Source organism: Anguilla rostrata, chromosome 12, assembly GCF_018555375.3.
Source record: "Anguilla rostrata isolate EN2019 chromosome 12, ASM1855537v3, whole genome shotgun sequence".
Taxonomy (NCBI): Eukaryota; Metazoa; Chordata; class Actinopteri; order Anguilliformes; family Anguillidae; genus Anguilla; species Anguilla rostrata.
Window position 1 is genome coordinate 39,411,899 of NC_057944.1, and position 142,490 is coordinate 39,554,388.

The window sequence follows — 142,490 nt, forward strand, 5'->3', positions numbered from 1 at the left end:
TTCCAGGTGGTTGCTATGATGTTCCAGGTGGTTGCTAGAGTGTTGCTAGGTGGCTGCTATGGAGTTCTAGGTGGTTGCTATGGTGTTGCTAGGTGGTTGCTATGGAGTTATAGCCGGTTTCTAGGGTGTTGCTAGGTATTTGTTATGGTGTTCCAGGTGGTAGCTAGGGTGTTGCAAGGTGGTTGCTATGCAGTTCTAGGTGGTTGCTAGGGTGTTGCTAGGTGGTTGCTATGGAGTTATAGCTGGTTGCTATGGTGTTGCTAGGCATTTGCTATGGTGTTCGAGGTGGTTGCTAGTGTGTTGTTAGGTGGTTGCTATGGAGTTCTAGGCAGTCGCTAGGGTTTGCTAGGTGGTTGCTGTGGAGTTGCTAGGTCTTTACTGAGTCCAATGACGCGACCCATAGTTCTCTATGACAAACGGTTCAAAAGTTATTAAATATCAAACATCGGCCAATCAGGAAGTGGGGCGAGGCTAATCTACACCAATGGACAAAAGACTCTCTACCATGTCCAATGAGGCATTGCACAATTTGTGGGAAATTTTTCCCCATAGAGATGAATGGCAGAATGTTCAAATCTAGAGAGATACCAGAGTACTGCTGCTAGAAGACAGAGCACTGTGACATCACAAGGCTGAACATTCTGCCATTCATTCCCTATGGAGAAAAATTGCCCAAAAAAATTCTAATTTTTCAAAAACTGTGCAACGAATCTTTCCACAAAGTAATAGCACACCATATGTCAAATCGAGCCGCTCGATTTGACATATTGTACGTGTACGTGGTACGAAAACTCTGGGAGGAGTAGCGGTCCAAAAAATGGGTGAAAAGAAAGAATAATAATAATATGTGGGATAATAGTAGTGTGATTGCCTAAGGCAACCACACTAACTAAGTTTGTTATAATAACCAAACACAGTTCTATGCAGTAACAGCTATAATATAAATATTGCCCTAACATGAGAAAAGCCAACCTGGTTTGCTAACAGCTGTTCTTCACCAGGGCTGAAATGAAAGAAGTTCAGGTGTGGTCTCACCTATATAGAGAAATTGACCGATTGGAGGCAAATGCGCCACATGAATATAACAAGAATCAGCATATACAGTGGCCCCAAAAAGTATTTGGACACTGAAGCCATGCTTAAAAATGTATGAATATTATTGAATTACATAACATTTATGTTAAAGATAGATGCCTTAAGCAAACTTTTCAAGCAAAACATTTCACAAAAATATGTTTGTTAAGTTTTAAATTATAAAACAATAGATATACTTCTGAAAATGAAGACAAAAAAGTATTTGGACACTCAATAATGCCTTCAATAAAGATCACAGATTAAGTGTTTTAGTATTTAGTTTGCCACCCTTTACTTCGCAAACCTTCTTGACAACGTCTGGGCATGGAATCAATTAGTTTCATGAACAGCTGTGGTGAAAGTTTCCTCCACATTTCAGCCAGCAAAGCTTTCAATTGATCCACACGAGTGCATCGATGGCCTGACATTTTCTTCTCTATTGCATCCAATAGATGCTATAGGGTTTAGTTCAGGGCTCTGGGACGGCCATTCTAAGACTGAAATTTTCTTTTTGGCAAAGTATTCTTTCAACGGGCGGCTGGTATGTTTTGGATCGTTATCCTGCTATCCACATCTGTCGTTTGAATAATTTGAATAATTTCTTTGCTGATTTCTGTAAGCTTGCATCCAAAATGCACCTGTATACCTCCAAGTTCATGATTCCATCAATGCACATGAGCTCACCAACACCGCTGTCAGAAAAACAGCCGCAGACTTCCACATTTCCACCTCCATGCTTCACAGTACATTTAGTGCAGTCCGGTTGGAATTCTTCTCCTGGCTTTCTCCACACAAAATGCTCTGCCATCAGATCCATGGAGGTTAAATTTGGACTCATCAGAAAATAAGACGGTTCTCCAAAAGCTGCCGTCTTTGTGCGCAAAAAAAAATGTTCTTTTGCGAATTTTACCTGGCTTTCCTATTCTTTAGGCTAATTAATGGTTTTCACCGCGTTACTCTCCCTCTGTACCCATGCTCACTGATCCTGTTTTGAATAGTCTGTGAGTTGTATCTGGTGATTCTTGTTGATGTCTGAGGCAATCCTTGCTGCTGTTTCTCACCTGTTTTTCTTGATGCTACCTACAATTATCCTGTCCAATTTGCTGGTGGTCTTTCTGGGTCTGCCTCTGCGCTCTCTGTTCTCATTCACAAGTCCTTCATCTTTGAATTTCTTTACAATATACCCAACTGTGGAAGATGGGAGATTAAGTTTTTTGCTGATCTGTCGAATAGAGTTGCCTTCTTTGTGCCAACAAATGATGTTAGACCTTTTCTCAGAACTTACTTCACTTTTCTTAGACATTTTTGCAATCACTTTTAAACAACTGCTCCAAGGTCATTTATAGTGGGTAAATGAGTCAATTATCCTTAATTTCACAGAGGTGCTCCAACCACAGGTGTAGTTCATCATCAAATTAACCATGGGCATGTTCCACTAAGTTTCACAATCAGTATGGGTTTGAGTGTCCAAATACTTTTTTGTCTTAATTTGGAACAGTATATCTATTGTTTTATAATTTAAAACCTAACAAACATCTTTTTGTGAAAAGTTTTGCTTGAAAGGTGTGCTTAAGGTATCTGTCTTTAACATAAATGCTACTTGGTTTTAAATTTTGTTATCTAATTCAATGAAATCCATACATGTTTAAGCGTGGCTTAAATGTCCAAATACTTTTTGGGGCCACTGTATATGTATGGCATTGGGTCCACCGGAGAAGCAGATTGGTCTCGGCTGTGATGGCTGGTGGAGAGAGCACACGCACCTGGATTGCATTAACTAATCAGCCCAGGTGCTGAAAGGTGTGCTGCTGTCCACTGTTCGAGGCAGAGACCGCAAGCACGCTCAGAGTTTGAGTTTTTTTCACTTGCTCTCCGTGTGAGCTCCTGGTCTCGGCCCTGATCTGTGAAAAGCAACACACCTTTTAACACCTGGGATGAAGAGTCAATGGAACCCAGGAAGAAATGATAGGCTTAGAACTCTGCAGAGATCACATCTATTTGGCAGATAATGCCATTGACATATTTTCATGTTTTTTTATGAAACTGAGACTTTGAATATGCTCAATAGAACAACTACATACTTGACTGGAAGATCCACACAAGAATTCCAGTGCCCTTGTACACCTGTACCTGAGCAAATGGCAAATAAAAGTTTTATGTCTTTATGTCTTCATGTCTTATGTCTACATGATAAACGCATGAAATGTAACCGGTTTGTGTGCGTGCGGTCCCAGCAAACCACCAAAGCTGCACGTTGTCTGTGGAATTGATATGGGGAGATGGACGATGCGTAGGCTATGAAAAAGCATACTCCAAGAAGAAGGGAGGGAGAGATGTACTGAATTCATTATGACACAGATCACATCAGTGTATTTAAACAACTAAAATTTGTGTGCATGAGTGTTTGCGTGTGTGTGTGTGCGTGTGTGCTATAATTGGACAAATCCAATCAAAGTGTTTTTTTGCAAAATTATTCCCATTCCGTGATATAGTATGTTGCAGTTTTGTTGTACTTCGCATTAGTCTTAAAGTGCGGGGTTTAAACTGTTACTTTTAAAAGCGTGTCAGTGATTTGTTCTGTGCATTATTTGACATTTCATCTGCACTGGTTGATTCGTGTTTGTGTGGTACATGTTGCATTCGCAAAAAAGAAATGCGGGACGAGGCTGTATTTGATCATCATTTTTTCTTGTTGCTAATGGAGTTTTCTTGTTTTTTTGCAATGATGTCAAAATTCATATGAGGTCTTAAATTTTCAGCTTTAAAAATTAATAATTTTCCTCTAGAAACTTGTGTATTTACATCTGGTGTTGAACTTTTGAAGAATTACTGGGAAGGATTCTTCCATTTGTCTGTTTTTTCTCATTATAATAGGTTTCTAATATGTTATCAAATATTTCCTCATTGGAATCTGTTGAATATCCATGCTCTTGGAAGGTGTGCACATAAGGACGTGATTTTTAACCATGAAGCAGTTTCACTCTGCAAACACTGAGACTAAAATTGTGTACGCTAACTGTGTGCCAGGCACTTACAGTAGGCCTACCTGCATGTGTGCGAGAGAATTAAAGTAGGCTATACAGGGTATACAAACAAAATCACATCACAAGAAAAATGAATCCATCTTACTAAATAATTAGGTAGTAAATTAGACGACTCAACTTATGACAATTCAAATGCCTATTTATCAGCTCCAAATGTAAAATTCAATCAATCACAAATAGTTTTTTTATTTTTAATTTTTTTATTTCCAGGCAGGAAAATAGACACAATATTCATTTCAGAGCACGTATTTTCTGGCTGCAAAATCTAAAGATTCTCCGGCGAACCTGGTTCAGTCTCAGGCCATAGATTAGGGGATTTAGGAGCGGTGGAACAAGAAGGTACTCCAGGGACATGAAATTACGAAGACCCAGTAAACGGCTGGTGGGACCGTAGCGAGCGTATAAGATGTCAAAAAAGAATGCGATCAAAAAGCTGGTCAGTGTGATTAAATGGGGCAAACAGGTCTGCATGAACTTACTCCGATCTTCCGGTGATCGCACAGAGACTTTTATGATATTAACATAGGAAATCATGATCAGCACTGCTTGCGAAATGTGAAAGAACATGAGAGTTGTCCCGTATACGTTGTTGATAGTGGTGTCCACACATGACAGCTTCACCACTGCCCAAGCTGCACAATAAATCTTGTCGATGTTGAATCGACAGAGAGGTAATCTGGCTATCAGGGCCACCGCTAAAGCTGATTCACTCATAGATAAAAGCCAGGTGAAAAGCAGCAATTTCACAATCTTCCGAGGCGTAATGATGGAGTGATAATTGAGAGGCTTGCATATCGCGATATACCTGTCATAAGCCATCACTGTTAGCGTAGTGAACTCACAGAATACGTAGCTGTATATTACAAATATTTGGGCCAGGCAAGCTTCATACGAAATAACACTTAAGTCAGATGAAAGGTCAACCAATATTTTTGGATAAAATGTAGAGGCACCAAATATCCCATTTACACACAAGTTACAAAGAAATATAAGCATGGGCTCATGGAGCGTTTTCTCCAAAATAATTGTGCAATCAAAGTCAGGTTCACTGAAATTGTAAAAGGTAAGCGAGAAACGTGACGACAAAGTATGTGCGTTTGCTTGACATCGTCTCATTCAGTCCTTGTAGAACAAACAGTATTTTAGTTGAGTTCTCCATGGTAGTTTTATAGCAGGTGTGAGGTTCCGAGATGTTCTTGCGTCAGCTCTTCCAGTGTTTGTTTTTCCTCCATCACAAACAGAAGAAAGAAGACTGTCAACAATGATCAGATTGCCTGTTTATATACAGTAAGGCTTGCAGATTTCTAACTCAGAAAAAATCAAGCTCTAGTATTATTTGTTCCTAATATTTGAACTATATGGTTGAAATCCATGCAAAATAACAAATATACCGGAAAAATAATTCAATCACTTGTGGACGTTGAAGCAAAAGGACTGAAGTCTTCATCTTGTTTGTTTATAACTGTACAAAGAAAGCGACACACAGAAATATTTAATTTCTATGTTCACTGCGTCGGGCTTTATATCTACACTGCATCAAGGGCCACCGAGAATTACCAGCCAATCACCAGCCTGTACACAGCGGTGTACGTAGTGGCGTGCACAGACTCTCTAAGGGACAGGGGCAAAAATGAAAAAGAAAAAAAAAAAAAGCATACATTAGATGTCAGACACACACACACACACACTCCTTATGCAAGACTGGCTCTCAGTGGCATGTTCAGCGATTAACCATCACTTTATTAAGTTCTGAAGTTTGAAGCATGGAACTATCACTTCAGGGGGCCATTATTCCTCCATCATTGGACTCATCACAGTGATTTTAATTAAGGCCTTTGGTTACTCTGAATGGGTAAACAATCCTAAGAATCATGCTGTTCACTCTTACTCAAAATTTTACACACCTGATTTAAACTTTGATGCTAGTAATCAATAACGTTACCAAAACCACCTATATTGTACTAGATTGTTTCAGATATATCAAATACATAACTAACTAGATAAAATGGCTCAGAGCTAGCTGGCAAGCGCTGACTTTATTATCTGTTATCTTCACAATGTTGAGTCTGTGAAAACTGTGTGGGGGCTGCAGGGATGACGCCGGATGCAATCTAGCTTGGCCAGTAGGTGGCGCATGCTCCTTTCTTGATTACTGTCTGTTATATTCTAGGCCACAGCCATGTTCTCCAGCCATGACAAAGAAAGTAAAACGAAACCTTCAGTAAGGTTTGCCCTACCCAAACATAAGTAGGGTTCAAAGAGCCAGTCTCCAATGGTAGGTGGAATACAGTGACTTTTTCGCACTGAGTAACCAGAGACAGAAACGGCCAATCAGATGGCGAACCGGAAACACGAAACACACTGAACAGAGACAAATGTAAACACAAACATACAACAGGGAACAACATTCCTATTAACCAATCATTATATATATATATATATATATACACACATATTCTTCATATATTTATGTGATGCATTTGCCTCCTAATGCATCACATAAATATATGTGTGTGTATGTGTGTGTGTGTGTGTGTGTGTGTGTGTGGGTGTGTGGACCAGTATTACTATCTTTGTGAGAACCAAATGTCCCCACAAGGATAGAAAGATGAAGAAAATTACGCAATGTGTGCTCTGAGCGTCAAGTTTAGCTAATGTGTGGTGAGTGTTCTGGTGCAAAATGGCTGCCGTGCATCACCCAGGTGGATGCTACACATTGGTGGTGGGTGAGATGAGTTTCCGCTCATCACTGTGAAGCACAAACAGGGAGTTTGTTCCAGCACTGGGGAGCTATGGTCGGGACGAGAGAGAACCATTTGCCTGGATAGCAGGATGTGCAATTTATTTATTTATTTCCCCACAACATTACCTTTAAAGTAATGCATGTGATGTGTTCCTGAATGAGTACAGTAAAAAAATGAAATATGAGGAAAAACAAACGTGAGGGTGTGAAGATTAGCCAGAATGTTTAATAGAGAAAACAATGTATAAAATTAATCAGGTGCATTAAAATGTGGGTAATACTGAACAGCACGATTCTTAGGATTGTTTACCCATTAAGAGCAACCAAAGGCCGTTATTAAAATCACTGTGATGAGTCCAATGATGGAGGAATAATGGCCCCCTGAAGTGTTAGTTTCATGCTTCAACCTTCAGTACTTGATAAAGTGATGGTTAATCACTGTGCATGCCACTGAGAGCCAGTCTAGCTTAAGGAGTGTGTGTGTGCGTGCACGTGTGCGTGGTTGCAAAAGCTTTCAATTGATCTACACGAGTGCATCGATGGCCTGACATTTTCTTCTCTATTGCATCCAATAGATGCTATAGGGTTTAGGTCAGGGCTCTGGGAGGGCCATTCTAAGACTGAAATTTTCTTTTTGGCAAAGTATTCTTTCAACAGGCGGCTGGTATGTTTTGGATCGTTATCCTGCTATCCCCTTCTGTCGTTTGAATAATTTGAATAATTTCTTTGCTGATTTCAGTAAGTTTGCATTCAAAATGCATCTGTATACTTCCGAGTTCATGATTCCATCAATGCACACGAGCTCACCAACACCGCTGTCAGAAAAACAGCCGCAGACTTCCACATTTCCACCTCCATGCTTTACAGTACCTTCAGTGCAGTCCGGTTGGAATTCTCCTCCTGGCTTTCTCCACACAAAACGCTCTGCCATCAGATCCATGGAGGTTAAATTTGGACTCATCAGAAAATAAGACGGTTCTCCAAAAGCTGCCGTCTTTGTGCGCATGATCTTTTGCGAATTTTACCTGGCTTTCCTATTCTTTAGGCTAATTAATGGTTTTCACCGCGTTACTCTCCCTCTGTACCCATGCTCACTGATCCTGTTTCGAATAGTCTGTGAGTTGTATCTGGTGATTCTTGTTGATGTCTGAGGCAATCCTTGCTGCTGTTTCTTGATGCTACCTACAATTATCCTGTCCAATTTGCTGGTGGTCTTTCTGGGTCTGCCTCTGCGCTCTCTGTTCTCATTCACAGGTCCTTCATCTTTGAATTTTTTTACAATATACCCAACTGTGGAAGATGGGAGATTAAGTTTTTTGCTGATCTGTCGAATAGAGTTGCCTTCTTTATGCCAACAAATGATGTTAGACCTTTTCTCAGAACTTACTTCACTTTTCTTAGCCATTTTTGCAATCACTTTTAAACAACTGCTCCAAGATCATTTATAGTGGGTAAATGAGTCAATTATCCTTAATTTCACACAGGTGCTCCAACCACAGGTGTAGTTCATCATCAAATTAACCACGGACATGTTCCACTAAGTTTCACAATCAGTATGGGTTTGAGTGTCCAAATACTTTTTTGTCTTAATTTGGAACAGTATATCTATTGTTTTATAATTTAAAACCTAACAAACATCTTTTTGTGAAAAGTTTTGCTTGAAAGGTGTGCTTAAGGTTTCTGTCTTTAACATAAATGCTACTTGGTTTTAAATTTTGTTATCTAATTCAATGAAATCCATACATGTTTAAGCGTGGCTTAAATGTCCAAATACTTTTTGGGGCCACTGTATATGTATGGCATTGGGTCCACCGGAGAAGCAGATTGGTCTCGGCTGTGATGGCTGGTGGAGAGAGCACACGCACCTGGATTGCATTAACTAATCAGCCCAGGTGCTGAAAGGTGTGCTGCTGTCCACTGTTCGAGGCAGAGACCGCAAGCACGCTCAGAGTTTGAGTTTTTTTCACTTGCTCTCCGTGTGAGCTCCTGGTCTCGGCCCTGATCTGTGAAAAGCAACACACCTTTTAACACCTGGGATGAAGGGTCACTGGAACCCAGGAGGAAATGATAGGCTTAGAACTCTGCAGAGATCACATCTATTTGGCAGATAATGCCATTGACATATTTTCATGTTTTTTTATGAAACTGAGACTTTGAATATGCTCAATAGAACACCTACATACTTGACTGGAAGATCCACACAAGAATTCCAGTGCCCTTGTACACCTGTACCTGAGCAAATGGCAAATAAAAGTTTTATGTCTTTATGTCTTCATGTCTTATGTCTACATGATAAACGCATGAAATGTAACCGGTTTGTGTGCGTGCGGTCCCAGCAAACCACCAAAGCTGCACGTTGTCTGTGGAATTGATATGGGGAGATGGACGATGCGTAGGCTATGAAAAAGCATACTCCAAGAAGAAGGGAGGGAGAGATGTACTGAATTCATTATGACACAGATCACATCAGTGTATTTAAACAACTAAAATTTGTGTGCATGAGTGTTTGCGTGTGTGTGTGTGCGTGTGTGCTATAATTGGACAAATCCAATCAAAGTGTTTTTTTGCAAAATTATTCCCATTCCGTGATATAGTATGTTGCAGTTTTGTTGTACTTCGCATTAGTCTTAAAGTGCGGGGTTTAAACTGTTACTTTTAAAAGTGTGTCAGTGATTTGTTCTGTGCATTATTTGACATTTCATCTGCACTGGTTGATTCGTGTTTGTGTGGTACATGTTGCATTCGCAAAAAAGAAATGCGGGACGAGGCTGTATTTGATCATCATTTTTTCTTGTTGCTAATGGAGTTTTCTTGTTTTTTTGCAATGATGTCAAAATTCATATGAGGTCTTAAATTTTCAGCTTTAAAAATTAATAATTTTCCTCTAGAAACTTGTGTATTTACATCTGGTGTTGAACTTTTGAAGAATTACTGGGAAGGATTCTTCCATTTGTCTGTTTTTTCTCATTATAATAGGTTTCTAATATGTTATCAAATATTTCCTCATTGGAATCTGTTGAATATCCATGCTCTTGGAAGGTGTGCACATAAGGACGTGATTTTTAACCATGAAGCAGTTTCACTGTGCAAACACTGAGACTAAAATTGTGTACGCTAACTGTGTGCCAGGCACTTACAGTAGGCCTACCTGCATGTGTGCGAGAGAATTAAAGTAGGCTATACAGGGTATACAAACAAAATCACATCACAAGAAAAATGAATCCATCTTACTAAATAATTAGGTAGTAAATTAGACGACTCAACTTATGACAATTCAAATGCCTATTTATCAGCTCCAAATGTAAAATTCAATCAATCACAAATTGTTTTTTAATTTTTAATTTTTTTATTTCCAGGCAGGAAAATAGACACAATATTCATTTCAGAGCACGTATTTTCTGGCTGCAAAATCTAAAGATTCTCCGGCGGACCTGGTTCAGTCTCAGGCCATAGATTAGGGGATTTAGGAGCGGTGGAACAAGAAGGTACTCCAGGGACATGAAATTACGAAGACCCAGTAAACGGCTGGTGGGACCGTAGCGAGCGTATAAGATGTCAAAAAAGAATGCGATCAAAAAGCTGGTCAGTGTGATTAAATGGGGCAAACAGGTCTGCATGAACTTACTCCGATCTTCCGGTGATCGCACAGAGACTTTTATGATATTAACATAGGAAATCATGATCAGCACTGCTTGCGAAATGTGAAAGAACATGAGAGTTGTCCCGTATACGTTGTTGATAGTGGTGTCCACACATGACAGCTTCACCACTGCCCAAGCTGCACAATAAATCTTGTCGATGTTGAATCGACAGAGAGGTAATCTGGCTATCAGGGCCACCGCTAAAGCTGATTCACTCATAGATAAAAGCCAGGTGAAAAGCAGCAATTTCACAATCTTCCGAGGCGTAATGATGGAGTGATAATTGAGAGGCTTGCATATCGCGATATACCTGTCATAAGCCATCACTGTTAGCGTAGTGAACTCACAGAATACGTAGCTGTATATTACAAATATTTGGGCCAGGCAAGCTTCATACGAAATAACACTTAAGTCAGATGAAAGGTCAACCAATATTTTTGGATAAAATGTAGAGGCACCAAATATCCCATTTACACACAAGTTACAGAGAAATATAAGCATGGGCTCATGGAGCGTTTTCTCCAAAATAATTGTCGCAATCAAAGTCAGGTTCACTGAAATTGTAAAAAGGTAAGCGAGAAACGTGACGACAAAGTATGTGCGTTTGCTTGACATCGTCTCATTCAGTCCTTGTAGAACAAACAGTATTTTAGTTGAGTTCTCCATGGTAGTTTTATAGCAGGTGTGAGGTTCCGAGATGTTCTTGCGTCAGCTCTTCCAGTGTTTGTTTTTCCTCCATCACAAACAGAAGAAAGAAGACTGTCAACAATGATCAGATTGCCTGTTTATATACAGTAAGGCTTGCAGATTTCTAACTCAGAAAAAATCAAGCTCTAGTATTATTTGTTCCTAATATTTGAACTATATGGTTGAAATCCATGCAAAATAACAAATATACCGGAAAAATAATTCAATCACTTGTGGACGTTGAAGCAAAAGGACTGAAGTCTTCATCTTGTTTGTTTATAACTGTACAAAGAAAGCGACACACAGAAATATTTAATTTCTATGTTCACTGCGTCGGGCTTTATATCTACACTGCATCAAGGGCCACCGAGAATTACCAGCCAATCACCAGCCTGTACACAGCGGTGTACGTAGTGGCGTGCACAGACTCTCTAAGGGACAGGGGCAAAAATGAAACAAAAAAAAAAAAAAGACACACACACACACACACACACACACACACACACACACACACTCCTTATGCAAGACTGGCTCTCAGTGGCATGTTCAGCGATTAACCATCACTTTATTAAGTTCTGAAGTTTGAAGCATGGAACTATCACTTCAGGGGGCCATTATTCCTCCATCATTGGACTCATCACAGTGATTTTAATTAAGGCCTTTGGTTACTCTGAATGGGTAAACAATCCTAAGAATCATGCTGTTCACTCTTACTCAAAATTTTACACACCTGATTTAAACTTTGATGCTAGTAATCAATAACGTTACCAAAACCACCTATATTGTACTAGATTGTTTCAGATATATCAAATACATAACTAACTAGATAAAATGGCTCAGAGCTAGCTGGCAAGCGCTGACTTTATTATCTGTTATCTTCACAATGTTGAGTCTGTGAAAACTGTGTGGGGGCTGCAGGGATGACGCCGGATGCAATCTAGCTTGGCCAGTAGGTGGCGCATGCTCCTTTCTTGATTACTGTCTGTTATATTCTAGGCCACAGCCATGTTCTCCAGCCATGACAAAGAAAGTAAAACGAAACCTTCAGTAAGGTTTGCCCTACCCAAACATAAGTAGGGTTCAAAGAGCCAGTCTCCAATGGTAGGTGGAATACAGTGACTTTTTCGCACTGAGTAACCGGAGACAGAAACGGCCAATCAGATGACGAACCGGAAACACGAAACACACTGAACAGAGACAAATGTAAACACAAACATACAACAAGGAACAACATTCCTATTAACCAATCATTATATATATATATATATATATATATATATACATACACACATATTCTTCATATATTTATGTGATGCATTTGCCTCCTAATGCATCACATAAATATATGTGTGTGTATGTGTGTGTGTGTGTGTGTGTGGGTGTGTGGACCAGTATTACTATCTTTGTGAGAACCAAATGTCCCCACAAGGATAGAAAGATGAAGAAAATTACGCAATGTGTGCTCTGAGCGTCAAGTTTAACTAATGTGTGGTGAGTGTTCTGGTGCAAAATGGCTGCCGTGCATCACCCAGGTGGATGCTACACATTGGTGGTGGGTGAGATGAGTTTCCGCTCATCACTGTGAAGCACAAACAGGGAGTTTGTTCCAGCACTGGGGAGCTATGGTCGGGACGAGAGAGAACCATTCGCCTGGATAGCAGGATGTGCAATTTATTTATTTATTTCCCCACAACATTACCTTTAAAGTAATGCATGTGATGTGTTCCTGAATGAATACAGTAAAAAAATGAAATATGAGGAAAAACAAACGTGAGGGTGTGAAGATTAGCCAGAATGTTTAATAGAAAAAACAATGTATAAAATTAATCAGGTGCATTAAAATGTGGGTAATACTGAACAGCACGATTCTTAGGATTGTTTACCCATTAAGAACAACCAAAGGCCGTTATTAAAATCACTGTGATGAGTCCAATGATGGAGGAATAATGGCCCCCTGAAGTGTTAGTTTCATGCTTCAACCTTCAGTACTTGATAAAGTGATGGTTAATCACTGTGCATGCCACTGAGAGCCAGTCTTGCTTAAGGAGTGTGTGTGTGTGCGTGCACGTGTGCGTGCACGTGTGTGCGCATGTGGGAGAGACCTAATCCATGCCTGCCCCCTTCCCACGCCCCCCCCCCCCCCCCCCCGCCAGCCCCGCATTGGTGCACATGGAGAAGGCAGGCCAGTTTCATGTTTTGCCCCTGTCCCTAAGAGAGTCTGCACACCTCCGCGCACGCCGCTGTGTAGAGGCTGGTGATTGGCTGGTAATTCTCAATGGCCCTTGACACAATCTAGATATAAAGCCTGACGGGTTGAACATAGACATTAAATATTTCTGCATGTTGCTTTCTTTGTACAGTTAGAAACAAACCAAATGAAGGTTTTTATGTTATTTTGAAAAATTGCTGTATAGTTCTTTGAATTTAATTCAAATATTGTGAACAAATAATATGAGAGCTAGATTATTTCTGAGTGAGAAATCAGCAAGCTGTACAAGCAGGCAGTCTTATCATTGTTCATATTTTTCTGTTTGACGTGCAGGCAAACACTGGAACAGCTAACGCAACAACATCTTGGAACCTCACACCTGCTATAAAACTACCATGGAGAATTCAACTAAAATACTGTTTGTTCTACAAGGACTGAATGAGACGATGTCAAGCAAACAAACATACTTTTTCATTACTCTTCCTGTTTACCTTTTCACTGTTTTGGTGAACCTGGCTTTGATTGCAACAATTATTTTGGAGAAAACGCTCCATGAGCCCATGCTTATATTTCTCTGTAACTTGTGTGTAAATGGGATATTTGGTGCCTCAACATTTTATCCAAAAATATTGGCGGACCTTTCATCTGAATTGAGTGTTATTTCGTATGAAGCTTGCCTGGCCCAAGTTTTTGCATTATACAGCTACGTATTCTGCGAGTTCACTACGTTAACAGTAATGGCTTATGACAGGTATGTCGCGATATGCAAGCCGCTAAATTACCACTCCATCATCACGCCTCAGAAGATTGTGAAATTGCTCATTTTTACCTGGCTTTTATCCATGAGTGAATCGGCTATTGCAGTGATCCTGATAGCCAGATTACCTCTCTGTGGATTCAACATCGACAAGATTTATTGCACAGGTTGGGCAGTGGCAAGGCTGTCATGCGTGGATACCACTATCAACAACGTATACGGGTTCATTCTCATGTTCTTTCAAATTGCACAAGCATTGCTGATCTTGATTTCTTATGTCAATATCATAAAAGCCTCTGTGAGATCACAGGATGAACGTAATAAGTTCATGCAGACCTGTTTGCCCCATTTAATCACACTGACCAACTTCTTAATCGCAATCGCTTTCGATGTCATGTACACTCGCTTTGGTCCCACCAACCGACTACAGTCTCTCCGCAATTTCATGTCCCTGGAGTACCTCATCGTTCCACCGCTCCTAAATCCCCTAATCTATGGCCTGAGACTGAACCAGATCCGCCGGAGGATCTTTAGAATTTGCAGCCAGAAAATGCATGCTCTGAAATAAATATCGTGTCTACTTTGCTGTCCAAGCTGGAAATGTTAGGTTTTTTAGAATCCGTGATTGATTGAATTTTACATTTGGAGCTATGGGCGTTTGAATTGCGTAAAAAAATGTATATTCCTTAAAAAAAAAAATAAAAATAAAAAAACGCTGTCCTAACACTAGACTGCGTATCGCACGCATTTATTTTTACTTATGGAATTAAGATTTAGTCGGTGAATGAACAAGGGACACACGGACGATGACGCTGAACCGAACGAAAAGACGTAGATGACGAATTGTGTGCATTACCGCCGGCACAGCCCCCCCAGCACGTGCAGCTGACAGCCGCAGAGCTCACGGGACCGCGGCCTCGATCACAAGCAATCGTCCTAAAAGCTGTTCAACCACTACCATGGCCCATGCTGTGCGATTTGAGGAGGTGTTTCCCACAGAAATCTAGCTGTACGCATCGCTTCAAGAAAATGTGCGTGGATTTTTCTCTTCCCAAATATACCAATGGCATTGTAAATTACGTAGCCTATTATATGCATTTTCATATTTTGTGAAAAATTCCACAGCTTGAATAAAGGAGACTTTGAAAGGGATTCATATTTCAATATTTATGACTGTCAAAGCAATATATAGCCTATGACGCAACTAACACAGCTTATATTACACGGCAACTGATATATTACATTTTAATTTACCGTCAGTTCATAGCCTACTGGTGGATATTCATTGTGGCAGTAGGCTTGCAGGTTACGTAGCTTTCCCAGAGATATAATGACATTTGCCCTCCGTGAGAATCAGATACTTCGAAGCCCAATAATTTGCGAATATACCATTATCCTGCTGTGTCACTACGGGTGCTGAGAACTTCTGTTCCTTAGTTCAGCAGTTAAGTGAAAATTGCTCCACATCACTAAAAATGAAGGAACTGTCCAATAATTTACCCTCATTGATAACCACATATTTTGAATGGTTATGTGCCCCATGGTAAAATATAAAAATAAAATAATAAAAAACAATAAAAAGTTGGCACATTCAAAAAATAATATTACATTTTTTAAAGGTCCATGGGCCATGGACCTTAATAAAATTTAGTCATATTTTTTGAATGTGCCAACTTTTTATTTGCAATTTCTATGTCCCCTGCTCAAAGCCATGCAGGTAGCCTAACTGGAGACACTAAACTGCCCATTGGTAAGAGCATGTGAGTGAATGGTGTGTGTGCCCTGCGATAGATTGACGGCCTGTCCAGGGTGCATTCCTGCTGTTCGCCCAATGCATGCTGGGATAGGCTCCAGCACCCCCCGCCACCTAGTAATATAAATTACAAAGAGTGCTCATTTAACAAGTGACTGAAACAGATGCAGATAAAATAATTTTGGCAAAGCAGCAAATTTAAACATTTTTTTTAGAAAATATATTCAGATTATTGTTATATATACAATTGACACATTTGCCTCCTGTTGGTCACCTTGTTATATAATGTAAATGGCTGCATTTATAGGCTTACATGATGCTCATCGCCAGAGCAGTTAGGGGTTAGGTGTCTTGCTCAAGGACACTTTGACACGCCCAGGGCGGGGTTTGAACTGGCAACCCTCCGACTGCCAGACAATCGGTCTTACCTCCTGAGCTATGTCGCCCCCCCAATATTGGTGAGGCATGAAGAAGATATATGATAAAGAGCTATAACATTAAGATGATGTACAAATGCAACACAAGTGCTAGATGAAAATACAAGTGTAACATAAACGGGCTAGAAGATCAAGATACAGGGATACAAGTGATATAAGACAGTGATCTGGGATTGGGATTGACCCCACAGAGGAGTAATGTTAGAGATTATCAAGTTTCAGTCTGAAGAGATGAGTCTTCAGACCAGGGCAAAAAATGGGCAGTGATGGAGCGGTTTGTAGAGGAATGGAAAGTTAGTTCCATCACTGGGGAGCTAGGGTGGAGAAACTCCATGGTTGGGAGGAGCAAGAACCATTCACCTGGATGGTAGGAAGTGCAATTTATTACTTTTTTCCCCACAACATTACCTTTAAAGTAATGCATGTGATGTGTTACTGAATGGGTAAAGTAGAAAATGAGTTATGAGGAAAAACAAATGTGTGGGTGCGATGATTAGCCAGAATGCTTTATTGAGGAAACAAAGTATAGAATTAATCAGGTGTAAATATAATGTGAGTAAATGTGAACAGCATAGGATTGTTTAGCCATTCATAGCAACCAAAGGCCGTTATTAAAATCACTGTGGTGAGTCCAGTGATGGAGGAATAATGGCTCCCTGATGTGATAGTTTCATGCTTCAGACTTCAGTACTTAATAAAGTGATGGCTCATCACTGTACATGCCACTGAGAGACAGTCTTGCTTAAGGTGTGTGTGTGTGTGTGCGTGTGTGTATGTGTGTGTGACCTAATGCATGCCGCTCCACATTTTTCCATGTTTTGCCCCTGTCCCTTAGAGAGTCTGTGCACGCCACCGCACACGCCGCTGTGTAGAGGCTGGTGATTGGCTGGTAATTCTCAATGGCCCTTGACGCAATCTAGATATAAAGCCTGATGCGTTGAACATAGACATTAAATATTTCTGCGTGTTGCTTCCTTTGTAGAAACAAACCACATGAAGACTTTAGCCCTTTGGCTTGAACGTCAAGAAATGATTTCATTATTTTACGATATATGAAGGTCCTTATGTTATTTTTAAAACTAGCTGTACATACTTCTTTGTATTTAATTCAAATGGCAAATATTGTGAACAAATAATATGAGAGCTAGATTGTTTCTGAGTGAGAAATCAGCAAGCTGTACAAACAGGCAGTCTTATCATTGTTCATATTTTTCTGTTTGACGTGCAGCCGAACACTGGAACAGCTGATGCAAGAACATCTTGGAACCTCACGCCTGCTATGAAACTACCATGGAGAATTCAACTAAAATACTGTTTGTTCTACAAGGACTGAATGAGACGATGTCAAGCAAACACACATACTTTTTCCTCACTCTTCCTGTTTACCTTTTCACTGTTTTAGTGAACCTGACTTTGATTGCAACAATTATTTTGGAGAAAACATTCCATGAGCCCATGCTTATATTTCTGTGTAACTTGTGTGTAAATGGCCTATTTGGAACCTCTGCATTTTATCCAAAAATATTGGTGGACCTTTTATCTGAATTGAGTGTTATTTCATATGAAGCTTGCCTGGCCCAAATATTTGTAATATACAGCTATATATTCTGCGAGTTCAATACGCTAGCAGTGATGGCTTATGACAGGTATGTCGCGATATGCAAGCCGCTCAATTACCACTCCATCATCACACCTCGGAAGGTTGTGAAATTGCTGATTTTTAGCTGGCTTTTATCCATCAGTGAATCTGCTATTGGGGTGGTCCTGATAGCCAGATTAACTCTTTGTAGTTTCAAAATTGAAAAGCTTTATTGCACAGTTTGGGCAGTGGTAAAGCTGTCATGTATGGACACCACAATCAACAACGTATTCGGGTTCTTTCTCATGTTTTTTCACTTTTTACAGGTAGTGCTGATCTTAATTTCTTATATTAATATCATAAAAGTCTCCGTGCGATCGAAAAAAGATCGGAGCAAGTTCATGCAGAGCTGCTTGCCTCATTTAATCGCATTGACCTGCTTCTCGGTCGCATTTCTTTTTGACCTCTTGTACGCTCGCTTTGGTCCCACCAGCCGTCTGCACACTCTCCGCAATTTCATGTCCCTGGAGTACCTTCTTGTTCCACCGCTCCTAAATCCCCTAATCTATGGCCTGAGACTGAACCAGGTCCGCCGGAGGATCTTTAGAATTTGCAGCCGGAAAATACATACTCTGAAATAAATATTGTGTGTTCTTTGCTGTACAGTTTGGAAAATTTTGTTTTTTTTAGAATCCGTATTTTACATTTGGAGTAGTTATATCGGCGTTTGAATTGCGTAAAAAATCCTATTCCTTAAAAACGCCGTATATCATAAATGTAGACTGCATATCGCACGCATGTATTTTTACTTATGGAATTAGGTTTTAGTTAGTGAAAGAACAAGGGACACATGGTCGACGACGCTGAACCGAACGAAAAGACGTAGATCCCGAATTGTGTGCATTAGGCCTACCTCCAGCACAGCTGCCCAGCACGTGCAGCTGTCAACCGCAGACCACAAGCAATCGTCCTAAAAGCTTTTGAACCACTACCATGGCCCAAGCAGTGCGATTTGAGGAAGGGTTTTCCATAAAAATCCATCCGTACGCATCGCTTAAAGAAAATGTGCGTGGATGTTTCTCTCCCCTACTATGGCATTGTAAGTTACGTAATATGTGCATTTTCATATTTTGTAAAATTTCCACAGCTTGAATGAAGCACACTTTGAAATATGTATGACTGTCAATGTGATATATAGCCTATGACGCAACTAACACAGCTTATATTACACGGCAACTAATATATTACATTTTATTTTACCGTCCGTTCATACTGATGGATATTCATTGCGGTAGTAGGGCTGCAGGTTAAGTAGCTTTCGCAGAGATATAGTGACATTGCCCTGCCTGAGAATCTGCTACTTCGAAGCCCAATAATTTGCGATTATACCATTATCCTGCAGTGTCACTCCGGCTGCTGAGAACTTCTGTTCATTAGTTCAGCGGTTAACTGAAAATTGCTCCACATCATTAAAAATGAAGTAACAATTCACCCTGATTGATAACCACATTTTTCAATGGTTATGTACTCCATGGACCTTAATAAAATTTATTCATATTTTTAGAATGTGCCAACTTTTCATTTGCAATTCTCATTTCTCCTTCTTTGCCGGACTCATTACAAAACAACTTGTTTCGGAAAAAGAAGGCCTTGTATGGACAATGACATTATTGCAAAGTAAATTAATAATAATAAATGAAATAATATATAAAAACGCATTGAAATATTTACCCATAATCCTTTAAAAAATATGACAGATACTTTAATTTAATTCAATTAATGATACAGGAAAAATAATTGAACTCACGCATATTTGTTTCTTTGAGCTGAAATATATGTGTGTTTGCGTGTATGTGTATTTCTGCATGTCTCACTCTAGATTTAATTACCTTATGGTTTACACATTTATATGTATTATTTTTATTATTATCAGTTACTCATACCAAACATGGTACCAAAACAAATTATATCTTAACAACATGTTTTAAATGTACAATAATTAAAAAGTGAAATGGTTTGCAATCAAAACAATTCATTTTCCTATTTTTAAAATTTCACCATATATTGTTTTTTTTTTTTTTAAACATATTGACATGTGATCAACAGGAGGCAAATGCATCACATGAATAGAAGAAGAATCTGAATATCCATCCATCCATCCATTATCTATACCTGCTCATGCTGACTTAGGTCGCGGGGGGTGCTGGAGCCTATCCCAGTGTGCATTGGGCGAGAGGCAGGAATACACCTTCGACAGGCCGCCAATCTATTGCTGGGTACACACACCATTCACTCACACACCCATACCTATGGGAAACTTTAGAGCCTACCTGCATGTCTTTGGACTGTGGGAGGGTAACTGGAGTACCCAGAGGAAACCCACACAGAAAGGCCCAGATTCAAACCCAGGACCTTTCTGTGAACCAACAGCGCTACCCACTGCATCACTGAATCTGAATATATATATATGCTTTTAAAAAATCCATGACTTACTTAAAATATTTTAGCTGCACCTGTTTCAGTCACTTGTTTAAATGAGCGCTCTTTGAATAGTTGACATTAGTAGCTAACTAGGTAGCTAGCAACTTAATATATACCACAAAGAGCGCTCATTTAAATGAGTGACTGAAACAGGTTTATCAAAAATATTTTTAGTAAATCAAGGATTTTATTTAAATTTTTTAGCATATATATTCAGATTCTTGTTATATACAATTGACACATTTGCCTCCTGTTGGTCACCTTGTCTATACAGGTGAGACATGAAGTGAGGCATGAAGAAGAGATATGATAAAGAGCTGCAACATTAAGATGATGTACAAATGCAACATAAGTGCTAGATGAAAATACAAGTGTAACATGAAAAAGCTAGAAGATCAAGATACAGGGAACTGTATCTTAAGAGATTAGTCTTCAGACCATGGTGGAAAATGGGCAGTGACTGAGTGGTTTGTAGAGGAATGGAAAATTTTTCCACCACTGGGGAGCAAGGGTGGAGATGAGCAAGAACCATTCACCTGGATGGCAGGAAGTGCAATTTATTACTTTTTTTCCACAGCATTACCTGTGTGTGTGTGTGTGTGTGTGTGTTTGTGTGTGTAAGACTTAATGCACGTAACCTTTTTTCATTTTTTGCCCCTGTACCTTGGATAATCTGCACACGCCGCTGTGTACAGGCTGGTGATTGGCTGTTAATTCTCAATGGCCCTTGAAGCAATCTAGATATAAAGCCTGATGCAGTTAACATAAACATTCAAAATTTCTGCATGTTGCTTTCTCTGGACAGTTAGAAACAAACCAAATAAGGGGATTTCAGCCTTTTGGCTTGAACATCAGGAAATTATTTAATTACTTTCTGACATATGAAGGTTTTTTGATGAACTGTTGTAAAATTTCAATCATATAGTTCTTTGCATTTTATTCATATGAGAAATATTGTGAACAAATAATATTACAGCTAGATGATTTCTGGGCAGGAAATCTGCAAGCCTTACAAACAGTCTGATCATTGTTCACTGTCTCCTTTTTTTGTTTGTGGTGCAGGAGAAACTTACACTGGAAGATGCAAGAACCATGGAGAATTCAACTCAAATACTGTTTGTTCTACAAGGACTGAATGAGACGACGTCAAGCAAACACACATACTTTGTCGTCACTCTTCTTGTTCAAATGACAAATATTGTGAACATATAATATGAGAGCTAGATTATTTCTGAGTTAGAAATCTGCAAGCCGTACGAACAGGCAGTCTTATCATTGTTCATATTTTTCTTTTTGAGGTGCAAGACAACACTGGAACGCAAGACCATCTTGGACTCTAACACCTGCTATAAAACTACCATGGAGAATTCAACTAAAATACTGTTTGTTCTACAAGGACTGAATGAGACAATGTCAAGCAAACAAACATACTTTTTCCTCACTCTTCCTGTTTACCTTTTCACTGTGTTAGCGAATCTGATTTTGATTACGACAATTGTTTTGGAGAAAACGCTCCATGAGCCCATGCTTATATTTCTCTGTAACTTGTGTGTAAATGGGATATGTGGTGCCTCTACATTTTATCCCAAAATATTGGTGGACCTTTTATCTGAATTGAGTGTTACTCCGTATGAAGCCTGCTTGACCCAAATTTTTGTATTATACAGTTACATATTCTGCGAGTTCACAACGCTATCAGTGATGGCGTATGACAGGTATATCGCGATATGCAAGCCGCTAAATTACCACTCCATCATCACACCTCGGAAGGTCATAAAATTGTTGATTTTTACCTGGATTTTATCCATCAGTGAATCTGTTGTTGTGGTGGGCCTTGTAGCCAGATTACCGCTCTGTGGATTCAAAGTTGAAAAGATTTACTGCACAGCTTGGGCAGTGGTAAAACTGTCATGTGTGGATACTATTATTAACAATGTGTACGGGTCCATTCTCACATTTTTTCACATTTCACAAGCAGTCCTGATCTTGATTTCCTATGTTAATATCATAAAAGTCTCTGTGCGATCACCGGAAGATCGGAGTAAGTTCATGCAGACCTGTTTGCCCCATTTAATCGCATTGACCAGTTTCTTGATCGCATTCGTTTTTGATGTCATGTACGCTCGCTACGGTCCCACCAACCGTCTGCATGCTTTCCGCAATGGCATGTCCCTGGAGTACCTCATTGTTCCACCGCTCCTAAATCCCCTCATCTATGGCCTGAGACTGAACCAGGTCCGTCGGAGAATCTTTAGAATTTTCAGCCAGAAAACACATGCAAAAGATAGATTTTTTGTAAACCCGTGAGTGATTGAATTTTACATTTGGAGCTGATACATAGGCATTTGAATTATTAGTCGAGTCGTCGCACTTATTACCTAAATCTTCATAAAGATGGATTCATTATTCTTGTGAAGTGATTTTGTTTGAAAACCCTGTATAGCCTATTCTATTTTTCTTGCACACATACAGGTAGGCCGATTGGTTGTGCTTGGCACACAATAGCCTACACAATAAACATAAAACATCAAAAAATGCACAGAACAAATCATTTACAGACTTAGTAATAAGTAACGTATTGTATTTCACTGATGTGATCTGAATTTATATAAATATCACATCTTGTGTTTTGTGCAAAGGTGTTATTTTTATTTTAAAAACATACTGACTGCATTGGTGATGCATCCATGCACAATACACACCATGCTGTGAAAACACAGAAAGAGAAATAATGGAAATCACCTAGCAGAGGAACAAATGCAATATCCCACCTGCTGCAGAAATGTTTTCATAAAAATGACTAGATGACAACAATTATCAGAGAACAGTAGACAGTAAGGAACTATAGGATTCTCTGATGCAGCACAGTTTTAGATATTCCCAGAAGTAATACAAGCCTGTCTTGGGCTAGTGGCCTAGTTTGGCTTACATTATGTTTTAGTTTTATGCAGAACATTGTGGGTCATGGGTCATGTTGCCTTGTGTATGAAAACATTGTCTTTTTGATCGATTCAGAGTTGGATAGCCCAGACAAATGCAAGCTGGAATGAGTCTCTTTTTCCCCTGTGTTGAGGCTGCTATTTGTATCCAAACCAGACAGTAATAAAATCGACACGTAGATCTCATTTTATGTTAAAATTAAAAGCACAATTTGTAGTTTGTTCCTGAGTTTTTCCAACATTAGTACTTTTCTTAGGTACTTCCAAAAATGTAATCCAATACATATATTTTCATCTTTTATATGGGAATAAATAAGCAAAGAAATGTTTTGTAAGGCCTGTTATTTAGACTTAGACATTTGGTGTTCAGTACAAATTAGGTACTGTACACAGAAGCATCAGAAGTGACTGAGGCAGAGCGCTCAGGACCAAGAAACAGTAAGAGTTCAGGAATTTAAACTGATGTAGTATCAGTAGGTTACCAAAACATCTTAAAGTACTAGATTGTTCATGGTACCAAACACAATCTAATAGAAGAAATTGCTCAAGCTAGTGGCAAGTACTGAACTTAATTATTGTTCCTCAAGAGTCTGTGGAAACAGCTGTCCCTGTGTGCGGGGGTGCTGGGATGGCGCCAGATGCAATCTAGCTGTTGTTCCTGGAACAACATTCCTATTAACCAATCACTGCCCTCTGGCGTCATCAACGTGTTCCGAACAGCCTACGCCTGAGCCGTTTCAGAATTCTCCAAAATTCCCTGCTTTCCAGAGAGATGACGTATAAAAGGGCCACATGTACTATATTTCATCCCTGTGCTGACCATCCCTCCTCATTCCAACTCACACTGCAGTCATCATAAACTGTTTATTGTGTTTTACTGCCCCAAGTAGATCCCTCGTGCTACTTACAATGCCCGTCATAAATCACCAAGACCACACCCATATAATCAGACTACAAGTTTGATTTGCCCTCTGACCTCTCTATCACTGCTGTCCACTGACCTTATGGCCAGCGAGGTTAAGGACACAGGTACAGTATAAGTCGACAGTACCCATCCCAAATTAGCAGTTCCCCACCCAGACCAGAAGGGATAAGTTCCTGAATTGCATGGTCAATTCCCCAGGGGTTTCAGTATTTGGTGTGCGTCAATACCGAAGAACGTAAAAACGTTATATGCATGTTACTGTCTGCATGGGAATATATCTGGCTGTATGAAGTAAATCTTATTAACAATTGCCCTTCTTAATGGTCCACATGTGGAATACCTAATGTATAGGCCTAGGCGTTTGATTCAAATATAAGCATTGGAACGCAAATGTTATTTAATTACTGGCTGTCAAGTACATTATTGCCGCCGTTTCCGATATAACGGTAGTATTGGGATGGCAGGTACGTCATCCATCTTTAAAATATAACAGCACATGCCGGTAGGCCCGCTCTGATGAACCCGCACCCCACGTTTATAAGTGTATTGCAACGCGCATGCGCAGCCAATGGCAAGATGGCAGTGCCCTCTGTATTGTTTTTAGCATAGCCACCTAGCTTACTACAGAGAGTGTTTAGCCTGCTACAGTTAGCATCTAAGTGACTACTGCAGGTTAGTGTAGTTATAGCACTGTATAAATGGCTGATAATATTATTGCTATGTTCAGATTCACAAGAAAATGCCTTTTAAATACAGCTACATTGCAGTCAGATAAGCTTTCTTTATTTGTATATGTTACTACACTTGGAAATAATCACCTTGTTTATAAAGTATGTATACACCGCTTCCTTTTTAGCAACCATACCCTGAAACCACACACCTTGAAAACATCACCCTCAAATACAATACCAACCGCAGATTGAGATCATATTGTTGTGTTGTGTATGTCATCAAAATATAAACTGGACGTTGAGACTCTGTATTCTTACCGCTACCCCGCCGTGACAGCAAGAGATCCTGAACCTGTGCATTTCAACCCTGAACGAGCACAGCAAATAACCCTACAGTCTTTGATAGATAAGCTCTTGGGTAGCTCCCCATTTCAGTTCATAACACTGAACAAAATCTTTGATTTAAAATGAAATTTAAAAAATGGTGTGCTCTTATGAAAACGTATAGTAGAGATGTATGCTCTCTAGAAGTTTGTGCTCTTGGAACTGGGGGAACAAAGCAACAGTAAAGAGAAGACCAGGTTAAAATCTAGTATATGGCTGGACCTAACACACGTGATCCGGCCGACCAATGGTGTAACTACAAAAATCGACCGACCAATGGAGTAACTTCATCACCCAGTCACTCAGGCACTCAGTCACAGACATTCGCGTTTGTAGGGCTGGCCCCGCTGTTGCGGTCCAGCCAAAAAACACAAATGGCTTTCCAAAAATGAAAACAAGGAGAGGAATGGATTAAAAAGACTTTATTGTAATGGCTATAATATTTTTAAAAAGCCAACAAGTTTTGGCAACAGCTGGTCTTCATTGGGGCTTAAAAGAAGGTTCAGGTGTGGTCTCACCTCTTTAGACAAAGTTACAAATAGGAGGCAAATGCGTGAAAATATTTTAGCTGCACTTGTTTCAGTCACTCGTTTTGAGCACTCTTTTTCGTTTATATTGGTAGCTAGCTAACTACCAAATGTGACGAGAATGTTTTTTCTTGATATGTGAAATATGTTCCCATTCAAGTGTGTTTAACATCCAGGCGCTCGGAAGGTGCGCGCCTAACCTTTTATCTACGCTTTGGAAAACCTAACGCGGGACAAGGATTGCGGTTTTTAACCATGAAGCAGTTTCATTGTGCAAATGCCGAGCCTAAAATTGTGCAGGCTACAGTCTGCCAGGCACATACCTGTGTGTGTGCGAGAGAATTAAGGCTATACAGGGTTTGCTAACAAAATCACTTCACATGAAAAATGAATCGATCTTAATGACGATTTAGGTCGTACCTCAGACAGAGCAAAACCAATATCAGCTCCAAATGTAAAATTCAAAGCACGGATTTTAAAAATTAAAATTAAAAACAGCTAAGTAGACACGATATTCATTTCAGAGCATGTACTTTCTGGCTGCGAATTCTAAAGATTCTCCGGCGGATCTGCTTCATTCTCAGGCCATAGATGAGGGGGTTTAGGAGCGGTGGAACAATGAGGTACTCCAAGGACATGGCATTGCGGAGAGTGTGGAAACGGCTGGTGGGACCATAGCGAGCGTACATGACGTCAAAAACGAATGCGATTAAGAAACTGGTCAATGCGATTAAATGGGGCAAACAGGTCTGCATGAATTTATTCCATTCTTCCTGTGATCGCACAGAGGCTTTTATTATATTAACATAAGAAATTAAGATCAGCACTGCTTGTGAAATATGGAAAAATGTGATAATGGACCCGTATACGTTGTTGATAGTGGTGTCCACACATGACAGCTTTACCACTGCCCAAGCTGTGCAGTAAATCTTTTCAATTTTGAATCCACAGAGAGGTAATCTGGCTATCAGGATCACTGCAATAGCCGATTCACTCATGGATAAAAGCCAGGCGAAAAGCAGCAATTTCACAATCTTCCGAGGCGTGATGGTGGAGTGGTAATTGAGCGGCTTGCATATCGCGATATACCTGTCATAAGCCATCACTGTTAGCGTCGTGAACTCGCACAATATGTAACTGTATAATACAAAAATTTGGGCCAAGCAAGCTTCATACGGAATAACACTCAATTCAGATAAAAGGTCCACCAATATTTTAGGATAAAATGTTGAGGCACCAAATATCCCATTTACACACAAGTTACAGAGAAATATAAGCATGGGCTCATGGAGCGTTTTCTCCAAAATAATTGTCGCAATCAAAGTCAGGTTCACTGAAATTGTAAAAAGGTAAGCGAGAAAAGTGACGACAAAATATTTGTGTTTGCTTGACATCGTCTCATTCAGTCCTTGTAGAACAAACAGTATTTTAGTTGAATTCTCCATGGTAGTTTTATAGCAGGTGTGAGGTTCCCAGATGTTCTTGTGTTAGCTGTTCCAGTGTTCTCCTGCACCACAAACAGAAAGAAAGAGACTGGGACCAATGGCCAGACTGCCTGTTTGTAAAGCCTGCTCATTTCCTACTCAGAAATAATCCAGCCCTAATTTTATTTACTTACAATAGTTGTCATCTGAATTAAATGTAAAGAACTATATGGGTGAAATCCTACAACAGATCTTCAAAATAACATAGAAACCTTCATATATATCGGAAAATAATAAAATAATTTGCTGACGTTCAAGTCAAAGGGCTAAAGTCCTCATTTGGTTTGTTTCTAACTGTACAAATAAAGTAACACACATAAATATTCAATGTCTAAGTTCACCGCGTCTGGCTTTATATCTGGATTTTGTTAAGTGCCATTGAGAATTACCAGCCAATCACAGACACTCTAAGCAAAAGGGGCAAAAAATGAAAACAGGCCACATTCTCTATGTGCACCAATGTGGGGCCCCATCTGGATTTGGGGGGGGGGGTGGGGTGGGGGGGGGGGGGTGGATGGATATACACAAGTCTGTCACGACCACACACACACACACACACAGCTTATGCAATACTGTCTCTCAGTGGCATGCACAGCGATTATCCATCACTTTATCAAGTACAAATGACTAGATGACAACAATTATCAGAGAACAGTAGACAGTAAGGAACTATAGGATTCTCTGATGCAGCACAGTTTCAGATATTCCCAGAAGTAATACAAGCCTGTCTTGGGCTAGTGGCCTAGTTTGGCTTACATTATGTTTTAGTTTTGTGCAGAACATTGTGGGTCATGGGTCATGTTGCCTTGTGTATGAAAACATTGTCTTTTTGATCGATTCAGAGTTGGATAGCCCAGACAAATGCAAGCTGGAATGAGTCTCTATTTCACCTGTGTTGAGGCTGCTATTTGTATCCAAACCAGACAGTAATAAAATTGACACATCGATCTCATTTTATGTTAAAATTAAAAGCACAATTTGTAGTTTGTTCCTGAGTTTTTCCAACATTAGTACTTTTCTTAGGTACTTCCAAAAATGTAATCCAATACATATATTTTCATCTTTGATATGGGAATAAATAAGCAGAGAAATGTTTTGTGAGGCCTGTTATTTAGACTTACACATTTGGTGTTCAGTACAAATTAGGTACTGTACACAGAAGCATCAGAAGTGACTGAGGCAGAGCGCTCAGGACCCTAAGAGAAACAAGTAAGAGTTCAGGAATTTAAACTTTGATGCTAGCTATCAGTAGGTTACCAAAACAATCATTAAAGTACTAGATTGTTCAATTGTGTCAAATACATAACTAACTAGAGAAAACGGCTCAGAGCTAGCTGGCAAGTTCTGACTTTATTATTTGTTCTCGTGACAATGTTGAGTCTGTGGAAACACAGCCATGTCCCTGTGTGCGGGGGTGCTGGGATGACGCCAGATGCAATCTAGCTGTTTTTCTTGGAACAACATTCCTATTAACCAATCACTGCCCTCTGGCGTCATCAACGTGTTCCGAACAACCTACGCCCGAGCCGTTTCAAAATTCTCCAGAATTCCCTGCTTTCCAGAGAGATGACGTATAAAAGGGCCACATGTACAATATTTCATCCCTGTGCTGACCATCCCTCCTCATTCCAACTCACACTGCAGTCATCATAAACTGTTTATTGTGTTTTACTGCCCCAAGTAGATCCCTCCTGCTACTTACAATGCCCGTCATAAATCACCAAGACCACACCCATATAATCAGACTACAAGTTTGATTTGCCCTCTGACCTCTCTATCACTGCTGTCCACTGACCTTATGGCCAGCGAGGTTAAGGACACAGGTACAGTATAAGTCGACAGTACCCATCCCAAATTAGCAGTTCCCCACCCAGACCAGAAGGGATAAGTTCCTGAATTCCCCAGGGTTTTCAGTATTTGGTGTGCGTCAATACCGATGAACGTAAAAACGTTATATGCATGTTACTGTCTGCATGGGAATATATCTGACTGTATGAAGTTAATCTGATTAACAACTGCCGTTCTTAATGGTCCACATGTGGAATACCTAATGTACAGGCCTACGCGTTTGATTCAAATGTAAGCACTGGCACGCAAATGTTATTTAATTACTGGCTGTCAAGTACATTATTGCCGCCGTTTCCGATATAACGGTAGTATTGGGATGGCAGGCATGTCATCCATCTTTAAAATATAACAGCACATGCCGGTAGGCCCGCTCTGATGAACCCGCACCCCACGTTTATAAGTGTATTGCAACGCGCATGCGCAGCCCATGGCAAGATGGCAGTGCCCTCTGTATTGTTTTTAGCATAGCCACCTAGCTTACTACAGAGAGTGTTTAGCCTGCTACAGTTAGCATCTAAGTGACTACTGCAGGTTAGTGTAGTTATAGCACTGTATAAATGGCTGATAATATTATTGCTATGTTCAGATTCACAATAAAATGCCTTTTAAATACAGCTACATTGCAGTCAGATAAGCTTTCTTTATTTGTATATGTTACTACACTTGGAAATAATCACCTTGTTTATAAAGTATGTATACACCGCTTCCTTTTTAGCAACCATGCCCTGAAACCACACACCTTGAAAACATCACCCTCAAATACAATACCAACCGCAGATTGAGATCATATTGTTGTGTTGTGTATGTCATCAAAATATAAACTGGACGTTCAGACTCTGTATTCTTACCGCTACCCCGCCGTGACAGCAAGAGATCCTGAACCTGTGCATTTCGACCCTGAATGAGCACAGCAAATAACCCTACAGTCTTTGATAGATAAGCTCTTGGGTAGCTCCCCATTTCAGTTCATAACACTGAACAAAATCTTTGATTTAAAATGGAATTTAAAAAATGGTGTGCTCTTATGAAAACGTATAGTAGAGATGTATGCTCTCTAGAGATTGGTGATCTTGGAACTGGGGGAACAAAGCAACAGTAAAGACATGACCAGGTTAAAATCTAGTATATGGCTGGACCTAACACACGTGATCCGGCCGACCAATGGTGTAACTTCATAACCCGGCCGACCAATGGTGTAACTTCATCACCCAGTCACTCAGGCACTCAGTCACAGACATTCGTAGACATTGTAGGGCTGGCCCCGCTGTTGCGGTTCAGCCAAAAAACAGGAATGGCTATCCAAAAATGAAAACAAAGAGAGGAATGGATTAAAAAGACTTTATTGTAATGGCTGTAATATTATTTAAGAAGCCAACAAGTTTTGGCAACAGCTGGTCTTCACTGGGGCTTAAAAGAAGGAAGTTCAGGTGTGGTCTCACCTCTTTAGATAAAGTTACAAATAGGAGGCAAATGCGTGAAAATATTTTAGCTGCACTTGTTTCAGTCACTCGTTTTGAGCACTCTTTTTCGTTTATATTGGTAGCTAGCTAACTACCAAATGTGACGAGAATGTTTTTTCTTGATATGTGAAATATTTTCCCATTCAAGCGTGTTTAACATCCAGGCGCTCGGAAGGTGCGCGCCTAACCTTTTATCTACGCTTTGGAAAACCTAACGCGGGACAAGGATTGCGGTTTTTAACCATGAAGCAGTTTCATTGTGCAAATGCCGAGCCTAAAATTGTGCAGGCTACAGTCTGCCAGGCACATACCTGTGTGTGCGCGAGAGAATTAAGGCTATACAGGGTTTGCTAACAAAATCACTTCACATGAAAAATGAATCCATCTTAATGACGATTTAGGTCGTACCTCAGACAGAGCAAAACCGATATCAGCTCCAAATGTAAAATTCAAAGCACGGATTTTAAAAATTAAAATTAAAAAGAGCTAAGTAGACACGATATTCATTTCAGAGCATGTACTTTCTGGCTGCGAATTCTAAAGATTCTCCGGCGGATCTGCTTCATTCTCAGGCCATAGATGAGGGGGTTTAGGAGCGGTGGAACAATGAGGTACTCCAAGGACATGGCATTGCGGAGAGTGTGGAAACGGCTAGTGGGACCATAGCGAGCGTACATGACGTCAAAAACGAATGCGATTAAGAAACTGGTCAATGCGATTAAATGGGGCAAACAGGTCTGCATGAATTTATTCCATTCTTCCTGCGATCGCACAGAGGCTTTTATTATATTAACATAAGAAATTAAGATAAGCACTGCTTGTGAAATGTGAAAAAATACGAGAATGGACCCGTATACGTTGTTGATAGTGGTGTCCACACATGACAGCTTCACCACTGCCCAAGCTGTGCAGTAAATCTTTTCGATTTTGAATCCACAGAGAGGTAATCTGGCTATCAGGATCACTGCAATAGCCGATTCACTCATGGAAAAAAGCCAGGTCAAAAGCAGCAATTTCACAATCTTCTGAGGCGTGATGGTGGAGTGGTAATTGAGCGGCTTGCATATCGCGATATACCTGTCATAAGCCATCACTGATAGCGTTGTGAACTCGCAGAATATGTAACTGTATAATACAAAAATTTGGGCCAAGCAAGCTCCATACGGAATAACACTCAATTCAGATAAAAGGTCCACCAATATTTTAGGATAAAATGTAGAGGCACCGCATATCCCATTTACACACAAGTTACACAGAAGTATAAGCATGGGCTCATGGAGCGTTTTCTCCAAAATAATTGTCGCAATCAAAGTCAGGTTCACTATAATTGTAAAAATGTAAACGAGATGAGTGACAGCAAAGTATGTGTGTTTGCTTGACATTGTCTCGTTTAATCCTTGTAGAACAAACAGTATTTTAGTTGAATTCTCCATGGTAGTTTTATAGCAGGTGTAAGGTTCCCAGATGTTCTTGTGTTAGCTGTTCCAGTGTTCTCCTGCACCACAAACAGAAAGAAAGAGACTGGGACCAATGGTCAGACTGCCTGTTCGTAAAGCCTGCACATTTCCTACTCAGAAATAATCCAGCTCTAATATTATTTACTTACAATAGTTGTCATCTGAATTAAACGCAAAGAACTATATGGTTGAAATCCTACTACAGATCTTCAAAATAACATAGAAACCTTCATATATATCGGAAAATAATAAAAAAATAAAATACTTTGCTGACATTTAAGCCAAAGGGCTAAAGTCCTCATTTAGTTTATTTCTAACTGCACAAATAAAGTAACACGCAGAAATATTTAATGTCTAAGTTCACCGCGTCTGGCTTTATATCTGAATTTTGTTAAGGGCCATTGAGAATTACCAGCCAATCACAGACTCTCTAAGCGACAGGAGCAAAAAATGAAAACAGGCCACCTTCTCCATGTGCACCAATGTGGGGCCCCATCTGGATTTGGGGGGGGGGGGGGCGTAGATGGATATGCATTAAATCTGTCATGACCACACACACAAACACACACACACACCTTATGCAATACTGTCTCTCAGTGGCATGCACAGTGATTAACCATCACTTCATCAAGTACTGAAGTTTGAAGCATGAAACTGTCACATCAGGGGGCCATTATTTCCATCATTTGACTCATCACAGTGATTTTAATAACGGCCTCTGGTTGTTCTGAATGGGTAGAAAATGAGGACCGTTGCTGGTCACTCACTCATATTGTAATATGCCTGATTAATTTTATACATTGTTTTCTCAATGAAGCATTCTGGCTAATCTTCACACCCACACATTTGTTTTTCCTCATAACTCACTTTACCCATTCAGTGACACATCACATGCATCATGTCCTAATACTGTAGCTTATTCTTCTGCCTAGTTGGCTTTGCAGATGTTAGGCCAGAATAGTGTTCACTGTTCTTGGCTAGAAATAGCTGTACAAAATAAGTATTGTACCTTACTGAACCCGTGTTTAGCAGTTGTCTACGACCATGAAATCCACTATTTTGTACGTCGCTTTGGATAAAAGTGTCTGCCAAATGAATGTAATGTAATGTAATGTAAAAGCTAATGTTGTGGGGGGGAAAAAATGATAAACTGCACTTCCTGGTATCCGGGTGAACTCGGTCTCTGCTCATTTACCACCATGGTCTGAAGATGCGTCTCTTTAGACTCTATCTTCCCTTCAGCTAGCTAGTAATATAAACTACAAAAAGTATGCATTTAAACATGTGACTGAAACAGGTGTAGCTAAAATATTTCCTGCAAATCAAGGATTTTTTTTTTTTTTTTGTATATGAATGTCCAGATTCTTATATTCATGTGATGCATTTGCCACCTGTTGGTCACCTTGTCGATATGCAAAAAAAAAAAAAATATATATATATATAAGCACTATAAGGTGAACATGAAAAGCTAGGAAAATCAATAGATTTGAGTCTGAACCATTTCACTTTTTTCATTTTTGTATTATTGGGATGGCAGGTATGCCATCCCGCCAAGTTATGCTTTGGCCGGGCGGCATGCCCCATACCCATACAGCACCTACAGAAATACCCACACTGACCACAGACTCTCAGCCCTTTACAACATTAAATGTTGTACCTTCTCTCCCCCTTTCAACAGACAGAATTCACAAACAACTTTACACCTCTGCACAATAAAGCCCCAAACCTAATGGAATTTTGCGATTTTTCCCTTCTTTTTCTTCTTCTTCTTTTTCTTGCGAGATTATATCATCACAATGCCGTAAGCCCACAAACAATATGTCTCCCCATTGGACATTTACGTACACCAGTCAATCGTTTAGTTACACCAGCATACACACAGTTCTTTAAACATACTGTGTACAAAAACCATACATTACTGTAAAACAGCTGAAATTTTTCAGTAAGATTATTCCCATTATAAATGATTGACATTTCACACTTCAATATGACCGATATGCTTTGAATGACCACATTCTCTTTACACGGTATGATGAAAAAGCACAGGGCCATGTTACTTGAAAGAATTTAGGAAGCACTGGGTAGCAGCATTGCTTTGGAATACAGCATGTTTAATTTGTGTTAGCTGAGATAGCCAATATTGTTTGTTGTAACTTGGTGTAATTTTGATATCATAACGTTTAATGGAAGGCCTAGATTTTGCAATGGTTAATGACTTACAGTGCTTTATATGTGTCAGTAACTTGGAATTTTTGTACGTTGAAAACGTGTCTTTCTTCAGATAGAAAGCTATAACAGCGCTAACCTGCAGTAGCCACTTACAAGTTAACTCACGCAGGCTAAACACTCACTGTAGTTATTTAGATGGCTATTCTAAAAGCAATACACAGGGCGCTGCCATCTTGTATGGTCCGCGCATGCGGGTTTTAATACACTTTTAAACGTGGACCGCGCAGTTATCAGACCAGAAATACCGGCATGCCTGTTATATTTTGAATACTACAGTTAAATCGCAGCAATAATGTACTTGACAACCAGTAATTAAATAACATTTGCGTGCCGATGCTTATATTTGAATCAAACATAAAGCGGTAAATGCATAGCCTATACGGTTAATTCATGTGTGGACCAAATAAATGTAATGGACCGTTACAAGGATAAAAGAACCGCAGTTGTTAAACAGATTAACCTTATACAACTACATATATTCTCATGGAGAAATTAACATGCATATAACGTTTTTACTTACATCGATATTGACGCACACCACATACTAAAAAGCCTGGGGAATTGTCTGTCCTGTTTAGGATCTTATCTCTTCTGGTCTGGGTGGGGAGCTGATCATTTGGGAGGGGTACAGTTACCTTCTACTGTACCTGTGTCCTTAAGATCATTGGCCTTAAGGTCAATGGACAGTAGTTGTGATGGTCAGGTCAGAGGGCAAATCATGACTTGCAGTCTGATTATATGGGCGTGGTCTTGGTGATTTATGACAAGTCATGTAAGTAGTTGGGGGAGGTAGTTGGGGCAGTAAACCAGAATAAACTGTTTGTATTTATTTTATTTTTTATGGCAACTACAGTGTGAGTTGGAATGAGGAGGGATGGTCAGCACAGGAAACAGACAATTAAATCTACAACATGTGGCCCTTTTATACAATTACCTTAAATGAAAGTGTTTGTAATATTTTTAAATGGATTACGGTAAGTTCTTAAATGGGCTCATTTATTTATTTATTTAAAATAATAATAATAATAATATTTGCAGTGAGGTCATGTCCATGTAAGGTCTTTTATTTTCAGAAAGAAGTTGCTTTGTAATGAGTGCTGCAAAGAAGAGGAAATGAAAATTGAAATGAAAATGAAAATTGCAAACAAAAAAGTTGGCACATTCAAAAAATATAATTACATTTTATTAAGGTCCACAGGGTACATAACCATTCATAAAATTGTGGTTATCAGTCAGGGTGAATTATTGGGTAGTTCCTTCATTTTTAATGATGCGGAGTAATTTTTAGTTAACAGCTGAACTAATGAACAGAGGTTCTTAGCACCCGGAGTGACACTGCAGGATAATGGTATAATCGCAAATTATTGGGTTTGCGCTTGGAAGGTGCGCGGCTGACGATTTAGCCTATCCGCTTGGAAAACCTAACGAAGGATTGCGGTTTTTTAAAACATGAAGCAGTTTCATTGCGTAAATTTTAAAAAATGCGCAGGCCACTGTCTGTCAGGCGCATTTCCTGCATGTCTACGAGAGAATGAATTAAATTAGGCTATACAGGGTTCGCTAACAAAATCACTTCGCAAGAAAAATGAATCCATCATCATGAAGATAGTAGGAAGTAGGCTAAACGAGACGAGTCGACTCACGACAATTCAAACGCCCACATATCAGCTCCAAATGTAAAATTCAATCAATCACGTATTATTATTATTTATTTTTTTTTTTTTAAGCTATTTTTTCCAGCCTGGACAGCAAAGTAGACAGAATATTCATTTCAGGGCACGTATTTTCCGGCTGCGAATTCTAAATATTCTCCTGCGGACCTGGTTCAGTCTGAGGCCATAAATGAGGGGATTTAGGAGCGGTGGAACAACGATGTAGTCCAGGGACATGACATTGCGGAGAGCCTGCAAACGGCTGGTGGGACCATAGCGAGCGAACAAGAGGTCAAAAATGAATGCAAACAAGAAGGTGATCACTGCGATTAAATGGGGAAAACAGCTCTGCATGAATTTACGCCGATCTGCCCGCGATCGCACAGAGACTTTTATGATATTGACATAGGAAATCAAGATCAGCACTACCTGTGAAAAGTGAAAAATCATGAACATGTACCCGTACACGTTGTTGATAGTGGTGTCCACACATGACAGTTTTATCACGGCCCAAGCTGTGCAGTAAATCTTGTCAATTTTGTATCCGCAGAGGGGTAGTCTGACTACAAGACCCACCAAAACAACTGCTTCACAAATGGATAAAAGCCAGGTAAAAATAAGCAATTGCATTACCTTCTGAGGCGTGATGGTGGAGTGGTAATTGAGCGGCTTGCATATCGCGACATACCTGTCGTAAGCCATCATTGCTAATGTAGTAAATTCACAGAAAACGTAGCTGTATAATACAAATATTTGGGCCAGGCAAGCTTCATACGGAATAACACTCAAGTCAGATGAAAGGTCCACCAATATTTTGGGATAAAATGCAGAGGCACCCCATAGCCCATTTACACACAAGTTACACAGAAATATAAGCATGGGCTCATGGAGTGTTTTCTCCAAAATAATTGTTGTAATCAAAGTCAGGTTCACTAAAACAGTGAAAAGGTAAAAAAATAGAGCGGGGAAAAAGTATGTTTGTTTGCTTGACACTATCTCGTTGAGTCCTTGTAGAACAAACAGTATTTTAGTTGAATTCTCCATGGTAGTTTTATAGCAGGAGTGAGATTCCGAGATGTTCTTCCGTTAGCTGTTCCAGTGCTCGCTTGCACCACTAACAGAAAAAGGAGATTGTGAACAATGATAAGACTGCCTGTTTGCAAGGCTTGCAGATTTCCTACCCAAAAATCATCAAGCTCGAATATTATTTGTTTACAATATTTGTCATTTGAATTAAATGCAAAGAACTACATGGTTGAAATCCGCCGGCAGGTCTTCAAAATAACGTAGAAACCTTAATATATTTTAAAATGATGAAATAATTTCCTGACATTCAAGCCAAAGAAAGTAACACAGAAATTGTTAATGTCTATGTTCAATGCGTCAGGCTTTATATCTGGACTTCGTCAAGCGCCATTGAGAATTACCAGCCAATCGCCGGCCTGTACACAGCGGCGTTTGGAATGGCGTGCACAGACTCTCTACGGGACAGGGGCAGATGACAGATACCATGCCTTGGTTGGGTAGTATGATCCACCAACGTTGCCTCTTTCTCCATAGGAAACAATAACAACCAGCGATGACATGCACTGGTCAGGGAGCGATGGCAATCCAATGGTTAGGAGTTGTTTACGCGTATACGCTCTTCTTCATGCCCGTTCTCGACAACCCACATGCAGAGATTGAAAAAAGATTGATCAAGTTATCCGCACTTAAAAATACTTGCGCTTTTAATACTCCAATAAATAAACAAACAAACAAATAAATAAATACTCCACAATGCAGGATTAAATAGGTTACTTCAACAGTATTAAGTTAAATGCATGCCGTTTTATTAATTCCATAAAATAATCAAATCAAGTAGTTTTGAAAAAACTCAACTAGGGTTTTTAAGCCCTGCTTCCCAGGTATTCATGCAACTGTGGTTGAGTGTTTTTACAGTAGGAATAGGGAATTATGGGATGGTAAAATCCGCCAAAATGGTCATTCAATTTTATACAAACCACTTTTTAAAAATCAATAAAATCATGAAGTCAAACTGTTTTCTGCAAAGTCCAATATACTCTTGAAGAAGACCTTCCCATGTATTCATGTAGCCTACTGATTTTGCGCATATTTACTGTAGCAATTTGTAATTATGAGATAGCAAAATCCTCTATAATGGCCATTCTATCCTACGCATGGCACTTTTAAAAATTCAATAAAATAATTAAGTCAAACTGTTTTGTGAAAATTGTTTATATTGTTTCATTGTATTTTAAAAAGTGTCATGTGTAGGATTGAATGGCCATTTTGGATCATTTTTTAAACCAAAATAGGCCGCCCTAGTAAAAATTCGGCCTATAATGGTAATAGTCAGTTTATTTAGGGAAGAATTTAAGAAAGTACAACGCTTTATAAATCACTCCGCTCAAAAATACTACATTTCCTTATTGTTGACAAGCGTTGCACTCATGTTACGCGATGCCCTTTCTAAAGTATTTGCGTCAGAGTTCATCGTTAGTCAGACAGATCACTAAACGCTAAAATGAACTAGGTCCTGGTTTATGAATGAATTCCGATGCGAAGCACCCGGCCAGTTAGCTAGCCAACTATGTTGTCTATAGAACTGAGTAAAACTGAATTATATAACACGAACAATTATAGGATTTTGTATCTGACAGGTTTAAATTCAATCATTAATGCCAACAACATTTCTAACTGATTAGATGTAGATAATCTATCATATACATGCTAAATGAATAGTGATTCCAACTTGTGAACCAGAGGTGGTAGCCAAAACCTAGGCCACGTCATTTTCTCCTTCCCCTGTCTTTAGCCCTCTCCATATTTTGAATTTATCCACTTTTTATCCAGTATAGCTGCTACTGGATCTGGCTCACTACTCTTTATTACGATGTCACTGACAGCAGCAGGATGAATTCTGAAATGTAAATGAACATCTTAACTGCTTTAATCAAACCAAGTGCCTCAAAACTCATTGGTTGGAGCTTCATCTTGAAGTAGGACAAAGAGCCCAAATATAGTGATAAAGCCACCAATGAGTTTTTCAGGGCAAACTGGAATGTTCTTAACTGGCTAAGTTAATCACCTCAACCAAAATCCAATATAACATACTTTTCACTTTGTTGAAGACAAAACTGAAGGCAAAAAGTCCAGAAACAAATGGGGACAGCAGACGACTGCAGTACAGGCCTGGCAGAGAATCACCAGGGAAGATACCCAGAGTCTGGTGATCTCTATGGGTCACAGATTTTGGGCAGTTACGGAATGCAAGAGATTTGCAAACAAGTACTAAGCATGATGGCTCTATTTAAGATTATGTTAATTTGGTCAGTTACTAATGGCCTCCCAACATGGGGAGACAAAAGACTGTCATTCTACACGGATCTATCAATACGGGTTATCATTCAGGGTGATTTATTGGATAATTCCTTCATTTTTAATGATGTGGAGCAATTTTAGTTAACAGCTGAACTAATGAACAGAAGTTCTCAGCAGCCGGAGTGACACTGCAGGATAATGGTATAATTGCAGAGTACTGGGTTTAGAAGTAGCAGATGTGAATCCCACACAGGACAATGTCATTATATCTCTGGGAAAGCAACTTAATCTGCAGGCCTACTGCCGCAATGAATATCCATCAGTATGAACGGACGGTAAAAGAAAATGTAACATGTTAGTTGCTGAGTAATGTAAGCTGTGTTAGTTGGGTTATAGGCTATATATCACTTTGGCAACCATATTTCCCTCCCTCTCAAAGTCTCCTTTATTCAAGCTGTGGAAATTTCACAAAATATGAAAATGCATATATTACGTAATTTACAATGCCATTGATATATTTGGGGAGAGAAACATCCACGCACATTTTCTTGAAGCAATGCGTACAGCTGGATTTTTTGTGGGAATCCCCTCCTCAAATCGCACTGACTGGGCCATGGTAGTGGTTGAACAGGACGATTGCTTGGGGTCAAGGCCGCGTTCCCGTGAGTTTTGCAGCTGACAGCAGCACGTGCTGGGGAGCTGCCAGAGGTAATCCACACAATGCATGATCTAGGGCCTACGTCTTTTCGTCCGGTTCAGCGTCGTCGTCCATGTGTCCCTTGTTCATCAACTAAATCCCAATTCCCTTAGTAAAAATAAATGTATTCGATACGCAGTCAACTTCCACGATATACGGCATTCTTTGCAGCATAGGATTTTTTTACGCAATTTATTTCGATATATTGAATTTATCGTTAATTTAAAAAAAAAAATTTTTTACAGATGATGTAGGGTAGACCTATATTCAAACGTGTTTAATTTACAGGCGCTTGGAAGGTGAGCGGCTGACCATTTAGCCTATCCGCTTGGAAAACCTAACGAAGGATTGCGGTTTTTTTAAACATGAAGCAGTTTCATTGCGTAAATTTAAAAAATGCGCAGGCCACTATATGTCAGTCACATTCCTGCATGTCTACGAGAGAATGAATTAAAGTAGGCTATACAGGGTTCGCTAACAAAATCACTTCACAAGAAAAATGAATCCATCATCATGAAGATAGTAGGTAGTAGGCTAAATGAGACGAGTCGAGTCATGACAATACAAACGCCCACATATCAGCTCCAAATGTAAAATTCAATCAATCACGGATTATTATTATTATTATTATTATTTTAAAGCTATCTTTTCCAGCCTGGACAGCAAAGTAGACAGAATATTCATTTCAGGGCACGTATTTTGCGGCTGCGAATTCTAAATATTCTCCTGCGGACCTGGTTCAGTCTGAGGCCATAAATGAGGGGATTTAGGAGCGGTGGAACAACGATGTAGTCCAGGGACATGAAATTGCGGAGAGCCTGTAAACGGCTGGTGGGACCATAGCGAGCGAACAAGACGTCAAAAAGAAATGCGAACAAGAAGCTGGTCACTGCGATGAAATGGGGAAAACAGCTCTGCATGAACTTATTCCGATCTGCCTGTGATCGCACAGAGACTTTTATGATATTAATATAGGAAATAAAGATCAGCACTACCTGTGAATAGTGAAAAATCATGCACATGTACCCGTATACGTTGTTGATAGTGGTGTCCACACATGACAGCTTCACCACTGCCCAAGCTGTGCAGTAAATCTTGTCAATTTTGTATCTGCAGAGGGGTAGTCTGGCTACAAGACCCACCAAAACAACTGCTTCACAAATGGATAAAAGCCAGGTAAAAATAAGCAATTGCATTACCTTCTGAGGCGTGATGGTGGAGTGGTAATTGAGCGGCTTGCATATCGCGACATACCTGTCATAAGCCATTACTGCTAACGTAGTAAATTCTAAGTGTATGTAGCAGGATAATACAAATATTTGGGCCAGGCAAGCTTCATACGAAATAACACTCAAGTCAGATGAAAGGTCCACCAGTATTTTGGGATAAAATGTAGAGGCACCAAATATCCCATTTACACACAAGTTACACAGAAATATAAGCATGGGCTCATGGAGCGTTTTCTCCAAAAGAATTGTTGTAATCAAAGTCACGTTCACTAAAACAGTGAAAAGGTAAACAAACAGAGCGAGGAAAAAGTATGTTTGTTTGCTTGACATTGTCTCGTTTAATCCTTGTAGAACAAATTGTATTTTAGTTGAATTCTCCATGGTAGTTTTATAGCAGGAGTGAGGTTCCGAGATGTTCTTCCGTTAGCTGTTCCAGTGCTCGCTTGCACCACTAACTGAAAAAGATTGTGAACAATGATAAGACTGCCTGTTTGCAAGGCTTGCAGATTTCCTACCCAAAAATCATCAAGCTCGAATATTATTTGTTTACAATATTTGTCATTTGAAATCCGCCGACAGGTCTTCAAAATAACATAGAAACCTTCATATATTTTAAAATGATGAAATAATTTCCTGACATTCAAGCCAAAGAAAGTAACACATAGAAATTGTTAATGTCTATGTTCAATGCGTCAGGCTTTATATCTGGACTTCGTCAAGCGCCATTGAGAATTACCAGCCAATCACCGGCCTGTACACAGCGGCGTTTGGAATGGCGTGCACAGACTCTCTACGGGACAGGGGCAGATGACAGATACCATGCCTTGGTTGGGTAGTATGATCCACCAACGTTGCCTCTTTCTCCATAGGAAACAATAACAACCAGCGATGACATGCACTGGTCAGGGAGCGATGGCAATCCAATGGTTAGGAGTTGTTTACGCGTATACGCTCTTCTTCATGCCCGTTCTCGACAACCCACATGCAGAGATTGAAAAAAGATTGATCAAGTTATCCGCACTTAAAAATACTTGCGCTTTTAATACTCCAATAAATAAACAAACAAACAAATAAATAAATACTCCACAATGCAGGATTAAATAGGTTACTTCAACAGTATTAAGTTAAATGCATGCCGTTTTATTAATTCCATAAAATAATCAAATCAAGTAGTTTTTAAAAAACTCAACTAGGGTTTTTAAGCCCTGCTTCCCAGGTATTCATGCAACTGTGGTTGAGTGTTTAAAATCCGCCAAAATGGGCATTCAATTTTATACAAACCACTTTTTAAAAATCAATAAAATCATGAAGTCAAACTGTTTTCTGCAAAGTCCAATATACTCTTGAAGAAGACATTCCCATGTATTCAAGTAGCCTACTGATTTTGCGCATATTTACTGTAGCAATTTGTAATTATGAGATAGCAAAATCCTCTATAATGGCCATTCTATCCTACGCATGGCACTTTTAAAAATTCAATAAAATAATTAAGTCAAACTGTTTTGTGAAAATTGTTTATATTGTTTCATTGTATTTTAAAAAGTGTCATGTGTAGGATTGAATGGCCATTTTGGATCATTTTTTAAACCAAAATAGGCCGCCCTAGTAAAAATTCGGCCTATAATGGTAATAGTCAGTTTATTTAGGGAAGAATTTAAGAAAGTACAACGCTTTATAAATCACTCCGCTCAAAAATACTACATTTCCTTATTGTTGACAAGCGTTGCACTCATGTTACGCGATGCCCTTTCTAAAGTATTTGCGTCAGAGTTCATCGTTAGTCAGACAGATCACTAAACGCTAAAATGAACTAGGTCCTGGTTTATGAATGAATTCCGATGCGAAGCACCCGGCCAGTTAGCTAGCCAACTATGTTGTCTATAGAACTGAGTAAAACTGAATTATATAACACGAACAATTATAGGATTTTGTATCTGACAGGTTTAAATTCAATCATTAATGCCAATAACATTTCTAACTGATTAGATGTAGATAATCTATCATATACATGCTAAATGAATAGTGATTCCAACTTGTGAACCAGAGGTGGTAGCCAAAACCTAGGTCACGTCATTTTCTCCTTCCCCTGTCTTTAGCCCTCTCCATATTTTGAATTTATCCACTTTTTATCCAGTATAGCTGCTACTGGATCTGGCTCACTACTCTTTATTACGATGTCACTGACAGCAGCAGGATGAATTCTGAAAGGTAAATGAACATCTTAACTGCTTTAATCAAACCAAGTGCCTCAAAACTCATTGGTTGGAGCTTCATCTTGAAGTAGGACAAAGAGCCCAGATATAGTGATAAAGCCACCAAGGAGTTTTTCAGGGCAAACTGGAATGTTCTTAACTGGCTAAGTTAATCACCTCAACCAAAATCCAACAGAACATACATTTCACTTTGTTGAAGACAAAACTGAAGGCAAAAAGTCCAGAAACAAATGGGGACAGCAGACGACTGCAGTACAGGCCTGGCAGAGAATCACCAGGGAAGATACCCAGAGTCTGGTGATCTCTATGGGTCACAGATTTTGGGCAGTTACGGAATGCAAGAGATTTGCAAACAAGTACTAAGCATGATGACTCTATTTAAGATTATGTTAATTTGATCAGTTACTAATGGCCTCCCAACATGGGGAGACAAAAGACTGTCATTCTACACGGATCTATCAATACAGGTTATCAATTAGGGTGATTTATTGGATAATTCCTTCATTTTTAATGATGTGGAGCAATTTTTAGTTAACAGCTGAACTAATGAACAGAAGTTTTCAGCAGCCGGAGTGACACTGCAGGATAATGGTATAATTGCAGAGTACTGGGTTTAGAAGTAGCAGATGTGAATCCCACACAGGACAATGTCATTATATCTCTGGGAAAGCAACTTAATCTGCAGGCCTACGGCCGCAATGAATATCCATCAGTATGAACGGACGGTAAAAGAAAATGTAACATGTTAGTTGCTGAGTAATGTAAGCTGTGTTAGTTGGGTTATAGGCTATATATCACTTTGGCAATCATAAATCCCTCCCTCTCAAAGTCTCCTTTATTCAAGCTGTGGAAATTTCACAAAATATGAAAATGCATATATTACGTAATTTACAATGCCATTGATATATTTGGGGAGAGAAACATCCACGCACATTTTCTTGAAGCAATGAGTACAGCTGGATTTTTTGTGGGAATCCCCTCCTCAAATCGCACTGACTGGGCCATGGTAGTGGTTGAACAGGACGATTGCTTGGGGTCAAGGCCGCGGTCCCGTGAGTTTTGCAGCTGACAGCAGCACGTGCTGGGGAGCTGCCAGAGGTAATCCACACAATGCATGATCTAGGGCCTACGTCTTTTCGTCCGGTTCAGCGTCGTCGTCCATGTGTCCCTTGTTCATCAACTAAATCCCAATTCCCTTAGTAAAAATAAATGTATTCGATACGCAGTCAACTTCCACGATATACGGCATTCTTTGCAGCATAGGATTTTTTAACGCAATTTATTTCGATATATTGAATTTATCGTTAATTAAAATTTTTTTTTTTTTTACAGATGATGTAGGGTAGTCCTATATTCAAACGTGTTTAATTTACAGGCGCTTGGAAGGTGCGCGGCTGACCATTTAGCCTATCCGCTTGGAAAACCTAACGAAGGATTGCGGTTTTTTTAAACATGAAGCAGTTTCATTGCGTAAATTTAAAAAATGCGCAGGACACTATATGTCAGTCACATTCCTGCATGTCTACGAGAGAATGAATTAAAGTAGGCTATACAGGGTTCGCTAACAAAATCACTTCACAAGAAAAATGAATCCATCATCATGAAGATAGTAGGTAGTAGGCTAAATGAGACGAGTCGACTCATGACAATACAAACGCCCACATATCAGCTCCAAATGTAAAATTCAATCAATCACGGATTATTATTATTATTATTTTTAAAGCTATCTTTTCCATCCTGGACAGCAAAGTAGACAGAATATTCATTTCATGGCACGTATTTTGCGGCTGCGAATTCTAAATATTCTCCTGCGGACCTGGTTCAGTCTGAGGCCATAAATGAGGGGATTTAGGAGCGGTGGAACAACGAGGTAGTCCAGGGACATGACATTGCGGAGAGCCTGCAAACGGCTGGTGGGACCATAGCGAGCGAACAAGACGTCAAAAAGAAATGCGAACAAGAAGCTGGTCACTGCGATGAAATGGGGAAAACAGCTCTGCATGAACTTATTCCGATCTGCCTGTGATCGCACAGAGACTTTTATGATATTGACATAGGAAATAAAGATCAGCACTACCTGTGAATAGTGAAAAATCATGCACATGTACCCGTATACGTTGTTGATAGTGGTGTCCACACATGACAGCTTCACCACTGCCCAAGCTGTGCAGTAAATCTTGTCAATTTTGTATCTGCAGAGGGGTAGTCTGGCTACAAGACCCACCAAAACAACTGCTTCACAAATGGATAAAAGCCAGGTAAAAATAAGCAATTGCATTACCTTCTGAGGCGTGATGGTGGAGTGGTAATTGAGCGGCTTGCATATCGCGACATACCTGTCATAAGCCATTACTGCTAACGTAGTAAATTCTAAGTGTATGTAGCAGGATAATACAAATATTTGGGCCAGGCAAGCTTCATACGAAATAACACTCAAGTCAGATGAAAGGTCCACCAGTATTTTGGGATAAAATGTAGAGGCACCAAATATCCCATTTACACACAAGTTACACAGAAATATAAGCATGGGCTCATGGAGCGTTTTCTCCAAAATAATTGTTGTAATCAAAGTCACGTTCACTAAAACAGTGAAAAGGTAAACAAATAGAGCGAGGAAAAAGTATGTTTGTTTGCTTGACATTGTCTCGTTTAATCCTTGTAGAACAAATTGTATTTTAGTTGAATTCTCCATGGTAGTTTTATAGCAGGAGTGAGGTTCCGAGATGTTCTTCCGTTAGCTGTTCCAGTGCTCGCTTGCACCACTAACTGAAAAGGATTGTGAACAATGATAAGACTGCCTGTTTGCAAGGCTTGCAGATTTCCTACCCAAAAATCATCAAGCTCAAATATTATTTGTTTACAATATTTGTCATTTGAAATCCGCCGACAGGTCTTCAAAATAACATAGAAACCTTCATATATTTTAAAATTCTGAAATAATTTCCTGACATTCAAGCCAATGAAAGCAACACATAGAAATTGTTAATGTCTATGTTCAATGCGTCAGGCTTTATATCTGGACTTCGTCAAGCGCCATTGAGAATTACCAGCCAATCACCGGCCTGTACAGAGCGGCGTTTGGAATGGCGTGCACAGACTCTCTACGGGACAGGGGCAGATATACCATGCCTGGGGTGGTTAGTATGATCCACCAACGTTGCCTCTTTCTGCATAGGAAGCAATAACAACCAGCGATTACATGCAGGTATTCATGCAACGGTGCTTGAGTATTTTTACAGTAGGAATAGGGAATTATAGGATGGTAAAATCCGCCAAAATGGTCATTCAATTTTATACAAACCACTTTTTAAAAATCAATAAAATCATGAAGTCAAACTGTTTTCTGCAAAGTCAAATATATTCTTGAAGAAGACCTTCCCATGTATTCATGTAGCCTACTGATTTTGCGCATATTTACTAGCAATTTGTAATTATGAGATAGCAAAATCCTCCATAATGGACATTCTATCCTATGCATGGCACTTTTAAAAATTCAATAAAATAATTAAGTCAAACTGTTTTCTGAAAATGGTTTATATTGTTTTATTGTATTTTAAAAAGTGTCATGTGTAGGATTGAATGGCCATTTTGGATCATTTTTTAAACCAAAATAGGCCGCCCTAGTAAAACTTCGGCCTATGATGGTAATAGTCTGTTTATTTATGGAAGAAATTAAGAAAATACAACGCTCTATAAATCACTCGGCTCAAAAATACTACATTTCCTTATTGTTGACAAGCGTTGCACACATGTTACGCGATGCCCTTTCTAAAGTATTTGCGTCAGAGTTCATCGTTAGTCAGACAGATCACTAAACGCTAAAATTAACTAGGTCCTGGTTTATGAATGAATTCCGATGCGAAGCACCCGACCAGTTAGCTAGCCAACTATGTTGTCTATAGAATTGAGTAAAACTGAATTATATAACACGAACAATTACAGGATTTTGTATCTGATAGGTTTAAATTCAATCATTAATGCCAACAACATTTCTAACTGATTAGATGTAGATAATCTATCATATACATGCGAAATGAATAGTGATTCCAACTTGGGAACCAGAGGTCGTAGCCAAAGCCTAGGCTACGTCATTTTCTCCTTCCCCTGTCTTTATCCCTCTCCATATTTTTGAATTTATCCACCGGCCATAGGTGGTGGACGTAATGCACGTAATTTGCCATCTACGTCTTTTCGTTTGGTTCGCCGTCCGTGTGTCACTTGCTCAACTAACCAAATCCTAATTTCACAAGAAATAATATATGTGTTCGATACGTAGTGTACTTTTATGATAACCTATACGACGTCTTTTACAGCATATGCATTTTTATCTCACGTATTTCATTTATATAGGCTATATTGCATTTAACGCGCATTTGTTTTTGTTTTTACATATGACATAGGCTATATGTAATTTGACATCGAAATTGTCACAGGTGGATATAAGATATATTCACATTGATTCTCCTGTATTTTGCTAAGATATATTGTATTTGACATTATTATATTTTTTGACATAAGATGGAGAGCCAAGTAGGCTACAATAAAATCCAAGTGCACCGATGTCGCGCCCATAAGGAGTTATCTGCGCTTGGAAGACATAAGAGAGTTACGGTATTGAACCATGAAGCAGTTTTATTGTGCAAGCTCCATGGCTAAAACTGTGCAGGCTACTGTCTGCCAGGTAGCTTACATAACAGTACTTGTGCGAGAGAACTGAAGTGCACTATACCATAAGTTTGCAACAAAAAGACGTTAAAGAAGAAATAATCCATTTTACCACAGACCAAGGTAGTAAACGGGATGGACTGACTGATAACAATTCAAATACCAATATATCAGCAGTAAAAAAATTATATCTAGCACAGTTTGAAAAACATAGCCTATTTTCCAGCGTGTGGTCGAAGATAAACCGGCATTCATTTTAGAACATTTGCTTCCGGCTACAAGTTCTAAAGATTCTCCGGCGGATCTGATTCAGTCTCAGACAATAGATGAGGGGATTTAGGAGCGGTGGAACAATCAGGTACTCCAGGGACATGAAATTGCGGAGAGCCTGCAGACGGTCGGTGGCACCATAGCGAGCGTACATTATGTCAAAAATAAGAGCGATCGTGAAGTTGGTCAGTGAGATTAAATGGGGCAAGCAGGTCTGCATGAACTTACTTCGTTCTTCCCGCGATCGCACAGATGCTCTGATGATGTTAATATAAGAAACAAAGACCAGCACCGCTTCTGAAATGTGAAAAAACATGGCAATGTACCCGTATATGTTGTTGATAGTGGTATCCACACATGACAGCGTTACTATTGCCCAGTTTGTGCAATAAACATTTTCGATGATGAACCCGCAAACGGGTAGTCTGGCTGTCAGGCTCGTCGCAATACCTGATTCACAGAGAGATAACAGCCAGGTAAAAAGCAACATTTTCACCACTTTCCGATTTGTGATGATTGAGTGATAATTCAGAGGCTTGCATATCGCGACATACCTGTCATAAGCCATCACTGTTAGCGTAGTATACTCGCAGAATATGTAGCTGTATATCACAAACGTTTGACACAGACAAGCTGTATACGAAATAACAATCAAGTCAGATGAAAGGTCCACCAATATTTTAGGATAAAATGTAGAGGCACCAAATATCCCATTTAGACACAAGTTACACAGAAATATAAACATGGGCTCATGGAGCGTTTTCTCTAAAACAATGGTCACTATCAACGTCAGGTTCACGAAAATAGTAAATAGGTAAACGATAAGAGTGAGGACGAAATATGTGCGTTTGTTCGACTTATGCTCATACAGTCCTTGCAGAATAAACACGATTCCAGTTGAATTCTCCATGGCAGTTTTATAACAGGTGTGAATAAAACGATGATGATATTCTTGTGCCAGCTATTCAGGTGATAATTTCTCCTGTGCCATTTTCAGGAAAATTGTGGACGCCGAGCTATAAGCAGACTGCTTGTTTGTACAAATGCTTGTAGTCTTCCAACTTCATCTGCTTGTGATATTACCTGTTCACACTGCTTGTCGTTTGAATAAAATTAAACGAACTGTATGGTTAAAATCCTACAACAATTCTTTAACGTGAACATAAAAAATACCATGTCGATAAATTCTGAAATCATTTTCTGATGTTCAAGCTGAAAGCCTGAAGACTTCATTCGGTTTCTAACTGTACGCGAGAAAACAACAAGCAGAAAGATTCAGTCACTGAGCCCACCGTATCAGGCTTTATATCTGGATTGTGTAAAGGACCTTTGAGATTTCACAGCTAATTACCCCCCCTACGCCGAATCTAATTACCCTCATGACATCAAGTCAGCTATGACAGATGGGAAAAAAAGAGAAGGATAACACTGGCAAGTTAAATGTTAAATGTGCCCTTAAGAATAGAATGTGTGTATTTTGCATGGATGAAAAGTTTGTGTAACACATAGGCTTATTGGACTAAACAGAAGTCACCGTCATGTTTGTGGAACCAGCTTGAGATGATGCCGGCTTTGTGACATGTCGCATTATCCTGCAGGAAGTCTCCATTTGATAAAGGGTGGACTTTCGCCATAAAGGCATACACATGATCAGCAAGTTCAAGTTTATTTATATAGCACATTTCGTACGCAAGGAAATCCAATCCGTCTTACACAAAATGCACCTGTGCATATGCATAGGGCTATGCTTGCTAAACACAGCAAGGAGGAATCAGAGTGTTTTCTAACCTTTAAAATTATAATTAAACAAATTATTTAAAGTCTATCCAATAATTTTCCAATAACGTGGGAGGTGGAGGGGTGGGAAATGATGGAGTGGTAGTTAAATTGACTGAATTAAATTTTATCTTCCTTAAGTTTTTTTAAACCACAGGTAGCCTCATACCATTGGCCTGTTGTGAAAATGAAATAGGCACAAAAGTTGCAAGAAATATGGCGGAGAAGAAGGACTTAGATGTGCGGAGCAGAGTAACCAAATGGTGGCAAGGTTATTCCCAGTGAAAAATATCAAAGAACACTTCCAGGTGCAGTGTTCAGTACACACTCAGAAGGGTCCAGCAGATGGGCTACATCACCAGAACCTCAGAGTGTTCATCGCATTGATGCAACCCGCCGGTAAAACCCAAGAACAGTACACTACAGTATACCACAAAAGAGTACACTAAAAAGCGCACAAAAACTGTAGTCCCAGAAAAATGTCTTATGAACAGATGAGATGAGTATTAACCTGTATTTCCAAAGTCATGAAAGGAAGAAAGGCTTGGTAAAACATGGTGGAGGTAGTATTATGGCTTGGGTGTGTATAGCTGCTACTGGATCGGGCTCACTACTCTTTATTACGATGTCACTGACAGCAGCAGGATGAATTCTGAAATGTAAATAAACATCTTAACTGCTTTAATCAAACCAAGTGCCTCAAAACTCATTGATTGGAGCTTCACCTTGAAGAAGGACAAAGAGCCCAGATATAGTGATAAAGCAACCAAGGAGTTTTTCAGGGCAAACTGGAATGTTCTTAACTGGCTAAGTTAATCACCTCAACCAAAATCCAATAGAACATACTTTTCACTTTGTTGAAGACAAAACTGAAGGCAAAAAGCCCAGAAACAAATAGGGACAGCAGACGGCTGCAGTACAGGCCTGGCAGAGAATCACCAGGGAAGATACCCAGAGTCTGGTGATCTCTATGGGTCACAGATTTTGGGCAGTCACGGAATGCAAGAGATCTGCAAACAAGTACTAAGCATGATGACTCTATTTAAGATTATGTTAATTTGGTCAGTTACTAATGGCCTCTCAACATGGGGAGACAAAAGATTTAATTCACACGGACTGCAATAAGGGCTATTTATCCCAAATCAGAGCTAACAGTATGCCTCTCATTCGCGAGGCTAGTTATGGGGTTAGGTGTCTTGCTCAAGGACACTTCGACACGCCCAGGGCGGGGTTTGAACCGGCAACCCTCCGACTGCCAGACAATCGGTCTTACCTCCTGAGCTATGTCGCCCCATAAGACTACATAAGACCACATAAGACTAATTCTACACGGATCTACCAATAAGGGTGCAAATACCCTCAAATCAGAGCTAACAGTCTGCACTTTAACCTCATATTCAGGGGTGTAGTGTTATGCCCCCGTGTTTCGGTTGTCATGTGGATTTCCTCATGTTCCTGTTATTTATGTTCCTTGTACTTTTGTGTTCCTCACCATGTCTTTGCTTTTCCCCACAGGGTGGGCGCGACCTTATTCCCCATGCACTCCCTAATGACTTCCAGCCTTCAGCCATTTTCTCACTCGTTCAGGTCGCATTCCTCACACCCTCCCTTATTAGTTCTAATTAGTACCAGATTATAAAGTCACGCTTTTTGTTTCGCCCCTGGCCAGATCGTTGATTTGTCGCCTAGCTTTGAACCACGCAATCCGCGCATAACCTAAGCCTAGTTCTTTTTCCCGTACCCCGATTCTCTGCACCTTCTTTGTTCCCCTTACATTGCACTGTTCTCTTGGCCACTGAGTTTTGTTCATGCACTTTGTTTCAGTGTTCCCCTGTCTGTCGAACCTACGTGGTTGTCTTCGTCGCGTCTCATTTCGTGTTCCCTTGTTCTCCCCGGTTTACCTCCCCAGCTCCAACCTCCCAGTCCAGCCCGTCCTTCGCCGGTCTCCCAGTCCCCAGTCCAGCTCCGCCGCCGAAACCGGAGGAATCCCGTCCAGCGCCACGCCCAGCCAGATCCCGGACCACCTCACCAACCCTCACGGTCCCTGCTCCAAGCCTGCCCTGGTCCCTACCGCCCTCTGCCGTGTACTCAATAAACCCCTTTCCTGAATTCCATTAAACTGCTGTCTCTGAGTCCTGCATTTGGGTCCAGGCCGAGCACGGCTCATAACATGTAGCACAAAATTCTGGGCCCTATACATGAGCAGTCTCTGTGGGCCCCCTTCCTCTCTTGATCCATGTCTCTCACGCATCAATCCAGGCTTTTCGGGGGCCCTCCCCCCATTCGGGCCCTAGGTCGTCAGTCCCACTTTCCCCCCACTACGACGCCCCTACTCATATTCATTGTTTCTTTTAAAGTCGAAATGTGCTAGAGCACTTAGCCAAAACTTAAATGCTGTCACTGTCTAAATACTTATGGACCAGACTGTATATAATGCACTGTAGCATACAAAGGATGAAAAAGGCCCGTTAAACGTGCACATTAGCTGCTTTAAATAGTTTCGAAAATTACTTTGTCTTAGAATTTCTACGCCAGTTTATCTGTATGCTCATAAGAGTCATATTTGTAAGGTGACAGGTACCGAACTGTGCACATATATGTGTTTAAAAAGAGCGTTGTGCAGTTTTGTCAGGCCCCCTGTGTCTGTTTAAGACGTCATTTTTATGCTCTGTTATACTGTGCCATGAGTCTTCTAAGTCTTTATTTTAATGTAATGCTCTGCGCTGGTGACAATGTAAATTTCCTTTTTGAGGATGAATAAACTATATCATCATCACATTTAAGTCTTGCCAGTGTTATTTTTCTCTTGTTTTCTCTCTCAGGACATCAGCTAATTAGGTAGATTCGGTGAGGTCGGTGATCAGCTGGCAAATCTCAAAGGTCATTTACACAATCCAGATATAAAGCCCGATACGGTGGGCACAGGCATTCAATCTTTCTGTGCGTTGCTTTCTCTGTACGTTTAGAAATCAAATGAAGACTTCAGCCCTTTGGCTTGAACGTCAAGACAATTTTTATATTATTTTTCGATATGTGAAGTTATGTGAATTTCAGGAATAGGTGTAGGATTTCAGTAGTTCGTTGTAATTTATTCAAATGACAAGCATGGTGAACACGTAATATCCGAGCTAGATTATTTCTACATAGGAAGCCTGCAAGCCTATGTACAAACAACCAGTCTTCTTATTGCTGACCGTCTGTACTTTTCATGTTTGCGATGCAGGATAAATTATCACCGCAAAAGCCGATGCAAGAACATCTCGGAAACTCCCCGGCGTTCTTTACACATCTGCTATAAAAGTGCCATGGGGAATTCAACTGAAATACTTTTTGTTCTACAAGGACTGAGTGAGACAGTGTCAAGCAAGCGCACATACTTTATCCTCATTCTTCTTGTTTACCTTTTTACTCTTTTAGCGAACCTGACTTTGATTGGGACTGTTATTTTGGAGAAAACGCTACATGAGCCCATGCTTGTATTCGTGTGTAACTTGTGTGTAAATGGTGTACTTGGTGCCTCTACTTTTTATCCTAAAATATTGATGGACCTTTCATCTGACTTGAGTGTTACGTCGTATGAAGCTTGTCTGGGTCAAATTTTTGTATTATACAGCTACGCCCTCTGCGAATATACTACGTTAGCAATGATGGCTTATGACAGGTATATCGCGATATGCAAGCCGCTCAATTACCACTCCATCATCACGCCTGGGAAGGTGATGAAATTGCTGTTTTTTACCTGGTTTTCATCCATCTGTGAATCAGTAGTTCTGGCGATACTGATAGCCAGGCTGCCCCTCTGTGGATTCAACATCGACAAGATTTACTGCACAGCCTGGTCCGTGGTAAAGCTGTCATGCGTGGACACCACTATCAACAACATATACGGGTACATTGTCATGATTTTCCACGGTTCACAAGCTGTACTGGTCGCGATTTCCTATATTCATATCGTCAGGGCATGTGTTCGATCGCCGAAAGAACGGAGTAAATTCATGCAGACCTGTTTGCCCCATTTAATCGCACTGTCCAACTTCTTCATCGCACTCGCTTTTGATCTCATGTACACTCGCTATGGTCCCACCGACCGTCTGCACGCTCTCCGCAATTTCATGTCCCTGGACTACCTCATTATTCCACCGCTCCTAAATCCCCTAATCTATGGCCTGAGACTGAACCAGATCCGCCGGAGAATCTTCAGGATTTTCGACCGGAAAACACATGCTCTGAAGTGAATATTTGTACTTTGTTCAGCCAGGAAAAGCAACACCCCCCTACAAATGTTTTCATAAAAATGACACCAGCACAAAAAATATTATGAACAGCGTAACAAAAGGATTCTAAGATGCAGCACAGTTCAGTTTTAGATATTCCCGGAAGTAATATAAGCCTATCTTGGTATAGTGGCCTTGTTTGGTTTACATTATTTTTTTTAGATTCACGCAAAACTTTTGCTGGGCATGGGTTGTGTTGCCTTGTGTATGAAAACATTGCCCTCATGGTACATTCAAAGATGGATAACTCAGGCAGATGCAAACTGTGTTGAGACTGCTATTTATATTCAAAATAGTAAAAAATGTAGGTTGCATTTTAAGTTCCAGTGATAAAAATAAAAATCATAATGTTCCTATGTTTCACCAAAATTACTCCTTCTCTTAAATATTTACAAAAATATCACCAAATGCATACATATTTCTTTGATTTGGCATTGAATATGTAGGAAAAATGTTTTTAATGAGGTCTGTTGTTATTTAACTTTTTTAATGTTGGTGTTCAGTCAGTGTCGGGGAAACCTAGTCTTTGCTATTATTTTTTCTCTCTATCCTATGATGCATGGTGCAGACAGATGCAGACACTTTAAGGCCAAATGAGGTAATCAGCGGAAAGTTTTGTCTGAAGATCACAGTGGTGAGAAGTTATTGGTGGACACATTCTATGAGTGTGCCCAGCGTGTGGGGATTCTGATTGTTGTCAATAAAATATGTATGGCACAGACAGTTCCTCAAGAGTTTTCTTGGATTGCCCATGAGGAGCTCTGCTTGTGTGCTCATTGGTCAATAAATGTTGTTTATTGAACCTGCCGTTGCCATCTCATCCTTGGGGTTCCTGAGTCTGTTCCTGGGGTGCTGCTCCCCACATTAACATGAATAGGATGCTGCTGCAGAGGTGCCACTGAGAGACAGCAGCTGAGCGTGAGTACACTGTTATGTGTTCCTCAACCACACCTCAAAATTACAAAAAGAGTGAGTAACTACTACAACCGCTACACAAATTAGAATGTACTTGTCTGCCAGAAGACTTCCTCAAATTGCAATTGAACTATACTTCCCCAACACAGTGTTCGGTACACATGAGGTCTTATACTGTACATGTGAATAATACATGTGATTAATTTGCAGGCTGATTGTTATTGGCCCATTGGAGCAGAGCATGCTGTAGTTTTGCCTGTTTTAAATGTCTTTTTATTTACGATATATTGAAAATAATATCACAAAAATACTCATGGAGAATAATCAAGAAAAATATTCCTCATTTACATTTACATAGGCATATTATTACACTTCTAGCCCTATACATGAGCAGTCTCTGTGGGCCCCCTTCCTCTCTTGATCCATGTCTCTCAAGCATCATTCCAGGCTTTTTGGGGGCCCTCCCCCCATTCGGGCCCTGGGTAGTCAGTCCCACTTTCCCCCCACTATGACGCCCCTGCTCATATTCATTGTTTCTTTTAAAGCCAAAATGTGCTAGAGCACTTAGTCAAAACTTAAATGGTGTCACTGTCTAAATACTAATGGACCAGACTGTATATAATACACTGTAGCATACAAAGGATGAAAAAGGCCTGTTAAAGGTGCATATTAGCTACTTTAAATAGTTTTGAATATTACTTTGTCATAGAATTTCTACGCCAGTTTATCTGTATGCTCATAAGAGTCATATTTGTAAGGCGACAGGTACTGAACTGTGCACATATATGTGTTAAAAAAAAAACCACTGTTCATACATCCAAAGTACACGCATTCTATTCTTAAGAGCGTTGTGCAGTTTTGTCAGGCCCCCTGTGTCTGTTTAAGACGTCATTTTTATGTTCCGTTATAATGTGCCATGTGTCTTCTAAGTCTTTATTTTAATGTAATGCTCTGCGCTGGTGATAATGTGGATTTCCCTTTTGAGGATGAATAAACTATATCATCATCATAATCATCATCATCACATTTTGCCAGTGTTATTTTTCTCTTGTTTTCTCTCTAAGGACATCAGCTCATTAGGTAGATTCGAAGAGGACGGTGATTGGCTGGCAAATCTCAAAGGCCATTTACACAATCTAGATATAAAGCCCGATACGGTGGGCACAGGCATTCAATCTTTCTGTGCGTTGCTTTCTCTATACTGCTAGAAACCAAACGAAGTCTTCGGCGCCAAGGCATGAACATCTGGAAATATTTATATTATTTGTCGAAATATGAAGATATTTACGTTCATTTCAAGGACAGTCGCAGTATTTTAGCCTTAAAGTTCTTTGTAATTTATTGAAATGACAAGCAATGTGAACTCGTAATTTCCCAGCTAAATAATTTCTTAATAGGAAGCCTACAAGGCTATGTACAGACAAGCAGTCTGCTTATTGCTGATCGTCTGTACTTTTCCTGCTTGCGATGCAGGAGAAAATATCACCGGAGAAGCCGATGCAAGAACTCCGAAACTCTCCGGCGTTTTTTACAAATCTGCTATAAAAGTACCATGGGGAATTCAACGGAAATACTGTTTTTTCTACAACGACTGAATGAGACAGAGTCAAGCAAACACACATATTTTATCCTCATTCTTCTTGTTTACCTTTTTACGCTTTTAGCGAACCTGACTTTGATTGGGACAGTTGTTTTGGAGAAAACGCTCCATGAGCCCATGCTTATATTCGTGTGTAACTTGTGTGTAAATGGTATACTTGGTGCTTCCATATTTTATCCTAAAATATTGGTGGACCTTTCATCTGACTTGAGTGTTACTTCGTATAAAGCTTGTCTGGGTCAAATTTTTGTATTATACAGCTACGCCCTCTGCGAATATACTACGTTAGCAATAATGGCTTATGACAGGTATATCGCGATATGCAAGCCGCTCAATTACCACTCCATCATCACGCCTCGGAAAATTACACAATTATTGCTTTTTGCCTGGCTTTCATCCATCTGTGAATCAGTTGGTGTGACGGCCCTGGTAGCCAGACTGCCCCTCTGTGGATTCAACATCGACAAGATTTACTGCACAGCCTGGTCCGTGGTAAAGCTGTCATGCGTGGACACCACTATTAACAACATATACGGGTACATCTTCATGATTCTCCACGGTTCACAAGCAGTGCTGGTCGCGATTTCCTATATTCATATCGTCAGAGCATGTGTTCGATCGTCAAAAGAACGGAGTAAGTTCATGCAGACCTGTTTGCCTCATTTAATCGCACTGGCTAACTTCTTCATCGCACTCACTTTTGACCTCATGTACACTCGCTATGGTCCCACCGACCGTCTGCACGCTCTCCGCAATTTCATGTCCCTGGACTACCTCATTTTTCCACCGCTCCTAAATCCCCTCATTTATGGCCTGAGACTGAACCAGATCCGCCGGAGAATCTTCAGGATTTTCGACCGGAAAACACATGCTCTCAAATGAACATTTGTACTTTGTTCAGCCAGGAAAAGCAACATCCCCCTACAAATGTTTTCATAAAAATGACAACAGGACAAAAAATATTATGAACAGAGTAACAAAAGGATTCTAAGATGCAGCACAGTTTAGTTTTAGATATTCCCGGAAGTAATATAAGCCTATCTTGGAATAGTGGCCTTGCTTGGTTTACATTATTTTTTTAGTTTCACGCAAAACTTTGTTGGCCATGGGTTGTGTTGCGTTGCGTAAGAAAACATTGCCCTTATGGTACATTCAGAGATGGAAAACCCAGACAGATGCAAACTGTGTTGAGACTGCTATTTATATTCAAAAGAGTAAAAAATGTAAGTTGCATTTTAAAGTAATAATCTCGAAGATTTTCATTAAAATAAATGTCTGTTAAGTCACTATTAGGTAACACAATGGTGATTGAGCCTATTATTATATTAATTTATATTATTATTATTATTATTTATGATTACAGAACTGGGTGTCTGTGGCGACATTCCCGGGAAAAGATCACAAGCGGCGTATAGATAGTGACGCGTTTTCCATCACCCATCAGTGGTTGGTCGCCAGAGAGGGTGGGCAGAGCTAACGCAACAGGCTTGCTCTTCAACTCACTTGTGTGTGAGCGGCGTACTGTTTTTTCCGGTGTCTGAAAGCGTTAAAGCTGGGGGGATTATGGAACCCTAATACATTTTTGTGTAACATCAGAGGTCATATTATTTGTTGATGTAGATTTCGTATTACATTTGATGACAATGTAACGTTACTAAATTACATAGCTATTTGCTCAGCTAACGCTAGCTACCGGACCATGTCAATAGGCAACATTAGTTTAGACAACGTTGCGCACAGTATCCATCTCTCATATCAGGTAACGTTGCGTTAGCTAGCTAGCTAATGTAATTAACACAATCTAATGTCAGCTAACAATCAGAAAAAACGCTAGCTAACGCTACCGACCGGTACCGACCTCGCAAACCGTCTCTCGAATGCAATGCTACCTTGTTGCAGCGTTGCAATGTAGCTAACTAAAGGCCAGTTCAGATCAATGATTCGCAACGATACTGGATGCAACTTGCAAAATTCCAAGACGTCTTATTGTAAACGTTCTAAAACTGCACTTGGCGATTTGACAAGGTGGGTCTTTTGAGACCCTAGGCAACGGCTTCAGAGGCTCTGCAACTAACCAGTTCACACCGCTGCAATTTTCTCTGCAACATTCTAAAACCGTTTTGTCTCGTTGCGAATCATTGAGCTTAACTGGCCTTAACGTTACCGTTATTTACATTGCCATCAAGTTCATCAATATATAAGCCGGGGTATAGGTGGAGCTGAGTCGGGTCTGATTTCTGTGTAAAGATGTCAAGCCGGAGAAAACTAAATAAAAGAATACGGCAGTATGGATTAGCGTTATTATTTTATTATGCTTCCTCATATGTTCCTTCAGCCTTGATGCCCTTTTTTGATTGAATCTCATTTGTTTTTGTTTTATTCTTCTTATTCTGACTGCTAATTTAACACCCAGCTCAGCTTTATTCTCGAACAGTTTAGCTAGCAAAACCAGAAACAAGGCAGTTGTTTCAAAAATATCACACAACAATCATTCACGATGATGATGCAGGAGATACATAATTGCACGAGCCACAGCGAATCCCGCGAATTCTTCTCTGCAGTGTAAAGATGTTCATACCGAGCAAAAGGTGGATAAAGAACGTTTGTGGAAATTGATCATCACTAATTCTACCCCAGGTCTGCTACAGCATTTTAACCCGGCTCAGCAGTGTAAGGACAGCTCAAGTTAGCCTAATGTTAGACAATGAATGAGTATGTGCATAACGTTACTTGTATAACAACCATTTTTTATTCAGTATATAATAAGTGCTGACCCAGGTGCCAAATGACTGACGTCACACAGGCGACACTAGTTGGATCCGGTTGGATCTATGGGAAGTGAGGTCAAAAAACACACCTGCAATTACCGCTTCTCGCCATTGGTACCGCCAAAGAGAACGAAACTGAAATCTTCAAGATTGTAACTTTAAATTCCAGTGATAAAAACAAGAATCATAATGTTCCTATGTTTCTCCAAAATTACTTCTTTTAAATATTTACAGAAATATCACCAAATATATACATTTTTCTTTGATGTGGCATTAAATATGTAGAAAAAATGTTTTTAATGAGGTCTGTTGTTATTTAACTTTTTAATGTTGCTGTTCAGTCAGTGTTGGGGAAACCTAGTTTTTGCTATTATTTTTTCTCTCTACCCTATGACGCATGGTGCAGACAGATGCAACCACTTTAAGGTCAAATGAGGTAATCAGCGGAAAGTTTTGTTTGAAGATCACAGTGGTGAGAAGTTATTGGTGGACACATTCTATGAGTGTGCCCAGCGTGTGGGGATTCTGATTGTTGTCAATAAAATATGTATGGCACAGACAGTTCCTCAAGAGTTTTCTTGGGTTGCCCATGAGGAGCTCTGCCTGTGTGCCCCATGTGTCTGTTTAAAATGTCATTATGTTCTGTTATGCTGTGCTATGTGTCTTCTAAGTCTTTATTTTAATGTAATGCTCTGTGCTGGTGACAATGTAAATTTCCTTTTTGAGGATGAATAAACTATATCATCATCATCACATTTAAGTCTTGCCAGTGTTATTTTTCTCTTGTTTTCTCTCTCAGGGCATCAGCTCATTAAGCAGATTCGGTGAGGTCGGTGATCAGCTGGCAAATCTCAAAGGCCATTTACACAATCCAGATATAAAGCCCGATACGGTGGGCACAGGCATTCAATCTTTCTGTGCGTTGCTTTCTCTATACTGTTAGAAACCACATTAAGTCTTCAGCCCTTTGGCTTGAACATCAAGACAATTTTTATATTATTTTTCGATATGTGAAGTTATGTGAATTTTAGGAATAGGTGTAGGATTTCAACCTTATAGTTCGTTGTAATTTATTCAAATGACAAGCATGGTGAACACGTAATATCCGAGCTAGATTATGTCGAAATAGGAAGCCTACAAGCCTATGTACAAACAACCAGTCTGCTTATTGCTGGCCGTCTGTACTTTTCATGTTTGCGATGCAGGACAAATTATCCCCGGAAAAGCCGATGCAAGAACATGTCGGAAACTCCCCGGCGTTTTTTACACGTCCGCTATAAAAGTGCCATGGGGAATTCAACTGAAATACTTTTTGTTCTACAAGGACTGAATGAGACAGTGTCAAGGAAGCGCACATACTTTATCCTCATTCTTCTTGCTTACCTTTTTACTCTTTTAGCGAACCTGACTTTGATTGGGACTGTTATTTTGGAGAAAACGCTACATGAGCCCATGCTTATATTCGTGTGTAACTTGTGTGTAAATGGTATACTTGGTGCCTCTACTTTTTATCCTAAAATATTGATGGATCTTTCATCTGACTTGAGTGTTACGTCGTATGAAGCTTGTCTGGGTCAAATTTTTGTATTATACAGCTACGCCCTCTGCGAATATACTACGTTAGCAATGATGGCTTATGACAGGTATATCGCGATATGCAAGCCGCTCAATTACCACTCCATCATCACACCTCAGAAGGTGATGAAATTGCTGTTTTTTACCTGGTTTTCATCCATCTGTGAGTCAGTTGTTGTGGTGGGCCTGATAGCCAGACTGCCCCTCTGTGGATTCAACATCGACAAGATTTACTGCACAGCCTGGTCCGTGGTAAAGCTGTCATGTGTGGACACCACTATCAACAACATATACGGGTACATTGTCATGCTTCTCCACGGTTCACAAGCAGTGCTGGTCGCGATTTCCTATATTCATATCGTCAGGGCATGTGTTCGATCGCCGAAAGAACGGAGTAAGTTCATGCAGACCTGTTTGCCCCATTTAATCGCACTGGCCAACTTCTTAATCGCACTCACTTTTGACCTCATGTACACGCGCTATGGTCCCACCGACCGTCTGCACGCTCTCCGCAATTTCATGTCCCTGGACTACCTCATTATTCCACCGCTCCTAAATCCCCTCATTTATGGCCTGAGACTGAACCAGATCCGCCGGAGAATCTTCAGGATTTTCGACCGGAAAACACATGCTCTGAAGTGAATATTTGTAATTTGTTCAGCCAGGAAAAGCAACATACCCCTACAAATGTTTTCATAAACATGACAACAGCACAAAAATTATTATGAACAGCATAACAAAAGGATTCTAAGATGCAGCACAGTTTAGTTTTAGATATTCCTGGAAGTAATATAAGTCTATTTTGGAATAGTGGCCTTGTTTGGTTTACAATATTTTTTTAGTTTTAGAAAACTTTGTTGGGCATGGGTTGTGTTGCCTTGTGCATGAAAACATTGCCCTTATGGTACATTCAGAGATGGAAAACCAAAACAGATGCAAACTGTGTTGAGACTGCTATTTATATTCAAAAGAGTAAAAAATGTAGGTTGCATTTTAAGTTCCAGTGATAAAAATAAAAATCATAACGTTCCTATGTTTCACCAAAATTACGCCTTCTCTTAAATATTTACAAAAATATCACCAAATATATACATGTTTCTTTGATGTGGCATTAAATATGTAGAAAAAATGTTTTTAATGAGGTCTGTTGTTATTTAACTTTTTTAATGTTGGTGTTCAGTCAGTGTTGGGGAAACCTAGTCTTTACTATTATTTTTTCTCTCTATCCTATGACGCATGGTGCAGACAGGCCTCTTTAAGGTCAAATGAGGTAATCAGCGGAAAGTTTTGTTTGAAGATCACAGTGTTGAGAAGTTATTGGTGGACACATTCTATGCACGTGCCCTACGTCTGGGGATCGTGATTGTAGCCAATAAAATATGTATGGCACAGACAGTTCCTCAAGAGTTTTCTTGGATTGCCCATGAGGAGCTCTGCCTGTGTGCTCATTGGTCAATAAATGTCGCTTATTGAACCTGCCGTTGCCGTCTCATCCTTGGGGTTCCTGAGTCTGTTCCTGGGGTGCTGCTCCCCACATTAACATGAATAGGGTGCTGCTGCAGAGGTGCCACTGAGAGACAGCAGCTGAGCGCGAGTACATTAACTGGTACTGCAAACAAAAATATGCTGCAGTCATGGAGGAAAGAAAATTCTGGTTTGATCTTATGACATTATGAGACAATAACACACTGTGGCAGGGCTCGGTTTGCGGGAGGAATTCAGGGCAATTAGAGGAGCAGGCCTGCAGGTTAAGTAGGCACACACCTGGATGATATTACGAATCAGTCCAGGATTTAAAAGCGTGCTTCTTTCCACAGTAGGCGTCTGAGACCGGGGATCCCCCACGACAGCGAGAGAGAGCACGTACCATGGAAAAGGCTGAAAAGCGCTCATATGATTTCATTTATTTATTTCAGTTTACTGTTTTTGCCCAGATCCCATGAGGGTGAGGGGCGAAGGTTTTTTCGTTCGTGATTACGCTCTCTCTCGCTACTCCCAATAAAACGCTGGAGTTATCCGGAATTTCCACATCTCCCTGTGTCCAGCTCTTCATGTCTCTACCAGGGTAGTCACTGCGTGTGCCATATTTGGTGCCGAAAACCCGGGAGTTCAGCTGAAGGCTAATTTGGCTTACACCGAGACCGCTCCCTATCGGGGGTTCGGCACCAAAACGTCGCACGCCAGCGTGACACCCCTGGGAGGGAGATGCGGCAGTGCCGAGCCGGGGAACACCATTGGTTGCCACATGGAGAGAGAGAAAGAGAGTGCACCCACACAAACATGAAATCAAATAAACCACCCCCTTCACCCTTCCCCCTCATGGGTTCCAGGCAAAAAACAATTAACTAAAATAACAAATTAAAATAACAAAGACAAAAGAAGGGGCGACATAGCTCAGGAGGTAAGACCGATTGTCTGGCAGTCGGAGGGTTGCCGGTTCAAACCCCGCCCTGGGCGTGTCGAAGTGTCCTTGAGCAAGACACCTAACTCCTAACCCCTAACTGCTCTGGCGAATGAGAGGCATCAATTGTAAAGCGCTTTGGATAAAAGCGCTATATAAATGCAGTCCAAAAGAAAGTAAAACAGATCGACAACTATTTCAGTTCCCCGCTCCATAGCTGGAGTGCTTTCCAGCAGACCAGCTCCTCTGAATTTTCAGCGGGGGTTCAGCGTACCCCCGTCTTATTAAAAGAAACAGAACTGTGATTAAACGCAACTCAATTAAAGAAACTCGCTCTCGGTGTTAGCTCCCAGTCTCGGCCCCGAACTGCGGAGAGCAGCACACCTTTAAACACCTGGGCTGTTTAGCCAACGCAGCCCAGGTGCGTGTGCCCTCTCCACCAGACGGCGCAGCCGAGACCAATCCACCTCTCTGGGGGACCGACTGCCACACACACATTCCAATCACTCAAGCAGAAGCTAATCAGGATGCTCAGCTGACACTCTGAAGGAAAGTTGCAATAACACACGTATCCTGCACATAATAAAACATTTCCTCCATCACCAGACTCAACATCATTCAGCTAAGAGGGGCATTGCCACAGCTTAACTCTGGGAGCTGGGGGAAAAATACAGTTCTGACAGACACTCAGACACGCCCTGGTTTATTCCTTAAAAAGCCAGATGAAGCCCTTGGGGTGAGGTGGAATGGGAAGTTCGCAGCGTTAATGCCTGACTAAAAAATCTACAGGAACTGCATGATGCTGTAAAACCAAAATCCCTAATGAATGCTTCCAGCACCTTGTGAAATCCAATCTCCAAAGAATTCTGGCTGTTCTATGGGCAAAAGGACCTCGCTGGTACTAGATAGGTGTAGCCTACCTCATAAAGTGGCCATTGAATGGATAGCCTATGTATTACACAACCCACTTTCCATCCATGCAAAATACAAACATTCTATTCTTAAGGGCACATTTAACACTTGCCTCTGTTATCTTTCTTTTTTTCCCATCTGTCATAGTTGACTTCATGCCATTAGGTTAATTAGATTCGGCGTAGAGGGTGTTCATTAGGCTACCTGGGAAATCTCAAAGGTTCTTTACACAATGCAGATATAAAGTCTGATACGGCGGGCTCAGTGACTAAACCTTTATAGGCTATGTATTGTTTTCTCGCGTGCAGTTAGAAACCGATTGAAGTCTTAAAGCTTGCGGCTTGAACATCAGAAAATGATTTCATAATTTTTCGACATGTGAAAGTTTTATGTTTACGTTCAAGAATTGTTGTAGGATTTTAACCGTGAACATCGAAATATAACGGGTAGATGAAGTTAGAAGTGTACATGCATTTGTACAAACAAGCAGTCTGCTTATTGCTCGCCGTGCATACTCTTCCTGTATACGGTACCGGATAAATTATCACCGGAATAGCGGTCGCAAGAACAGCACAGAACCTCACCGGTGTTTTTTCTCACCTGTTATAAAACTGCCATGGAGAATTCAACAGAAATCGTGTTTGTCCTGCAAGAACTGTATGCGTCTAAGTCAAACAAACGCGCATACTTTGTCCTCACTCTTATCGTTTACCTATTTACTATTTTCGTGAACATGACTTTGATATGGACAATTATTTTGGACAAAACGCTCCATGAGCCCATGTTTGTATTTCTGTGTAACTTGTGTGTGAATGGGATATTTGGTGCCTCTACTTTTTATCCTAAAATCTTGGTGGACCTTTCATCTGAATTGAGTGTCACTCCGTATGAAGCTTGTCTGGGTCAAATATTTGTAATTTACAGTTACACCTTCTGCGAATTCACTACGTTAGCAGCGATGGCGTACGACAGGTATGTCGCGATTTGCAAGCCGCTCAATTACCACTCCATCATCACACATCGGAAGGTGGTGAAATTGTTGCTTTTTACCTGGCTGTTTTCCATCTGTGAATCAGGTGTTGCGACGATCCTGATACGCAGACTACCCCTCTGTGGATTCATCATCGACAAGATTTACTGCACAGCCTGGGCCGTGATAAAACTGTCATGTGTGGACACCACTATCAACAACATATACGGGTACATCTTCATGTTTTATCACATTTCACAAGCAGTGATTATTTTGATTTCCTATGTCAATATCGTCAAAGCATCTGTACGATCGCAGGAAGAACGGAGTAAGTTCATGCAGACCTGTTTGCCCCATTTAATCGCATTGACCAACTTTTTAATCGCACTCGTTTTTGACATTATGTACGCTCGCTATGGTCCCACCAGCCGTTTGCAGGCTCTCCGCAATTTCATGTCCCTGGAGTACCTCATTGTTCCACCGCTGCTAAATCCACTCATCTATTGTCTGAGAATGAACCAGATCCGCCGGAGAATCTTTAGAACTTGCAGCCGGAAACAGATGTTCTAAAGTGAATGCCGTTTTACCTTCGTCTACTCGCCGGAAAATAGGCTATAGACGAAGATTTAAATTGTGCGTGATTTAATTTTTAATTTATGGCTGATATATTTGTGTTTGAATTCCTATCAGTCAATCCATTACGTTTACTGCCTTGGTCTGTGGTAAAATTGACTAGTTCTTCTTGTAACGTTATTTTGTTGCAAACCTTGGTATTGTTCTCTCGCACATGTACCGGTATGTAGTCTACCTGGTAGACAGCAGCCTGCACAATTTTAGCCGCGGTGTTTTGTCAATAAAACTGCTCCATGGTTAAAAACAGGAATCCTTGTCCTTCGTTAGTTCTTCTTGGCGTGCAACTTCCAAGGATGTTAAATACGTTAGAATTAGAAAGTATTTCACATATCAGGAAAAACATTTTCAGTCATATTTGGTAGCTTTGTGTCAAAAACAATATTTAGTATATTGTATCAGAAACACAACACCATCAAAATGAATATATCCTAGTACATATCATATATATCCATTAATATATTCAACTGGGACCATATATTTAAATATATAAATCTATAACAAAAACGAAACCAATGTTAAATGAAACATATAAAAATGAAATACACCAGAAAATAAATTCCTATGATGTAAAGGACGTCGTGTATCGTACAGGCATCGGACACATCATTTTATTTTGACTCGTGGTTAACAACCGTAACTCTCGTCTTCCAAGCGCAGATAACTGCTTAGGCGCGCGACTTCGGAGTAACTGAATTTTATGGTGCTGCATCCTATGTCAGAAAAAATATAATGTCGAATGCAATATATCGCAATATATGTAGAAAAAATGTCTATGTTGTAAAGAACAACGTAAATCATAACAGTTGACTGCGTATCGAATACATTCATTTTTACTCATGGAATTAGGATTTAGTTAGTGGATGAACAAGGGACACATGGGTTGTCTTGGGAACCCGGCAAGTTATGTGCCTTTTTAATTGTCTACATACCTAATATTTCTCTGTCCTAGGACTAGCCCTGTTGTTGGTTATTTGTCCAGTGTGTTTTAACTACAGCGGTTGAAGGGTGGGACCGATAAGGGGCAATGTGTGGGGACTAGCCATAATCAGTAGGACTACAGTAAGGGTGAGCTTATCACCTGGACCTGAGTTGGCCTGTTAAACAGGCGACATAGCCTGAGCGTGGGTTTGAATCACCGTGTGAGCGTGAGTCTGAATCACCGTATGAGCGTGGGTATCACCGTGTGAGCGTGGGTATCACCGTGTGAGCGTGGGTATCACTGTGTGAGCGTGGGTATCACTGTGTGAGCATGGGTATCACTGTGTGAGCGTGGGTCTGAATCACTGTGTGAGCGTGGGTATGAATCACTGTGTGAGCGTGGGTATCACCGTGTGAGCGTGGGTATCACCGTGTGAGCGTGGGTATCACTGTGTGAGCGTGGGTATCACTGTGTGAGCATGGGTATCACTGTGTGAGCGTGGGTCTGAATCACTGTGTGAGCGTGGGTATCACCGTGTGAGCGTGGGTTTGAATCACTGTGTGAGCGTGGGTAGCACCGTGTGAGCGTGGGTATCACTGTGTGAGCGTGGGTATCACTGTGTGAGCGTGGGTATCACTGTGTGAGCGTGGGTATCACCGTGTGAGCGTGGGTATCACTGTGTGAGCGTGGGTATCACCGTGTGAGTGTAGGTATCACCGTGTGAGCGTGGGTATCACTGTGTGAGCGTGGGTTTGAATCACCGTGTGAGCATGGGTATCACTGTGTGAGCGTGGGTATCACTGTGTGAGCGTGGGTATCACTGTGTGAGCATGGGTTTGAACCACCGTGTGAGCGTGGGTTTGAATCACCGTGTGAGCGTGGGTTTGAATCACCGTGTGAGCGTGGGTATCACCGTGTGAGCGTGGGTATCACTGTGTGAGCGTGGGTATCACCGTGTGAGCGTGGTTATCACCGTGTGAGCGTGGGTATCACTGTGTGAGCGTGGGTATCACCGTATGAGCGTGGGTCTGAATCACCGTATGACCGTGGGTCTGAATCACCGTGTGAGCGTGGGTATCACTGTGTGAGCGTGGGTATCACTGTGTGAGCGTGGGTATCACTGTGTGAGCGTGGGTATCACCGTGTGAGCGTGGGTATCACCGTGTGAGCGTGGGTATCACTGTGTGAGCGTGGGTTTGAATCACTGTGTGAGCGTGGGTATCACTGTGTGAGCGTGGGTATCACTGTGTGAGCGTGGGTATCACCGTATGAGCGTGGGTCTGAATCACCGTGTGAGCGTGGGTCTGAATCACCGTGTGAGCGTGGGTTTGAATCACTGTGTGAGCGTGGGTCTGAATCACCGTGTGAGCGTGGGTCTGAATCACCGTGTGAGCGTGGGTATCACTGTGTGAGCGTGGGTATCACTGTGTGAGCGTGGGTATCACCGTGTGAGCGTGGGTATCACGTGTGAGCGTGGGTATCGCCGTGTGAGCGTGGGTTTGAATCACTGTGTGAGCGTGGGTTTGAATCACTGTGTGAGCGTGGGTTTGAATCACCGTGTGAGCGTGGGTATCACTGTGTGAGCGTGGGTATCACTGTGTGAGCGTGGGTATCACTGTGTGAGCGTGGGTTTGAATCACCGTGTGAGCGTGGGTATCACCGTGTGAGCGTGGGTATCACTGTGTGAGCGTGGGTATCACTGTGTGAGCGTGGGTTTGAATCACCGTGTGAGCGTGGGTATCACCGTGTGAGCGTGGGTATCACTGTGTGAGCGTGGGTATCACTGTGTGAGCGTGGGTATCACCGTGTGAGCGTGGGTCTGAATCACTGTGTGAGCGTGGGTTTGAATCACTGTGTGAGCGTGGGTCTGAATCACCGTGTGAGCGTGGGTTTGAATCACTGTGTGAGCGTGGGTCTGAATCACCGTGTGAGCGTGGGTCTGAATCACCGTGTGAGCGTGGGTATCACTGTGTGAGCGTGGGTATCACTGTGTGAGCGTGGGTATCACCGTGTGAGCGTGGGTATCACTGTGTGAGCGTGGGTATCACCATGTGAGCATGGGTATCACTGTGTGAGCATGGGTTTGAACCACCGTGTGAGCGTGGGTATCACCGTGTGAGCGTGGGTATCACTGTGTGAGCGTGGGTATCACTGTGTGAGCGTGGGTATCACTGTGTGAGCGTGGGTATCACTGTGTGAGCGTGGGTATCACCGTGTGAGCGTGGGTATCACTGTGTGAGCGTGGGTATCACTGTGTGAGCGTGGGTTTGAATCGCTGTGTGAGCGTCATATTTGACTGTAGAATTTCAACCAGTCAGAAGTTCTGGCTAGCCTGCTAGCTAGATATAATGTTACTGTCGAGTGCCACTGATTTTTCCCACTGCGCGCAGGAACTGGCGGCGTAGGCTATGCACGGCAAATTGTGGTCACTCACTCACTCATGGACAACCTTTCAGGGTCATTTAGTACGACGCATGCGCAGGTGGTACGGCATGACATTTTTAAGCACAGCTTTATCGCCTAATGTTACTTTAGCTAACCCCAACGTGTTCACGTTTCGCCTACTTTACCTAACCTAGTTAGCATGTACGGATCGCCTACTGTTAAAAAGGCCGTCCTGTTCCATTAAGATGTGGGGACTGATTAGCTAATCACTGGCCGGAAGCGGGAGTGCCTCCTGAATTGCGCAAGAAGAAAATTAGAGGAGGAAAACAGGCGCTCCGGTACAGCATAGCAAGTTCACAAGAACTTTTTGCTCAACAGTTTAACACAGTTCTCTATTCTGTTGCTGAAATAAGCCTAGTTAAGGTGTTTTGTGTGTTCATGAAACCAGACCACACACACAGATACAAGGCTATTGCACCTTGATCATTGTCAATAAAACCCTTCATTGCAACTACGGCCTGGTCATTGGAACCCCACCAATAAGCAAAGCCAGAGTGCTGACTGAATCTCCACAGTGATTTGAACCATCCAATCACCAGCACAGTACAATATTTTTCACCTACTTTAGCTAACCTAGTTAGCACGTACGGATTGCCTACTTTAGTTAACTTAGCGCGTACGGATGCTGTCCTCCACACGAGTAGGAGCTAAGGACACACAGCTACAACCACCAATACAGATGTATGGACACGGAGGACAACAAATAACGTTACAGAGGTGAGGACGTGCCATAGCTAGCTAGCTATATAGTTTGCCAAGTTGCGCCATGGGTCTGGAAGGTTTTGTGCTTATTTATTGTATTGTTAGTAAAAGTTAGCAAGCTACAGTAGGCCTACAACTGATCTACTGTCTCGCTTGCTGGCTGGGGCTGGTCAGTAAGATGGCTCGATAGCTAGCTTGTGAAACATAGGCTATTTTGTTCACTAGCAAACCACAATTCTCAGTGCATTTCAGTCTTGCAACCACATGTACTAATATAATGTACAGTAAAGTGGTGCCGAATGTTTCTATAATAATATCGACCGCCTAATTTATTCGCTGCGACCGCTGCTCCATAGCTCTGTCTGTCGGTTGGTTGGTCGGTTGGTCCACAAAAAGTGACCCACCCCATAGCGGCCAAAGCTTTCGCCAAAGGAGTCTGAAAAAGATTTTGTGGAAATGTTGGCCATGAGCCAAAGAAGAGGTCATGTGTTTGTGTGAAGGTGTGTGCGTGGATGTATGCGCGTGTGCTGTAAGTCTCTATTTTGATGTAATGTTCTGCACTGGTGACAATGTGAATTTCCTTTTTGAGGATTAATAAACTATATCATCATCATCATCATCATCACATTGCATGTGTTATTTTTCTCATGTTTTCTCTCTCAGGATTTCAGCTCATTAGGCAGATTTGGTGAGGACGGTGATTAGCTGGCAAATCTCAAAGGTCATTTACACAATCCAGATATAAAGCCCGATACGGTGGACACAAACATTCAATCCTTCTGCGCGTTGCTTTCTCTATACAGTTAGACACCAAACGAGGTCTTCGGGCCTTTGCCTTGAACGTAAGGACATTTAAATATTATTTTTCGATATATAAAGGTATTTCTGTTGATTTCAAAAACAGTTGTAGGATTTCGGCCGTATAGTCCGTTGTAATTTTTTTCAAATGACAAGCACTGTGAACACGTGATATACCTAGGTGATTTCGGAATAGAAAGCCCACAAGCCTATGTACGAACAAGCAGCCTGCTTATTGCTGAATTTTCCTGTTTGCGATTCAGGAGAAATTATCACCGGAAAAGCCGATGCAAGAACATCTCGGAAACTCCTCGGCTTTTTTTACACACCTGCTATAAAAGCACCATGGGGAATTCAACTGAAATACTGTTTATTCTACAAGGACTGCACGAGACAGTGTCAAGTAAACACACATACTTTATCCTCATTCTTCTTGTTTACCTTTTTACTGTTTTAGCGAATCTGACTTTGATTGTGACAGTTATTTTGGAGAAAACGCTCCATGAGCCCATGCTCATATTCGTGTGTAACTTGTGTGTAAATGGTATACTTGGTGCCTCTATATTTTTTCCTAAAATATTGGTGGACCTTTCATCTGATTTCAGTGTTATTTCGTATGAAGCTTGTCTGTGTCAAATTTTTTTCTTATACAGCTACTTATTCTGCGAATATACTACGTTATCAATAATGTCTTATGACAGGTATATCGCAATATGCAAGCCGCTGAATTACCACTCCATCATCACGCCTCGGAAGGTGATGCAATTGTTGCTTCTCACCTGGCTTTCATCCATCTGTGAATCAGTTGTTCTGGCGGCCCTGGTAGCCAGACTGCCCCTCTGTGGATTCAAAATCGAAAAGATTTACTGCACATCTTGGGCCGTGGTAAAGCTGTCATGCGTGGACACCACAATCAACAATATATACGGGTACATTCTCATTGTTTTTCACGTTTCAGAAGCAGTTCTGATAGTGATTTCCTATATTCATATCGTCAGAGCATGTGTGCGATCGCCGAAAGAACGGAGTAAATTCATGCAGACCTGTTTGCCCCATTTAATCGCACTGACCAACAACTTCGTCGCACTGGGTTTTGACCTCATGTACACGCGCTATGGTCCCTCCGACCGTCTGCAGGCTCTCCGCAATTTCATGTCCCTGGACTACCTCATTATTCCACCGCTCCTAAATCCCCTAATCTATGGCCTGAGACTGAACCAGATCCGCCGCAAAGTCTTTAGAATATGCAACCAGAAACAACATGCTCTGAAGTGAATGTTTGTACTTTGTTCAGGTAGGAAAAGCAACACCCCCGCTTACAAATGTTTTCATAAAAAGTAACAACAGGACACATTTTTTCTCTGAACAGAGGAACAAAAGGATTATAAAATGCAGCACAGTTTTAGATATTACCGGAAGTAATATCAGCCTATCTTGGTATAGTGGCCTTGTTCGGTTTACGTGATTTTTTAGTTTCACGCAAAACATTGTAGAGTATGGGTTGTGTTGCCTTGTGTATGGAAACGTATGGTACATTCGGAGGTGGAAAACCCAGACAGATGTAAACTGGAATGCGTCCTGAGACTGTTGAGGCTGCTTATTTATACTCAGGCGAGTAAAAAATGTAGGTTGCATTTTAAGTTGCAGTGATAAAAATAAAATTCATGTTTCTACGTTTCTCCAGAATTAATCTTTCTCTTAGATATTTGCAAAAATATCACCTATATAAAAATAATTGTTAATAGTTATCTTTAATATGTCAAAAACTATGTAGAACAATGTTTTTAATAAGGCCTGTTGTAACTTAACACATTTTGGTGTTCAGTGAGTGTTGGGGAAACCTAGTCTCTTCTATCATTCTTTTCTCTTTATCCTATGACGCATTGTGCAGACAGGTGCAGCCACCTCAAGACCAGATGAGGTAATCAGCGGAAAATTTTGATTGAAGATCACAGTGGAGAGAAGTTATTGGTGGACACATTCTATGAGCGTGCCCAATGTGTCAGGATTCTGATTGTTGCCTGTGAAAGATGGACGTATCAGACAGTTCTCCAGAGTTTTCTTGGACTGCCTATGAGGCGCTCTCCCTGTGTGCTCATTGGTCAATAAATGTCACTCATTGAACCTGCCATTGCCATCTCATCCTTGGGGTTCCCAGAAAAAGAAGCAGCTTATGTGGCAGGTAATTTTGTTTCATATAAACTTGTACCTCTGAGTATAAACAATTTTTGGTCTGCAATAGTTTCAGAGACTGTTGAAACTAATTTTAGAGGAGGAATCTGCAGGACCACGATGTTGCCGTGATGTTGCCCTGATGTGTTCCATGAAGTCCAGCTGCTCATCTAGGACCACCCCGAAGGTTCTTTGTAGAGTGAGAGGCAGTCTCTGTGGTACCATCAACAGTGTCGGAGAGCTCCCATGGCAGGGAGGTCATCTGAGGGATAAACAGCAGCTCAGTCTTCTTGAGTTTGGCATAAGGTTGGAAGTACTTAGTTTAGTTATTAAATTTAAATTAATTTATTGGATTATTTCAAATTTAATGACAATTCAGGTCAAGAATCACTGTTTCACTTTTCAGGGTTTCCTTAAGAAATATCCACAATGACCACAGACTCTCAGCCCTTAAAAACACTAATTTCTCTACCTTCTGACCACATTTCAACAGACAGAATTCACAAACAACTTCACACATCCGTACAATAAAGACCCAAACTTAGGGGATTCTTCTTCTTCTTTTTCCTGCCTGACATTTATATATATCCTGGAGGGTGGGGGCCCTGCACCAATCGCGGGGCCCTAAACAAATGTTTACTTTGTTTATTGGGTCGGGCCGGCCCTGATCACGGTAAACGCAGAGCAATGACGTTAACCAGCGGGGTGCACTCTGCTAAAGCTTTCAGATTGTCTGAGGAGCTGACAAAGCTGGCTAGCTACAGGATTTTGTGGAAGAAAGCAAGTTACTCATTGTGACAAGGTCATTTATAATTTATTTTCTAACATTTCTGCAAGTTAAAGTAATAAATAAGGCAGTCAATATGTTTATAGAAACATTTGGCAACGCATGACTGTTTATTATATGAGTACGCAGCTAGCAAGACAGAAACGCACTGAAAAGTTGTGGTTTGCTAGCAGACTAAATAACTATATGTTTCACAAGCAACCAAGCCATTTTACTGACTAGCCCCAGCCACCTAGCTAGACAGTAGCACAGTTGTACTGTAAATATTTGGTGGCACTCAACTGTAACACAATAGCTTACAGGCTAGCCAGAACTTCTGACTGGTTGAAATTGTACAGTCGAATGTGCACGCTCCATTTTCTGTCATGGTGGCTAGCTACTCCTAGCTACTGCTGTTTAAAGGAAGTGAAATCGAAATGTGGTCGGTAACTCGGTAATTCGATTGTAGTATAATTACATTACATTACATTACATTCATTTAGCAGACGCTTTTATCCAAAGCGACGTACAAAAGTGCATTTTCATGATCGTAGACAACTGCTGAACACGGGTTCAGTAAGGTACAATTACTTATTTTGTAAAGCTATTTCTAGCCGAGAACAAAGAACACTATCCTGGTCTAACATCTGCAAAGCCAAACTAGGCAGAAGAATAATCTAGAGTATTAGGACAAATACAATTTACCAAGAAGTGCAGGGATGGGGCAACATGTAACAAGTGACAGGAAAAAGGCTTTTTTTTTTTTTTTTTTTTTTTTTTTTTTTTTTTTTTAATATATATATATATATATACACAGCGTGGTGGTGGTTATTCTAGGTATAGTCTGAAGAGATGAGTCTTCAGGCCACGGCGGAAGATGGATAGTGAGGGGGAGGTTCGGATGAAATAATGGATGAAATATTTAGCTTTCTCTTATGTACCATGCAGGCATTCAAGACAAAGCAAGCAGATAAATCAAGTGAATTATATTAGCTGTTTCTGTCTTCAATCGCTTTACACAAAAATGCATTTTGCTTGTGATCGGCGTAACACTGGCTAGGAATAGCTAGGAACCGTAGGCAGTACCCGTTACATGACAACCAAATTACCGAGTTACTGACCACATTTCTATTTCACTTGTCTATCACAATTAAACAACAGTAGCTAATAGTAGCTAGCTATCATAACAGAACGGAGCATGCACATTTTACTGTAGAATTTCAACCAGTCAGAAGTTGTGGCTAGCCTGCTAGCTACATATAATGTTACAGTCGAGTGCCACTGATTTTTCCCAATGCGCGCACGAACTGGCGGCGTAGGCTATGCACGGCAAATTGTGGTCACTCACTCACTCATGGACGACCTTTCAGGGACGTTTTGTGGGACGCATGCGCAGGCGGTGCTTCGTTTAGTACGACGCATGCGCAGGTGGTACGGCACAACATTTTTAAGCACAGCTTTGTCGCCTAATGTTACTTTAGCTAACCTTAACATGTTCGCGTTTCGCCTACTTTACCTAACCTAGTTAGCGCGTACGGATCGCCTACTTTAGTTAACCTAGTTAGCACGTACGGATGCTATTCTCCACACATGAGTTGGAGCTAAGGACACACAGCTACAAATACCAATACAGATGTATGGACACACGGAGGACAACAAATAATGTTACAGAGGTGAGGACGTGCCATAGCTAGCTAGCTATATAGTTTGCCAAGTTGCGCCGTGGGTCTGGACGGTTTCGTGCTTGTTTATTGTATTGTTAGTAAAAGTTAGCAAGCTACAGTAGGCCTACAACTGATCTACTGTCTAGCTTGCTGGCTGGGGCTGGTCAGTAAGATGGCTCGATAGCTAGCTTGTGAAACATAGGCTATTATGTTCACTAGCAAACCACAACTTCTCTGTGCATTTCAGTTTTGCAAGCTCATATACTAATATAATGTACAGTAAAGTGGTGCCGAATGTTTCTATAATAATATTGACTGCCTAATTTATTAGCTGCGACCGCTGCTCCATAGCTCTGTCTGTCGGTTGGTCGGTCGGTTGGTCCACAAAAAATGTCCCACCCCATAGCGACCACAGTTTTCGCCCAAGGAGGCTGAGAAAGATTTTGTGGAAATGTTGGCCATGAGCCAAAGAAGAGGTCATGTGTTTGTGTGAAGGTTTGTGCGTGGATGCATGCACACATGGATGCATGCGCCTGTGCTGTAAGTCTCTATTTTGATGTAATGTTCTGCACTGGTGACAATGTGAATTTTCTTTTTGAGGATTAATAAACTATATCATCATCATCACATTGCATGTGTTATTTTTCTCTTGTTATCTCTCTCAGGACTTCAGCTCATTAGCAAGATTCGAAGAGGACGGTGATTAGCTGGCAAATCTCAAAGGCCATTTACACAATCCAGATATAAAGCCCGATACGGTGGACACAGACATTCAATCCTTCTGCGCGTTGCTTTCTCTATACAGTTAGAAACCAAACGAGGTCTTCAGGCCCTTGCCTTGAACGTAGGGACATTTTAATATTATTTTTCGATATATAAAGGTATTTCTGTTGATTTCAAAAACAGTTGTAGGATTTCGGCCGTATAGTTCGTTGTAATTCTTTTCAAATGACAAGCATTGTGAACAGGTGATATAGCTAGGTGATTTCGGAATAGAAAGCCCACAAGCCTATGTACGAACAAGCAGCCTGCTTATTGCTGAATTTTCCTGTTTGCGATTCAGGAGAAATTATCACCGGAAAAGCCGATGCAAGAACATCTCGGAAACTCCTCTGCTTTTTTTACACATCTGCTATAAAAGTACCATGGGGAATTCAACTGAAATACTGTTTATTCTACAAGGACTGCACGAGACAGTGTCAAGTAAACACACATACTTTATCCTCATTCTTCTTGTTTACCTTTTTACTGTTTTAGCGAACCTGACTTTGATTGTGACAATTATTTTGGAGAAAACGCTCCATGAGCCCATGCTCATATTCGTGTGTAACTTGTGTGTAAATGGTATACTTGGTGCCTCTATATTTTATCCTAAAATATTGGTGGACCTTTCATCTGACTTCAGTGTTACTTCGTATGAAGCTTGTCTGTGTCAAATTTTTTTCTTATACACCTACGTATTCTGCGAATATACTACGTTAGCAATAATGGCTTATGACAGGTATATCGCAATATGCAAGCCGCTGAATTACCACTCCATCATCACGCCTCGGAAGGTGATGCAATTGCTGCTTTTCACCTGGCTTTCATCCATCTGTGAATCAGTTGTTGTCGCGGCCCTGGTAGCCAGACTGCCCCTCTGTGGATTCAAAATCGAAAAAATTTACTGCACAGCTTGGGCCGTGGTAAAGCTGTCATGCGTGGACACCACTATCAACAACATATACGGGTACATTCTCATTGTTTTTCACGTTTCAGAAGCAGTTCTGATCGTGATTTCCTATATTCATATCGTCAGAGCATGTGTGCGATCGCCGAAAGAACGGAGTAAATTCATGCAGACCTGTTTGCCCCATTTAATCGCACTGACCAACAACTTCGTCGCACTGGGTTTTGACCTCATGTACACGCGCTATGGTCCCACCGACCGTCTGCAGGCTCTCCGCAATTTCATGTCCCTGGACTACCTCATTATTCCACCGCTCCTAAATCCCCTAATCTATGGCCTGAGACTGAACCAGATCCGCCGGAAAGTCTTTAGAATATGCAGCCAGAAACGACATGCTCTGAAGTGAATGTTTGTACTTTGTTCAGGCAGGAAATGCAACACCCGCCCTTACAAATGTTTTCCTAAAAATAACAACAGGACACATTTTTTTCTCTGAACAGAGGAACAAAAGGATTACAAAATGCAGCACAGTTTTAGATATTACCGGAAGTAATATCATCCTATCTTGGTATAGTGGCCTTGTTCGGTTTACGTGATTTTTTTAGTTTCACGCAAAACATCGTGGAGGATGGGTTGTGTTGCCTTGTGTATGGAAACTTATGGTACATTCGGAGCTGGAAAACCCAGACAGATGTAAACTGGAATGAGTCCTGAGACTGTTGAGACTGCTATTTATACTCAAGAGAGTAAAAAATGTAGGTTGCATTTTAAGTTAAATTCATGTTTCTACGTTTCTCCAGATTGAATCTTTCTCTTAGATATTTGCAAAAATATCACCTATATAAAATATTGTTAATAGTTATTTTTAATATGTCAAAAACTATGTAGAACAATGTTTTTAATGAGGGCTGTTGTTACTTAACACATTTTGGTGTTCAGTCAGTGTTGGGGAAACCTAGTCTCTTCTATCATTCTTTTCTCTCTATCCTATGACGCATTGCGCAGACAGGTGCACCCACCTCAAGACCAGATGAGGTAATCAGCGGAAAGTTGTGTTTGAAGATCACAGAGAAGTTATTGGTGGACACATTCTATGAGCGTGCCCAACGTGTGAGGATTCTAATTGTTGCCTGTGAAAGATGGATGTATCAGACAGTTCAGAGTTCTTTTGGACTGCCTATGAGGCGCTCTCCCTGTGTGCTCATTGGTCAATAAATGTCACTTATTGAACCTGCCATTGCCATCTCATCCTTGGGGTTCCCAGAAAAAGAAGCAGCTTATGTGGCAGGTAATTTTGTTTCATATAAACTTGTACCTCTGAGTATAAACAATTTTTGGTCTGCAATAGTTTCAGAGACTGTTGAAACTAATTTTACAGATTATAAATTGTAATGCAAATGATAATTTCACTTTTTTTTTACAGTGAAAAGTCAGTCAGTCAGTCAGAACCTTTATTTAAATTCTCGGAGGTACAATTGAGGGCCAGGCCCTCATTTTCAATGTAGCCGAGATTACAAACACAATTAAAACACAATAGGTGTAATAAAAGATCATAGAATATAACAACAGCAACTAACATAGTAAATAATACAATAACAGTAATAAAATACAGTAAAATATGATAAAAATAAAATAAATAAAATAATAAAATAAATAAAATCAGCACAGATACAGATCAAAACAGATGCACTCAGAGACAGGAATGTTCAAAACCAGCGATCTAAACTGCCCATATAGTAGGTAGAGAGCTGATTTTCAGCATTTGTTGGAGCTCATTCCAGGAGGATGGGCACTAAATGGAATGCTGACTTCCCAATTTCTGATCGAGCCCGAGGGACCTTAGTCATAGCAAGCCATTTGATCGGGTTTGATAGGGTCCAGAGCGCCACTCTAACAACCTTGTAATATAAGGTGGAAGCATTCCGACAATGGCCTTAAAGATAAACAAAAACCAGTGTTTATCCAGTCTTGACAGAAACAAAAAATCATAAATAAATAATGTGCTGGGAGGTCATCTAAGGGATAAACAGCAGCTCAGTCTTCTTGAGTTTGGCATAAGGTTGGAAGTACTTAGTTTAGTTATTAAATTTAAATTAATTTATTCGATTATTTCAAATTTAATTACAATTCAGGTCAAGAATCACTGTTTCACTTTTCAGGGTTTCCTTAAGAAATCCACAATGACCACAGACTCTCAGCCCTTAAAAGCACTAATTTCTCTACCTTCTGACCACATTTCAACAGACAGAATTCACAAACAACTTCACACATCCGTACAATAAAGACCCAAACTTAGGGGATTCTTCTTCTTTTTCCTGCCTGATTACATCATCACAAATGCTCCAAGCCCACAAACAATGTGTCTCCTCATTGGACATTTAGCTACGCCAGCCAATCATTCTCAATGCAGCTGCTTAGTTGGTGGCTCACTGGAAAAGCTGTTGCTTTGGGACCGTAGAATCCCACTTAAGGCTCAAGCAAATCTTTAATTTCTTATGCACGCTTATTTGTTAACCAATAATTGTCAATTACTTTTAAACTACTGCTTTTGCAACTGTGCCATTCTTATGGATTTTTGTGGACCAAATCTAGCCGGTCTTTCACCCAGTGTATAGAATGTATAATGCCATACCATTTAGCCATTCGGTTAACCAGCTACATTTGGTCGCAATGTCACAGTTTTCTAGCCAGCTAGGATACAGACAGGCCATATGGAATAAAACTGGAGCTAAATTGTGCTTACTGGGCTGCCTTCTTTAAAAGCATGAGCAAATGATTACACATGATAGCATTAAAGAACGTATTATTGCAATGTCGTTCATGGCCATATAACTAAGTAGGTGTTTATAACTTTATTCCCTTATGCAAAAAATTAGCTTTGTGGTCATTTCTTTGGTACTACTTTAATTTTCTGATATGCAAAGACTGCTGGGAAATGTGTTCAGTGTAAACTGAAAGGTCAGCCAGCTAGCTGAGGAAGACAGCAAAGGGGAGTCCTTGCTACGACTAAGGTTATGCTGTATTAACTTTATAAACACAAAAAGTGGATCTCAGAAGATCAAACCTGGAACATGAGAGAAGGCTACACACTTTGCGAGTTCGGGAGCTGAAATTAAAGGAGATCGCTGATAATTTTATAAATTAAGGATTGTTGGATGCCTGTCAAATCAGCAAGTACATAAAGTGCTTTCTCAAGAAGATTTGTGTTCAGTTTCTGATGGTGCCAGCCTGTTATAGTTTATTGTGCCACCACACTGTTTGTCTCAGCAATTGTTTTATATATATAGTAAAGCACCAGTGCTAAACAGTAGACGTCGATCAGACTGTAAATGTTCACAAAAAGATAAGCGTAATCAAAAGAGTTGCTTAAAGCAGTGGTCTCCAACCCTGGTCCTGGAGAGCTACAGGGTCTGCTGGGTTTTTTTTTTCACCTTAAAATCAGCACCCAATTGAGACCCAAGACACCAGGTGAGTTGAGTTAACTGTGTAATCAACTGCTCTAATTGATTCATGAAGTACAGAGTCACTATGAAAACCAGCAGACCCTGTAGCTCTCCAGGACGAGGGTTGGAGACCACTGGCTTAAAGGGTTAGTTTGCAATGTTACACCCAGGTCCGCTGCGCTTCTCATCACAAATTATGTGATAAAGTTCCCCCCCCCCCAAAAAAAATCTCTGTCTCCCTCCCAATCACAGCAGTGTAGATCCGGGAGTGCCTACGATGTATGTGTGTTTGCATGTATGTGCAGGTAACTTGGCCTTAGTTTGATACCAGTACTTTTGCAAGTCTTCATGACTTAGTGACTTTGTATGTGTGAGTAACTTGCCATTTTTGTTCATTGAAAACGTTTTTATTTCAATGGCACACACTGTGCCCAGAATAAAAAGTCCCCTAATCAAAGCAGTCTAGAACTAGGTCTACTGCAATACAACATTTGGTGAAAGATGCACATGAACTACTTTAAATACTTAAGAAAATTACTTTGTCAAAGAATTTGTACATTATTCTTCCTGTATGCTCACGAGAGTCACACCTGTAAGACGACAGGTACTGAACTGTGGACATATGTGCGTTATACATACCACTTTTCACGCATTCCGTTGTACAGCTGTGTAGTTGTCAGACCCCTAGTGTCTGTTTTTTTATGTCGTTAATTTTATTTTTATTTTTATTTTTTGATGCCGCGCTTTGTATGTCTTCTTAGTCTCTATTTATGTTCTGCGCTGGGGACAAGGTGAATTTCCCTTTTGAGGATGAATAAACTATATCATCATCACCATCATCATCACATTTTGCCAGTGTTATTTTTCTCTTGTTTTCTCTCTCAGGACATCAGTTCATTAAGCAGATTCGGCGAGGACGGTGATTGGCTGGCAAATCTCAAAGGCCATTTACACAATCTAGATATAAAGCCCGATACGATGGGCACAGACATTAAATGTTTCAGCGTGTTGCTTTCTCACTACAGTTAAAAACCAAATTAAGTCTTCAGCCCTTTGGTTTGAACATCAGGAAAGTTTTATATTATTTTTCGAAATATGAAGGTTTGCATGTTACTTTCAAGGACATTTGGAGGATTTCAGCCTTATAGTTATTCGTAATTTATACAACTGACAAGCATTGTGAACACGTAATATCCGAGATAGATCATTTCTGAATAGGAAGTCCACAAGCCTTTGTACAAACAACCAGTCTGCTTATTGCTGATCGTCTGTACTTTTCCTGTTTGCGATGCAGGAGAAAGTATCACCGGAAAAGCCGATGCAAGAACTCCGAAACTCCCCGGCGTTTTTTACACATCTGCTATAAAAGTACCATGGGGAATTCAACTGAAATACTGTTTTTTCTACAAGGACTGAGTGAGACAGTGCCAGGCAAGCGCACATACTTCATCCTCATTCTTCTTATTTACCTTTTTACGATTTTAGCGAACCTGACTTTGATTGGGACAGTTATTTTGGAGAAAACGCTCCATGAGCCCATGCTTATATTCGTGTGTAACTTGTGTGTAAATGGTATACTTGGTGCTTCTATATTTTATCCTAAAATATTGGTGGACCTTTCATCCGACTTGAGTGTTACTTCGTATAAAGCGTGTCTGGGTCAAATTTTTGTATTATCCTGCTACATACACTTAGAATTTACTACCTTAGCAATTATGGCTTATGATAGGTATATCGCGATATGCAAGCCGCTCAATTACCACTCCATCATAACGCCCCGGGCGGTGATGAAATTGCTGATTTTTACCTGGCTTTCATCCATCCTTGAGTCAGTTGGTGTGACAGTTCTGGTAGCGAGACTGCCCCTCTGTGGATTCAACATCGAAAAAATTTACTGCACAACCTGGGAAGTGGTAAAGCTGTCATGTGTGCAAACTACTATCAACAACATATACGGGTACAGTCTCATGGTTTTTCACGCTTCACAAGCAGTGCTGGTTGTGATTTCATATATTTATATCGTCAGAGCATGTGTGCGATCGCCGAAAGAACGGAGTAAATTCATGCAGACCTGTTTGCCCCATTTAATCGCACTGGTCAACTTCTTCATCGCACTCGGTTTTGACCTCATGTACGCTCGCTATGGTCCCACCAGCCGTATGCAGGCTCTCCGCAATTTCATGTCCCTGGATTATCTAATTGTTCCGCCGCTCCTAAATCCCCTCATTTATGGACTGAGACTGAACCAGATCCGCCGGAGAATCTTTAGGATTTGCGGCCGGAAAAGACATGCTCTGAAGTGAATGTTTGTACTTTGTTCAGACTGGAAAAGCAACACCCCCGTACAAATGTTTTCATAAAATCGACAACAGGACAAAAATGGTCTTTGAACAGCGTAACAAAACGATTTTAAGATGCTGCACAGTTTTAGATATTCCCAGAAGTAATATAAGCCTATCTTGGTAAAATGGCTTTGTTTGGTTTACATTTTTTTTTTTTGTTTCAAGCAAGACTTTGTCGGGCATGAGTTGTGCAGCCTTGTGGACGAAAACATTTCCCTTCTGGTACATTCAGAGCGGGAAAACCCAGACAGATGCAAACTAGAATGAGTCTCTTTTTTACCCCGTGTTGAGACTGCTATCCATATTCAAGAGAGTAAAACATGTAGATTGTATTTTAAGTTGCAGTGATGCAAATAAAATTAATAATGTAGCTGTGTTTTTCCAAAATGAGTCCTTCTCTTAGATAATTACAAAAACATCACACACACACATACATATAAATATAACAAAAAATATCACCAATATATATATATTTCTTTGAAATGGCAATTAATATGCAGAACAATGTTTTTAATGAGGTCTGTTATTTAACTTTTTGAATTGTTGGGGAAACCTAGTCTTTGATATCATTCTTTTCTCTCTAACCGATGACGAACTGCGCAGACAAACGGCCAGATGAGGTAATCAGCGGAAAGTTGTGTTTGATGATCACAGTAATTGGTGGACACATTCTATGAGCGTGCCCAACGTGTGTGGATTCTGGTTGTTGTCACGGACTGCCGTTGAGAAACTGTCCCTGCGTGCGCACATTGGTTAAAAAAAAATGTTGCTTACTGAACCTGCCGTTACTGTCTCATCCTTGGGGTTTCCGAGTCTGTTCCTGGGGTGTTGCTCCCCACATTAACATGCACAGGATGCTGCTGCAGAGGTGCCACTGAGATACAGCAGCTGAGCTACAAAAAAAAAAAAAGCGAATAATTACTACAACCGCTACACAAATTTGAATGTAGTTTGTTACCAGAAAACGTCTGCAAAATACAATTAAACTGCTTAGTTTAACTACATGTAGTTAAACTACTCCCCTACACAGTGTTCAATACGCATGAGATCCTGTACATGAGAATAATGTGCAGTTTGATTCTTCATGGCCCCTTGGAGCAGAGCATGCTGCAGTTTTGGCTGCTAGTGATATATAATAATATCACTAAAAAAAATCTTGGAGAATAATCAAGAATATTCCCAATTCACATTTACATAGGCATATTATTACACTGCACTGGAAAAGTCAACAGATTTTTTTAAAGAATTAACTGGTACTGCAAGAAAAAATATGCAGCAGTCATGGAGGAAAGAAATTCTGGTTTGACCTTGTGACATTATGAGACAACTTTGGCACAGTACAATAACACACATTCCCACCATTCAAGGAAAATTTAATCAGGATGTTTGCCTGACAGCAGTTATGACGGCATGACATGATAAGACACAAGTATCATGCACATAATAAAACATTTCCTTAATCACCAGACTCAACATCATTCAGCAAAGAGGGGCCTTCTCAAAGCGTAACTCTAGGAGCTGGGGCAAATTATAGTTCTGACAGACACTCAGACACACTCTGGTTAAGTCCTAAAAGGACCAGATGAAGGATAAATGCAGAACGGTATTTTCAGTATCACAGAAGCATCAGAAGTGAGTGAGGTTCAGTGCTCAGTACCTTAATCCCTTTGCGTGCATGCCAAATCTGCCCAATCCTTGCCCATTTAAGGGGTAGGCTACCCTATTTAAAACTCCAGAGACTTGAAAAATGGTTCAATTGAAGGACATTTGTACCATTTACAATACTTAGATTAGTTTATATTTGTAATTTTGGAAGAAATAAAGTACCACAAATGCAACTGTCTAGGCAACAAATCAAAAATTAATTTGTTCTTATTTAGTTTGCAATGAAATACTGAGAGATCCCATATATAAAACAGGTTAAACTATATATTTCCTGGACCAAAAAATCCTTGACCACAAGTGCATAAAATCTAAGGGTGGATATGCAGAACTACTAAAGTTCTATGAAGCAAAAAGTAAGCATTGTACCTAGTGTCTCCAAATCTATCCAAAATGTCTAAATTATGTATTGCTTTAAATCACAACATAATCATGTATTTCACTACAAATCAACTGTTTTGACTTAAGAAACTCACTTTTGTGTCATTTTCAAGTGGGAATTACAGGCTTTCCGTCAGTACAGTGGTCTAAAATATCTAGGGGTCCAGAAACATATCCAAAATCTCTCCAAAAATGAATAAAATGCTTTTTGTCCATTATGAAGCATATAAATGTGCCCCTTATGATGTTTTAAGATGAAACATTGATATGAGAATAAAACATATTGCAAAAATATTTTCACACAATGTTGTAAAGTACCTAAATGTGTAATCATTAACTCTCGTATGTTTTTCTGTACTCTACATTATGTAATGTTTTCTTGTATGGGGATGGGACAACATTAAAACAATATTCAAACATACACCACATTTTGGAAATGTTCCAACTCTAGAATTGAGGTCTAGAATTGATTTAAAGGGTGGCATTTGCATTTGGAATCTGTTGCTGCTAACTCTCAATATGAAGTCCAAAGAGCTGTCACTGTCGGTGAAGCAAGCCATCATTAGGCTGAAAAAAAAAACCATCAGAGAGATAGCAAAATCATTAGGTGTGGCCAAATCAACTATTTGGTACATTCTTAAAAAGAAAGAACGCACTGGTGAGCTCAGAAACACCAAAAGGCCTAGAAGACCACAGAAAACAACTGTGGTGGATGACAGAGGAATACTTTCCCTGGTGAAGAAAAACCCCTTCACAACAGTTGGCCAGATCAAGAATACCCTCCAGGAGGTAGGCGTATCTGTGTCAAAGTCAACAATCAAGAGAAGACTTCACCAGAGTAAATACAGAGGGTTTACCACAAGATTTAAACCATTGGTAAGCATTGGTATCCACTGGCAAAAGCGCATGCAATTAATGAAAAACAAAGAGATAATGCCAACAAACTGGAACGAGCTCAGACAAATATAAAATACATTAAAAAAAAAAAAACAGACGAGCAACTCAAATTTAGTCAAGATTGAAAAATTGTGGGGTTGCGTCCAAGTTTTTACTCCTTTTCTTGTTTTCTTCAGGAGAACGATAACGATTTGTTGCAGACTAGGGCTAGTGGTCTTCTGAAGGCCCTGCTTTCCGTTTCCTGTTTTGTCCAACACCTGCAATTGTTTGTCCATTATAGTTTCGAGTTTCTGTTTTTGTGTGTCTTCATAATAAAAGTGTTTGTTAACAGTATGTTGGGGAAAATATCTTTTGCACTTTGTTTTGCTATGGGCACAAGGGATTTTATGTTGCGCTCAAATTCATGTTGTCCTTGTCATTGTATTGTGGGTGGATTTGGGACGAAACAATACCCAGAATATGATGATTTCTATGGGCTGCATACTTTGGGCAGTCATGGAATGCAAGAGATTTGCAACCAAGTACTAAGCATGGTGGCTTTATGTGTTAATTTGTACAGTTACTAATGGTTCCCTAACATGGGGGGACAACTTAGAAAAAAGGCTATAATTTATAAAACATGGATCAACCAGTAAGGGTGAAAATACCATATAAACAGAGCTAGCAGACTGCACTTATTCATTGTTTCTTTTCAAGTTTAATGTGCTAGAGCCAAAACATCAAAAAAATGTATCGCCATCCAAATTCTTACAGACCACAATCTATATCAGACAGTTTAGCAGTTTAGTTTGCCCTGAATGAAAAGTGCCCCCCCCCAATTACCCAATTAGAGCACTGTAGAACTGGGCCAACTGTAATGCAGGACATGGTGCAAGATACGCATTAACTACTATAAATATTTAAGAAAATTACTTTGTCATACATTATTTTTTCTGTATGCTCATGAGAGGCATACTTGTAAGACAACAGGCACTGAACTGTGGACATATATGCGTTATAGAAACTACTGTTCATGCGTGCTGAGTACACATTCTATTCTTAAAGGCGTTGTACAGCTGTGTACAGTTGTCAGACCCCGTCTGTCTGTTCTTTATGTCGATATCTTATTGTTTTTTGATGAGCCTTGTGTAATGTTCTGCGCTGGTGACAATGTGAAATTCCATGTTGATGATTAATAAACTATACCAGCATCATCACCATTGAATTCAACTCTTGCCAGTGTTATTTCTCGATTTTCTCTCTCAGGACTTCAGCTCATTAGGCAGATTCGAAGAGGACGGTGATTAGCCGGCAAATCTCAAAGGCCGTTTACACAACCATATAAAGCCTTACGCTGTGAACACAGACATTAAATCTTCGCGTGCTGATTTCTCTATACAGTTAGAAACCAAATGAAGTCTTCAGACCCTTGGCTTGAACATCGGGAAAGTTTTATATTATTTCTCGAAATAGAACGATATTTATGCTAATTTCAAGAAGAGTTGCAGGATTGCAGCCTTATAGTTCTTCGTGATTTTCAACTGACAAACAATGTGAAAATGAACACGCAACATCCGAGCTAGGTGATTTCGGAATAGGAAGCACACAAGCTTATATACAAACAAGCAGCCTGCTTATTGAAAGTTGTGTTTGATGATCACAGTAATTGGTGGACACATTCTATGAGCGTGCCCAACGTGTGTGGATTCTGGTTGTTGTCACGGACTGCCGTTGAGAAACTGTCCCTGCGTGCGCACATTGGTTAAAAAAAAATGTCGCTTACTGAACCTGCCGTTGCTGTCTCATCCTTGGGGTTTCCGAGTCTGTTCCTGGGGTGTTGCTCCCCACATTAACATGCACAGGATGCTGCTGCAGAGGTGCCACTGAGATACAGCAGCTGAGCTACAAAAAAAAAAAAAGAGAAAAAAAAGTGAATAATTACTACAACCGCTACACAAATTTGAATGTAGTTTGTTACCAGAAAACGTCTGCAAAATACAATTAAACTGCTTAGTTTAACTACATGTAGTTAAACTACTCCCATACACAGTGTTCAATACGCATGAGATCTTATCCTGTACATGAGAATAATGTGCAGTTTGATTCTTCATGGCCCCTTGGAGCAGAGCATGCTGCAGTCTTGGCTGCTAGTGATATATAATAATATCACTAAAAAAAATCATGGAGAATAATCAAGAATATTCCCAATTCACATTTACATAGGCATATTATTACACTGCACTGGAAAAGTCAACAGATTTTTTTAAAAGAATTAACTGGTACTGCAAGAAAAAATATGCAGCAGTCATGGAGGAAAGAAATTCTGGTTTGACCTTGTGACATTATGAGACAACTTTGGCACAGTACAATAACACACATTCCCACCATTCAAGGAAAATCTAATCAGGATGTTTGCCTGACAGCAGTTATGACAGCATGACATGATAAGACACAAGTATCATGCACATAATAAAACATTTCCTTAATCACCAGACTCAACATCATTCAGCAAAGAGGGGCCTTCTCAAAGCATAACTCTAGGAGCTGGGGCAAATTATAGTTCTGACAGACACTCAGACACACTCTGGTTAAGTCCTAAAAGGACCGGATGAAGGATAAATGCAGAACGGTATTTTCAGTATCACAGAAGCATCAGAAGTGAGTGAGGTTCAGTGCTCAGTACCTTAATCCCTTTGCGTGCATGCCAAATCTGCCCAATCCTTGCCCATTTAAGGGGTAGGCTACCCTATTTAAACCTCCAGAGACTTGAAAAATGGTTCAATTGAAGAAGGACATTTGTACCATTTACAATACTTAGATTAGTTTATATTTGTAATTTTGGAAGAAATAAAGTGCCACAAATGCAACTGTCTAGGTAAAAAATCAAAAATTAATTTGTTCTTATTTAGTTTGCAATGAATTACTGAGAGATCCCATATATAAAACAGGTTAAACTATATATTTCCCGGACCAAAAAATCCTTGACCACAAGTGCATAAAATCTAAGGGTGGACATGCAGAACTACTAAAGTTCTATGAAGCAAAAAGTAAGCATTGTACCTAGTGTCTCCAAATCTATCCAAAATGTCTAAATCATGTATTGCTTTGAATCACAACATAATCATGTATTTCACTACAAATCAACTGTTTTGACTTAAGAAACTCACTTTTGTGTCATTTTCAAGTGGGAATTACAGGCTTTCCGTCAGTACAGTGGTCTAAAATATCTAGGGGTCCAGAAACATATCCAAAATCTCTCCAAAAATGAATAAAATGCTTTTTGTCCATTATGAAGCATATAAATGTGCCCCTTATGATGTTTTAAGATGAAACATTGATATGAGAATAAAACATATTGCAAAAATATTATCACACAATGTTGTAAAGTACCTAAATGTGTAATCATTAACTCTCGTATGTTTTTCTGTACTCTACATTATGTAATGTTTTCTTGTATGGGGATGGGACAACATTAAAACAATATTCAAACATACACCACATTTTGGAAATGTTCCAACTCTAGAATTGAGGTCTAGAATTGATTTAAAGGGTGGCATTTTCATTTGGAATCTGTTGCTGCTAACTCTCAATATGAAGTCCAAAGAGCTGTCACTGTCGGTGAAGCAAGCCATCATTAGGCTGAAAAAAAAACCATCAGAGAGATAGCAAAATCATTAGGTGTGGCCAAATCAATTATTTGGTACATTCTTAAAAAGAAAGAACGCACTGGTGAGCTCAGAAACACCAAAAGGCCTAGAAGACCACAGAAACAACTGTGGTGGATGACAGAAGAATACTTTCCCTGGTGAAGAAAAACCCCTTCACAACAGTTGGCCAGATCAAGAATACCCTCCAGGAGGTAGGCGTATCTGTGTCAAAGTTAACAATCAAGAGAAGACTTCACCAGAGTAAATACAGAGGGTTTACCACAAGATTTAAACCATTGGTAAGCATTGGTATCCACTGGCAAAAGCGCATGCAATTAATGAAAAACAAAGAGATAATGCCAACAAACTGGAACGAGCTCAGACAAATATAAAATACATTTAAAAAAATTAAAAAAAAACAGACGAGCAACTCAAATTTAGTCAAGATTGAAAAATTGTGGGGTTGCGTCCAAGTTTTTACTCCTTTTCTTGTTTTCTTCAGGAGAACGATAACGATTTGTTGCAGACTAGGGCTAGTGGTCTTCTGAAGGCCCTGCTTTCCGTTTCCTGTTTTGTCCAACACCTGCAATTGTTTGTCCATTATAGTTTCGAGTTTCTGTTTTTGTGTGTCTTCATAATAAAAGTGTTTGTTAACAGTATGTTGGGGAAAATATCTTTTGCACTTTGTTTTGCTATGGGCACAAGGGATTTTATGTTGCGCTCAAATTCATGTTGTCCTTGTCATTGTATTGTGGGTGGATTTGGGACGAAACAATACCCAGAATATGATGATTTCTATGGGCTGCATACTTTGGGCAGTCATGGAATGCAAGAGATTTGCAACCAAGTACTAAGCATGGTGGCTTTATGTGTTAATTTGTACAGTTACTAATGGTTCCCTAACATGGGGGGACAACTTAGAAAAAAGGCTATAATTTATAAAACATGGATCAACCAGTAAGGGTGAAAATACCATATAAACACAGCTAGCAGACTGCACTTATTCATTGTTTCTTTTCAAGTTTAATGTGCTAGAGCCAAAACATCAAAAAAATGTATCGCCATCCAAATACTTACAGACCACAATCTATATCATACAGTTTAGCTGTATATCATACAGTTTAGCATACAAAGCATGAAAAAAGCCTGCAAACTGCACACTGTGCCCTGAATGAAAAGTGCGCTGGTGACAATGTGAAATTCCATGTTGATGATTAATAAACTATATCAGCATCATCACCATTGAATTCAACTCTTGCCAGTGTTATTTCTCGATTTTCTCTCTCAGGACTTCAGCTCATTAGGCAGATTCGAAGAGGACGGTGATTAGCCGGCAAATCTCAAAGGCCGTTTACACAACCATATAAAGCCTTACGCTGTGAACACAGACATTAAATCTTCGCGTGCTGATTTCTCTATACAGTTAGAAACCAAATGAAGTCTTCAGACCCTTGGCTTGAACATCGGGAAAGTTTTATATTATTTCTCGAAATAGAACGATATTTATGCTAATTTCAAGAAGAGTTGCAGGATTGCAGCCTTATAGTTCTTCGTGATTTTCAACTGACAAACAATGTGAAAATGAACACGCAACATCCGAGCTAGGTGATTTCGGAATAGGAAGCACACAAGCTTATATACAAACAAGCAGCCTGCTTATTGTGTCTGTACTTGTTCTGTTTGCGATGCAGGAGAAATTATCACCGGAAAAGCCGATGCAAGACCATCTCGGAACGTCACCATTGTTAATGTATGCATCTACGTTAAAAGTACGATGGGGAATTCAACTGAAACACTGTTTGTTCTACAAGGACTGAATGAGACAGTGTCAAGCAAGCACACATACTTCATCCTCATTCTTCTTGTTTACCTTTTTACTATTTTTGCGAACCTAACTTTGATTGTGACAATTATTTTGGAGAAAACGCTCCATGAGCCCATGCTTATATTCCTGTGTAACTTGTGTGTAAATGGAATATTTGGTGCCTCCATATTTTATCCTAAAATATTGGTGGACCTTTCCTCTGACTTGAGTGTTACTTCGTATGAAGCTTGTCTGGGTCAAATTTTTGTATTATACAGCTACGTATACTGCGAATTTACTACATTAGCAATGATGGCTTATGACAGGTATGTCGCGATATGCAAGCCGCTCAATTACCACTCCATCATCACGCCTCGGACGATGATGAAATTGTTGCTTTTTACCTGGCTTTCATCCATCTGTGAATCAGTTGGCGTGACGGCCCTGGTAGCTAGACTGCCCCTCTGTGGATTCAACATCGAAAAGATTTACTGCACTGCTTGGGCCGTGGTAAAGCTGTCATGTGTGGACACCACAATCAACAACATATACGGGTACATTCTCATGGTTTTCCACGCTTTACAAGCAGTGCTGATCGTGATTTCTTACATTCATATCGTCAGAGCATCTGTGCGATCGCCAAAAGAAAGGAGTAAATTCATGCAGACGTGTTTACCCCATTTAGTCACACTGGCCAACTTCTTCATCGCACTCGGTTTTGATCTCATGTACACTCGCTATGGTCCCACCACCCGTATGCAGGCTCTCCGCAATTTCATGTCCCTGGATTACTTAATTGTTCCACCGCTTCTAAATCCCCTCATTTATGGACTGAGACTGAACCAAATTCGCCGGAGAATCTTTAGGATTTGCAGCAAGAAAAGACATGCTCTAAAGTGAATGTTTGCACTTTGTTCAGGCAGGAAAAGCCATATCCAACCGACGAATGCTTTCATAAAAATGAGAACAGGACAAAAATAATCTCTGAACAGCGAAACTAAAAGATTCTGAGACGCAGCACAATTTCAGACATTCTGATAAGTTATATAAGCCTGTCTTGGTCTAGTGGCCTAGTTTGGTTTACATTATTATTTAGTTTCACGCATGGGTTGCGTTGCCTTGTGTATGAATACATTGTCCTTATGTACATTCGGAGCTGGAATGGCCAGACAGATGTAAACTGGAATGAGTCTCTTTCCCCCCCCTGTGTTGAGACTGCTATTCATATTCAAGAGAGTAAAAAATGTAGATAGCATTTTAAGTTCCAGTGATAAAAATAATTGTTAATAATGATCTTTGATATGGCAATAAATATATACAACAATGTTTTTAATGAGGTTTGTTATTTAACTTTTTGAATGTTGGTGTTCAGTCAGTGTTGGGGAAACCTAGTTTCTGCTATCATTCTTTTCTCTCTATTCTATGACGCATTGTGCAGACAGGTTCAGCTACTTTAAGGCCAGATGGGGTAATCAGTGGAAAGTTGTGTTTGAAGATCACAGTTGTGAGAAGTTATTGGAGGACACATTCTATGAGCGTGCCCAATGTGTGAGGATTCTGATTGTTGCCTGTGAAAGATGGATGTATGAGACAGTTCAGAGTTCTCTAGGACTGCTTGTCAGAAGCACTCCCTATGTGCACATTAGTCAATAAATGTCCCTTATTCAACCAGCCATTGCCATCTTATCCTCTGGTTCCCAGAAAAAGAAGCAGTTTGTGTAGCAGTTAATTTTGTTTCACACAAACTTGTATCTCAGTGAGTAAAAAAATTGTGGTTTGCATTACTTTCAGAGGCTGTTCAAACTAATTTTACTTATCATAAATTCTAATGCAAATTATAATTTTATTTTTTTACAGTGAAAAGTCAGAAACATAGAAAATCATAAAGAAACACAAATATAGATTTTTAAAATAATTCTATTGTTAGTCATTGATTACTTGCAATATTCATACTGTATATTCATTATTTTTCCTTAGTAGTATCTACATAAAGTGAATACAAGCACCACATAATTTATGGAATAGGTGTTATTTGAATTAAGGAATTGGTTATGAGAGGGAACTGAATTGAGGGAGTAATGGACAGAATTTATTTGAGCGAATTGATACTAAAAAATTTACATTGCATTAAATTTATTTGGCAGACATCTTTTCCAAAGCAATGTACAATAAGTGCATGCTGAAGGTCCAACTACAAAACACAGTCCAATAAGGTACATTACTCATTGCAGTATATAACAGTCATCAATAGCCACAAACATCAAGTCCAGTTCATACAGGAAGCACAGGCTAGGTTGAAAAAGTTTTGGTAAGTCAAACTGGGAGACATGACAGCAAACTACATCATCAAGATAATGCTACAAGTGCAAAATAAGTGCTGGATGGAGATACAAATGTAACATGAAGGAGCTAGAAGAACAAGATAGAAGCATACAAGTGATCAGAGTGATCCTAGATTGGGAGTGCCCTGCAGAGAAGTAACAATGTATTATGATGTGATTGACAGCAGCAGCAGGATTAATTCTGAAAGGTAAATTAACGTCTTACCTGCTCCAATCAAACCAAGTGCCTCAAAACTCATTGGTTGGAGCTTCACCTTGAAGTAGGACAAAGAGCCCAAATACACTGCTTGTTTCAGGGACAAAAACTGGAATGTTCTTGACTGGGTAAGTCAGTCACATCGTCCAAAATCTAATGGAACATACATTTCACTTTGCTGAAGACAAAACTGAAGGCAAAAAGCCCTGATACAAATAAGGCCATAAGACGGCTACAGCACAGGCCTGGCAGATCACCACCAGAGATGATACTGTCATGTGCAGGTGCTGAAACTAACCCCCTGCATGTGATCTGTGCTTCTCTCCCTACTTGGGCAGCAGTGTAGTATAATGGGTAAGGAGTTGGTCTTGTAGCCTAAAGGTCTCAGGTTCGATTCCCCGCTAGGACACTGCCGTTATACCCTTGAGCAAGGTACTTAACCTGCATTGCTTCAGTATATATCCAGCTGTATGATTGGATACAATGTAAATGCTATGTAAATTACTTGTGTAAGTCGCTCCGGATAAGAGCATCTGCTAAATGCCTGTAATGTGCTCCACCTCAACAAGCTGCTAATTGCCTGATTGGCGTCACCTGCCTGTGGCCCTACATAAGCCTGCTGCAGCTAGAAAAGATGGAAGTTTTTGAGGAAAAGGTTGTGGTTGGATCCTGCACAACGTTGTAGACTTCTGGTTTTCCTTTTGGCTATTTGTGTTTTTGTGTGGTGTTGGATGGTGAATGTTCATTTTCCATTAGGTGCAAGTTTTGTTAGGTTTTAGGTCAGAGTAGAAAACCTGCAAAAGACTCACCATTTCTTGTTTTCTTTGGAAGAACAATGACTATTTTTTGTAGACTAGGGCTAGTAGTTTTCTGTAGGCCCTGCTTTGGCCTTACCTGTTGTGCCAGCACTTACAACTGTTTGCTCCTGTTTTGTCCAACACCTGCAATTGATTGTCCATTATAGTTTTGCATTTCTGTTTTTGTGTCTTTATAATAAAAGTGTTTGTTAATAGTATGTTGGGGGAAATTACTTTTGCACTTTGTTTTCTTACGGGCACTAGGGATTTTATGTTGCGCTCAAATTCATGTTGCCATTGTCATTGTATTGTATTGTGGGTGGATTTGGGATGAAACAATACCCAGAATCTGGTGATTTCTATGGGTTTCAGACTTTGGGCAGTCATGGAATGCAAGGGATTTGCAGCAAAGTAAAAAAACAATATTGGCTTTATTTAAGATTATGTTAATTTGTTCAGTTACTAATGGTCCCTAATAGGGGGGGTCTACTTATAAAAATGGCTATAATTCTACATGGATCAACCAATAAGGGTGCAAATACCCTAAAATCACAGCTTCAAGTCTGCACTTTAAGCTCATACGCATTGTTTATCTTCAAATCTACTGTGCTAAAGCACATAGCTTAAACATTAAAAATTGTATCGCCGTCCAAATACTTATAGACCACATTGTATACAGATGAGGCCAAATGTTCACATACACCTAGGCTAAAGATATTCAAACCTCGGTCCTGGAGTAGCCCTGTGTATGCTGGTTTTCTTTCCAACCACAAATGCAATTCCAGAATTATAACAAGTTAATTTTTCTTAATTAGGTGCTCTTTGTGTTCAGAGGGATTTTTTACCCTCTTCAACCACATTATGTCAGAAATAGCTAAGCATTCCATGAAGAACAAAATTTCCATGTCCGTACTGTGCTTAGTGTGCTACATTTGCATACAATTACATTAAAAGGTAAATTATTTTTAATGGATCAAAGTAAAGACTGAGGTGAGTCAATAGACTTCAAATTGGTCAAAGTGTGGACACCTGCCCACTAAAACTAACCGTCTGGAAGATAATGAAGAATTCAAAGACAAAGCAAATTATAATGAGCCAAACCTGCATTGTGTCAATAAATTTCAGAAAATTAAACATGTTCAGGGGTCTACTGATTAATCTCAGTCTTTCAATTGGTCCAAAAAGTCTGTTACCTCTTCTATGTAACTGGTTGCAATAAAGCACAATATGAATATGGGAACTTTATTGTTCATGGCTATTTTTGACATGATGTGGCTTAGGTGGGTTAATAATCCCTCTAAACTTGAAAAGCACCTAATTAAGAAAAATGTACTTGTTCAAATTCTGGCATTGCAATTTTGGTTTGAACGAAAACCAGCATACACAGGGGTACTCCAGGCCTGAGGTTGGGAACCACTGAATTAGGGTATCTACTTTGTTCACATCAGAGGTAATTTTAAAACAATTTATTATAAACAGATTTATTTCAGCTTTAATACACTATTTCAGAATTCCAGTGGGTCAAAATTTTACATATACCAAGGTGGCTGTCTCTTTAAACAGTCTGGAAGATTCCAGAAATTTATGTAATGACTTTTTAGAAGCTTCTGATTGGCCAACTGTCATAATTGGGAGTTAATTGGCACTTGTCGCTGTATTTAAGGGCCTACCTTTAGAGCCACTGACATTTTGCACATGACACCATGTGAAAATCCAAGCAACTCAGCCAAGACCTATGAAATAAAATTGTGGCCCTTCACAAGTCCAGTTCCTCCTTAGGAGCAATTTCCAAACAACTGAAGGTACCCAGAGCAGTTGTACAAACGATTGTATGCAAATATAAAAATCTTGGGACCACACAGACACTGCATCGTTCAGGAAGGAGGCACAAATTAACTCCCAGGGCTGAACGAACTTTGGTTCGAAAGGTTCAACTGAACCCCAAGACAACAACAAAGGAATTGGTGAAGGACATGGAGGCATCAGATACCAAAGTATCCACATTCACCATTAAGAGAAGCCTACATCGCCATGGCCTGAAAGGCTGTCACGCAAGGAAGAAGCCTCAACTCCAAGACTGGCAAAAAAAACAGCCAGAATCAAGTTTGCAGTTGACCACCAGGACGAAGACCTAGCCTTTTTCAGAGGAGTGTTCTCTGTTCTAAACATTTAAAAAAATTAAACAAAAATTGAACAGTTTTCCATAATGATCAGTGCTATGTATGGAGGAACAAGACCCGGTTAAAACCTAGTATATGGCTGGACCAAACACACGTGATCCAGCCGACCAATGGTGTACCTTCATCACTCAGTCAGTCACTCACAGACATTGGCGTTTGTAGGGCTGGCCCCGCTGTTGCGGTCAGCCAAAAAGGGTGAGTCTTTAAATCCGAGGAAATCCATCCCAACTGTGAAGCATGGGGGTGGCAGCATCATGTTGTGGGGGTGTTTTGCTGGAAAAGGGACTGGTGCACTTCAGAAAATAGATGGCATCATGAGGAAGGAGGATTATCTAGAAATGCTGAAGCAACACCTCAAGACATCAGCTAGAAAGTTCAAACTTGGCCGCAACTGGGACTTCCAGCAGGAAAATGATCCTAAGCATCCCACCGAGGTTGTAACAAAATGGCTTGGGAAACAAAGTGAAAATATTGGAGTGGCCATCTCAAAACCTTGACCTGAATCCTAAAGAAATTTTGTGGACTGAACTGAACCTTACTGACTGACACCAGTTCTGTCAGGAAGAATGGGAAAAAATTCCGGCAAAGTATTGTGAGAAGCTTGTGGAAGGCTACCCCAAGCGTTTGATTCAAGTTAAGCAATCTAAAAGCAATGCCACCAAATAACAAAGTGTATGTAAACTTTTGACCCACTGAGCTGTGGACATAAATGTGTTATACAAACCACTTTTCATGCATTCTGAGTACACACATTCTGTTCTAAAGGGCGTTGTACACTTGTCTGACTCCTAGTGTCTTATTTATTTATTTATTTAAGTCGTAATTTTAATGTTTTTTGAGGCTGTGCATCGAAGTCTCGTATGTCCTGGCTGGTGCTAATGTGAATTTCCCTTTTGAGGTTTAATAAACTATATCATCATCATCACATTTAACATTTGCATGTGTTATTTTTCCCTTGTTTTCTCTATCAGGACTTCAGCTCATTAAGGAGATTCGAAGAGGACGGTGATTAGCTGGCAAATCTCAAAGGTCATTTACACAATCCATATATAAAGCCCGATATGGTGGGCACAGGCATTCAATCTTTCTGCGCGCTGCTTTCTCTATACTGTTGGAAACCAAACGAAGTCGTCGGCGCTGAGGCATGAACATCTGGAAATATTTATATTATTTGTCGAAATATGAAGATATTTATGTTCATTTCAAGGAGAGTCGCAGTATGTCAGCCTTATAGTTCTTCGTAATTTATTTAAATGACAAGAAATACAAATACGTAATATCCCAGCTAGATGATTTCGTAATATGAAGCACACAAACAAGCAGTCTGGTAATTGCTAATCGTCTGTACTTTTCCTGTTAACGATTCAGGAGAAAGTATCACCGGAAAAGGCGATGCAAGAACATCTCGGAACCTCCCCGGCGTTTTTTACACATCTGCAATAAACGTACCATGGGAAATTCAACTGAAATACTTTTTGTTCTACAACGACTGAATGAGACAGTGTCAAGCAAACACACATACTTCATCCTCATACTTGTTTACGTTTTTACTCTTGTGGCGAACCTGACTTTGATTGTGACAATTATTTCGGAGAAAACGCTCCATGAGCCCATGCTTGTATTCGTGTGTAACTTGTGTGTAAATGGTGTCCTTGGTGCTTCTATGTTTTATCCTAAAATATTGGTGGACATTTCATCCGACTTGAGTGTTACTTCGTATGAAGCTTGTCTGGGTCAAATTTTTGTATTATCCATCTACTTATACTGCGAATTTACTACATTAGCAATGATGGCTTATGACAGATACATCGCGATATGCAAGCCGCTCAATTACCACTCCATCATCACGCCTCAGAAGGTGATGAAATTTCTGGTTTTTACCTGGCTTGCATCCATCTGTGAATCAGTTGTTGTGTCGGCCTTGGTAGCCAGATTGCCTCTCTGTGGATTCAAAATCGAAAAGATTTACTGCACAACCTGGGCAGTCGTAAAACTATCATGTGTGGACACCACTATCAACAACATATACGGGTACATTCTCATGGTTTTTCACGCTTCACAAGCAGTGCTGATCGTGATTTCCTATATTCATATTGTCAGAGCATGTGTGAGATCGCCGAAAGAACGGAGTAAATTCATGCAGACCTGTTTGCCCCATTTAATCGCACTGACCAACTTCTTCATCGCACTAGGTTTTGACCTCATGTACACTCGCTATGGCCCCACCGACCGTCTGCAGGCTCTCCGAAATTTCATGTCCCTGGACTACCTCATTGTTCCACCGCTCCTAAATCCCTTAATATATGGCCTGAGACTGAACCAGATCCGCAGGAGAATCTTCAGGACTTGCAGCAAGAAAATACATACTTTAAAATGAATGTTTGTACTTCGTTCAGGCAGGAAAAGCCATATCCAACCGACAAATGTTTTCATACAATGGGAACAGGACAAAAATAATCTCTGAACAGCGAAACTAAAAGATTCTGAGATGCAGCACAATTTTAGACATTCTGATAAGTAATATAGGCCTCTTAGTATAGTGGCCTTGTTTGGTTTACATTATTATTTAGTTTCATGCATGAGTTGCGTTGCCTTGTGTATGAATACATTGTCCTTATGTACATTCGGAGCTTGAATGGCCAGACAGATGTAAACTGGAATTAGTCTCTTTTTCCCCGTGTTGAGACTGCTATTCATATTCCAGAGAGTAAAAAAATGTCTTTTTAGTGCAATGTCCTGCGCTGGTGGCAATGTGTATTTCCTATTTGAGGATTAATAAACTATATCTATATCATCACCATCATCATCATCATCATCATCACATGTAAATCTTGCCAGTGCTTTTTCTCTCTCTCAGGACTTCATTAAGTAGACTCGGCGAGGACGGTGATTAGCTGGCAAATCTCAAAGGTCATTTACACAATCCAGATATAAAGCCCGATACGGTGGGGACAGACATTAAATCTTTCTGCGCGTTGCCTTCTCCTTACAGTTAGCAACCAAATGAAGTCTTCAGCGCACTGGATTGAACATTATGAAACTTTTATTATTTTTCGAAATATGAAGGTATTTATTTACATTTCAAGGACAATCGCAGTATTTCAGCCTTAAAGTTCTTTGTAATTTATCGAAATGACAAGCAATGTGAACTCGTAATTTCCCAGCTAGATAATTTCTCAATAGGAAGCCTACAAGCCTATGTACAGACAATTAGTCTGCTTCTTGCTGATCGTCTGTATTTTTCCTGTTTGCGATGCAGGAGAAAATATCACCGGAAGAGCCGATGCAAAAGCATCTCGGAACCTCCCCGGCATTATTTATACGTCTGCTATAAAAGTACCATGGGGAATTCAACGGAAATACTGTTTTTTCTACAACGACTGAATGAGACAGAGTCAAGCAAACACATATATTTTATCCTCATTCTTCTTGTTTACCTTTTTACGCTTTTAGCGAACCTGACTTTGATTGGGACAGTTGTTTTGGAGAAAACACTCCATGAGCCCATGCTTGTATTCGTGTGTAACTTGTGTGTAAATGGTATACTTGGTGCCTCTATATTTTATCCTAAAATACTGGTGGACCTTTCATTCGATTTGAGTATTACTTCGTATAAAGCTTGTCTGGGTCAAATTTTTGTATTATACAGCTATCTATTCTGCGAATATACTACGTTAACAATAATGGCTTATGACAGGTATATCGCGATATGCAAGCCGCTCAATTACCACTCCATCATCACGCCTCGGAAGGTGACGCAATTATTGGTTTTTACCTGGCTTACATCCATCTGTGAAGCAGTTGTCGTGGCGGCCCTGGTAGCCAGACTGCCCCTCTGTGGATTCAATATCGAGAAGATTTACTGCACAGCCTGGGCCGTGGTAAAGCTGTCATGTGTGGACACCACTATCAACAACATATATGGGTACATTCTCATGTGTTCTTATATTTCACAAGCAGTGCTGATCGTGATTTCCTATATTCAAATCGTCAGAGCATGTGTGCGATCGAAGAAAGAACGGAGTAAATTCATGCAGACTTGTTTGCCCCATATAATCGTACTGACCAACAACTTCATCGCACTCTCTTTTGACCTCATGTACACTCGCTATGGTCCCACAAACCGTCTGCATGCTCTCCGCAATTTCATGTCCTTGGACTACCTCGTTGTTCCACCGCTCCTAAATCCCCTCATTTATGGCCTGAGACTGAATCAGATCCGCCGGAGAATTTTTAACATTTGCAGCCAGAAAATGCATGCTCTGAAATGAATATTGTCTAATTTGTTGTCCAGGCTCGAAAAGATTTAACATCTGTGATTGATAGAAATTTACATTTGTAGCTGATATATTTGCGTTTAAATTATTAGTCGAGTCGTCTCATTTACTACCTACATCTTCATGAAGATGGATTTATTTTTCTTGTGAAGTGATGCAAACCCTGCATAGCCTACTTTAATTCACCCTCTCGGACACATACAGGCATAGGCGGTTTTACCATAGCCTATAGGTAGGCAATTGTTTGGGGCCTCGCCCGCCGAAGGGGCCTCGTAAATTTTTGTTTATGAAACATTTTTCTTTTCTTGTCGCTCAAAAAGAATGATAATCTGTAATTGATTTATTTGTATCTATCTACATGTAAATGTGGGCCTATCCAATTAAATATCTATATTTGCCAATATTTATTATCACCCACATTTCACATTTAATGGACTATTCCACCTGGACTTTCCTGCATTTGCGCCTAATCAATGACGTAGAAATTCGAGTTGCCATCAGAGGCAGAGTCACTATCATTACATTACATTACATTACAGGCATTTAGCAGACGCTCTTATCCAGAGCGACGTACAACAAGTGCATAGGTTTCAAGATGTAGAGGCGCAAAAGAAACACTAGAGTGAAGTAAGGATCGTAGTGCCAGAAGTGACCACATCGATCAGGACTCCAACCCTGTAGAGTAAGCTTGTTCAGCAGCAAGAATCCTACCAAGTACAAGTACAAACTAGCACTGGAATCACACCTAATCATACAAAAACAATCCTACCAGATACACTAACATAATCAAATTATCCTAGCTAGGTACAATGAGCTGAACTATAGGCTAGGGAGGGGTGGGGAGAGGTGCAGCCTGAAGAGATGAGTCTTCAGTCTGCGTTTGAAAGTGGTGAGATTCTCTGCTGTTCTGACCATCACGGGGAGGTCATTCCACCAGCGAGGGGCCAGGACAGACAGCAGACGGGAGCGGGAAGTGCAGACGCGAAGAGGGGGAGGTGCCAAGCGTCCAGAGGTGGCAGAACGGAGAGGTCTGGCTGGTGTGTAGGGTCTGATGATCCTCTGAATGTACCCTGGTGCTGACCCCTTAGCTGCCTGGTATGCAAGCACCAAGGACTTAAATTTGATGCGAGCCATAACAGGCAGCCAGTGGAGGTCAGTGAGCAGGGGGTGACATGGGAATGTCTGGGAGGTTGTAGACCAGACGCGCTGCAGCATTCTGGATGAGCTGCAGGGGTCTGATGGCGGATGCTGGCAGACCAGCCAGTAGCGAGTTGCAGTAGTCCAAGCGGGACAGGACCATCGCTTGAACCAGGAGCTGGGTTGCGTAGGTGGTGAGGAAGGGGCGGATTCTCCGGATGTTGTACAGGAAGAACCTGCACGTTCGACTCACCGCCGTGATGTTCTGGGAGAGGGACAGTCTGTTGTCCATCACCACTCCAAGGTTTTTTGCGGTGGGTGATGATGACACCACAGTGTCCCCCAGGGAAATAGAAAAGTCAAGAAGGTTAGAGGATGGAGCAGGGATGAAGATCATCTCCGTCTTGCCTGGGTTCAGCTTAAGATGGTGGTTATCCATCCAGCTCTGGATGTCCCTCAGGCAGGCAGAGATGCGAGCAGAGACCTGAGTGTCAGAGGGCGGGAAGGAGAGAAAGAGTTGGGTGTCATCGGCATAACAATGATAGGACAACCCATGGGCAGAGATTACAGGACCAAGAGATTGGGTGTACCATAAAGCGTTTTCAAAGTGGATTTGAGAAGAGAAAGAGGAAGAAGAAAGACGCCCAGTTTAAGGAAAGTTAGTGTATTTACTTCGTATTTATTAGAGAGAACTGGACATTGTTACCTATTTAAATGTAAGTCCTGTAAAAATACACATAATAAATTGTCTAAATGTAAAAAAACCGACTTCATACATATACATTTGGTTAGGTTTTGACATAGTAATACACCCTTATTTACTATATCAACTTTAAGACAAGCAGCACGCTATGAATTATCTCACCGCGACCCATTAAATCCAATGGCGCAGACGTTGCTTCTTAATTTCAATCTGCTTTCCTAACGGTCATTTTGCATTTTGTACGGATTCCTAGACATGCTAGCGACCACCCTTTCTCACATTAACCTCAAATACGCAAGACAGGACACTTATACAGTATGCTAGCAAATTTATGTCAAGTTCCAATTATTTATATGGGGTGGTCGATACACGTCCTCTTAGCAACCAAAATCTAGCGCTGGACCATCTCTGAGTTATTTGCCGGCACATTAAAAAAAAAAGCTCGCTAAAGTACTTTTTTTTTTTTAAAACTACTGGAGGATAACGAGGATATTTTTCCTACATAAATAGGTACAGGTTGTTACCGATATTTCGCCTATTTCTAATATAGTTGCAAATCAGTTTACGTTTTCCTGTCTGTCGAACGAAGTTGGTTGATAATAGGTGCTCTCACTCTAGCTGACGTTACAACAGGTGTAACGTTAGTTGAAGAAGCTGAGCTAGCTAACGTTAGCAGCCTTACTGCTGCCTCAGCCTGTTGTACACCCACCACCCCTACTGCAACTTCTAGCGTTCTCTGCTGGTTGTGCTGAACCAGCTACAGTGTGGGAGGACAGTGTCAAAGGCGACACCGACAGAGAGCACCAGCCCACCACAAACCAGACACCCGCTCAGACCGGGACTTTTACCCCTAGAGAATAGTGGATGTTCAAATGCTTTATCAAAAAGCATGTACTATACTTTTGTCTTAAAAGAATTAAAGATTATATACTTAATTGTTTTCTTGCCATGTCTTCTTCTAACTGACTGAAGATCATTTGAAGTTCTTCAGTTAAAATTCTCATTTGGGTCTGTCCTTTAGTTCTGTGGCTTTGTTAACTGAAAAGAGCTGCCTCCAAAAAAAACTCCCGTTCATACAGCTATGTGCCTGGTAGACAGTAGCTTGTACAATTTCTGCCTCGGTGTTTGCTTCATGGTTAAAAAGCGCAATCCTTCGCTAGGTTTTCCAAGCGCAGATAAATGGTTGGACGCGCACCCTCCGCCTGGATGTTAAACACGTTTGAATTAGAAAATATTTCACAAATGAGGAACACATATTCCAGTCACATTTGGTAGCTACAGATGTCAAAAAAAAAAAAATGCAATATCGTAATCACAGCAGCATAAAAGTGAATATATCCGAGTACGTATCAAATAGATCCCTTATTATATCCTATGACCTCATCATTAAATAGCCTATATCATCTATAAGAAAACCCAAATCAATGTTAAATTCAATACATCAAAATTAAATAAATCAGAAAATGTAAATACATCCAGTGATGAAACGGACGTCGTATATCATACAGGTATCGAACACGTAACTTTATTTTGACTCGTGGTTCCCCGATTTCCACCGGAGCAGAGTGGAGAGCCGCTTCTGGGACGCTTCTGAAACTCAACTCACCCGGTGTCTTGGGTCTCAATAGGGTGCTGATTTTAAGGTAAAAACAAAAACCAGCAGAACCTGTAGCTCTCCAGGACCAGGGTTGGAGACCACTGGTCTAGACTCCAGAGTTTCCGCGATCAGCTCCGGTGGAAATCGAGGGTCAACTCTTGTCTTACGTCTTCCAAGCGCAGATAACGGGTTTAGGCGTGCGACTTTGGAGCCTCTGTATTTCATGGTGCTGTATATTATATATATATATATATATATATATATATATATATATATATATATATATATTTATATATATATATACATATATGTATGTATATGTATATATGTCAGAAAATACGTAATAATGTCAAATGCAATATATCGTAACAATAATACAGCAAAATCAGTTTGAATGTATCCTATATCCAACTGTGACCTTTTCGTTGTTAAATGACGTATGCAAGCCTATATCATCTGTAAGATGCTTATACTGTAAAGAACACCGTATATCATAGAAGTAGAACGCGTATCGAATACATTTATTTTAACTCATAGAAATAGGACTGAGTTAGCTGACAAACAAGGGACACCAAACGAAAAGACGTAGATGACGACTTGTGTGCATTTCCTCCGGTACAGCTCCCCAGCACGTGCAGCTGTCAGCTACAGAACTCACGGGACCGCGGCCTCGACCACAAGCAATCGTCCTACCAGCTGTTCAACCACTAGCATGGCCCAGGTAGTCCGGTTTTAGGAGGAGGTTTTAACAAAAACCCAGCTGTACGCATAGTTTCAAGAAAATGTGCATGTTTCTCTCTCCGGATATACAAAATAGCTTTGTAAATGACCTAAAATATGCATTTTGATATATTTAGAAATGAACACATCTTGAATAAAGGAAACTTTGAAAAGGGAGTTCATATTTCAATATGTATGACTCTCAAAGCGATATATAGCCTATAACGCGACTGACACGTCCTCAACTGCATGGCAACTTACATTACATTTATTTGGCAGACGCTTTTATCCAAAGCGACGTACAAAAGTGCATTTCATGGTCATAGACAACTGCTAAACACCGGTTCAGTAAGGTACAATACTTATTTTGTACAGCTGTTTCTAGCCAAGAACACAGTTTAGTTCACACAGTGAACATTATTCAGACCTAACCTCTGCAAAGCCAACTAGGCAGAATAATACGCTACAGTATTAGGACAAATACAAATTACCAAAAAGTGCTGGGATGGGGAAACATATAACAAGTGTCATGAAACAAGGGGGGGGGGGGGGCATTTAGAGTGAAATATACAGCGTGGTGGTGGTTAGTTTAGGTATAGTCTGAAGAGATGAGTCTTCAGGCCACGGCGGGAGATGGGTAGTGAGGAGGAGGTTCGGAGAGGGACGGGGGTTTCGTTCCACTACTGGGGAGCTAGGGTGGAGAAGCTCTGTGATCCCTTTGGGCGGGTGGGAGGGGTTACCAAGGCGCCCTGCTGCCGCAGAGCGGAGTGGTCGCGCAGGCACATAGAATCAGAGCCATGTCCTGCAAGTAGATGGGGGCTGTCCTGTTGGCAGCAGTGTAGGCAAGGGTCAGGGCTTTGAACCGGATCCTGGCAGCGACCGGTAGCCAGTGGAGTGATCGCAGCAGAGGAGTGACGTGGGAGGATTTGGGGAGGTTGTAGATGAGTCGGGCTAGCATGATACATGTTCTTTTGGGCTACCATCCGTTCGTGCGCTGTACGTATATAATGTATCCCTTAATATATACTGGGGCGTTATCTTTAAATGTATAATCTGTAAGAAAAACGAAAAACCAATTTCAAATTAAATATATAAAAATTTAATTCATAAGAAAATTAATTCATGTGATGTGGTCTGCGTTTATAAGTGCGTTGCTACGTGCATAGCGAGGGCAGCGTCCTATGTATTCTTTTTAGCATAGCCGCCTAGCTTACTACAGTGAATGTTTAAGCCTGCAACAGTTTGCATCTAAGTGGCTACTGCAGGTTAGTCTAGTTATAGCACTGCATAGATTGCTGATAATGGTATTGCTATGTATAGATTCAAAATAATATGCATTTTAAATATAGCTATATTGCATTCATAATTTATTTTCATCAGTTAACATCATTGTCTACTAAAGTAGGCTAGATAAGCTTTCTGTATGTGAATATTACTACACTTTCAAATAATCACTTTGTTTATAATGTATGTATATACCCCTTCCTTTTTAGCAACCACACCCTGAACTCATACACTCAAATCACACCCTCAAATATAATAACAACGCCGAATTGTGCTCATGTTGTTTTGTTTTACATTTACATTTACATTACATTCATTTAGCAGACGCTTTTATCCAAAGCGACGTACAAAAAGTGCATTTTCATGATCGTAGACAACTGCTGAACACGGGTTCAGTAAGGTACAATTACTTATTTTGTAAAGCTATTTCTAGCCGAGAACAAAGAACACTATCCTGGTCTAACATCTGCAAAGCCAGTCATTAAAATATGTCATTAAATTGTATGTCATTAAAATATAAACTGGATTTACGGACTGTGTGTATTCTTACCAATACGCCGCTGTGACAGCAAGAGATAGGCTACTGAACCGGTGCAGGACAACCTAAACGGGCACAGCAAGTGTATCTACAGTTGTCAGACCCCCTGTTTCTGCTTTTTAAGTCGATAATTTAATGTTTTCTTATGCTGTGATTTGTATGTGTTCTAAGTCCATGTTTTAACGTAATGTTCTGCGTTAGTTACAACGTGAATTTCCCTTTAGAGGATTAATAAACTATATCAACATCATCAACACATTTAACTCTTTCCAGTGTTATTTTTCTATTTCTCTCTCTCAGGACTTCAGCTCATTAAGCAGATTCGGTGAGGACGGTGATTAGCTGGCAAATCTCAAAGGCCATTTACACAATCCAGATAAAAGCCCGATATGGTGGGTACAGACATTAAATGTTTCTGCGTATTTGCTTTCTCTATACAGTTAGGAACCAAACGAAGTCTTCAGCGCTTTGGCTTGAACATCGGGACGTTTTTATATGATTTTTCGAAATATGAAGGTATTTATATTAATTTCAAGAACAGCGGAGGATTTCAGCCTTAAAGTTCGTTGTAATTTATCCAAATGACAACAATTGTGAACACATAATATCCGAGCTTCGTGATTTCGGAATAGGAAGCCCACAAGCCTATGGAGCCTACCAACAAGCAGTCTGCTTATTGCTGATCGCCTGTATTTTCCCTGTTTGCGATGCAGGAGAAATAATCCCCGGAAAAGCCGATGCAAGAATATCTCGGAAACTCTCCGGCGTTTTTTTACACATCTGCTATAAAAGTACCATGGGGAATTCAACTGAAATACTGTTTGTTCTACAAGGACTGAATGAGACAGTGTTAAGCAAACACACATACATTATTCTCATTCTTCTTGTTTACCTTTTTACTGTTTTAGCGAACCTGACTTTGATTGTGACAATTATATTGGAGAAAACTCTCCATGAGCCCATGCTTGTATTTCTGTGTAATTTGTGTGTAAACGGTATACTTGGTGCCTCTATATTTTATCCTAAAATATTGGTGGACCTTTTATCCGACTTGAGTGTTACTTCGTATAAAGCTTGTTTGGGTCAATTTTTTTTATTATACAGCTATACAAACTGCGAATTTACCACGTTAGCAATGATGGCTTATGACAGGTATATCGCGATATGCAAGCCGCTCAATTACCATTCAATCTTCACGCCTCAGAAGGTGATGCAATTACTATTATTTACCTGGCTTTTATCCATCTGTGAATCTGTTATTGTGGTCGGCCTGGTAGCCAGACTGCCCCTCTGTGGATTCAACATCGAGAAGATTTACTGCACAGCATGGGCCGTGGTAAAGCTGTCATGTGTGGACACCTCTATCAACAACATAGTCGGGTACATTACCATAGTTTTTAACGTTTCACTAGCAGTGCTGGTCGTGATATCCTATATTTATATAGCCAGAGAATGTGTCCGATCGCCTAAAGAACGGAGTAAATTCACGCAGACGTGTTTGCCCCATTTAATCGCACTCTCCAACTTCTTCGTCGCAGTAAGTTTTGACCTCATGTACACGCGCTATGGTCCCACTGACCGTCTGCATGCTCTCCGCAATTTCATGTCCTTGGACTACCTCATTGTTCCACCGATCCTAAATCCACTAGTTTATGGTCTGAGACTGAACCAAATCCGTCATAAAATCTTTAGAATATGCAGCCAGAAAAGACATGCTCTAAAGTGAATGTCTGTACTTTGTTCAGCCAGGGAAATGAATGTCGGCTACAAATGTATTTATAAAAATGACAACAATATAATTATCTCTGAACAGATTAACTAAAGGATTCAAAGATGCAGCACAGTTTTAGACATTCCCGGGAGTAATATAACCTTCTCTTATGTTCTAGTGGCCTTGTTTGGTTTGCATTATTTTTAGTTTCACGCAAAACCAAACACGGCCACTAGAACATAAGAGAAGGTTCTATTACAAACTGGAATGACTCTCTTTTTCCGCCCGTGTTGAGACTGCTATTCATATTTAAAAGAGTAAAAAATGTAGATTACATTTTAAGTTGCAGTGATAAAAATAAAATTCATAATGTTTCTCCAAAAGTAGTCAGTTTCTTAGATATGTACAAAAACATAATGGAAATAAATATGTAGAACAATGTTTTTAATGAGGTCCATTATTTAAATTTTTGAATTCTGGACACTTCAAGGCCACGTGAGGTAATCAGCAGAATGTTGTGTTTAAAGATCACAGTGGTGAGAAGTTATTGGTGGACACTGTGGGGATTCTGATTGTTGCCAATAAAATAGGGATGTATCAGACAGTTCAGGGTTCTCTTGGGCTGCCTATGAGGAGCTCTCCCAGTGTGCTCATTGGTCAATAAATGTCACTTATTGAACCTGCCATTGCCATCTCATCCTTGGGGTCCCCAGAAAAAGAAAGGGTAATGGTATGCATGGGATGTTTCTTCTGTAGCAGTTTATTTTGTTTCATATAAACTTGTACCTCATGAGTAAACCATTTGTGGTTTGCAGTAGATTTAGAAACTAATATTACTGATTATAAATTCTACTGCAACTGAGAAACATAGAAAATCATCAAGAAACTAAATATATATTTTTAAAATAATTCTATTGTCAGTCATTGATTACTTGGAATATTCATATTCATGGTATATATTAATTATTTCCCCATAGTATCATCTATATAAATTCAATACAAACATCACATAATGTATGGAATTGTTGTTATTTGAGAAAACTGATATTGAAAAAAGACTGAATTGTGGAATTGGTTATGAGAGGGGACTGAATTGAGGGAGTAACGAACAGAATTTATTTGAGCGAACTGATTCTAAAAGATTTACATTGCAGTAATCTAGACAGGAGGTTACCTTGGCCTGAACAAGCAGCTGGGTAGAGGACGTGGTCAGGTATGGTTGAATCCTCCTGATGTTGAACAGGAGGAATCTGCAGGACCGTGATGTTGCTGTGATGTGCTTCATGAAGTCCAGCTGATCATGCAGGACCACCCACAGGCTTTTTGCAGAGTCAGGGGCAGTCACTGTGGTACCATCGACAGCGACGTAGGGCTCCCTTAGCAGGGAGGTCTTGTGAGAGATAAACAGCAGCTCAGTCTTGTTGAGGTTGAGCTTCAGGTGATGCCTGGTCATCCACGTTGAGATGTCAGCCAATTTGGCAGATATTCTCCAATTAATCTGCATGGCAGAGGAAAGGACAGAGAAGAATTGTGTAGCATCAGCATAACGGTAACAAGTGAAGCCATGTGAATTAATGACAGAGTCGAAAGATTTGGTGTAAGTGGAGGACAGCAGAGGCCCCAGTACAGATGCCTGTGGCACTCCTGTAACAAGTGGATGAGGTGCAGACAGACACCATCCATACGACTGGTCTGAGGCAGTTATAAATTTGACTGCAGTGCAATTCCGTTATCTAAACCAAGTGCTTCAAATTGGACGGAGCTTCACCTTGAAGTAGGACAAAGAGCCCAAATATACTGCTAAAGCAACCAAGGAGTTTTCAGGAACAAAAACAGGAATGTTCTTGACTGGGTAAGTCAGTCACCTCATCCAAAATCCAATACCTTATGGACCTTAATAAAATGTAATCATATTTTTTGAATGTGCCTACTTTTTATTTTCAATTTTCATTTTCCCTTCTTTGCAGGACTCATTACAGAACAGTTTATTTCTGAGAATAAAAGACCTCACATGGACAATGACCTCACAGTAAAATAAATGAATAAGAATAAACAAAATAATATATAAAAACTAATTGAAACACTTACTGTAATCTGTTCAAAATATGACAGAAACTTTTATTTAGTGTAATTCATGGTACAGGAAAAAAATGATATCTCAACAAAAACATGTTTTACAACAACTTTACCTCGGAACTAGGAACCTTTTGAGGAACTCAGTGTGTTTCCACCGCAGGAACTAGGGTCTAAATTTAGTTCCGGGGGCTTTATTTTACCCCCCAAAGAGTTCCTGCTCGGGGGATAGTACTTTCCGAAAGTACAGGAACCTTTTGGGTGGAGCTTGCAGCGCTGAACATTTCTGATTGGTCGAGTACTCGCAGCATTTTTTTGTGTTTATTTTCAGCCGCCATGTTTAAAAATATGCAGCCGCAAACCAATTTATTTTCATAATAACTTCAAATCAAGCTTGTATGTTATGCAGAGCAGTAGCCTAGTTTTGGTTATAGCCTGCCAGACGTACTATACGTCTTGGAATTATAATGTGTGCTCTTCTGTTCTTTTTGTCATGTTCCTGTGTTCCTGTCTGCGTTTTCCCTGTTGGGCCGCCAGATGGCGGCACTTCTGTTTTGTGTCCTGCTCCCCTTGTGTTAATTGTATGATTGTTTTCAATTGTCCAATCATTGTATTCAATTGTCTCGTTTTCCCTTCCCTCTCTGTGGCCTGATTGTTCATGGTGCCCTCCTGTGTCTCGTCAGTGTGTTCTATTTAAGTTTCCCCCTCCCTTGACTCAGGTGCTGGATCCTTGTGATTATGTGGTAACATGAGATTGTTTGTTTGTAAGTCTCTGCTCCTTGTGTTCTTGCCTATGCCCTGATCTTCTAGTGTTTTTGGATTTTTCCTTGTTCCTTGTTTTTTCTTGTTTTCCTTGTTTGTTTAAGGTTGCCCTGAGAGGTTTTGTGTTCCCTTTTGTTCCCCCCTTTCAAGTAAAGTCTTTTTGTTCTTCCATTTTGGAGTTTTGCATTTTTTCCTCTGCACTTGGGTCCAAACCCCCCACGCAATCCTAACACTTTTCTTGCTTTAGTATTGTTTTATACATTTTTTTATAAAAAGCATTCGTGCTGGGACAGCATATTATGTACCAAAACATTCAAACGGATTAATTCGGTTGCTGAATATTTTCTTCCGGATTTTCTTTGTTAGCCCGTTGTAATTGACTCAAAACGTTTGATACAGTTATGTGAGGTATGCAATAGTTCTGCGTAATTCACATTGGTGATACAGTAAAAGCAAACTGGAAATCACCTTCCGCACTTTTTTTCAGGGTAAAATAACAGGTTCATTCTAGTAATCGTCCCTTTAGCTTTTTCAGACTGTCGTAATTTTACTCTGCCATTCTTTAATTCCACAAAAAGACCAGGAAGACTATGGACTAATTTATGGTGCATGGTTTCCATCTGGAGGGCACACTTCGCTGCTCGGCTAGCAGTAACTTCGAAGGAAAGCAAACGGTGGCTGTACCACTACTAATTAAAATTTTCATGCAAGTCCGAGTTTTCGTTCTATTCTTGTCATTTTGCGATTAGCCTATATGGAATTGACGATGAGAAAGTAATCAAACAGCAAATTGTTTACAACGTGTGCATGTTTTCTGCTGTTGTTGCCAGTTGTGAATGCATTCTGTCGCTTCGGATGTCAAGACATGAAAGCGAATGTTCGCATAAAAACATAATGAATGTGTTTGAGAGGATATATAAAACAGTTACAATCTGACTATTGGCCTGTTATATCCTATTTGTTGCATAACAACGGTCAAAGTTCAACTACCAACGACAGTTTTGCTTGACAACGGTAAAATATGCCCAAACGGCTGCAGAAGAATATTTCAATTCCAGGTGATTAAATCGATTAAAAAAAAAAATACGAAAGTAACCATATATAATCATTGTTGGTAACCCATTGTATATAAGTGGAATAAACCCCTCCGGGCTGTCCCGGTTATTAGAAAATAATGTAGGCTACTTCGTGGTAGTATGGGGTTACAGAAGAAATCATAGGACAGATGGAACGACGACAACGTTGCTTTTTCATATGTCAGTGGGCTAATTTGCCTAATCTTCGCGGGACTATAGACTGCGGTGGAAACGCAGACAACCATGGGATGACGGAACCTTTTAGTTCCTTGAAAAGTAGTTCCAGGTACTTTTGGTGGAAACGTGGCTTTGGTAACATCAGGGATAGTTCATGCAGTAAGCAAAGGCTAAGTCAGTAAAGTTATGGCAAGCCAAACTAGAAGTGAGGCATGATTACAAGAGATATGATAATGTGCTACAACACTGATTTATTACAAATGCAACACACATTTTAGATGAAAATACAAGTGTAATATGAAAGGGCTAGAAGATCAACATACAAGTGATATAAGACAGTGATCTGGGATTGGGAGTGGCCCCACAGATGAGTATTGTTAGAGTTTGTCGAGTTTCAGTCTGATGAGATTCGTTTTAAGACCATAGTGGAAAATGGGCAGTGACTGAGTGGTTCGTAGAGGAATGGAAAGTTTGTTCCACCACTGGGGAGATGAGCAAGAACCATTCACCCAGATGGCAAAAAGTGCAACTTCTTTAATTTTTTTCCCCACTACATGAGCTTTAAAATAATGAATGTTATATGTTACTGAATGTGTAGAGTAGAAGATGAAAAGATAGAAAAAAACTCATGTGTGGGTGTGAAGATTAGCCAGAATGCTTTATTGAGAAAACAACATATAAAATTAATAAAGTGTATTAAAATGCAAGTAAGAGTGAACAGCATGATTATTAGGATTGTTTACCCATTCATAGCAACCAAGGGCTTTTATTAAAATCACTGTGATGAGTCCAATGATGGTGGAATAATGGCACCCTGAAGTGATAGTTTCATTCGTAAAACCTCAGTACTTCATAAAGTGATGGTTAATCACTATACATGCCACTGACAGACAGTCTTGCTTAAGGCAAAATGGTCTCTTTTTTTTGTCCTTCTTTTTCCCCTGTCCCTTAGAGAGTCCGTGCAGTGCACGCCACTGCGCACGACGCGGTGTACAGGCCGTTAATTGGCTGGTAATTCTCAATGGCCCTTAACGCAATCTAGATATAAAGACTGACGCGGTGAACATCGACATTAAATCATTCAGCTTGTTGCTTTCTTTGTACCGTTAGAAACAAACCAAATGTAGGGACTTCAGCCCTTCACCTTGAATGTCAGCAAAATAAGTTTTGATGTTATTTTTTGAATTGTTGTAGGACTTCAACCACATAGTTATTTGCATTTAATTCAAATGTGAATTTTTTTATTGTAAACAAATAATATTCGAGCTAGATGATTTTTGAATAGGAAATCTGCAAGCCGTACAAACAGGCAGTCTTATCATTGTTCATATTTTTCTGTTTGTGGTGCAGGAGAACCCTGGAACAGCTGACGCAAGAACATCTCGGAACCTCACTCCTGCTATAAAACTACCATGGAAAATTCAACTAAAATACTGTTTGTTCTACAAGGATTCAACGAGACAGTGTCAAGCAAACAAACATACTTTTTCCTCACTCTTCTTGTTTACCTTTTCACTGTTTTAGTGAACCTGACTTTGATTACAACAATTATTCTGGAAAAAACGCTACATGAGCCCATGCTTATATTTCTCTGTAACTTGTGTGTAAATGGGATATTTGGTGCCTCTACATTTTATCCTAAAATATTGGTGGACCTTTCATCTGACTTGAGTGTTACTTCATATGAAGCTTGCCTGGCCCAGATTTTTGTAATATACAGCTACGTTTTCTGTGAATTCACTACATTAGCAATGATGGCTTATGACAGGTATGTCGCGATATGCAAGCCGCTCAACTACCACTCCATCATCACGCCTCAGAGGGTCATGAAATTGCTGCTGTTTACCTGGCTTTTATCCATCTGTGAATCCGTTATTGTGGTGGCCCTTGTAGCCAGACTACCCCTCTGTGGATTCAACATTGAAAAGATTTATTGCACAGCTTGGGCAGTGGTGAAGCTGTCATGCGTGGATACCACGATCAATAACGTATACGGGTCCATTCTCATGTGTTTTCACATTTTACAAGCAGTGCTGATCTTGATTTCCTATGTTAATATCATAAAAGTTTCTGTGCGATCACCGGAAGATCGGAGTAAATTCATGCAGACCTGTTTGCCCCATTTAATCACACTGACCAACTTCTTGATCGCACTCGTTTTTGACATAATGTATGCTCGCTATGGTCCCACCAGTCGTCTGCAGGCTCTCCGCAATTTCATGTCCCTGGAATACCTCATTGTTCCACCGCTCCTAAATCCCCTCATTTATGGCCTGAGACTGAACCAGATCCGCCGGAGAATTTTCAGAATTTGCAGCCAGAAAATACATGCTCTGAAATGAAATTGTTTAATTTGTTGTCCAGGCTGGAAAAGATTTAACATCTGTGATTGATAGAAATTACATTGCTGATGGGCGTTTAAATTATCATCAGTCGAGTCGTCTCATTTACTACCTACATCGTCATGAAGATGGATTCATTTTTCTTGTGAAGTGATGCAAACCCTGTATAGCCTACTTTAATTCATCCTCTAGCACACATACAGGTATGTGCTTGGTAGACAGTAGCATTTACAATTTCTGCCTCGGTGTTTGCACAATGAAACTGCTTCATGGTTAAAAAGCGTAATCCTTCGCTAGGTTTTCCAAGCGCAGATAAATGGTTAGACGCGCACCTTCAGCCTGGATGTTAAACACGTTTGAATTAGAAAATATTTCACATATGCGGAAAAAATATTCCAGTCACATTTGGTAGCTATAGATTGTCAAAAAACAATATGCAATATCATAATCACAGCAGCATAAAAGTGAATATATCCGAGTAGGTATCAAATAGATCCCTTATGATATCCTCCTATGACCTGAAATGGTAAATGGACTGCATTTATATAGCGCTTTTATCCAAAGCGCTTTACAATTGATGCCTCTCATTCGCCAGAGCAGTTGGGGGTTAGGTGTCTTGCTCAAGGACACTTCGAAACGCTCAGGGTGGGGTTTGAACCGGCAACCCTCCGACTGCCAGACAATCGCTCTTACCTCCTGAGCTATGCTGCCCTATCATTAAATTGCCTCATCATCTATAACAAAAATGTAAATACTTCCAGTGATGAAACGGACGTCGTATATCATGCAGGTATCGAACACGTCACTTTATTTTGACTCGTGGTTCCCCCGATTTCCACCGGGTGCGGCTGAGTCGCGTTCCGGCTCCGGCGTTTCAGAGGCGGATTGTTTCGTCTTCCCGATTTTGTTGACTTCCTGATTTGGTAATATTTCCTTGATTTTTGTGCTTCTACCATGGGTAACCAGGCTACGTAGTTAAATGGTTTCTTTTTATGTCTGTTTGAATTGTGTTTATTGTTGTTACAGCACTTTGTTGTGCTGTAGCCTACAGACAAAGTTAATACAGTTAAGTCCAGTTATGAACGACATGGATCAAAGATTTGTGGCTGTGTTTTACATTACATTACATTACAGGCATTTAGCAGACGCTCTTATCCAGAGCGACTTACACAACTTTTTACATAGCATTTTACATTGTATCCATTTATACAGCTGGATATATACTGAAGCAATGCAGGTTAAGTACCTTGCTCAAGGGTACAACGGCAGTGTCCTTACCCGGGAATCGAACCTGCAACCTTTCGGTTACAAGCCCAGTTCCTTACCCACTGTGCTACACTCCGACCTATAGTTTTAGTTGTTAAAAATACATTCATATACGATCCGGAATCTGCCAGGGGCGTCGTAGTGGGGGGGAAAGTGGGACTGCCTACCCATTTCTTCTCCTAGTTGAAGCGTCCCAGAAGCGGCTTCGTCAAAAATAGACTAGGCGCGTATTTTTGGCGGAGCAGAGTGGAGAGCCGCTGCTGGGACGCTTCTGAAATGCGCTGCGGCGCGTCTGGTGGAATCGCAAGCATTGTCTAGACCAGTGGTCTCCAACCCTGGTCCTGGAGAGCTACAGGGTCTGCTGGTTTTCATAGTGACTCTGCACTTCATGAATCAATTAGAGCAGTTGATTACACAGTTAACTCAAGTCACCCGGTGCCTTGGGTCTCAATAGGGTGCTGATTTTACGGTGAAAACAAAAACCAGCAGAACCTGTAGCTCTCCAGGACCAGGGTTGGAGACCACTGGTCTAGACTCCAGAGTTTCCGCGATCAGCTCCGGTGGAAATCGAGGGTCAACTCTTGTCTTACGTCTTCCAAGCGCAGATAACGGGTTTAGGCGTGCGACTTTGGAGCCTCTGTATTTCATGGTGCTGTATATTATGTCAGAAAAGACGTAATAATGTCAAATGCAATATATCTTATCAATAATACAGCAAAATCAGTTTGAATGTATCCTATATCCAACAAGTGACCTTTTCGTTGTTAAATGGCCTATGCAAGCTTATATCGTCTGTAAGAAAAATGAATGAACGTGAAAATGAAATGCGACAGAAAAAAATGCTTATACTGTAAACAACGCCGTATATCATAGAAGTAGAATGCGCATCAAACAGCCTACATTTTTATTTTAACTCATAGAATTAGGACTGAGTTAGCTGATAAACAAGGGACACATGGACCGAACGAAAAGACGTAGATGACGACTTGTGTGCATTTCCTCCGGTACAGCTCCTCAGCCCGTGCAGCTGTCAGCTGCAGAACTCACCGGACCGCGGCCTCGACCACAAGCAATCGTCCTACCAGCTGTTCAACCACTACCATGGCCCAGGTAGTGCGATTATAGGAGAAGGTTTTAACAAAAACCCAGCTGTATGCATAGTTTCAAGAAAATGTGCATGTTTCTATCTCCGGATATACAAAATAGCTTTGTAAATTACCTAAAATATGCATTTTGATATATTTAGAAATGTACACATCTTGAATAAAGGAAACTTTGAAAAGGGAGTTCATATTTCAATATGTATGACTCTCAAAGCGATATATAGCCTATAACGCGACTGACACGTCTTCAACTGCATGGCAACTTACATTACATTTATTTGGCAGACGCTTTTATCTAAAGCGACGTACAAAAGTGCATTTCATGGTCATAGACAACTGCTAAACACAGGTTCAGTAAGGTACAATACTTATTTTGTACAGCTATTTCTAGCCAAGAACACAGTTTAGTTCACACAGTGAACATTATTCAGACCTAACCTCTGCAAAGCCAACTAGGCAGAAGAATACGCAACAGTATTAGGACAAATACAAATTACCAAAAATGCTGGTGTCTAGGTATAGTCTGAAGAGATGAGTCTTCAGGCCACGGCGGAAGATGGGTAGTGAGGAGGAGGTTCGGAGAGGGATGGGGGGTTCGTTCCACCATTACATTACATTACATTACATTCATTTGGCAGACGCTTTTATCCAAAGCGACGTACAAAAAGTGCATTTTCAGGATCGTAGACAACTGCTGAACACGGGTTCAGTAAGGTACAATTACTTATTTTGTACAGCAATTTCTAGCCGAGAACATGAACACTATCCTGGTCTAACATCTGCAAAGCCAAACTAGGCAGAAGAATAAGCTACAGTATTAGGACGAATACAATTTACCAAGAAGTGCAGGGATGGGGCAACATGTAACAAGTGATAGGAAAAAGGGTTTTTTTTTTTTTTTTTTTTTTTTAATATATACAGCGTGGTGGTGGTTATTCTAGGTATAGTCTGAAGAGATGAGTCTTCAGGCCACGGCGCAAGATGGATAGTGAGGGGGAGGTTTGGAGAGGGACGGGGAGTTCATTCCACCACTGGGGAGCTAGGGTGGAGAAGCTCTGTGATCCCTTTGGGCGGGTGGGGGGGGGTTGCAAGACACCCTGCTGCCGCAGAGCGGAGTGGTCGAGCAGGCACATAGAATTGAGTCATGTCCTGCAAGTAGATGGGGGCTGTCCTGTTGGCGGCAGTGTAGGCAAGGGTCAGGGCTTTGAATCGGATCCTGGCAGCGACCGGTAGCCAGTGAAGTGATCGCAGCAAAGGAGTGACGTGGGAGAATTTGGGGAGGTTGTAGATGAGTCGGGCAGCAGCATTCTGAATCATCTGTAGTGGCTGTATGGCACAAGCTGGCAGGTTTGCAAGGAGAGAGTTGCAGTAATCAAGGCGAGAGGTCACCGTAGCCTGGACGAGCAGCTGGGTGGAGTGTGTCGTCAGGTATGGTCGAATCCTCCTGATGTTGTATAGGAGGAATCTGCAGGACCGTGATGTTGCCTTGATGTGCTCCTTGAGGTCCAGTTGGTCATCCAGGACCACCCCCAAGCTCTTGGCAGAGTGAGAGGCAGTCACTGTGGTGCCATCAACCGTGATTGAGAGTTCACGAAGCAAGGAGGTCTTGTACGGGAAGAAGAGCAGCTCAGTTTTGTTGAGGTTGAGCTTCAGATGGTGGCTGGCCATCCAGGTGAAGATGTCAGCCAGGCAGGAAGAGATCTTATCATTGATCTGTGTGGCCGAGGGGGGGAAAGAAAAGAAGAGTTGTGTGTCATCTGCATAACAATGATAGGAAAAACCATGTGAATTAATGACTGAACCAAGAGATCTGGTGTATAAGGAGAACAGCAGAGGACTCAGTACAGATCCCTGCGGCACTCCCGTAACAACTGGATGAGAGGCAGAGGCAGACCCCTTCCAGGTGACCTGGTAGGTCCTATCTGCAAGATAGGAAGCGAACCAAGACAGGGCAGTCCCGGCAATTCCCATCCAGCCAAGGTGGAGAGGAGTATTTGGTTGACTGTGTCAAAAGCTGCAGCAGGTCAAGAGATCAGGACAGAGGAAGGCGTGAGGCTCTGCAGTGCAAGTGCTCCGTCACAGCTAGTAGGCAGTCTCTGTTGAGTGCCCGGATCGAAGCCAGACTGGTGAGGGTCTAGCAGGTTGTTCTGATGGAGAAAAGAGGTTAATTGTTTAAGAAACTGCTGTTCAAGGGTTTTGGACAGAAAGGGTAGAAGGGATACGGGTCGATAATTTGTTACATCGGAGGGGTCTAAGGTGGTTTTGAGTAGTGGGTAACACGAGCCATCTTAAAAACAGAGGGAACATGACCAGAGGAGAGAGAGGAGTTAACAATGGAAGACAGATAGGGAAGGAGCTCGCTGGAGATGGATTGGAGAACTTTAGATGGGATGGGGTCAAGTGGACAGGTGGTTGCGCGATGAGAGGTGATGAGTTGTAATACATCGGAGTCCTCCAGCATTTCAAAGGAGGTCAGTGTGGCTGTGGGTTTGTCCTGGGGGGTTGGGGGGCTCACTGGATGGGTGAAGGAGTTCCGGATTGTAGCCACCTTTCCTTCAAAGGCGGCTAGAAAGTCATCTGCGGAGAGGGAAGAGGGAGGTGGGTGGAGAGCTAGGGTGGAGAAGCTCTGTGATCCCTTTGGGCGGGTGGGAGAGGTTACAAGGCGCCCTGCTGCCGCAGAGCGGAGTGGTCGCGCAAGCACATCGAATCAGAGCCATGTCCTGCAAGTAGATGGGGGCTGTCCTGTTGGCAGCAGTGTAGGCAAGGGTCAGGGCATTGAATCGGATCCTGGCAGCGACTGATAGCCAGTGGAGTGATCGCAGCAGAGGAGTGACGTGGGAGGATTTGGGGAGGTTGTAGATGAGTCGGGCTAGCATGATACATTTTCTTTTAGGCTACCATCCGTTCATGCAGATGTACCTATAAAATGTATCCCTTAATATATACTGGGACGTTAGCTTTAAATATATAATCTATAAGAAAAACGAAACCAATTTTAAATGAAATATATAAAAATTTAATTCATAAGAAAATAAATTAACGTGATGTGGTCTACGTTTATAAGTGTGTTGCTACGCGCATGGCCAGATCATACAAGAGGGCAGCGTCCTGTGTATTCTTTTTAGCATAGCCGCCTAGCTTACTACAGTGAATGTTTAAGCCTGCAACAGTTTGCATCTAAGTGGCTACTGCAGGTTAGTCTAGTTATAGCACTGCATAGATTGCTGATAATGTTATTGCTATGTATAGATTCAAATTAATATTCACTCTAGTGTGTTTCTTTTGCACCTCTACGCCGTGAACCAATGCACTTGTTGTACGTCGCTCTGGATAAGAGCGTCTGCTAAATGCCTGTAATGTAATGCAATGTAATGTAATATGCCTTTTAAATATAGCTATATTGCATTCAGAATTTATATTCATCAGTTAACATCATTGTCTGCTAAAGTAGGCTAGATAAGCTTTCTGTATGTGAATATTACTACACTTTCAAATGATCACTTTGTTTATAATGTATGTATACACCCCTTCCTTTTTAGCAACCACACCCTGAACTCATACACTCAAATCACACCCTCAAATATAATAACAACGCTGAATTGTGCTCATGTTGTTTTGTTTTGTATGTCATTAAAATATAAACTGGATGTATGGACTGTGTGTATTCTTACCAATACCCCGCTGTGACAGCAAGAGATAGGCTACTGAACCGGTGCAGGACAGCCTAAACGGGCACAGCAAGTAACCCTACAGCCTTTTCTAATTGGGTCACTGTAAACTGTATGCCAAACAGTAAATAAAAAGTCCCCCTCCCAAAATGTGTGTCCACGACCACCCAGAGAGCAGTCTAGAACCGGGGCTACTGCAATGCACCACATGCATATTTCTTCATAAGAGTAATTTTTAAGGCGTCAGGTGTGAAAATATATGCGTTATACAAAACACTTTTCATGCATGCAGAGTACATGCATACAATTATTAAGGGCTTTGTGCAGTTGTGTATCTACAGTTGTCAGACCCCGTGTCTGCTTTTTAAGTCAATATTTTAATGTTTTCTTATGCTGTGCTTTGTATGTGTTCTAAGTACCTGTTTTAATGTAATGTTCTGCGCTAGTTACAATGTGAATTTCCCTTTTGAGGATTAATAAACTATATCAACATCATCATCACATTTAACCCTTGCCAGTGTTATTTTTCTATTTCTCTCTCTCAGGATTTCAGCTCATTAAGCAGACTCGGTGGGGACGGAGATTGGCTGGCAAATCTCAAAGGTCGTTTACACAATCCAGATAGAAAGCCCGATACGGTGGGCACAGACATTAAATGTTTCTGCGTATTTGCTTTCTCTATACAGTTAGGAACCAAACGAAGTCTTCAGCGGTTTGGCTGGAACATCGGGACGTTTTTATATGATTTTTCGAAATATGAATGTATTTATTTCAAGAACAGTTGGAGGATTTCAGCCTTATAGTTCGTTATAATTTATCCAAATGACAACCATTGTGAACACGTAAATTCCGAGCTTCGTGATTTCGGAATAGGAAGCCCACAAGCCTATGGAGCCTACCAACAAGCAGTCTGCTTATTGCTGATCGCCTGTATTTGTCCTGTTTGCGATGCAGGAGAAATTATCCCCGGAAAAGCCGATGCAAGAATATCTCCGAAACTCTCCGGCGTTTTTCACACATCTGCTATAAAAGTACCATGGAGAATTCAACTGAAATACTGTTTGTTCTACAAGGACTGAATGAGACAATGTTAAGCAAACACACATACTTTATCCTCATTCTTCTTGGTTACCTTTTTACTCTTTTGGCGAACCTGACTTTGATTGGGACAATTATTTCGGAGAAAACGCTCCATGAGCCCATGCTTGTATTTCTGTGTAATTTGTGTGTAAACGGTATACTGGGCTCCTCTATATTTTATCCTAAAATATTGGTGGACAGTTTATCTGGCTTGAGTGTTACTTCGTATAAAGTTTGTATAGGTCAAATTTTTTTATTATACAGCTATACAAACAGCGAAATGACTACGTTAGCAATCATGGCTTATGACAGGTATATCGCGATATGCAAGCCGCTCAATTACCACTCCATTGTAACGCCTCAGAAAGTGATGCAATTACTAGTATTTAACTGGATTGTATCCATCTGTCAATCTGTTGTTGTGACGGCCCTGGTAGCCAGACTGCCCCTCTGTGGATTCAACATCGAAAAGATTTACTGCTCAGCCTGGGCCGTGGTAAAGTTGTCGTGTGTGGACACCACTCTCAATAACATATTCGGGTACATTTTCATAGTTTTTAACGTTTCACTAGCAGTGCTGGTCGTGATTTCCTATGTTCCAATCGTCAGAGCATGTGTGCGATCGAAGAAAGAACGGAGTAAATTCATGCAGACTTGTTTGCCCCATATAATCGTACTGACCAACAACTTCATCGCACTCTCTTTTGACCTCATGTACACGCGCTATGGTCCCACCGACCGTCTGCAGTCTCTCCGCAATTTCATGTCCTTGGACTACCTCGTTGTTCCACCGCTCCTAAATCCCCTCATTTATGGCCTGAGACTGAATCAGATCCGCCGGAGAATTTTTAACATTTGCAGCCAGAAAATGCATGCTCTGGAATGAATATTGTCTAATTTGTTGTCCAGGTTGGAAAAGATTTAACATCTGTGATTGATAGAAATTTACATTTGGAGCTGATATATGGGCGTTTAAATTATTAGTCGAGTCGTCTCATTTACTACCTACATCTTCATGAAGATGGATTTATTTTTCTTGTGAAGTGATGCAAACCCTGCATAGCCTAGTTTAATTCACCCTCTCGCACACATACCATAGGCGGTTTTACCATAGCCCATAGGTAGGCAATTGCTTGGGGCCACGTCCGCCGAAGGGGCCTCGTAAATTTTTTGTTTTAAACATTTTTCTTTTCTTGTCGCTTAAAACGAATGATAATCTGTAATTTATTTGTATATATCTACATGTAAATGTGGGCCTATCCGATTAAATATCTATATTTGCCAATATTTATTATCACCCACATTTCACATTTAATGGACTATTCCACCTGGACTTTCCTGCATTTGCGCCTAATCAATGACGTAGAAATTCGAGTTGCCATCAGAGGCAGAGAGTCACTATCGTTACCATAAAGCGTTTTCAAAGTGGATTTGAGAAGAGAAAGAGGAAGAAGGAAGACGCCCAGTTTAAGGAAAGTTTGCCTAAACTGACGAAATTCTTTAATAAAACAGCAGCCAGAGACTCCACGACGGAGGAGCAACGAGTAGAGTGAGAGCACCCATTATCGACCACCCTAACCATAGTGTATTTACTTCGTATTTATTAGAGAGAACTGGACGTTGTTACCTATCTAAATGTAAGTCCTGTAAAAATACACATAAATTGTCTAAATGTAAAAAACCGACTTCATACATATACATTTGGTTAGGTTTTGATATAGTAATACAGCCTTATTTACTATATCAACTTTAAGACATGCAGCACGCTATGAATCATCTCACCGCGACCCATTAAATCCAATGGTGCAGACGTTGCTTCTTAATTTCAAACTGCTTTCCTAACGGTCATTTTGCATCCTGCGACTTGGGTTACAATAGTAATATGTACGGATTCCTAGACATGCCAGCGACCACCCTTTCTCATATTAACCTCAAATACGCAAGACGGGACACGTATACAGTAGCCTGTGCTAGCAAATTTATGTCAAGTTCCATTTATTTATATGGGGTGGTCGATACACGTCCTCTTAGCAACCAAAATCTGGCGCTGGACCACCTCTGAGTTATTTGCCGGCACATTAAAAAAATCGCTAAAGTACTTTTTTTTTTAAAAGAACTACTGGAGGATAACGAGGATATTTTTCCTACATAAATAGGTACAGGTTGTTACCGATATTTCGCCTATTTTTTAATATAGTTGCAAATCAGTTTACGTTTTCCTGTCTGTCGAACGAAGTTGGTTGATAATAGGTGCTCTCACTCTAGCTGACGTTACACCAGGTGTAACGTTAGCTGAAGAAGCTGAGCTAGCTAATGTTAGCAGCCTTACTGCTGCCTCAGCCTGTTGTACACCCACCACACCTACTGCAACTTCTAGCGTTCTCTGCTGGTTGTGCTGAACCGGCTACAGTGTGGGAGGAAAGTGTCAGAGGCGACACCGACAGACAGCACCAGCCCACCACAAATCAGACACCCGCTCGGACCGGGACTTTTACCCCTAGAGAATAGTGGATGTTCAAATGCTTTATCAAAAAGCATGTACTATACTTTTGTCTTGAAAGAATTAAAGATTATATACTTCATTGTTTTCTTGGCATGTCTTCTTCTAAATGACTGAAGATCATTTGAAGTTCCTCAGTTAAAATTCTCATTTGGGTCTGTCCTTTAGTTATGTGGCTTTGTTAACTGAAAAGAGCTGCCTCCAAAAAAATTCCCGTGCATACAGCTATGTGCCTGGTAGACAGTAGCATGTACAATTTCTGCCTCGGTGTTTGCTTCATGGTTAAAAAGCGCAATCCTTCGCTAGGTTTTCCAAGCGCAGATAAATGGTTAAACGCGCACCTTCCGCCTGGATGTTAAACACGTTTGAATTAGAAAATATTTCACAAATGAGGAAAAAATATTCCAGTCACATTTGGTAGCTATAGATTGTCAAAAAACAATATGCAATATCATAATCACAGCAGCATCAAAGTGAATATATCCGAGTACGTATCAAATAGATCCCTTATTATATCCTACTATGACCTCATCATTAAATAGCCTATATCATTTATAAGAAAACCCAAATCAATGTTAGATTAAATGAATAAAAATTAAATAGATCAGAAAATGTAAATACATCCAGTGATGAAACGGACGTCGTATATCATACAGGTATCGAACACGTAACTTAATTTTGACTCGTGGTTCCCCGATTTCCACCGGAGCAGAGTGGAGCGCCGCTTCTGGGACGCCTCTGAAACTCAACTCACCCGGTGTCTTGGGTCTCAATAGGGTGCTGATTTTAAGGAGAAAACAAAAACCAGCAGAACCTGTAGCTCTCCAGGACCAGGGTTGGAGACCACTGGTCTAGACTCCAGAGTTTCCGCGATCAGCTCCGGTGGAAATCGAGGGTCAACTCTTGTCCTACGTCTTCCAAGCGCAGATAACGGTTTAGGCGCGCGACTTTGGAGCCTCTGTATTTCATGGTGCTGTATATTATGTCAGAAAAGACGTAATAATGTCAAATGCAATATATCGTATCAATAATAGAGCAAAATCAGTTTGAATGTATCCTATATCCAACAAGTGACCTTTTCGTTGTTAAATGGCCTATGCAAGCTTATATCGTCTGTAAGAAAAATGAATGAACGTGAAAATGAAATGCGACAGAATAAAATGCTTATACTATAAAGAACACCGTATATCATAGAAGTAGAACGCGTATCGAATACATTTTTATTTTAACTCATAGAAATAGGACTGAGTTAGCTGATAAACAAGGGACACATGGACCGAACGAAAAGACGTAGATGACGACTTGTGCATTTCCTCCGGTACAGCTCCCCAGCACGTGCAGCTGTCAGCTGGAGAACTCACCGGACCGCGGCCTCGACCACAAGCAATCGTCCTACCAGCTGTTCAACCACTACCATGGCCCAGGTAGTGCAATTATAGGAGAAGGTTTTAACAAAAACCCAGCTGTATGCATAGTTTCAAGAAAATGTGCATGTTTCTCTCTCCGGATATACAAAATAGCTTTGTAAATTACCTAATATATGCATTTTCATATATTTAGAAATGAACACATCTTGAATAAAGGAAAATGGAAAAGGGAGTTCATATTTCAACATGTATGACTCTCAAAGCGATATATATCGGGGGCATTTAGAGTGAAATATACAGCGTGGTGGTGGTTAGTCTAGGTATAGTCTGAAGAGATGAGTCTTCAGGCCACGGCGGAAGATGGGTAGTGAGGGGGAGGTTCGGAGAGGGACGGGGAGTTCGTTCCACCACTGGGGAGCTAGGGTGGAGAAGCTCTGTGATCCCTTTGGGCGGGTGGGAGGGGTTACAAGGCGCCCTGCTGCCGCAGAGCGGAGTGGTCACGCAGGCACATCGAATCAGAGCCATGTCCTGCAAGTAGATGGGGGCTGTCCTGTTGGCAGCAGTGTAGGCAAGGGTCAGGGCATTGAACCGGATCCTGGCAGTGACCGGTAGCCAGTGAAGTGTAATATGCCTTTTAAACATAGAATTCATAATTTATATTAATCAGTTAACATCATTGTCTACTAAAGTAGGCTAGATAAGCTTTCTGTATGTGAATATTACTACACTTTCAAATGATCACTTTGTTTATAATGTATGTATATACCCCTTCCTTTTTAGCAACCACACCCTGAACTCATACACTCAAATCACAACCTCAAACATAATAACAATGCCGAATTGTGCTCATGTTGTTTTGTTTTGTATGTCATTGAAATATAAACTGAATGTATGGACTGTGTGTATTCTTACCAATACCCCGCTGTGACAGCAAGAGATAGGCTACTGAACCGGTGCAGGACAACCTAAACGGGCACAGCAAGTAACCCTACAGCCTTTTCTAATTGGGTCACTGTAAACTGTATGCCAAACAGTAAATAAAAAGTCCCCCTCCCAAAATGGGTGACCACGGCCACCCAGAGAGCAGTCTAGAACCGGGGCTACTGCAATGCACCACATGCATATTTTTTCATATTTTTAAGTCTTCAGGTGTGGACATATATGCGTTATACAAACCACGTTTCATGCATGCAGAGTACATGCATACTGTTCTTTAGGGCTTTGTGCAGTTGTGTATCTACAGTTGTCAGACCCCGTGTCTGCTTTTTAAGTCAATATTTTAATGTTTTCTTATGCTGTGCTTTGTATGTGTTCTAAGTCCCTGTTTTAATGTAATGTTCTGCGCTGGTTACAATGTGAATTTCCCTTTAGAGGATTAATAATCTATATCAACATCATCATCACATTTAACTCTTGCCAGTGTTATATTTCTATTTCTCTCTCTCAGGACTTCAGCTCATTAAGCAGATTCGGTGAGGACGGTGATTAGCTGGCAAATCTCAAAGGTCGTTTACACAATCCTGATAAAAAGCCCGATATGGTGGGTACAGACATTAAATGTTTCTGCGTATTTGCTTTCTCTATACAGTTAGGAACCAAACGAAGTCTTCAGCAGTTTGGCTTGAACAGCGGGACGTTTTTATATGATTTTTCGAAATATGAAGGTATTTATATAAATTTCAAAAACAGCGGAGGATTTCAGCCTTAAAGTTCGTTGTAATTTATCCAAATGACAACCATTGTGAACACATAATATCCGAGCTTCGTGATTTCGGAATAGGAAGCCCACAAGCCTATGGAGCCTACCAACAAGCAGTCTGCTTATTGCTGATCGCCTGTATTTGTCCTGTTTGCGATGCAGGAGAAATTATCCCCGGAAAAGCCGATGCAAGAATATCTCCGAAACTCTCCGGCGTTTTTCACACATCTGCTATAAAAGTACCATGGGGAATTCAACTGAAATACTGTTTGTTCTACAAGGACTGAATGAGACAGTGTTAAGCAAACACACATACTTTATCCTCATTCTTCTTGTTTACCTTTTTACTCTTGTGGCGAACCTGACTTTGATTGTGACAATTATTTTGGAGAAAACGCTCCATGAGCCCATGCTTGTATTTCTGTGTAATTTGTGTGTAAACGGTATACTGGGCGCCTCTATATTTTATCCTAAAATATTGGTGGACCTTTTATCTGACTTGAGTGTTACTTCGTATGAAGTTTGTTTGGGTCAAATATTTTTATTATATAGCTATACAAACTGCGAATTTACCACGTTAGCAATGATGGCTTATGACAGGTATATCGCGATATGCAAGCCGCTCAATTACCACTCCATCATAACGCCTCAGAAAGTGATGAAATTACTATTATTTACCTGGGTTTTATCCATCTGTGAATCTGTTGTTGTGGTCGGCCTGGTAGCCAGACTGCCCCTCTGTGGATTCAACATCGAAAAGATTTACTGCACAGCCTGGGCCGTGGTAAAGCTGTCGTGTGTGGACACCACTATCAATAACATATTCGGGTACATTTTCATAGTTTTTAACGTTTCACTAGCAGTGCTGGTCGTGATATCCTATATTTATATAGTCAGAGCATGTGTGCGATCGCCTAAAGAACGGAGTAAATTCATGCAGACGTGTTTGCCCCATTTAATCGCACTGTCCAACTTCTTCATCGCAGTAAGTTTTGATCTCATGTACGCGCGCTATGGTCCCACCGACCGTCTGCATGGTCTCCGCAATTTCATGTCCTTGGACTACCTCATTGTTCCACCGATCCTAAATCCACTAGTTTATGGTCTGAGACTGAACCAAATCCGTCATAAAATCTTTAGAATATGCAGCCAGAAAAGACATGCTCTAAAGTGAATGTCTGCACTTTGTTCAACCAGGAAAACCAATATCCCCGCTACGAATGTATTCACAAAAATGACAACAATATAATAAATTCTCTGAACAGAATAACTACAGGATTCTAAGATGCAGCACAGTTTTAGACATTCCCAGGAGTAATATAAGCCTCTCTTATGATCTATTGGCCTTGTTTGGTTTACATTATTTTTTAGTTTCACGCAAAACTTTGTGGGGTATGGGGCTGTGTTGCCTTGTGTATGAAAACGTGGCCCGTATGGTACATTCAGAGCGGGAAAACCCAGACAGATGCAAAATGGAATGGGTCTCTTTTCCGCCCGTGTTGAGACTGCTATTCATATTTAAGAGAGTAAAAAAAGGAGATTACATTTTAAGTTGCAGTGATAAAAATAAAATTCATAATGTTTCTCAGTTTCTCATATATGTACAAAAACATCACCGTATGAATTTATATGTGGAAATAAATATGTAGAACAATGTTTTTAATGAGGTCCGTTATTTAACTTTTTGAATATTGGACACTTCACGGCCAAATGAGGTAATCAGCGGAATGTTGTGTTTGAAGATCAGTGGTGAGAAGTTATTGGTGGACACATTATACGGGCGTGCCCAACGTGTGGGGATTCGGATTGTTGCCAATAAAATAGGGATGTACCAGACAGTTCAGGGTTCTCTTGGGCTACCTATGAGGAGCTCCCCCAGTGTGCTCATTGGTCAATAAATGTCACTAATTGAACCTGCCATTGCCATCTCATCCTTGGGGTCCCCAGAAAAAGAAAGGGTAATGGTAAGCATGGGATGTTTCTTCTGTAGCAGTTTATTTTGTTTCATATAAACTTGTACCTCATGAGTAAACCATTTGTGGTTTGCAGTAGATCTAAAAACTAAAATTACTGATTATAAATTATACTGCAACTGATAAATTAAGTCAAAAACATCATCAAGAAACTAAATATATATTATTAAAATAATTTCATTGTCAGTCATTGATTACTTGGAATATTCATGTTCATGCTATATATGAATTATTTCCCCATAGTATCATCTATATAAATAAAATACAAACACCACATAATTTATAGAATTGGTGTTTTTCGATAAAACTGATATTGAAAAAAGACTGAATTGAGGAATTGGTTATAAGAGGGGATAGAATTGAGGGAGTAATGGACATAATTTATTTGAGCGAATTGATACTAAAAGATTTACATTGCACTACATTTATTTGGCAGACAGCTTTATCCAAAGCAATGTACAACAAATGCATGCTGAAGGTCATTGGAACAACAAAACAAAACACAGGTCCAATAAGGTACAATACTCATTACAGTGTATAACAGTCATCCATAGTGATGAAAAACAAGTCTAGTTCACACAGTAAGCATAGGCTAGGTCAGAAAGTTATGGTAAGTCAAACTGAGACACATGACAGTGAGATACAACATCTAGATTACGCTATAAATTCAAAATAAGTGCTGGATGGAGATAGAAGTGTAATATGAAGAAGCTAGAGGAACAAGATAGAAGGATTCAAGTGATCAGAGTGATCCTACATTGGGAGTGCCCTGCAGAGTAGTGACAGTTAATCCAGCTACCGTCTGAAGCGGTGTGCCTTCAGACCATGGCGTAAAACGAGTAGGGACTGAGTGGTTCACAGAGGAATGGGAAGTTCATTCCACCACTTGGGAGCTAGGTTGGTGATAGTCTGTGTTCGGGACGAGCGAGAACTTAAATTGAGTTTTTTAAAACAATTAGGCCTATTGTAACACCAAGGGAAAGCATGTACCTCAGGTGTAATGCTGGTCCCCTCTCCAATTGATAACACAACCAGCCATAATTACAAAAAGGAACAGCTTTTACCTAACACCCAACTTTTAATCTTTGGATTTATCGATTTTAAACAAATCCGAAGATTAAAACATGGGTGTATTCAGAAAGCAGTAATGCAAAACCTTTTGCAGCAGCAGTTTGGTACCAATCCATAGTTAATCTTAAGTTTAACCAATAATATCATTATTGGGTTGTTTACCGAAAATCGTAAAACAACATGGTAAGAAAAATGTTCCGTAATGTTGATATTTACCTAGTGCTATTTTGTTTTATATAGGAGGTGTGAGCTAAAGGAAGGGAATTAGATCATTTGGCTATGTTTGTCCATTATGAGCCACTGTACCTGTATGTGTGTTTATGGCAAGGCCAATCAACGTGCTCTAGTTCGATCATGCAAGTAGACTCACTCAACGTTGTTTTTGCACACACAGGTTTTATATTCTTAATAAACCGACGGTTTGTTCCAAGTCAGTGTGATCATTGACTCACATACAAACGAATTAATTTCTACAGGGTATGCAGTCAGAAAAGCCATATCCTAAGTTAGCGACACTACGTATAAATTTTTTAAAAAAACCTTTTTTTTTTTTTCTTTACATTACAGGCATTTAGCAGACGCTCTTATCCAGAGCGACTTACACAACTTTTTACATGGTATCCATTTATACAGCTGGATATATATACTGAAGCAATGCAGGTTAAGTACCTTGCTCAAGCGTACAACGGCAGTGTCCTTACCCGGGAATCGAACCGGCGACCTTTCGGTTACAAGCCCAGTTCCTTACCCACTGTGCCACACTCCGTTCTTTTCACAAATTAGATTATCACAGATAGGCCCTATACTTAATTACCATCATGATGGGGATAGACAGGTAAAACGACAACATTCTCACGACGTGCTATGCAAAGACACGTTGATTGGATAATTACTTTTCGTAAAGTAAATATTAAACTCATTTTCGCATGCCGATGTGCTACTAGATGCGCACTGTAGTACAACTGTCGATTTGAAAAGCAAAATGTTAGCATGAGGCTGAAACCGCGGAGCGCAGTGCTAAGGGACAGCTTACAAGTGCCTGAGACCACCCTTTTAAAGTTATACCTTAATTAAGGTATACCTTAGCTAAGGAGACGCTGGGAAACAGCTCGAGAGCTAAAGGAAGAGCTTAAGGGATACCTTACGACGCACGTAGCGCTAAGGAGACTCTGAGAAACGCAGCCCTCCTTTATTAAAAACCTTTAAGTTGAAGCCTGTTCAACACATTAATAAGCATAGGCCTATAGTGTTAGAACACTAAACCATAGAAAACTATATTAAATATATTTCAAAAATTTAACAGTTGTAAAGTAAATTATCTTTAAACAGGTCTTTCACTTTAAAATATATCTAAAAACTGCATGTTTCAATAACAATACAGCATCTTCCTATAATAAAATATTTACAAATTACAACAGCTATTGCTACTGAAGTGAACTGAATCTAAGCTTTCGCTGTATCAACCACGAAGAATGCACAAGCGCACGTCACCTCACTTGCCAACCTTAGTTGCTACTGCCATCTAGCAAAGATTCTGACAAATTACACTTTTCATCCACTCAATCAGTAATGCGGGCTTTTACATGACACAAAACTACCGAACGTCGGAAAATTATAATAGCGAACCGTTCATTTTTATTTTTATTTTTTTAAGTACCGAAAAAGTGCAGAAATTTCGGTATACTGTGCAACAGTACGTCAGACACATATTCCAATACATTGCTCAGCTTAGCAGAGAATGCACATTTCAGAGCGCCTCAGAGACAGATAGAATAATAACACATAAATACACACTTGACCTCATTTTCGAATTCGAATTTCGCTGCTTGGACCCCTAATAATAATAATCCTAACAGATACAATAGGGTTCCACCAGCTTCGCTGCTTGGACCCCTAATTACTGCAGTAACATACCCGTGACTCCTGGCTGAACAACTGCAGTCAATAAAGAAATGGCATCCAGGAAACATCAGCGGGCTTCAGTGCGACGAAACTTAAATCTGGCTATGCTCAGTGTTTCCCCCTCTTCAAACGATGCGTAATGTTTCCTGGATTTTGTGTCGGCGCCTACTTTATCCACTTGTTCCCTCCAGCCCCATGCCATTGTTTCGTTAAGGACGCCGTCTCCACCATATTGTTTTTGTCTTGCAATATACGGGTTTCCAGGCAAATTAGGGGGCGGAGTTACTGACGCGACTTCCAACATTGTTCACGCTCTGAAATTTTAAACATGCGCAGGTTTGAACGGTTTTATGCAGGACAAATGCAATTATGCCCTAGCTGAATACCAAAAGCGGAAAACATGCCAACATCACAATTAAGTGATCAACAAGTAAGGGTGCAAAAACTCTAAAATCATAGCTAGCAGACTGCACTTATTCATTGTTTCTTTTCAAGTCTAATGTGCTAGAGCCAAAACATCAGAAAATGTGTCGCCGTCCAAATACTTACAGCTGAGGCCAAAAGTATACATACACCTAAAGGCATTCAAACTCAATTTTTCACAACTCCACGCATTTCATTTTACATTAAATTTATTTGGCAGATGCTTTTATCCAAAGCGACATACAAAAGTGCATTTCATGGTCATGGACAACTACAAAACACAGGTTCAATAAGATACAATACTCATTTCGTACAGCTATTTGTAGCAAAGAACACGGTTTAGTTCACACAGTGAACACAATTCTGACCTATCCTCTATCAAGCCAACTAGGCAGAAGAACAAGCTACAATATTAATGTATGTTACCATATATTTCCTCTGTTAAGTCAATTACGGTATCTACTTTATTTCCATAAGAGCTCATTTCAAAATAATAGCTAAGAGACAGATTTATTTCTGCTTTTATGTATTATATATATATGTATATATATATATATATATATATATATATATATATATATATATATATATATTTGCCCATTCCTGCTGACAGAACTGGTGTAACTCAGTCAGGTTTGTGGGCCTTGGCTCGGACACGCTTTTTCAGTTCAGTCCACAAATTTTCTATGGGATTCAGGTCAGGGCTTTGTGATGGCCACTCCAATACTTTCACTTTGTTGTCTTTAAGCCATTTTGTTACAACTTTTGAAGGTATACTAAGGATCATTTTGAGATCATTATGTGCTTGTTGAAGGCTACTCCAAGTGCTTGATTCAAGTTAAGCAGTCTAAAGAAAATGCCACCAAATACTAGCAAACTTCTGATCCACTGATATAGCACACAAAAGCTGAAATAAATATGTCTCTTAGTTATTATTGTGAAACTACCTTTTATGGAAATAAATTAGATACCCTTATTGACGTGCAGAGTTTGAATATCTTTAGACTAGGTGTATGTAAACTTTTGGCCTCAGCTGTACATATCAAATATATCTTTCAATATAAACTACTGGGGCGTAATCTTTAAATATATCATCTATAAGGAAAACAAAACCAATATATAAAAAATAAAATACATAAGAAAATATATTCACGTGATGCGGTCCACGTTTATAAGTGTATTACAACACGCATGTGCAGACCATACAAGACGGCAGCGTCCTGTGTATTCTTTTTAGCATAGCCGCCTAGCTTACTACAGTGAGTGTTTAAGCCTTGTACACTTTGCATCTAAGTGACTACTGCAGGGTAGCATAGTTATAACACTGTATACACAGCTGATAATGTTATTGCTATGTTCAGATTCACAATAAGATGCCTTTTAAATATAGCTATATTGCAGTCATAATTGGGGGGGGGGGGGTAATATAGCTTAGGAGGTAAGACCGATTGTCTGGCAGTCGGAGGGTTGCCGGTTCAAACCCCGCCCTGGGCATGTCGAAGTGTCCTTGAGCAAGACACCTAACCCCTAACTGCTCTGGCTAATGAGAGGCATCAATTGTAAAGCGCTTTAAATAAAAGCGCTATATAAATGCAGTCAATTTACCATAATTTATTTTCATTAGTTAACATCCTTGTTACCTACTTAAGTTCATAAGCTTTCTTTATTTTTATGTGTATCTTACTACACTTTCAAACAATCACTTTGTTTATAATGTATGTATACACCACTTCTTTCTTAGCAACCACACCCTGCAAATACACCCTGAATTCACACTCAAATAACACCCTCAAATATAAAAAGAACCCCGGATTGTGATCATGTTGTTGCCTTTTGTATGTCCTTGAAACAGAAACCGGATGTTCGGACTGTGTATTCTTTCCGATACCCCAATGTAACAACAAGAGATGCTGAACCAGTGTATTTCAATCTAAACGGGTGCAGGGAGTAACCGTACAGCCTTTTATAATTGTGTCACCGCAATCTGTATGGGAAACACTCTGCCCTGAATGAAAAAGTCCTCCTCCCAAAAACTGTGGCAATGCAGCAGTATGTATTTTGTCTGTATGCTCAAGAGTCATATCTGTAAGGCAACAGGTACTGAGATGTGGACATATTGTAACCTTTATTTGTATCAGTCATGTGTATTATTTAAATCTTAACAATTGTCATTTTTGTAACTGGTAATACTGAAATATTTACATTGAACTCTTAAGTCTATACATTTCCATTTATACATATATTGTATTCAGTCTTCATTAAATATTTAAGTTCCCCCTCTTGTGTTCCCCCTGGGACCTTAATTAGGGAACACATCTTGGTATGGTTAGTTTTGGGGAAGGATGATGGTGTTTGTAACATGCTGATGTGCTACTGCTCCTGCCATGTTGGCTACTTCCATTAAATGTTATACCTGACGATACTCACTGTAGCCCAGTTCATTACACCTTCGTCTAGACCGAGACTTGGAGAACAGCCTCTTCCAAATATTCGGGTTACAATATATACGTTATACGAACCACTTTTCATGCAACGTACACACATTATATTCTTAGGGGCGTTGTGCAGTTCTGTAGTTACAGTTGTCAGATCCCCTATGTCTGTCTTTTTAAATCGTTATTTTAATGTTTTCTTAGGCTGTGATTTGTATGTCTTCAAAGTCTCTATTTTAATGTAATGTTCTGACAATGGGAATTTCCCTTTTGAGGATTAATTAACAATATAAGCATCATCATCACATTTTGCCAGTGTTATTTTCCCCTTGTTTTCTCTCTCAGGACATCAGTTTATTAGGTAGACTCGGTGATGACGGTGATTGGCTGGAAAATCTCAAAGGGCATTTACATAATCCAGATAGAAAGCCCGATACGGTGGGCGCAGACATTAAATGTTTCTGCGTGTTGCTTTCTCTATATAGTTAGAAACCAAATTAACTCTTCGGTCCTTTAGCTTGAACATGAGGACATTTTTATATTATTTTTCGAAATATGAAGATGCTTGTTAATTTCAAGGACAGTTGGAGGATTTCAGCCTTATAGATCGTTGTAATTTATTCAAACTACAACCATTGTGAACATGTAATTTCCGAGCTTGATGATTTCGGAATAGGAAGCCTACAAGCCTACGTACCAACAAGCAGTCTGCTTATTGCAGACCGTCTGTACTTTTCTTGTTTGCAATTCAGGAGACATTATCACCAGAAAAGCCGATGCAATAACATCTCGGAAACTCCCCGGCGTTTTTCACACATCTGCTATAAAAGTACGATGGACAATACAACTGAAATACTGTTTGTTCTACAAGGACTGAATGAGACAGTATCAACCAAACGCACATACTTCATCCTCATTCTTCTTGTTTATATTTTTACTCTTGTAGCGAACCTGACTTTGATTGTGACGATTATTTCGGAGAAAACGCTCCATGAGCCCATGCTTGTATTCCTGTGTAACTTGTGTGTAAATGGTATAGTTGGTGCCTCTATATTGTATCCTAAAATATTGGTGGACCTTTTATCCGACTTGAGCGTTATTTCGTATAAAGCGTGCCTGGGTCAAATTTTTGTAGTATACAGCTACATATACTGCGAATATATTACGTTAGCAGTAATGGCTTACGACAGGTTTATTGCGATATGCAAGCCGCTCAATTACCACTCCATCATCACGCCTCAGAAGGTGATGAAATTACTGTTATTTACCTGGCTTACATCCATCTGTGAATCAGTTGTTGTGGTGGGCCTGATAGCCAGACTGCCCCTCTGTGGATTCAACATCGAAAAGATGTACTGCACAGCCTGGTCCGTGGTAAAGCTGTCATGTGTGGACACCTCTATCAACAACATAGTCGGGTCCGTTCTCATTGTTTTCCAAATTTTGCTAGCATTGTACATCGCGATTTCCTATATTTTTATCGTCCGAGCATGTGTGCGATCACCGAAAGAACGGAGTAAATTCATGCAGACCTGTTTGCCCCATTTAATTACACTGTCCAACTTCTTTACCGCGCTGGGTTTTGATCTCATGTACACTCGTTTTGGTCCCACCGACCGTTTGCATGCTCTCCGCAATTTCATGTCCCTGGACTACCTCATTGTTCCACCGCTCCTAAATCCCCTAATTTATGGCCTGCGACTGAACCAGATTCGCCGGAGAATCTTTAGGATTTGCCACCGGAAAACACATGCTCTGAAGTGAATATTTGTACTTTGTCCAGGCAGGAAAAGCAATATCCCCCTACAAATGTTTTCATAAAAATGACTACAGGACAAAAATAATCTCTGAACAGCGACACTAAAGGATTCCAAGATGCAGCACATTTTTAGATCCGAGAATTAATATAAGCCCATCTGGGTACAGTAGCCTTGTTTGGTTTACATTACTTTTTTTTAGTTTGACGCAAAACTTTGTTTGGCATGGGTTGTGTTGCCTTGTGCATGAACAGGTTGCCCTTATTGTACATTTGGAGCTGGAAAACCCATACAGATGCAAACTGTGTTGACACTGCTATTCATATTCCAGAGAGTAAAACATGTAGATTGTATTTTAAACTGCAATGATAAAAATACAATTCATAATGTTCCTGTGTTTCTCTTAGATATTTACAAAAATATCACCATATATATATGTTTCATTAATATGGCATTAAATATGTAGAAAAATGTTTTTAATGAGGTCTGTTGTTATTTACCTTTTTGAATGTTGGTGTTCAGTCAGTGTTGGGGAAACAGTCTCTGCTATCATTCTTTTCTCTCTATCTTATGACGCATTGTGCAGACAGACGCAGCCACCTCAAGTCCAGATGAGGTAATCAGCAGAAAGTTTTGTTTGAAGATCAGAGAGGTGAGAAGTTATTGGAGGACACATTCTATGAGCGTGACCAAACTGTGGGGATTCTGATTGTAGCCAATAACAGATGGATGTATCAGACAGTTCAGAGTTCTCTTGGACTGCCTATGAGGAGCTCTCCCTGTGTGCTCATTGGTCAATAAATGTCACTTATTGAACCTGCCATTGCCATCTCATCCTTGGGTTTCCCAGAAAGAGAAAGGGTAATGAAAAGCATGTTTGTTTCTTCTATAACAGTTTATTTCGTTTCATATAAACTTGTACCTCAGTGAGAAAACCATTTTTGTTTTGCAGTTGTTTCAGAGACTGTTCAAACTAATATAACGCATCATGAATTCTAATGAAAATGATAATTTAACTTTTTTACAGTGAAGTCAGAAACGTAGAAAATCATTAAAAATCTAAATATATATTTAAAAAAAAAATTATATTGCCAGTCATTGATTACTTTCAATATTCATATTCATACTATATATTAATTATTTTCCCATAATAGCTATGTAAATTGAATACAAACACCACATCATTTATGAAATTAGTGTTGTTTGAGAAAACTGATATTGAAAAGAGACTGAATTCAGGAATTGGATATGAAAGGGGACTGAACTGAGTTATGGACAGAATTTATTTGATCGAATTTGTCAGGTGCGTGGGGGGTTAGGACCCAAACGCAGAGTGAGGGGAAAAAACTCAAAACCCCAAACGGTAAGGAACAAAGACTTTACTTAAGAAACAGAACGAACAAATCCGGAACAAAAGGCCTCGCAGGGCAACTCTTAAAAAACACAAAGTAAATTTTCAAAACTCAGGAAACAAAGAAAATCCAAAAATCCAGAAGCACGTAAAAACGGAAGGTGGGCAAGAACACAGGAAGCTACTCTCAGGAGGAAACACGCGGGGCAGAAACACAATCAGAGGCCAACACAAACAAACAAGGATCCAGCACCTGAGTCAGGGTGAAGGGAACTTAAATAGACACGACACTGACGAGACACAGGAGGGCACAATGAACAATCAGGCCACAGAGAGGGAAGGGAAAAGGAGACAACCCAAAAACAATAATATAATAATTTTAAACAATAATACAATTAAACGAGGTAAAAGGACAGAACTAAAAACTGAAGTGCCGCCACCTGGCAGCCCAAACAGGGAAACACAGACAAACCACAGAAAATGGCAGAATTTATACTAAAAGATTTAAATAGCATTACATTTATTTGGCAGACAACTTTATCCAAAGATTGGGAGTGCCCTGCAGAGTAGTGACAGTTAGTCCAGGTACAGTCTGAAAAGATGCATCTTCAGAGCATCTTATCTACTTAAGTAGATACTCTTTCTTTATTTGTATGTGTATATTGCTACACCTTCATATAATCACTTAGTTTATAATGTTTGTATATATCCCTATCTTTTTTAGCAACCACACCCTGAAAACACACCCTGAATTCATACACTCAAATCACACCCTCAAATATAATAACAGCCCCGGATTGTGCTTGTGTCGTACTTTTTTGTACGTCGTTAAAATATGAACCGAATGTTCGGACTCTGTGTATTCTTACCGAAACCCCACTGTAACAGCAAGAGATCCTGAACCAGTGTAGTACAACCTAAATGGGCACCGCATGTAACTCTACAGCCTTTTATAATTCTGCATCACTGTAAACTGTATGGCAAACAGTAAATAAAAAATCCCCCGCCCAAAATGTGTGACCACCACCACCACCATCCGCCACCCCACCCATTGAGAGCAGTCTAAAACAGGGCCTAATGCAATGCAACAGATGCATATTTTATCTGTATGCTCATAAGAGTCATATTTCTCAGGCGACAGGTACTGAACTGTGGACATATATGCGTTATACAAACCACTTTTCATACATGCAGAGTACATGCATACTGTACTTAAGGGCGTTGTACAGTTACACTAATCTACAGTTGTCAGACCCCCTGTATCTGTTTTTTAAAGACGATATTTTAATGTTTTCTTATGCTGTGCTTTGTATGTCTTCTAAGTCTCTGCTTTAATGTCATGCTTTGCTCTGGTGACAATGTCAATTTCCCTTTTGAGGATTAATTAACTACATCATCATCATCATCATCACATTTAACTCTTGCCAGTGTTATATTTCTCGTTTTCTCTCTCAGGACTTCAACTCATTAGATAGATTGGAAGAGGACTGCGATTAGCTGTCAAATCTCAAAGGCCATCTACACAATCCAGATATAAAGCCCGATACGGTGGCCATAGACGTTCAATGTTTCTGCGCGTTGCTTTCTCCATACAGTTAGAAACCAAACAGAATTTTCAGCGCTTTGGCTTGAACATCAGGACATTTTACATTATTTTTCGAAATATGAAATTATTTATGTTTATTTCGAGAGCGATTGGAGGATTTCATCCTCATAGTTCGTTGTAATTTCATCAACCGACAACCATCGTGAACACGTAATATCCGCTAGGTGATTTCGGAATAGGAAGCCCACAAGCCTATGTGCAGACAAGCAGTCTGTTTATTGCTGACCGTTTGTATTTTTCCTGTTTGCTATGCGGGAGAAATTTTCACCGGAAAAGCCGATGCAAGAGCATCTCGGAACCTCCACGGCGTTTATTATACAGCTGCTATAAAAGTACAATGGGGAATTCAACTGAAATACTGTTTTTTCTACAAGGACTGAGTGACACAGTGTCAAGCAAGCGCACATACTTTATCCTCATTCTTCTTGTTTACCTTTTTACTCTTTTAGCGAACCTGACTTTGATTGTGACAATTATCTTGGAGAAAACTCTCCATGAGCCTATGCTTGTATTCCTGTGTAATTTGTGTGTAAATGGTATACTTGGTGCCTCAATATTGTATCCTAAAATATTAGTGGACCTTTTATCTGACTTAAGTGTTACTTCGTATGAAGCTTGTTTGGGTCAAATTGTTGTATTATACAGCTACACAAACTGCGAATATACCACGTTAGCAATGATGGCTTATGACAGGTATATCGCGATATGTAAGCCACTCAATTACCACTCTATCATCACGCCTCAGAAGGTGATGAAATTACTGTTATTTACCTGGCTTTCATCCATCTGTGAATCAGTTGTTGTGGTGGGCCTGATAGCCAGACTGCCCCTCTGTGGATTCAAGATCGAAAAGATTTACTGCACAGCCTGGGCCGTCGTAAAGCTGTCGTGTGTGGACACCTCTATCAACAACATAGTCGGGTACACTTTCATATTTTTTAACATTTCACTAGCAGTGCTGGTCGTGATTTCCTATGTTTATATCGTCAGAGCATGTGTCCGATCGCCGAAAGAACGGAGTAAATTCATGCAGACCTGTTTGCCCCATTTAATCGCACTGACTAATTTCTTCATCGCACTGGGTTTTGATCTCATGTACACGCGCTATGGTCCCACCGACCGTCTGCAGGCTCTCCGCAATTTCATGTCCCTGGACTACCTCATTGTTCCACCGCTCCTAAATCCCCTAATCTATGGCCTGAGACTGAACCAGATCCGCCGGAAAATCTTTAGAATGTGCAGCCAGAAAACACGTGCTCTAAAGTGAATGTTTGTACTTTGTTCAGGTAGGAAAATCAATATCCCCCCTCCAAATGTTTTCATAAAGATGACAACAATAGCCTACAATCTCTGAACAGCAGGATTAAATGGTTCTAAGATGTAGCACAGATTTAGATGTTCCCGGAAGTAATATGTGGCTGTCTTGTTCTATTGGCCTTGTTTGGTTTACATTATTTTTTAGTTTCACGCAAAACTTTGCGGGGTATGGGCTGTGTTTCCTTGTGTATGAAAACATGGAACTTATAGTACATTCAGAGCAGGAAAACCCAGACAGATGCTAACTGGAATTAGTCTTTTTTTTTTACACCGTGGTGATACTGCTATTCATATTCAAGAGAGTAAAAAATGTAGATTACATTTTAAATTGCAGTGATAAATATAAAATTCATAATGTTCCTGAGTTTTTCCAAAATTAGTCAGTCTCTTAGATTAGATTAGATTTACAAAAATATCACCTAATATATATATATATATATATATATATATATATATATATATAATATGGCAACAAATATGTAGAACAATGTTTTTAGTGAGGTCCGTTAATTAAGTTATTGAATTCTGGTGCTCAGTCAGTTGGGGAAACATAGTCTCTGCTATCATTCT

General features: G+C 40.3%; 23 protein-coding genes across 24 annotated transcripts; 17 read left to right on the top strand and 6 right to left on the bottom strand.

Annotated features, from left to right (window-relative positions):
- Positions 1-4,349: 4,349 nt before the first annotated feature.
- LOC135235741 (olfactory receptor 52J3-like) lies at positions 4,350-8,266 on the bottom strand. Its single transcript, XM_064301527.1, has 3 exons — positions 7,947-8,266; positions 5,676-5,729; positions 4,350-5,166 (listed from the first exon to the last, which is right to left on the bottom strand). The coding sequence occupies exons 1-3, from the start codon at positions 8,264-8,266 to the stop codon at positions 4,350-4,352; spliced, it is 1,191 nt and encodes a 396-aa protein (XP_064157597.1).
- A 1,960-nt stretch (positions 8,267-10,226) lies between these two features.
- LOC135236858 (olfactory receptor 4S1-like) lies at positions 10,227-11,571 on the bottom strand. The gene has a single exon (XM_064303441.1). It carries the CDS (start codon positions 11,166-11,168, stop codon positions 10,239-10,241), a length of 930 nt encoding a protein of 309 aa, XP_064159511.1. The 5' UTR covers positions 11,169-11,571; the 3' UTR covers positions 10,227-10,238.
- Positions 11,572-13,740: 2,169 nt separating this feature from the next.
- LOC135236724 (olfactory receptor 8I2-like) lies at positions 13,741-15,301 on the top strand. The gene has a single exon (XM_064303219.1). It carries the CDS (start codon positions 13,794-13,796, stop codon positions 14,721-14,723), a length of 930 nt encoding a protein of 309 aa, XP_064159289.1. The 5' UTR covers positions 13,741-13,793; the 3' UTR covers positions 14,724-15,301.
- Positions 15,302-17,423: 2,122 nt separating this feature from the next.
- LOC135236456 (olfactory receptor 1-like) lies at positions 17,424-19,929 on the top strand. Its single transcript, XM_064302855.1, has one exon. The coding sequence runs from the start codon at positions 17,636-17,638 to the stop codon at positions 18,563-18,565; it is 930 nt and encodes a 309-aa protein (XP_064158925.1). The 5' UTR covers positions 17,424-17,635; the 3' UTR covers positions 18,566-19,929.
- Positions 19,930-21,212: 1,283 nt separating this feature from the next.
- LOC135236302 (olfactory receptor 1E16-like) lies at positions 21,213-23,547 on the top strand. The gene has a single exon (XM_064302572.1). The coding sequence runs from the start codon at positions 21,765-21,767 to the stop codon at positions 22,710-22,712; it is 948 nt and encodes a 315-aa protein (XP_064158642.1). The 5' UTR covers positions 21,213-21,764; the 3' UTR covers positions 22,713-23,547.
- Positions 23,548-26,082: 2,535 nt separating this feature from the next.
- On the bottom strand, positions 26,083-27,346 carry LOC135236303 (olfactory receptor 1E16-like). Its single transcript, XM_064302573.1, has one exon. The coding sequence runs from the start codon at positions 27,294-27,296 to the stop codon at positions 26,367-26,369; it is 930 nt and encodes a 309-aa protein (XP_064158643.1). The 5' UTR covers positions 27,297-27,346; the 3' UTR covers positions 26,083-26,366.
- Positions 27,347-30,580: 3,234 nt separating this feature from the next.
- LOC135236770 (olfactory receptor 1-like) lies at positions 30,581-32,332 on the bottom strand. Its single transcript, XM_064303302.1, has one exon. The coding sequence runs from the start codon at positions 32,074-32,076 to the stop codon at positions 31,147-31,149; it is 930 nt and encodes a 309-aa protein (XP_064159372.1). The 5' UTR covers positions 32,077-32,332; the 3' UTR covers positions 30,581-31,146.
- Positions 32,333-35,814: 3,482 nt separating this feature from the next.
- Positions 35,815-37,173, bottom strand: LOC135235480 (olfactory receptor 8I2-like). The gene has a single exon (XM_064300921.1). It carries the CDS (start codon positions 37,023-37,025, stop codon positions 36,096-36,098), a length of 930 nt encoding a protein of 309 aa, XP_064156991.1. The 5' UTR covers positions 37,026-37,173; the 3' UTR covers positions 35,815-36,095.
- A 10,435-nt stretch (positions 37,174-47,608) lies between these two features.
- On the bottom strand, positions 47,609-49,638 carry LOC135236397 (olfactory receptor 8I2-like). The gene has a single exon (XM_064302713.1). It carries the CDS (start codon positions 49,287-49,289, stop codon positions 48,366-48,368), a length of 924 nt encoding a protein of 307 aa, XP_064158783.1. The 5' UTR covers positions 49,290-49,638; the 3' UTR covers positions 47,609-48,365.
- A 3,381-nt stretch (positions 49,639-53,019) lies between these two features.
- On the top strand, positions 53,020-55,236 carry LOC135236566 (olfactory receptor 4B13-like). The gene has a single exon (XM_064303018.1). The coding sequence runs from the start codon at positions 53,461-53,463 to the stop codon at positions 54,388-54,390; it is 930 nt and encodes a 309-aa protein (XP_064159088.1). The 5' UTR covers positions 53,020-53,460; the 3' UTR covers positions 54,391-55,236.
- A 1,356-nt stretch (positions 55,237-56,592) lies between these two features.
- Positions 56,593-59,280, top strand: LOC135236312 (olfactory receptor 51E1-like). Its single transcript, XM_064302586.1, has one exon. The coding sequence runs from the start codon at positions 56,897-56,899 to the stop codon at positions 57,824-57,826; it is 930 nt and encodes a 309-aa protein (XP_064158656.1). The 5' UTR covers positions 56,593-56,896; the 3' UTR covers positions 57,827-59,280.
- A 1,475-nt stretch (positions 59,281-60,755) lies between these two features.
- On the top strand, positions 60,756-62,719 carry LOC135236723 (olfactory receptor 4B13-like). The gene has a single exon (XM_064303218.1). The coding sequence runs from the start codon at positions 60,952-60,954 to the stop codon at positions 61,927-61,929; it is 978 nt and encodes a 325-aa protein (XP_064159288.1). The 5' UTR covers positions 60,756-60,951; the 3' UTR covers positions 61,930-62,719.
- Positions 62,720-64,898: 2,179 nt separating this feature from the next.
- Positions 64,899-73,191, top strand: LOC135236375 (olfactory receptor 1E16-like). Of its 2 annotated transcripts, none has more exons than XM_064302689.1 (2): positions 64,899-65,800; positions 72,959-73,191. In XM_064302689.1, the coding sequence occupies exons 1-2, from the start codon at positions 65,217-65,219 to the stop codon at positions 72,990-72,992; spliced, it is 618 nt and encodes a 205-aa protein (XP_064158759.1). In that variant the 5' UTR covers positions 64,899-65,216; the 3' UTR covers positions 72,993-73,191. The 2 variants fall into 2 exon arrangements, 1 of the variants encoding a protein (XP_064158759.1); XR_010324561.1 differs by lacking the exon at positions 64,899-65,800 and adding an exon at positions 71,295-71,470.
- Positions 71,413-72,685, top strand: LOC135236696 (olfactory receptor 2G3-like). The gene has a single exon (XM_064303185.1). It carries the CDS (start codon positions 71,413-71,415, stop codon positions 72,340-72,342), a length of 930 nt encoding a protein of 309 aa, XP_064159255.1. The 3' UTR covers positions 72,343-72,685.
- A 3,571-nt stretch (positions 73,192-76,762) lies between the features above and the next one.
- LOC135236935 (olfactory receptor 2G3-like) lies at positions 76,763-78,093 on the top strand. The gene has a single exon (XM_064303546.1). The coding sequence runs from the start codon at positions 76,815-76,817 to the stop codon at positions 77,742-77,744; it is 930 nt and encodes a 309-aa protein (XP_064159616.1). The 5' UTR covers positions 76,763-76,814; the 3' UTR covers positions 77,745-78,093.
- Positions 78,094-91,340: 13,247 nt separating this feature from the next.
- LOC135236928 (olfactory receptor 2B6-like) lies at positions 91,341-92,793 on the top strand. Its single transcript, XM_064303533.1, has one exon. It carries the CDS (start codon positions 91,464-91,466, stop codon positions 92,391-92,393), a length of 930 nt encoding a protein of 309 aa, XP_064159603.1. The 5' UTR covers positions 91,341-91,463; the 3' UTR covers positions 92,394-92,793.
- Positions 92,794-98,111: 5,318 nt separating this feature from the next.
- LOC135236697 (putative gustatory receptor clone PTE03) lies at positions 98,112-99,385 on the top strand. Its single transcript, XM_064303186.1, has one exon. The coding sequence runs from the start codon at positions 98,459-98,461 to the stop codon at positions 99,383-99,385; it is 927 nt and encodes a 308-aa protein (XP_064159256.1). The 5' UTR covers positions 98,112-98,458.
- A 773-nt stretch (positions 99,386-100,158) lies between these two features.
- LOC135236698 (olfactory receptor 10H4-like) lies at positions 100,159-101,279 on the top strand. The gene has a single exon (XM_064303187.1). It carries the CDS (start codon positions 100,350-100,352, stop codon positions 101,277-101,279), a length of 930 nt encoding a protein of 309 aa, XP_064159257.1. The 5' UTR covers positions 100,159-100,349.
- A 13,147-nt stretch (positions 101,280-114,426) lies between these two features.
- LOC135236732 (olfactory receptor 8I2-like) lies at positions 114,427-115,405 on the top strand. Its single transcript, XM_064303247.1, has one exon. It carries the CDS (start codon positions 114,476-114,478, stop codon positions 115,403-115,405), a length of 930 nt encoding a protein of 309 aa, XP_064159317.1. The 5' UTR covers positions 114,427-114,475.
- A 6,672-nt stretch (positions 115,406-122,077) lies between these two features.
- Positions 122,078-125,104, top strand: LOC135236934 (olfactory receptor 4E2-like). Its single transcript, XM_064303545.1, has one exon. The coding sequence runs from the start codon at positions 122,479-122,481 to the stop codon at positions 123,406-123,408; it is 930 nt and encodes a 309-aa protein (XP_064159615.1). The 5' UTR covers positions 122,078-122,478; the 3' UTR covers positions 123,409-125,104.
- A 2,885-nt stretch (positions 125,105-127,989) lies between these two features.
- Positions 127,990-130,203, top strand: LOC135236536 (olfactory receptor 9S13-like). The gene has a single exon (XM_064302992.1). The coding sequence runs from the start codon at positions 128,333-128,335 to the stop codon at positions 129,260-129,262; it is 930 nt and encodes a 309-aa protein (XP_064159062.1). The 5' UTR covers positions 127,990-128,332; the 3' UTR covers positions 129,263-130,203.
- Positions 130,204-136,272: 6,069 nt separating this feature from the next.
- Positions 136,273-138,458, top strand: LOC135236454 (olfactory receptor 4D2-like). The gene has a single exon (XM_064302853.1). The coding sequence runs from the start codon at positions 136,724-136,726 to the stop codon at positions 137,651-137,653; it is 930 nt and encodes a 309-aa protein (XP_064158923.1). The 5' UTR covers positions 136,273-136,723; the 3' UTR covers positions 137,654-138,458.
- A 2,335-nt stretch (positions 138,459-140,793) lies between these two features.
- LOC135235742 (olfactory receptor 2G3-like) lies at positions 140,794-142,010 on the top strand. The gene has a single exon (XM_064301528.1). The coding sequence runs from the start codon at positions 140,941-140,943 to the stop codon at positions 141,868-141,870; it is 930 nt and encodes a 309-aa protein (XP_064157598.1). The 5' UTR covers positions 140,794-140,940; the 3' UTR covers positions 141,871-142,010.
- The last annotated feature ends 480 nt before the right edge of the window (positions 142,011-142,490 follow it).

Bases quoted from the DNA above. Each gene is read 5' to 3' on its own strand.
- LOC135235741 (XM_064301527.1), bottom strand. From the start codon at position 8,266: ATGGCTAAGAAAAGTGAAGTAAGTTCTGAGAAAAGGTCTAACATCATT. The intron at 5,730-7,946 runs GTACAGAGGGAG...CCTGTCCCTTAG, and splicing joins AACAGGATCAGTGAGCATGG to AGAGTCTGTGCACGCCACTA. The intron at 5,167-5,675 runs GTAATTCTCGGT...TTACAATTTCAG, and splicing joins TACAGGCTGGTGATTGGCTG to TGAACCTGACTTTGATTGCA.
- LOC135236858 (XM_064303441.1), bottom strand. From the start codon at position 11,168: ATGGAGAACTCAACTAAAATACTGTTTGTTCTACAAGGACTGAATGAG.
- LOC135236724 (XM_064303219.1), top strand. From the start codon at position 13,794: ATGGAGAATTCAACTAAAATACTGTTTGTTCTACAAGGACTGAATGAG.
- LOC135236456 (XM_064302855.1), top strand. From the start codon at position 17,636: ATGGAGAATTCAACTAAAATACTGTTTGTTCTACAAGGACTGAATGAG.
- LOC135236302 (XM_064302572.1), top strand. From the start codon at position 21,765: ATGGAGAATTCAACTAAAATACTGTTTGTTCTACAAGGACTGAATGAG.
- LOC135236303 (XM_064302573.1), bottom strand. From the start codon at position 27,296: ATGGAGAATTCAACTAAAATACTGTTTGTTCTACAAGGACTGAATGAG.
- LOC135236770 (XM_064303302.1), bottom strand. From the start codon at position 32,076: ATGGAGAATTCAACTAAAATACTGTTTGTTCTACAAGGATTAAACGAG.
- LOC135235480 (XM_064300921.1), bottom strand. From the start codon at position 37,025: ATGGAGAATTCAACTAAAATACTGTTTGTTCTACAAGGACTCAACGAG.
- LOC135236397 (XM_064302713.1), bottom strand. From the start codon at position 49,289: ATGGAGAATTCAACTGGAATCGTGTTTATTCTGCAAGGACTGTATGAG.
- LOC135236566 (XM_064303018.1), top strand. From the start codon at position 53,461: ATGGGGAATTCAACTGAAATACTTTTTGTTCTACAAGGACTGAGTGAG.
- LOC135236312 (XM_064302586.1), top strand. From the start codon at position 56,897: ATGGGGAATTCAACGGAAATACTGTTTTTTCTACAACGACTGAATGAG.
- LOC135236723 (XM_064303218.1), top strand. From the start codon at position 60,952: ATGTCGGAAACTCCCCGGCGTTTTTTACACGTCCGCTATAAAAGTGCC.
- LOC135236375 (XM_064302689.1), top strand. From the start codon at position 65,217: ATGGAGAATTCAACAGAAATCGTGTTTGTCCTGCAAGAACTGTATGCG. The intron at 65,801-72,958 runs GTACATCTTCAT...CGCATTGTGCAG, and splicing joins ACTATCAACAACATATACGG to ACAGGTGCAGCCACCTCAAG.
- LOC135236696 (XM_064303185.1), top strand. From the start codon at position 71,413: ATGGGGAATTCAACTGAAATACTGTTTATTCTACAAGGACTGCACGAG.
- LOC135236935 (XM_064303546.1), top strand. From the start codon at position 76,815: ATGGGGAATTCAACTGAAATACTGTTTATTCTACAAGGACTGCACGAG.
- LOC135236928 (XM_064303533.1), top strand. From the start codon at position 91,464: ATGGGGAATTCAACTGAAACACTGTTTGTTCTACAAGGACTGAATGAG.
- LOC135236697 (XM_064303186.1), top strand. From the start codon at position 98,459: ATGGGAAATTCAACTGAAATACTTTTTGTTCTACAACGACTGAATGAG.
- LOC135236698 (XM_064303187.1), top strand. From the start codon at position 100,350: ATGGGGAATTCAACGGAAATACTGTTTTTTCTACAACGACTGAATGAG.
- LOC135236732 (XM_064303247.1), top strand. From the start codon at position 114,476: ATGGAAAATTCAACTAAAATACTGTTTGTTCTACAAGGATTCAACGAG.
- LOC135236934 (XM_064303545.1), top strand. From the start codon at position 122,479: ATGGAGAATTCAACTGAAATACTGTTTGTTCTACAAGGACTGAATGAG.
- LOC135236536 (XM_064302992.1), top strand. From the start codon at position 128,333: ATGGGGAATTCAACTGAAATACTGTTTGTTCTACAAGGACTGAATGAG.
- LOC135236454 (XM_064302853.1), top strand. From the start codon at position 136,724: ATGGACAATACAACTGAAATACTGTTTGTTCTACAAGGACTGAATGAG.
- LOC135235742 (XM_064301528.1), top strand. From the start codon at position 140,941: ATGGGGAATTCAACTGAAATACTGTTTTTTCTACAAGGACTGAGTGAC.